This window comes from Fusarium falciforme, chromosome 14 (genome assembly GCF_026873545.1).
Source record: "Fusarium falciforme chromosome 14, complete sequence".
Lineage (NCBI taxonomy): Eukaryota > Fungi > Ascomycota > Sordariomycetes > Hypocreales > Nectriaceae > Fusarium > Fusarium falciforme.
This window is the reverse complement of record NC_070557.1, coordinates 1-136,600: the sequence shown is the minus strand read 5'-3', so window position 1 is coordinate 136,600 and position 136,600 is coordinate 1. Positions and strand designations below refer to the sequence as shown.

Genomic DNA, 136,600 nt, shown 5'->3' with positions numbered 1-136,600 from the left:
AGGTAAAATAGAGGAGGGAAAGAGAGAAAAAAAAAAAAAAAAAAAAAAAAAAATCATAAAATAGACTATAAATAATAAATAAGAACTATAATTATTTAATCCCTTTTTTATTTCCTTTAAATATATATAACGACTAATATTATAGGGATTAATATATTATTTCATTATAACCTAGACTACTAGGTTATTATTTACTTATAATATAAGACCTACCTAGTCCCAAATAAGAGGGCCTAAGAGAGGCACCTATAGGCTAAGCCATATTAACTAGCCAGGGAAGCGCTATAGTTAACCCTTAAGCTTCTCTCGATATATAATCTACTACTAGTTAATAAGCTTAAGAAGCAAAGCGGTAAAAACTAAGCCGCTAACCCCCTATATAAGCTAATTAAAGGTCTTACCCTCCTTAATAGCTATAGCTATATAGCTAGCGGCTATAGCGAATGCGGCTATAATATATAATACCTAGCTAAGATATATAGCTATATACTAGTATATAGGAAGAAGGTATCTAAGCATAATAAAGATAAGGGGCCTCTATTATAAAAGGCATATAAGCTATAGATATATTTTATAGCAAAGGGGCTTATTAATTACTTTATAGTCTAAGATAACGTACTTGATAAGCGAGCGACGCAGTCAAGCGAGCGACGCACTTTTCCCTCTTATATCTAACTTTTCATTTGATCAATTGATTCCTAACCACAAAATATATCATAGTCGAATATTGAGGCTAGAACCCTTCTTGCCCTTCAAGCTCTTCAAAATAATCCAAATCTAAGCATCTGAAAGGCTACAAAGACTTACCAGGTCTCTGAGCTAAGGCTACGTCGGCGACGAAATAGCATTCAAGCTCGACTTAATACTATCCCCAAATCACGCAAATTATTAGATCTAGAGGAAGATATCCTTATTCACTTTATTCTCGACCTAGATTCGCGAGGATTTCCCCCATGGCTACGTGGTATGAAAGAAATGGCTAATTAATTACTTGCCGACCGCGACGCGCCACTAGTTAGCACGCGTTGGGCTCATAACTTCGTCAAGCGGCACCCTGACCTTAAGACGCGTTTCTTTCGTAAATACGACTACCATAGAGCTAAATGCGAAGACCTAACGATTATCTGCGATTGGTTTCGGCTTATAGCGAACATAATCGCGAAGTATGGCATCCGATTAGATAATATCTATAACTTTAACGAGACCGGCTTTCTTATGGGTATGATTGCAAGCGGAATGGTTGTCACAGGTGCAGAAAGGCGTTCAAAGCCGAAATCAGTGCAGCCTGGAAACCGGGAATAGATTACGGTCATTCAGGCGATCAATGCGGAAGGCTGGGCGATCCAGCCGTTTATCATCGGTGCGGGCCAATATCACCTCGCCAATTAGTACCGAGAAAGCAACCTCCCGGGCGATTGGGCTATTGCGATGACCTAAAATGGCTAGACCGATAATGAGATTGGTCTTGAGTGGCTTAAGCACTTTGACCGATGCATAACTAATCGATTAATTGGTTCTTATCGTCTCTTGATCCTTGATGGCCACAAAAGTCACCACTCCATCGAATTTGAGAGATATTGTGAGGAAAAGAAGATTATCCGGCTTTGTATGCCACCTCATTCGTCTCACCTTCTCTAGCCCCTTGACGTCGGGTGCTTTAGCGTGCTGAAGAAGGCTTATGGTCGAGAAATAGAGCATCTGATCAGATGCTCTATAACTCACGTTTCAAAGACTAAGTTCTTTCCGGCCTTCTACGCCGCATACGAGGCCACTATGATAGAAAGAAATATCAGGGGGGCTTTTAAAGGAGCTAGTCTTGTTCCCCTTGACCCAGAAACTGTGGTCTTAAAGCTTGATGTTCAGCTGCGGACGCCAACGCCGGTTGAGGAGGCAGCTAAACCATCGACCCCTTGGGCTTCAAAAACCCCAAAGACTGTGCTTGAGGCCCAATCTCAGTCTGAATACCTTGAAAGACGGATTAGAAGGCACTAAAGCAGCTCTCCAGAGTCAATTCTTGAAGCATTAAAGTCTCTTGCGAAGGGAACAAAGGCAGTTATGCATGAGATGGCTCTCGTGAGGGCAGAGATCCAAGACCTTCGACAGGCAAATAAGATACTAAGCCGGCGCCGGAGGGCAAAAAGGACTAGATTGAAGAAAAGAGGGGTAATGACGGTAGAGGAAGGAAGGCAAGTAATTGATCAAATGGATATCGATGCGCAGGTAGTGGCCGAATCGTCGAGGAGTAGTGGTCGAGGAAGGTCGGTCGGACCGGGTATTCGGCGCTGTGGTGTCTGCGGCAAGCCCGGGCATAATGCAAGGACCTGTCAGGTAGTAATTGAGACATCTGGGGAAGAGTATAGTGAGTAGTTTTAATTGATCAGATGGTTTATGGTGTTTTTATTGCGATTACTATAGAGGAGGTTAAAAAAAGTGCATCGCTCGCTTGACTGCGTCGCTCGCTTATCAAGTACGTTATATTATTACTATTACTAGTATTAATATTAGTATTAATAATAGTAATAAGGGTATTAATATTAATATTAATATTATCTAGGCTATTATTATTAGAGGAAAAAAAAAAATAATTTATTAGTATATAAGCTAATTATATCTAAGTATTATAGGATATAGAGGAGAAAAGTAGTATCATAGAGGGTAAGTTAGCTATATAAGTAGACTAAGTGCTATAGCTTATTTATACTAGTTTCCTAGATTACTTATAAGGTCTATAAGACTTAGAGATATAGTTATTATATATATTATTGCCGCTAATAAAGCCTATCTCTAAGAGCCTAGATAATAATAGTAAAGATAAGAGAGGAGATAAAGGAGGAGATAAGGAAGAGAGGCCTACCTCGCGAGGGTTAAAGTCTAACCTCTACTACATAGTAGCCGCTGCCGAGGTTTATCTCTAGGATGCCTATGCTTTATATAGCGATAGGTCAACTAAGTAAAAACTAATAAAGTAGCGGGCTAAGAGGCTAAGTTAATTTAGTAAGACTATAGCCTTGGGGACTAGAAACCCTTTAGCTAGCTTCTATAGCTTTAAGAACTAATTAACCCTAATATAATACTTTAGGAAGATAAAATAGCTCTTAGTTTTTTATTACTATATTATCTTTTATAAGAATAGCTACTTTACTAAGAAGGGCAATAACTAGGTGCTCCTATGGGATATTATTAAGGCAATAAAGTAATTTGTTGGAGAAAACAGAACACACCAACCACACAGCCAAAAATCTTCTAATGCATCTTTCTTTCAGTGACTTTTCAAAGAGGGATTTCACACACTTTTCCGTGATCTCAATGTCATAGAAAATAATAAGGGCAACTAATCAATTGATAGTAATAATAATCACGCCAGAAAAGAAAGCCCCAAAGCTCCCCTTTCTCGACCTAATTGGTGAAGAAGATAATAATGGTCGAAGGTCTAAGGCCTCTGACTCCTTTTCTACATACAAGAAATTGCCCAATGGCCCAAAACGGCTTAGCACCTATTTCCCCTAACTCACAGCTCCCCACGAGGCTTTAATACCTGTCCTCACGGTTCCCAAAAAGCCTCGTCAAACCTATCCCCCTTCTTCACATGTTGTTCCCATCGCGCCTCACCCAGCACCATGCCAGGCTCACAGCCACCACAGATCAATTAATCAAGTGTCCCTACTCTTCTACCGCTTCTTCATTCTCTCATCTCGGCTCTCTTTTAATACCGCAGCAGGTATCTAAGGCTAAGCGGCGGCGGCCAGAAGCTTATCCCACTGTGAAGGTCTTACCATCCCGTCAGGGAGGTGAGTGGCGTAGTTGCCGGTCAGTAATCGCTGCGTAGGCCGGCCACGCACCATGCCGAGCCAACTCTTTTCCCCTAGGTCGGCTGATATAATCTTTGTCCCTGCCCCAATCGCCTTTCGCTTCGATATAGATCCCTCATCGGTCTCATAGTCTGAGCAGACGAAATCTTCGGCGCTACGGATATAAGGCCCTTCTTCAATAACATAGGGACGCCCGTCTCTGGTTTAACCCTATCCGTAATCAGTTATCATTTGATCAGATAAACCTGATGGCTTCTGCCCCGTAGTCATGTCTTCCGCACCCTCAGATGAGGAAGGGCTCCCGTTTTGCTGGTACTCAGAGCCACTGTTTGACGAAGGTCGTGGCCGCTTTGGGGTTCCCAGGGATAGATTCTTAAAAGGTTTGCTCGGGGTCTAAGGCTAATCCTTCTGATCAGAAGGTACAGGAGTCGAGGATTTATCGGTTTACTTCTAAGCTTTGGGCCTTGGGCCGGCCGGTTTCGCTATCGGCTTCTTCGCTTTTAGGTCAGGCTTATCATCATTAGCCGAGATAACTATTCCCTCTTGGTAAATGGGGAAGTTATCCGTGATCTCCACGCCTCGGTCGGTATACTATTTAATCAGTCACGCGGGGAAGTTAAGAAATATAACCCCAGAGTTAAGGACTACAAATGGCCCTGGTCCCTGAGGAAGTTCTACCGCACTACCTAGATTACCCTAGGGAGTTAGGATTAAGCGGTGGGATCGCTAATTGCTAATATGGCTGATATCCCTCATGTCTGCTAGTATATATCCTCCCTAGTCGGTATAAAGCTAGTCTCAGGGCACCTTCTAAGCGAATCCGATCGGACTATAGTTAATTAAATCCGCGTAGAGGGATTGCCGTTTTGCTATAACCTTATTGCGGGTGCTCTTATGCCAGAAGTAACTATCCTTAATTCCTAGCTCGTCAAAGATTATGGTCTGGTAGATGCCCTGGATCCCCTCTAGGTTATTATCGTATAGGATATCCCTGGGCTTTCCTCCCTTAGTCCACGAGTCTAATAGCCAGTCGCAGACCAATAGATCAAATGGTTGCGAAGGTACCTCCTTACTCCCATCGATATTTAAGGCCATAAGAGGGCAAATCATAGCTAACTCGCTTAAAGTCACTCCCATAAGTCCTCTAAGGGTTTAAAAGAGGCAGAACGTGCTAAGGAGACCATATTCCTACTCTCCTCGCTATGGAGTCAAAGGGATTGAATAGAAGTTAAAGTGGTATGGTTAACTAGCGCTTATAAGGTATTCCCGCCAGGCGATAGAGGCGAGCTTTATACGGAGCTTCTAATCAATTAATACTATATCAAAGTAATAGAAGTCGCCCTTAACCCTATCCCATATAAATATAATAAAGTATTTATTATACCTAAACCTAAAGAATCCCATAAAGAATCTTCTCCCTCTATAGGCCTTACGCCACCTCTAAATCCCTCTAAAACCCATATTATGGTTTATTAGGACTCTCTCGTAGTCATCGGGGAGGAAGGGCAAAGGCTCCTCCCAGTCAGAGTTACACTCTAGCTTTTTCTCCTAGATATCGATTTTATACCGCGTAGCTATAACGACCTTCTTAAGGCTATTCCTAAGCATTCATAGTACTAACGAGATCAAATCATTAAGGAGCATCTCCCTGTCCTTCTCTAGGTCCTAGTATAAGCGCCACAGAGCTAATGCATACTCCCTCCATAATATATTATAGGCAAGGTTATTATAATAGTACCGCTAGAACTCGTCCTTCCTGAGCTTTGATTTAATTAATTAATAATTATCTAATGCGCTAGGGTATTCAAAGGTAGCGGGGTCCTAATGGTCCTATTCCTATCGTGGCTAAAAGAAGGGCGGCTGCTCGGAGTCATATAGCTCTTCGATCGTATTAGGGCTAGTCTTATTCTTCTCAAGGAAGCTTCCTACTCCTCTAAAGTATTTAACCCGAGCCACTAGGTAGGCTATCTTCCCCTTCTTTATAAACCGTAAGTAATTAATGGGGGCAAAGAAAATAGTCGGTTATGTGGGTAGAGGCATCTTAAAGGTTTAAAGTGCACTTAGGGATATAGAGTTGTTGCTCTTAGAAAGTCTTTTCGTTGATTCGTGTATAGTATGCGTAGTATATGGTTATTATGTGGTTGCGCTTTATATGATTAAATAGAAGAGAATCGCTTGGTCTTTTAAACTTCGTCGGTTCTAGAGTGCAAAGAGGTTAATCTTAAGGTTAGTCACTAGTCTATGCTAATCTCGCCGTTATTAGATAAAAAATCTTACTTTATTAAACAGAGGCAGATATATATTCTTAAATAGGCAGAAAGGGGCTTTATATTCTAATCAAATGGTCGGTATAAGTAATTATAAACAGGGAGGGGTTTATGTCTTTATGCCTTAAGGAAAATAAGTAATAGGCCGGTTTACGTGTGAAGTATAAAAGAAGGTTAGTATATTATTCTTATCTTAAGAGACTATCTAGCTCTTCTAATATGCGCAGAGGGTAGCTATGAATCATAGCTCCCCACGCAGAGATTACCTAAACACGCCGCTTCTCTTTCTTCATACGTTTTAACCCTATACGCATATAACTTCCATATGCTCCTTATTTTCTTATTCTCCTCTCTTCTAACTTCACCACTCTTATCTGCGCTTTTGATCAATCAATTCACTATATCTACGTAGACTCCTTACGAGATCCTCGCCAATAAGCGATAGAACATCCTCCCTAACATTCAGACTCTCGCTTAACCTCAGCTTTCTTATACTAACTTCCAGAGGGGTATTTTTTCTTAGTAGAGTAACCATAGCGGGTTCAAGGTAACTCCTATAGAGGCCTAGATAGCCAACCTCCCTAGGGCTAGTTCCTATATCCTCTCTGCTCTCGATAGCCTTTCTAACCAAATGATCAAATAGGTCTATAAGTGCCTTAAGGTCTAGATCTATTCTCGCTTCGCCCTTAACTAAGATAGTTTCCCTCTATATATCAAGCTCGCCTTTGACGACACGGGCCATGAGAACCCAAAGGCCATCGCAAAACGTTTCTTTAAGCATTACGGCGCTCCTAATATGGTCATAAGAGAGCTTATTTCATTAATACCGAATCATTCCCTCTAAACTATCTATATCCCTGCTGACTTTGCCTATCCTCGTGGATAGTTCTTCAAGCAATTAATCACTCGCCCAGAGCACTAGAAAGCTCTTAGGATCGCCCTCCTCGGGTTCTATAACCCCATCTTCTATCAATACTATTACCAGTCCTATTTAACCAATATCAGCTAGAATAAGGAGCATATCCTCTACCCCTTCTTATCTTATATCTTAATCAAGGGTTTTATAGGCGGGAAATATATTAACTATGTTTAGTACTAAAAGCCTTATGAGTAGGAGTTTCTGCCTAGGTACTAGCTAAAATCCGCCACTAAAGGTCCTTTAGACTAGCCTCTGTAGGGGAAGGATACTTTAAAGGATCTGCCTAATGAGGTTAGAATTAATTAATTGAACTAGGTGTCTTATCCTCGTATTTCCTGCCTATACCCTTCCGAGGATAGGAATTAAGAGTAGGACTATTAGTTTCTCTAGGGAATATACTAATTGGCTCTTAATAAGAAAGCTAACTCCTCTAGGTTCTAGAAAGGGGTAGATTTTGAGTCCTAGAAGCTTTTCCGCTAAGGGATAAATTTTAAATATAGGTAAGGTATTATTATTTTTACTTAACTAATAATGAGGTCTAGCTTTACGTCTATAGTTGCTTTTAATTGATTATTTGCTCCCTATTTCTTACTAATCCTCTTATTAATCCCACTATCTAGCTCTTATTCTCCTGCGTAGGTTATGCATCGAATTTATTTCTTATAAAATAGGGAATTTAGGCATTGCATCTAAATTATTATAGATAGTATCGCCGCTATCTTTTAATATATCCTGCCTGTCTTAGATAGCGTCTCTAGTGTCTTAGGCGGTATCCCTAGTATTTAATTAAATGATCTATATGTCCCTCGTAAAATAAATGCCTAAATTTATTAAAAATTCTAGTAGTTATATTATAGTACTAAAACTTTCTCCTCTATCTCTTCCTCCCCTACTAGAAACCTAAGGGTCCTTATAGGTTTCTAGTGCTACCCTCTTTCCTCTTTGTTTCATTTTAGAGGCTCTTATACTAAGTAGCTTGCTTAGCAGTAAGGCCAGGGAGTTATACTTCTATGCGCATTAGAGTATTTCTCTTCGGATATAGCATTTCACTCTTTTCGCTAAGATCCTCCTCCCTGCTATCCATTTTATCGCTTTTATTATCGCTTTCTTAGCTAACCATTTAATTAGCCGCTAATTTCTTACTTCTTATCACTTATACGCTTTCTTCGTTTCCGCCGCCTTTTAGTCTTTTCTTCTCTTCTTTAAGCTTCTTAAGGACTTCCTCTTTATCTAACTCCCCTTCCCACCAGCCATTTTTATCCTTCACGAATTTCTTTAGGTAATCCCTATAGATAGATTTAGTAATCTCATAGCCATTAAGTATCTCAAGTTTATAGTGATTCGCCCCGTCATAATGCTTAAAGATGCAAAATGGGCCGTACTACTTGCGTGCCATCTTTATCTTTATCGATATATCATTTAATTAGGGAACGTTAAATCTCAATACTAAATCCCCGACCTTCAGAGGGGTCTTTCTTAACCTATGGATATTCTTCTCGTTCTATCTCTTTATAACTTTCGCCCTAAATACGCTAATCTTTTGCCGCGTTACTTCCATATCTTCACCTTTCCTTTTAAGGATCCTAACCCTCGCAAGGATTAGGTCTTCGGCTATTAATACTTCATCCCAATTAATTAATCGCCAAGTAGGAAGATTAACTTCTAGAGGGTATGCTAGCTCCCACCTATGGATAAGATAGAAGGGAGAGTATCTATATAGCGCTTTCGCAGCTATTCTATCGGCGAATAGCGCTCTTTCTAGGTTATTATACTATCTCGGCTTTCCTTCTTTCTCTAGCTTCCTTAAGGCTATAGAAATTAAGTAATATCCTCTTTCATTAATGCCATTGGCTTTAGGGTTATATAGGGACGTGACGATGCGTAGAATTCCCAATTCCTCGAGTAAAGGTGGAAATTCCTTCTTAAATTCGGGTCCGCTATCCACAACCGCCACGGAAATTATGCCAAATTAGTAGATAAGGTTAACTGCGAAGCGCCTTAGCGCTTTGGCCGTAATCTTCTTCAGAGGAATCACTTCCACCCATCCTATCATATCGCATCTTGCCTCCGCGAGGTACTTAAACCCTTAGTCTAGCGGCATATACTAGCAATCGAAATAGACCTTAACCATGGGATCAAATAGTTTAGTATACTAGATGGCCTCTAATGGCCTCCAAGGAGCATAGGCTTAGTAAGTAGGGCAGCACTATACTACCTCAGAGACCTAGTTCCACATGCCGTTCTAGAAGTATCTCCTCTTCGCAAGGTTATAGGTCACTTCCCTGCCCTTATAGCCACTATCGAAATAATATGATTTAATTAACTTCTTCTATATCTCTAGGTTATCTACCACCAGCAGGGGTAAGTCGTATTCCCGTTTTGGCCACTTCTATAGACGCCATCCTTAAACAAAGAAAGAGAGCGCTTTCTTTTTAAACTATTATTATTATAAACGAGTTAGACCCTTAGGCTTCTCAAAGGTGCACAGGTATTTAGCTATATCCTTATGCTCCTGGGAGTAGATGCCGTTTAGGACGTTAGGTTCCCCGTTAATGTGAACTATATTAAGGTAGAGGTCAATAAAGTCCTTAATATCCCCTTCAACTTATGCATCTAGTTAATTAGATAGTCCCGTATACTTCCGTGATAATCTATTAGCCACATAGTTCTTCTTTTTAGGTATATATCTAACTATAAAATCAAAGAGAAAAATATAACTAATCTATCTTAAGACGAGGGAACTAGGCACGTTATCTGCTTTGCTATTGATTTAGTAGACTAATACTTGTGAATTAGTCTTAAGAACAAAGGGAATGCCATAGATCATGCCCCTAAGGCGGCGAAAGGCATAGAGGACTGCCCTGTATTCTCTTTTTATCGCGTCATACTTAGTTTTAGCTAGGTTCTACAATCCAGATTTAAACCAGATTAGTTTCCGCTTCCCTTCGATCACTTACATTAAAATACACCCCTAGCCTAATAGGCTTATGTTAACTATAAGGATTACCTCCCTGGCTTCCTTAGAGTAGTTAAGAGTAATAAGGATCGGTGGAGCTATGACCTTTTTCTTTAACGTTTCTATGGCTTCTTTCTAGTCTAGTCCCCAGATAAACTCGGCGTCTTTCTTTAGTAGGTCTATTAAGGCCTTTGCAATCTAGGTAAACCATTTAATCTATTAGCGGTAGTATCCCATAATGCCGAGGAAGGACCTTACTTCCCCTATATTAAGGCAGACTTCCTACTCTAAGATTTTCATAACCTTCCTCTCTTTTGGCTTCCTCCCGTAGGTCCCGCAGAGGTAGCCAGTAACCACTGCCGTTTTTCTATAAAATTAAGACTTCTGACCTACAATCATGTAGCCTAACAGCTCAATGTTCACTAGTACTTTATCGAGGTTGATCAAATGCTCTAGAATAAAGCGACATATCCCTAGTGCTACCTCCTCCCCACCGTAATCTATTATAGGTCCTCTAACGCAGATATTATCTAGAAAGGACTGATAAACGTCAGGGATCAGATCTCTTAAGATTTAGAGGATATTTCGGGTAAACTAGGCGACTGAGTTTGTGGCTCCTTGCGGCAACGTGCATATTCTTAGTAGTCCGATTGGCGTCATAAAACTAGTTAGGTCTCTGCTGACCTCCGCCAGCTCCATCTAGTCATATCCTAAGAAGAAATCTAGGAGTAATAATATCTTACACATAGCAAAATCTACAGAGAACTCATCGTAGCCCGGGGGGATAAGGCTATCCCGTATTATGTGCTTATTTATCAATATGGCTGAATTAATTAATCGAAACTGACTATCCTTTTTCTAAATAAGGAAGAATGGGTTTCTATAGGGGCTATGACCTTCCTCGAGGATCCCTCTCTCTATCTGGGTTCTTAATAGCTTAATAACCTCTTTCTCGCACCCTTTGGGAATAGGTATGCCTTTTGCTTACCAGGCTCTATGCTCGATTACCCTAATGACTTATGGCGGTGCGACCAGCGGGTCAAGTTTTCTACACTCTAAAAATTCCCATGTAAGCGCCGCTTCTCTATTATACATAATCTCGAGGAATATATCTAGTTCTTCGCGCATAAGGGTGCTATTTACTTAATTAATTAGTCCTTAGAGTCGCTCTTTATAGATCTAGGCTCCTCGCTTAATATCTAAGAATTTTAATATAATCTAATCCCGGTATTTTAAATCTTCTTACAACTTCTCCTTTACCCTTTCCTACTTTTTAGCCTTCTATTCTAGATTACCTTCCGGGGTAAATCTATCTAATAGGACGTCATCTCTCGGGTAGATCTTAATGCCTTTCCTTTTATAGAGGGTATTAACCAAAATTTCCTTCAACTTGCCCCGGTTAGGTAGGTCTTTTCCTTTCTGTATCTTATGTTTCTTCTTTATCTATTTTCTAATCAAATGGTTTATATCCTTAAGGGCCACGTAGTATTGCCTAATCGTCTCTGCTTTAACGATACTAATCACCTCCTCCCCCGACTCCTAGCTCAGCCACCACAGTAATATTAAGATATTATCTAGTTCTAAACCGCTCTTCTAGTCAACCTTAGGTTTAAAGAGAAAGTTAACGTTTATTTTAACGATATATTGCTATCCATACCGTAGGTTGGCGCTTCTTACTTAATAGAACTGGCAGCTAGGGTAATTACTCGCGTATTGCCTAGTTAGCATCTGAGGAGCATAGAACTATCCCTTATCAAATAATTAAATAATACCCTCGCTAAATAAACGAACGGCATGCTGAGGATAAAGGGAATTAAGATTCCGCTAGAGGGCGCCACATATATCCTCTATTAGATCCACATATTACCCAGGTATAGTTGAATGGTTACTTAGCTAAGCATGGTAATCTGGTCTTAAGAGAAGGATGTCGTAGAGGCTCTTATCTTCGTGATATTAAGACCATAGGCTTTCGCAAGTTCTTCCGAGATTATATTCCCTTTAGAGCCGGTATCCACTATGGCCTCTACCACCTTGCCTTCTGTATTATTAAGTTAGACTAAAATCTAGGGTAGTTCTTGCGACTATGTAACCGTCTTGCCCTGACCTTCTAGTATCAGTCTAATGGTATTAATCATCTAATTAGCCGTTTCATCGTGGTCTATGATAATTCCGGTTTCTCCTGAGGTTTCCGTGGTATCCCTTCGCACTTCCATAGTCCTAGTCGCTTCCTAGCTTATTCCTACATTAGTTATCATAATATAGTCACCGGGTTAAAGGTCCTTAGTGTTATTATTAGTCTGTTCGGTTTAGGGCTCGTCGTCAATAAGGATTATATTAACTCCAGCTCTCTCGCTAATCTCAGCCCAATAGGCTTCTCCCTAGTCTTACTCGCCAACCTAGATCGCGTTCATGCCCTAAGGCTTCTAATTAGATAGTCTTTATATCTCCCCGATAGTATATAGGGCCAGCTCGATGTAGGTAATCTATTCGATGCTATTAGCGATATCTCGATAATCTTTAGCTACTTCTCTTCTGAGCTATAGCAATAGCGTAAAAAGCTTATTAGCGGCAATAGAAATCTTCTTAGTTTAATACTTATCTCTTAATTCTCGCAAAATAAAGGCCTACTTCTCCTCAAGCGTCTAGAACCTCTGGTTCTTCTCCTTATCAATAGCTATAGGCCTCTCTACTAAGGTAGATTTCTGAATCGGCTATGCCGCTTCTTAAACCTTAATAATATCTTCGATATAAACTCTCTTCCTTGCATTCGCATTAACGGCGACTATGGTCGTAGTGAGCACCTAAGGCGTTTCCAATCGATCCGAGGGTAAAGAGTTTTCATTAACTAGGATCACATTAGTGGCAGTCCCCGGTGGCGGGTTCTAATTATCTAGAATATCCTAGTTGCCTTTCGTGATATCCGTAGGTAATTAATCAAATCCTTCAGGGGATTTATACTACGGTCGATAAAGGCTCATAGCTTTAAGGTTCTTTCACATAAAATCATCGATTACTATGTCCTCTTGCTGCGTCGGTTTAAAGTTAATTCCGGCGCGGTTATGCTATTCCATCCGTCTAACCAGGTGGAATATATCTAACTTCGGGAAGCGACTCAGCCAGTTATAAACTAGCTTCCTAATTCCAAACTTCCTAAAGATATAGACCAGATTCAGCGGCAACATCTTATTGCTTCTTCCGAGGAGGGCAGCTCCACCCTAGGGGTCATAGCTCGCAATTCCATTGCTCTTATCGTAAGCGAGGTCGGAGTAGTTATTCGGGAAGTGATTTCTCCCAGTGCAATACCAGCACGCTAAGTCACTCTAGTAGAGGCTTCGCCCAGACCCATATGCCGCATTCGTATAGAAATTCTAGTAGTCTTACGTCTAATCAATTAATACGGTATTTGTCCTAAAGGGCTAGGGCATTCCCGAGGCCGCTTACCTATTATATTCCCTTTCGATAATCTACGCGAGCTAGAGCTGCAATTCTTGACCTTTCGCAACATTGATCGCGAGTTAACTTAGTTGTGCAGTCAATTGGTCTATCTTCGAGCTAGAGGGCTCTTCGGGATCTTTCTTAAGGATCTTCGGGGCTTTCGTCGCTTTTACTAAGGGGCTTAGGCTCCTTAGAGGGGTTAGGGCCCAGGTGACTCGGTGAGTATCATCTTTAGTCCAGGGGCGGTAGGTCTTCCTGATTTCAATCTTATTATCGTAATACCGTTTGATTATTTAAGTAAGTTCGTAGTACTTTATAGCCGTGATATCGCAGATATTCTTATTATGCTTCTCGCAGATACCCTCGATGACTTCCTCTAGAAGCGCTTTATAGATAGCCCGGGACTAGGCCTTGGATTCCTTCTAGTTGCTATTGACCTGCCTAAAGAGGTACTAGTGCCCATTTAACCATTTAACGATAGCATAGAAATCTACCTTCAACCGGGTCTCATTAAGCATTTCCAGTTTTTCCTCGATGGTCTCAGATTAATCAAAGTCCTCACTCGCAAAGGACTCCTTTAGATTCTCTTAAGTAGCTACCTATTCAAGCCTATCCATAGCCTATCGGACCTCTTTCTTAATCTCTAGGTCAGAGTATAACTCAAAAAGCGCCCCTCTCTTATCTTCGGGGATATTCGTGAGGTTGGCCTGCTGATTAAAGACCCAGAGGTATTTAGTTATATTCTTTCCTTTGAACGGAGGAAGAGGGTTAAGCGGGATAGCGAAGGAGGGACTAATTAATCCTTTGGTTAAGAGTTATACTAGGAGCTTAGTGACCTCGTCGTTGCTTTTGGCAGCTTTACTGCCTTTTGCTTCCGTGCTCTGGCTGGTATTGGACTTATGCCCGTGGTCAGTAGATTTGTCGTTCTGGGCCATTTCCGCAGTTAGAGTAACAGTACTCGTGGTATTAGGCGTTTAATTAGATGGTTTCTAGGAGCTTAAGTCTCTCGTGTTTGAACCTCTTTGCTAGGGAAAGTAAAAGGGGTTCATGACGGGTGTCTTCTTAAACGTCGTGAGGACGAGGACGAGGGCTATAAGGGTCTCGCTTCCTATGGCCGCCTAAACCAGGATTCTAATAGCCAAGACCTTCCATTGCTGCTTAGTAAGGATATCCTTAGGTAGGTCAAGGAAGGCTAAGTCGCTTATCTTATTAGGAAATAATGCTTTCTATGCCAGCCATAGGTTAGCAATATCCTTCTTTTCCTTATTTATTGTGGGCGGATTCCTCTGTCTCCCTGCATTCGCTTTTTATGGGGTACAAAGAGGATCTATTTTGATCTTAGTCCCTAGGGGAAAGTTTAATTAAATAGTTCTGCTAAATCTAGATCGAAAAGGGGTAGAATTCATTCACAATCGGCATTCCTCGCGACTAAACGACTTTTCAGGGTTTCCTTAATCGCCTACTTCTTAACTTCTATATCGGTTCCTAATGCCTCGCGCCTTTTGAGCTAGTAGTAGTAGTTATATTTATAGTTCATCAATTAGCAGCGTGGAAGTGCGCTCTCTTATTTAATTAATTAGATCACCTTTAATAATATATCCTAGTTATCACAAAAGCAAGAGTATTAAATATCCTATATAGGGGCACTAGATTTATTAGAGAAAACAAAACACACCAACCATATAGCCAAAAATCTTCTAATATATCTTTCTTTTAGTGACTTTTTAAAGAGGGATTTCACACACTTTTCCATAATCTCAATATCATAGAAAATAATAAGGGCAACTAATCAATTAATAGTAATAATAATTACGCCAGAAAAGAGAGCCCCAAAGCTCCCCTTTCTCGACCTAATTAGTGAAGAAGATGATAATGGTCGAAGGTCTAAGGCCTCTGACTCCTTTTCTATGTACAAGAAATTGCCCAATGGCCCAAAACGGCTTAGCACCCATTTCCCCCAACTCAGTAATAGGCTAATACTATAGAAATAATTATCTCTTACCTATAAGAATAAGATAAAGAGAGGGGCTAGAGAGGGGAGAGAGGGAAAAGAGGGGAAGAGGGTAAGAATAAAAAGGAAGATAATCTAATATTAAAGCATAGTATCTAGAAGTTATACCTCGCCCTAGTTTACTAGATACTTTTTAATTAGCTATTTAAGTCTCTTATCTTAAGCTTCTATACTATACTTAGCTAAAAGGATATTTATATAGCTAGATAAGGCGCTAATAATAAGTAGTCCCTAATAGCAATAGGGATAATACCGCGGTATACCTAGAGGGAGCTAAGTAACTTTAATAGCGACTTATCCGCCCTCATCTAAATAGCCTAGCTTATCTTATTTAAATTTATCTACTTTATAAAGTAAAATAAAGAGGCTAAGATTATAGACCTGCTCGAGGAGCTATACTAGAAATACTTCTATTAAATAGCTAAGATACCCTTTAGTTATATCTTATAGTAGCGCCTCTATCTCTTTTTTACCTCCCGCGATACCTAAGCGAAAAAATAGGCTCGCTAGTTACTTAATAGCGAAATAATTAACTACTAGGGAACTAAGCTATATATAGACTAGGTCCCATAGCTTATCTCCTCTAAGTTCCACTAGGCATATAGCCTCCTATATAATAAGCTACTCTTAGGCTATAAGGATATTAGCCCAGTCGAGGCCTAGAGGTTAAAGGATAACCTAGATATAAATAAATATAGAGACTTATAGCTTAGGGACCTAAGGAACATAGATATACTTAGGCCTATAAAGAATGCCTTACTACTAGAGATCAAGAGCAAGGAGTTACTATAATAGGCTTTTATATAAATAAAAAAGCACTCTAAATAAGGTATTAGTATTAAGCTATAATTTCGCCCTAAAGCGATAGATATATATAAATCCTATATATAGGAGTTCTTAAGGCATATAGTTATGCTTATTTATATACTAATAGCCCCTCCCCTGCGGGCGTTAGAGCTCCTCTCTATTATATATATAAATATAGGGCGCTAATATTAGTCTATACTAATATAAGAGAAAATAATTATAGTTTATATATGGTACTATAAGAGCTAAGAGAAGATAGGGGCCAAGATAATTAATATCTACTTTTTACCTAAGGTAATTAAAGAGCTACTCCTAACCTACCTAGCTATTATATAGCCCCTGCAGTAGGCCTTCCTTAGGTAGGCTAAGCCTAGTGCCTTATTATCGCTATACCTATAGTTAACGCTTAATAGCTAGGTCTAGCGGGACTTAATAGTATTATCTTACCTATATAGAGCCTATGCGCGGGCGGAAGTGCCGCAGTTCTAAGTTATATAGTAATAATAGGCGGCTACGTCTATTGCTAAGTAGAAGTTTAGCACTAGGGAGAAGGCTAACTTTAACCTAGCTAACGCAGCGGCTTCTAAGGAGGTTAAGGATAAAGAAGAGCTTACTAACCTTACTAGCCTAAGCAACCATAGCTTTAGGATATTTAATAATGCCTACGCTAGTAGTATAACTCTTATAGCTATAACCGCGCTGCACCGCATATACCGGGCATTATATAGCTAGCGTATACTCTTCTGCGTTAACTAGGTGCTTCTCTAGAGTACAAAGCGGCTAAGGGATATATCAGATAACTAGGCTTAGGGGCTACTTATAGCCGCGTATAAGAAGGCAAGGATCTAGATAGTGCTATCGGCGACCAAGGAGGGCCTCGTCTCTATAGCCCGCCACCTCTATAACAACGGGAAACTATAGCTATAAAGGCCAGGCCAGCGAGATGCTATGCTCGCCATGCTAGGGCCCTATCCGCCCGACTAGGTTATTATTATCCTCGGTACTAGCTCGGGCAAGATGCTAGTTATAATAGTGGCCGCCTCGCTTATAGGAGCCGCCACCACCGTGCTCATCCTGCCCACCGTAGCTCTCCGCGGCAACATAGTGGGCCGCCTCGCCGACATCGGTCTAAGGCATTACGTCTAAGAGCAGGACTCAAAGAGGGTAGCGCCGGTCGTGATCGACCATTATATATTTACCGACTCAAACTAGACCCCAAACCTACGATATAACTATTAATAATAGAATTAAAGCATACAATAGGGTCTTTAAACTTATATTATCTATATATTAATAAGTTCATATTCGTCATTATAGTTATATTCGTCTTGTAAGTTATTAACCTCATCGTCAACTCAAATGCTACAGCCAATTAGATTTTAGCGGTTAAACTTAACTACTTTTGGTTTTTACGGTCACTATATTTAGGTTAATGCATAGTAGTAGACGCCATGCCTTATTTAGCATCTATATTTGCTTTTTAAAACCTTCCTCTAAGTAGCACCAGATTAATTACATATCCGTTAAAACGCATATTATATAATATAAGTTTAATTAAGGGGGTCTCATACGTTCGCAGCCCCGTACACGCACAGCTGGTTTGATTAGTCAGCAATAGCCCCTAAAAATTCCCCTCAAGTTGTTACAACCCCCGTCACACGAGAACTCGCCACTGCCCTTGCACGTGACCCCCAGGAAAGCAACCAATCACAAAAGGAGCGACCACCCGTTTCGCTCCAACACCCAGGAGCGACTTTCTGATGTCGCTCCCTCGAAGAAGGAGCGACTTTTCAATGTCGCTCCCGTACAAAGAGATATAGTATATAGAGTCCCTCATTCGCACATTTCCTGTCAATCTAGTTCTCTAGCTTTCAATACAACTTGATTACTCAAGAATACTTCTTGATATTATCAGACGTGATTCGCCACCCTACGCTCAGTGCGCCACGCCCCGTTGCAACTGCCAACATAAACCAAAGCAGGTTACGGTTTACTACGTTGGGAACCTTGACCGTCACACAAGTGCCCTATAACAGTAACTGTTTTACGAGCTATCTTGACTACGTAAAATACAGCTTTTTTCACCTCTTCTATGGCCTTCTATGACATTTGCTACAGGTAAGCAATTTCTTCTCTAGCGGCTCGGGCTCTCGGGGCTGCTGGGGCCCATGGTTGTGGTAGGAAAATCCGGCTTCAGTGCGATGTTTGAGATGCCATAAGCCGTAAGAGTCTTCTTTGGATAGGATTGAAAATTGGCAGCCTTGACGCTAGCGATTGCAAGCGTATAAGATAGTAGGTCGCTCAGAGCCATGCCAAAATGAACGTGAGCGTCGAATAATAAATTTATAGCTACCAATTGCTGCGTAAATTGCAAGATCTAATGCAAGGTCTTCTTGTGAATTATAAAGCTGTTGAGGTGGGAGGTCCATCATGGGTGCTAGCTCAGGGCCCTTAGGGCACTTGGGGGGAATTTTTAGGGGCTATTGCTGACTAATCAAACCAGCTGTGCGTGTACGGGGCTGTGAACGTATGAGACCCCGGAATTTATGCTTTATTGAATTACCTGCACTTGTGGAGTGCACATTCCCTTTTGCATGGTTAATTCGTTGACGCGACATCATCATTGTCATTACTACGACGGCCGGCTGCGTCGCTCCCTGGCGAATCAATCACGGCTGGAAGCTGACGAAATGTTGCCGGTCGAATAGGAAGGGTTCCACGCTGGGCGCAATGCAGGCGGGAGAAGAGCCTCAAATTTAGCTTGAGCCAATCCAACCGGAGCAGTGACTGCACGCTGCCCCGTTAATCAACAGACAGATCCAAACGTGTGGTTACATTCGAGGTTGTAAATTGTTGGCACTCAGGTACACAGTATGCGGCGCATCCCCCTCGACCACTCCATGGTCAACCGGGCACGCAGACTGCCTCGCAAAAGCCACGCCACGGGCCTCAACCTAATCGACCTGGATGCCCGCCCCTCCTCTCGCCCCTTCTCTCCATCACGTCTGCCAGCAACTGCACCTCCGTTTCCTCTGCTTTATTAAAACGAAGAGGAATAACCCAATACGTACATCCTCAATATCAAAAATTGGCGAAGAATTCATCTGTCGCACGGTCTTTCCGCCGAATAGATGTCGCCGAGTCCCTCAAGGTCAGCGGGTAATTAGGCTGCCTTACCTCCGCTTCCGCTTCTCCTTCTAACAAGTCATCAACACAGCGACGACCTATGGGCCGCCGCCATCCGCACGCTCGGAGACGAATCGACGTCTCGGATAGATTTTGCCCAAGAGAGCAAGCAAAAGACGCTAGACGAGCTATTAGCGGTGACTAAGCAGGCGAGGAAACGCTTAGCCGATAAGTCGTGGTCCTTCAAGCGGAAGAACGGCGAGGTTATTTTCATGCGCGACGTCTTAGCCAAGGCAGCCAAGTAGGTCAATCACTTCAAGGCCATGGGCGACATTGCCATGCAATACAATCCGGTCCACGCTGCTCTGCCTTAGGCGGGTATTCGATTCCTATTAAACATGAGCGACGCTCTTTATCCATCTAATGCGGTCACGCTAACATCTAAGCAGGTCGCGGTTGGAGACTTAAACACATACACCAGTTTACTAGAGAGAACCATCGACATTACAGAAACAATATATCGAAATACCCTTATTAAAAGTCTATTAAATAATTCCCAGTCGCAAACCGCAAAAGAACTAAACCATGCATTAATCAAGTTATACGCAAGCATTCTAGCCTATCTCGCCAAGGCAAAGTCATACTACAAGCAGAATAGTCTCAATAAGTTGGCGCATACTCGTTATAGATAGTTACTAACCTGGCCAGAGCGTATTATCAAGCATAGAGTCCTTACCTCGTCCGACTTAGAGTCAGCCTTCACAGCCATCAGTGAAGCCCAGACACACATAGACCATTATACCACTAACTTCGGCTTACAAGGTCAGTCACCATTTATATCGACAAAATGCTATGCTTACACCACGAAGACCAGCTAGAAAGCCATGCCGAGCTCAAGCGGATGCTAAAAGACTTTAATGCCCCCATAAACCGCTAGGACAAGGCACTCCACGCTATCACAGGCCAACTCCATGGTAAGTCTCCGGTCCAGAATATCTCGCTATTACTGACTCATCCAGGGGAACAAGGAAATGTGATTTTGCGTTAGATCTCAGACAAACCTTACGAAAAACATCACATACAAACAAAGAATAAGGTCTTGAAGGGCACAGGGAAGTAGCTTCTACACGACCCAACTTTTATACATTAGAAGAACAAAAGCGCTTCCTCCATTCTATGGCTTTACGGGATTCCAGGGTCAGACAAGAGCAAGCTAACATACAGAAAGAGCAACATAAAATATTCTAATCTAATTATAAAACCACAGGTCCATCATTATTGAGGATACCCTGGAGGCATTCCGACGGAACCAGGCCCCGGCCCCGGCCTATTTCTACTATTCCCGTAACCCAGCCGAGCCTAGACACTCCGATCCTTCAAGGATAGCGGCTAATATTACGAGACAGCTCTCCACTCCTCAAACTAGAGGACCACTTCTTAAAGCCGCAATCGAAGTATACAAAAAAAGGGAAGAGAAAGCCTTCGCATCCGGGCCACTCCGCCTTAACAAAAGCAAAGAACTAATCCTCAAGCTACTTAAGCAATACGAGGACGCGACAATGACAATTATAATCGACGCCCTAGACGAATACAACTCGGCAACTCAGGGAGATCTACTGGATACGCTAGAAGACCTTCTAAAGACATCTCCATGTCTCTTAAAGATATTCGTATCAAGCCAGACGGATCAGGATATTATCTATAAACTAGACAATTATCCAAACTTACACCTCTCCTCCGACTACAACTCGGTAGACATAGATCTATTCGTACGGTCAGAGATAAAACGCCTTATCGACAAAGGGTCTTTGCTACGGCTCAGCACGAGAAAGGAAGAAATACGCGACAAAATCATCCACAAGCTCACTTTCAAGGCGCAAGGCATATAAGTTTTTCACGGGGACGGGATAGCCGCAGACGGCTTACAGAACCAAGTTCCGCTAGGCGAGCCTACAATTACAGGCTCTCTGCCAACAGACCACCGACGCTACGATTCTAGAGAGACTTAGACGACTACCAAGGACATTAGCAGAGCTTTACCGAGAGATCCTTACGAAAATCAAAAAGCTCAACGCGGATACAGACAGGCAGTTAGCTCAGAATACTCTCAGCTGGCTGCTTTATGCCCGGGAGCAACTCCAGTCCGACGTCTTTCTAGCCGCTATATCTATAACAAAGGATAGATCCGCCTCTACAATCTCAAAGGACCAGCTCTTACAATTATGCTACAACTTAGTCATTTTCGACTCCGCCATTAATGCGTTTCGTTTCTCGCACTTATCGGTTAAAGAGTTTCTTAAAGATCAAGAGATATACAAACCAGCACCCACAAACGCTCTCATGGCAAAAGCTTATCTTTCCAATCTCAATAAGATAGCACCCAAAGCTTCGCCACGGACACCGCTTCTAAAATACTCATGCTTATTTTAGGCAGAGCATACCCGCGCAGCCGCTCAGGAAACACAAACACGACTAAATAAAGTTCTACGCAAGTTCTTATCTATTGAGCAAGATCAAACACGCTTCTACCGTTGGCATAAGAGCATTAAGGAACTTTTAAATGATCCAGAGGTACATCAGAAAACTGCGTTGAAGCTCAGGGCCACCATGTCTTACACACCTCCAGTTCTGCTCGTTGTTTGTGCATATAACTTGTCTGGTATTCTCAGCCCGGGACAATGGAGGCAGTTGGCGCAAAAACGGCCCAGAAACAAGGAAGGCGCGACACACCAAGAAGTTGCGGTCCATTACGGCAGCGGTGACATTCTAAAATGGCATTTCAATAACGCAATTCTCTTTGAAGTAACCAAAGAGGTCGTCAAGGCTGCAGCTAGGAACAAGGAAAGCGGCGAAAAGGTGATGGCGCTGCTTGACAAGTGCGGGGCCGACATCCAGATCACGGAAGAGGTCGTTAAGGCAGCAGCTGGGAACTGGAGAAGCGGCAAGGAAATACTGGCGCTACTTCTGGACAAGCGCGGGGCTGAGATCCAGATCACAGAAGAGGTCGTCAAGACAGTTATGAGGAGTTTCGACCAAACCATATTCAGGCAACTTCTCGACAAGCGCGGGGCCGACATCCAGGTCACGGAAGAGGTCATCAAGGCAGCAGCTAGGAACTCACTAAGCGGCAAGGAAATACTGGCTCTACTTCTCGATAAGTGCGGGGCTGAGATCAAGATTACGGAAGAGGTCGTCAAGGCAGCAGCTAGGAACGAGAAAAGCGGCAAGGAAATACTAGCTCTACTTCTAGACAAGCGCGGTGCCGAGATCCAGATCACAGAAGAGGTCGTCAAGGCCGTGGCTAAGACTAGGGCATGTGCACGTGTTGTTGGCTTACTTATGAAAACCCAGAGGAGCGACACCATCGCGGCCATTAAGGACAGAGTATACTTCGCAGCTGCATCTTGCGGGCAGCTAGATTCTCTTCATTACCTTTGCCAACACATCCCGCCTACGAATGTCGACCCGAGTTAGGACTCTATCGCTCGTTTCTATCGCGCTACACAGAATAGTGACGTCGACCAAATCAGCCAACTCCTACGTAAACCGATCCCATTCGACACCAAGAACAGCAAAGGCCAAACGCCCCTTTGGATTGCCGCATTCAACAGGCAAACAGAGGTAGTGAGCATTCTGGTCCGTGGACTGCATATCGACATCAACTCTTTATCAGCGTCCGGACAGTCACCGATTTTCTAGCCTTCCGCTTATAGATATGAGGACGTTGTCAACATCCTCGTATCTATTGGGGTAAAATCACACTTTATCGATGCCAATAGAAGAACCGCGGCCTCAATGGCGAGACAGAACGGGCATAAAAAAATCATCCGAATCCTCGACCCACAATCGGCACAACACCGAGAAAGCGTGCTAGTTGGACGTCAGCTTTGGTGGAGGCAATTATCACTCTGTATTGGCCTGATCCTCTTGGGTCTCATCTTCAGCACTTTTTGTACCTAGTTTCTCCCGTGCTTGCCTTATGGAGTATTCCACTTCAGCCCCTCAACTCGATGCTCGCGATGGCGTCCTCCCTGGGGCGAAATTTTCGTCGTGCAGGTCCATTTCATCTCTTGGACTGTGCTTAACGAAGTTGATCATTACTCTTATTCTCTATTGTCTAATATGTTCTTGCCGACCAGTGTAGTAAACCCACTTCTATATCGTTCCTCCCACTTTCACTGAAAGTGGTCGTTACGCGCTGCCATTGGCTTAGGACCCCGGTGATTCCCCACAATCCTCTTCCACCTGAAAGAAGGCTCTCAATGAAACACTCCTGGTCAAATTTCAAGTTAAAGTGGGGTTCTGACCATTTGATTGGCTGACTCCCTCAGGCATGATGGCCAATAGGCAATGGAGTTGGTGTGACCCATCAATGAATTTAAGTTTGAGCTGTTTGAATGAGCTGAAGGCGTCGACGCGCGTGAGACGTGTCTCCCAGCCATCTACCCATTCATAGATACAGACTTTGCTAACTTGGAAGGTTCCATCATCTTGGTCGTCTCCAGTCACCCACAGACATCTGACAAGTTGAGGTGACCAATATCATCATGAAAAGGCTGTTCGAAAGCACTCAGACCAATCATGTCGAGGCCGCTCAACAGAGCGAGACGACTCCATGGCTCCAACATACTCGCTGGCCCGAGCTGTTCCGTAATAGGCCACTCGATATTATTGCCGCCTCGGCCCAGCAACCAGGTCCCCTGCTGAAACCGAAGCTCAACTGCGGATTATTCTCCAAGGCCTAGACCTTATGTTCGATAGGGCAAGAGCTACACTCGATCGAACGCCATACACGTCTCGGTGTTGGCTGAACACATTTTCGAAAGATGCCTAATATGATTTAAGGAATACTACTGCACCAAGGACAGCTTGAAATTTACTAAATTACACACTTTTCGTCCGTGCGCTCATTGATCGTTCCGCGCTCACTGTGGTTTTCGACAGGGGTCCCTGAAAACTAACCTGTACGATTTTGGGTAATTTTGCCATCTTATCGCGCTTATCTTCCCTCACCGCCTACCCAAAACATCACGACACCCCGCTTCTCGTCCCATATTACTTTTCCACCCACAATACGAAACACCTTTACAAAACTGTTGCGCATCGCAAACACTACGCCACGGCGATGGCGCCTGTATCTGCTCTTCATTGTCACCAATCATCTCTCGAAAGCATCATTGATTTCTCTGCACAGCCTCCCTTAGGACCTGGTCTGCGCCTCTCAGCCAGCCGTCGACTCTACCAAATAGTCAACCATTTCGATGCTTCTGGTGATGAAGCGAGTAATTGTCAGTGATGTTAAAAGGTCTAAGTTACATATGTCTCAGAGGAGCACAGCTCCTCACATAGTATCCTGTTGGAGATCACAAGTGTGAGGCGACCAAGTCGGTGGCAAGGTGTGGAAGAAGGAGGAACATTCTACAAGAAATCGTGCCTGTACATAAATAGTGGTCCCCCTACTTCACTTTGAGACAAGAATTAAGCAATTAGCATCTTCTCATTTCAACAAGCTTCAATCCGACAATTATTTCAAACCACGATAACTTGTGCCATGAGGTAGTGAAAAATATGGAACTAGATGCATTCGGGTGCCATTGTATTGCTCTACGATATGTATCAGTTTTACTTTATTTTAGAAAAATTTTTATTCTCTGAACAACCCGTCATTCCCTGACCCCATGATCTCCATAAGAGAATCCTCAGACCATTTGCTCGATGAGTCTGTCTAAATCACGTGGTCAGTCTTAACAGCCGCTAGACTAATCTTGGAAATGGTCTGAGCTCGCTGAGGTAACAGCCGGCTGTGCGATATATCACGTGATCTTATTTGCACAGCCAGCTGTGCACCTACCGGTGGCCCCCCCTCATTCATGCATTACCCAAGATGGTATATTTCATTCAGGCAATATCCCTCATCAACATTTCTTTCAGCCACGTACCCCATATCGGACAGAGGCAACGTGGGTCGACGGCCAACTCATTATCACCAACAAAGCTGTGCGGCGTCGCCTGCGTGTCTTGAGATGGAACCTCTCGGCGCTGCGGCGAGTGTCATAGCCGTGATGCAGCTCTCTGCCAAGGTGATCGGATATATCAACGGAGTGTCAGGGTCCACAAAGGAGCGTAAACGCCTTCGGGAGTCGGTACGGGGCTGCGAACAAGTCCTTCGGAGGATCATGGACGAAGTCGACGATTGTGAGGAAGGTGAGGGGTGGTCCGAGATGATCAAGGCTATCGACGCTCCCGAAGCACCTCTAGGGCGACTCTCGGCTGCCCTGAGCATCATCCAGTCCAAATTCCAACCGAGAAGAGGCATCAAGAAGGTCGCATCAACCCTTTCATGGCCCTTCAATGAGAACGAGGTCGATAAGTTGCTTGCAGCGATAGAGCGTGAAAAGGCTCTGCTAGGGCTGGTACTGAACGTCGACTGCCTGCAACTGATCCGGGAGATCAGAAAGACGGCTAAAGACAACCAAAGGCAACTTGAGGAGCTTCTCAAAGCTGTCAAGAGGAGTGGCGATGAAAACGAGACCTCGTTGCGAGAGATTTCCGGAGGTCTGCGGCGTGTTGAGGAGTCGCAGAACGGTCTCGGAGATCAGTTACGCGGGCTGCAGATTCGTCACGACGATCATGACGCCGCAATCAAGCGCAAAGCCATCCTTGACTGGCTGACACCCGTAGATTATGCTATCCCGCAGAGTACTTTTGTCAACCGGCAGCAAAAGGGCACTGGGACATGGCTCCTGAAATCGGACGAGTTCAAAGGATGGATCAAGGATGGGAGCACTCTTTTCTGTCCAGGTATCCCTGGAGCGGGGAAAACCATCATAACATCAATTGTAGTGCAAGATCTCGTTACACGCTCCAGGGATGACAACGACACAGCCATCGCCTATATCTATCTCGACTATCTACGCCGGCACGAGCAGAAAGTCGAAGATTTGCTCACAAATATCTTGAAGCAGCTAAGCGATTATCAATCCTCGATGCCGAGTGAACTTGATGAGCTCTATAAGAAGCACACTAGCATTGGTAGGAGAACGCGGCCGTCATTTCAGGAGATTTCGAATGTACTCCAGTGTGTTACTGCGTTATACCCCAGAACCTTCATTGTCATCGACGCACTCGACGAGTGCGACGACTCTGACGGCTCTCGATCCCGACTCCTCCATGAACTCAAGAACCTCCAACAAAAGTCTGGCGCAAAACTCTTTGCGACCTCGAGGCATATCCCCGACATTGTTGCAGAGTTTCAGGGATGCGCCACTCTGGAGATCCGGGCGGCTGACCAAGATATCCTCGCCTATTTGGAAGGTCGTTCCTTGGAGCTACCAAAATGCGCATCGCGCAGCCCCAGCTTGAAGGAAGAGATCAAGCAAGGCATCCTTCGAGCCGCCGACGGAATGTACGTTCCGTTGCCAATACTCTCGATGGATCATGTTGACGCGCAACCAGGTTTCTTCTTGCACAACTCAACTTTGACTCCCTCAAAGGGAAGAAATCAGCAACGGCCGTCCGCACCGCATTGAAAGACCTGCCGGCAGGTTCGCAGGCATACCACCGCGCCTACGATGTTGCCATGGAGCGAATCGAGGGGCAGCTTGCCGACCAGGCCGAGATCGCAAAACAGGTCCTCTCGTGGATCACTTTTGCGAAAAAGCCACTGCGGCCAGAGGAGCTTGAGGATGCCATCGCCGTAATTGATGGACAAAGGATCTTCGACTTTGAAAACATCTGCCCAGTGGAAGATCTCATCTCGACGTGCGCGGGCCTCGTCACAATTGACGAGGAGACTGAAGCCGTGCGTTTAGTGCATTACACAACACAGCAGTACTTCGAGGGAACTTGTAACCGTTGGTTTCCGGACGCTCAGTCCTATCTCGCCCATACCTGTGTCACCTACCTCTCACTCGACGATTTCCGGAGCGGACGTTGTCGCACAGGACGCCAGTACCGTATCCGGGAGTCGAAGTACGCGCTCTACCACTATGCTTCCTTGCACTGGGGCCATCATGCTCTATCAGCTTCGGAGACGAGCCACACCATCATGAGCTTTCTTGAGAGCGACAGGAAAACCAATGCGTCCAGTCAAGTTCTCGTGGTTGAAAATGATTTCTTCCAGGCTGAAGTATTAGATCATACCGAATGGGACGACGACGACTGGGACTGCCAGGACAAAGAATGTTCGCTGGACTTGGATACTTACGGGACAGGCTTACACCTGGCATCATACTTTGGGTTGAATATGTATGTCGACGCCCTGCTCGGCAACTCAGCTTCAGCACCAGATCTAGGCGATAGGGTACGGCGGACACCACTATCATGGGCCGCCAAACGAGGACACGAAGCTGTCATTACGCTGCTCCTTGCCAAGGGAGCTGACGTGGAGACGAAGGATATGAATGGCCGATCCCCCCTATCATGGGCCGCAGCAGAGGGACAAGACGCAGTTGTGAAGTTGTTGATCGACAATGGAGCCGACGTGAACTCGAAAGACAACCAGGGGCAGATGCCTATATTTTTCGCAACGCTTCATTGCCATGAGGCAACTGTTGCGTTGCTACTTGACGAAGGGGCTGATGTAGAATCGGCGGCCGAATTCGATCACACGCCGTTGGTAGTGGCAGTTGGATGGGGTTATCAGGCTATCGCCAGCCTACTCCTCCGGAGGGAAGCTCCTGTCCAGTCAGGTCAACTCCGAAACGCAGCGCTAAGTAAGGCAATAGAAGGCCAACGGGTTGGTATTGCAAAATTGCTTTTGGACCATGGAGCCGAGATGTGCGCTGCACACCTTTTCATGATGTCTTCGAAGCATTGCCGCGCCATGGTCGAACTCCTGGTCTTCAACGGCGCTGATATTGAAGCAAAGGACGAACAAGGCCAAACACCTCTCTCGCTGGCCGTACGGAGAAGCTATGCCCAAGTTTTTGGCAACGTCGAAAGGGATGCCAAAACAATGTCTCCCAGAGATCGATGTTTGGACTTGGTCAAGTATCTGCTTGACCAGGGAGCCGATATAGAGACCAGAGATGATCAAGGTCGAACACCGCTTTCGTGGGCAGCTGAGAGAGGATTCGTTGCTGTCGTCAAAATGCTACTCGAGCACGGAGCAGATGTGGAGTCGAGAGACGAACGAGGTAGAACGCCGCTAGTTCTCGCGATCCAAGAAGGGCGTGGGATGGCAGCTGCGCAGCTCATCGACCAGGGTGGTGCACGCTTCGAGCCTCATCAGTGGTACAGCGCGACCCGACTACTGTTCGCGGCTGTGCGGGGCCGAAGGAGGGCTGTCGAGATACTTCTGGGCAAACAAATCAACGCGGCTGGGAAGCAGGATTCACCACTGACACTGACCAAGAACGGAGTTGCGGATATTGTTGAAACATTGGTCGACATGGGAGCTGACATTGATTCGCGAGATGAACATGCCCGAACGCCACTCTCATGGGCTGCCAAGACGTGGGATGAAGCCAGCATCAAGATTCTGCTCGACAGAGGAGCAGATGCTGAATCCACGGACGAGGAGGGTTGGACGCCGCTTTTGTGGGCGGTGGGGACAGAGGACGACCGATACGTCCGACACTGCCTGGGTCCGGATGCTGATCCTGATGAGCCGGGCGATGCAGAGGAGCCAGGGAAGGCAGACTACAGAGCTGTTGTTCAGCTGCTACTTGACAACGGGGCGAACATCGAGTCGAAAGACAGAGAGAGAGGTCGGACCCCACTGTCATGGGCGGTATTGCAGGGCAGCAGAGTTGCGGTCCAGGTCCTACTAGAGAATGGGGCGGATGTCTACGCGAAAGACAAAGCCGGCCAGGAGCCCCGGGACCTGGCAAAGGAAAACAAATATCGTGACGATACCAAACTCTTGGAGTCGGCGATGCATCCTTATCAGGAAGAAATCGGACACTACTACAGTTCAAGCGTGCACTCGAGCAGCGACTGGGGCTGTCCATGACCTCGTCATCTACTGCCATATAAACGTTGCGGATCAAGTCGTTCTTCACCCAATTGCTCAGACATCGAAGTTTCTCCACAGTATCAGCTGAGAGCCGTGCCCTGTCCCATGAAATTGTCCGTCGTGCGCAAGAGAATACCCGTTCCGGGTCGTCTGACATCGCTGGTACACTGAGTACGTCAATGGCCAATTGATGTAAACGTGGATACTCAATCCTCTGTTCCTCTCGGCACCACCATTCAAGCGGCGTGCTTGTCGTCATAGGTCTTGGCGGAGAATTGATGAACTTTTCGAATTCATCCTCATTTCCAGGTTCATCCAAGACACTCATTGACTGCCTGATGCACTATCATATATTTGCCGACTCAAACTAGACCCCAAACCTACGATAAAACTATCAATAATAGGATTTAAGCATACAATAGGGTCTTTAAACTTATATTATCTATGTATTGATAAGTTCATATTCTTCATTGTGGTTATATTCGTTGTTGACCTCGTCGTCAACTCAAATGCTGCAGCTAATCAGGTTTTAGCGGTCAAACTCAACCGCTTTTGGTTTTTACGGTCACCGTATTTAGGTTAGTGCTTGGCAGTAGACGCCATGCCTCATTTGGCATCCATATTTGCTTTTAAAACCTTCCTCTAAGCAGCACCGGATCAATTGCACATCCGTTGAAATGCATATTATATAATATGAGTTTAATTAAGGGGTTATGTCGCAGGGTAGGCATGATCTTCACGGCCTCATGAAACAACTGCGTTAGTAATCTAGCCGTATGCTTTAAGTAACTCTGCTGAATGGAATACCCCGCACAAAAAAAACCTCAGACAGCAATCAATCAACACACTGCTGCTGCTTATTATCGTTTACCTGACCCTTGATCCTTTTAGCACGCTCAGTGCGACAGGTCTCTCAGAAAGGAATTACTGCCAAAACACTATAGAAAGCATTTTGAAGAGACCTATGACTTCTCAATCAATTCCCGGCGAGGCACTTAACGCTTCTGATCTAAGTAGCTATATCACAGAGAAAAACAGCCGCCGTGAGCAGCCCAACGACGTCACGTGCCGACCGGTCTTCAACCCGGCCACAAGGTGCAGCGCCTACTTCCTCCCTATGGAGATGCCCTCTCGCGACCCTGTTATCAAGTCTCTGCCCCATACGCCTCTTGAGCTTTTCCAGCTTTTCCAGCTTTTCCTACCTTATTCCTTAGTTAAAAGATGGGTTCAATACACCAATCGCTGGGTTGAAAGCTTGCTCCAAGACCGTCATTTGAAGCCGGCAGCCCGGCTCAAAAGCTGGGTTGAGACCTCCGTTGCAGAGGTATACATATGGCTTGCCATCCTGATTTACATAGGAATTCACAAAGAAGCTACGATCCATAGCCATTGGGAGACTTCTCACCCGGAGCATTATGCTCCTGACCACCCAATTCGTCGGCTCATGACCTACGATAGGTTTCAGCTTCCGCAGCGGCACATACAGTCTTCAACCCGTTCAACATCGCCGATACATACCTTCCGAGGGTATTCCAAGCCGTGGATGACTGGTCTGAGCACATACAACGCGTGTCCCTTGATTTATGGGTCCCGGGCACGAATCTCGCTGTGGATGATTGTATGACCCGCTTCACAGGAAGGTCCTACGAGACAACGAAGGTCCCTAATAAACCTACGCCCCTCGGCCTCAAGTCTTGGGTTACGGCTCAAAAAGGCTTCTTCTTACGGTGGATTTGGCACCAGCCAAAGAAGAGATACGGACCAGTTAGTCTTCTAAAGAAGCCGCGCCGGCACCCAAGGAAGAAGAGCCAATTTCCCAGTCAGCTACGCAGTCAGAGACGAAGAGATCTATATACGCCTCTTAACCCGACTCAGAGCGTGGTCGTTGCCCTAGTTAATAAGCTGCCAAAAGCCAGATATCACGTCTTCATCGATAACCTCTTCTCATCTGCGAATCTCTTCACACATCTTCGCCGGCTAGGCCACGGGGCCACAGGCACAGCCCCCCGCAACTGTGGCATGTTCAAGCCCTTCGTACAGCTCAAAGCTGATGACACTGCCGGCCGTAACCTTATTCGGTTTGGCGAGCTTCGAATAGCCCCAACAGTTGATCATAAGGCAAGGTCTTGAGACATATTTACGTGTGATTCCCTTACTAATTTGTCCCTTGGCTTAGCAGGTCAACCAAATCGCGTGGAAAGATAACGCCCTCGTGCTCTTCCTGACTTCCGTGTTCAAGGGAGACGAGCTTGTCATGCGGAAGAGGAAGAGGCCCAACACAATGGAAGCCCGGGCACAGCCGATACAGCGTTTTTTTTGGTGAGGAAGCTGTGAAGGAATTCGAGATTCCTTCTTTTGCTGCTACTTATAACGACGAAATGAATCATGTGGACCGGGGAGACCAACTGAGGGCATTGCTAGGTTATGATCGCCGCATTCGTCGGGGCCCTTGGCAGGCTCTAGCCTGGACCTTCCTCCTCGATGTTGCCCTCGTTAACAGCTATCTATTGCAGCTATACGGAAACCCAAGTTGGAAGAGATACAAGTCACAAGCGGCGTGGAGAGGGTGCCTTGTGGATGCCCTCATCGCAGCCTACAGTCCGTTATCTCGAGGAAGGAAGCGATACAAAACCGGCAACGAAGACCTCAACAACCCGGGCCACAAGCTTATCTATAGAGGCCGTACCAAGAGCAGCCGCTGCCACGCTTGCCTAGGCCATCGCTGTGGTGTTGCGAGATCACAAGCAGCAGACCGGGCCTTGGCCTCAATAAACGGGAATAGGGGCAAGAAGAAGGCGCCCCAATCGCGGTACGGCTGTGAGCTGTGTGATGTTCCATTATGTAACTCATCGGATTGCTTTGACAAGTATCACCATAGAAATTAGGTGGGAAAAGAAGTACCCCTCATTTCCCTCATTTTGATTGGATCAGACCCCTGTCCGGTACGTGTTGGCAGTCTTCGCGCAGTCAAGGAGATAACAATGTGTGGCTTGTGGCGGTGAAAACATCAAGAATCGAAAAACGCCCCCGCACGATGACGAAGCGAGCAAGAACAAGATCATCAAGACTTCAATCAATAAGATCATCAATTTGTAACCCACAATCTACTGAATTCACCCCTACCCCATCGCGTATCCAACAGTTAACCCAGACGTCATCAACATCACTTCTCACACACCACCGGTGACCGGCTCAATCAACACGATCTGACCCAAGGATGTGCTCAACGTGTGGGCTCCCAAGTTTCAGCTACAAGGCGATACCACTATCACGGACAGGTTTCTCGACACGCCTGATCAGGCTGCATCCAGCTCGAACATTTGAGGCGGACATCGTGCTCGACCTGATCCTGAACAATGATTCCAAAGCCGAATTTGAGGCAGTCTCTTGGTGCTAGGGCCGAAACAAGTGGAACAGCCTTATCCGCATTAGAGGCGACAGTGGCGATCAGTGCCTCAGGGTGCCGGAGAACCTGGAGGTCGCACTCAGACGCCTTCGGTTAGTTGACAGGTATAGAGTTCTATGGGTAGATGCGGTGTGCATTGATCAGGCCAGTACCATCGAGAAGAGTCGACAGGTGCCGATGATGTCAGAGATCTACGGCAAGGCCAAGCGTGTGTGTGTCTGGCTTAGCGAGGGCGATGAGACGAGTCAAAAGGCAATTCGTTTCATGCGCAATGACCTTTTAGACTTAAAGAACTTCGACCAATTGTGCCGGGACGATGAATACGGCGATCAATGGATAGCCCTCATCCAGTTCATGGAGCAACCCTGGGTGAGTCTTCCTTCATAGCCGAAACGACAGCCCTGACCATCCACTGTTCGACGTCTCTAGTTTAGTCGTCGATGGGTCATTCAAGAGATTGCTCTGGCTGATCAGAAAGCCGCGATTCTGGTCTGTGGGCAAGACGCAATTAGCTAGACGGCGTTCTCAATGGCCGTACTATTATTCCACAGAGCCCTTTCAGGATATCTAAATCAGTCACGCCTTGCTTTTTCAGAGCTCGAAGACGCATCATTTGGCCTTAGATATACACCTGCGCTGGGGGCTATCCAGATTGTCAAAGCAGTGAATGATCTGTTTCGAACCCCGTATCAGCACGGCAGCCCCGTGCCGTTACGCAGTCTCAAATACCTAGTTTCGAGCTTCACTATATATGAAACCTCGGAACCACGGGATATTATATTCTCCCTTCTGTCCATCTCTAGAGATACTCTGAGATCAGACCAATCAGGTATCATTAAGACTTCGGGTCTACCAATCTTCGACAGGCCCGGAGCTAAAAGAGTTCTGCACTCATTGATTGATTCCAGCCTCATGCGTCAACCATTCCGAGTCGACTACTCGGCCCCAGTATTAGAGGTGTACAAGCAATTCATGTCCTTCTCAGTTCCGAGGGCAAACCCTTCTCGTGCGCTTGACATATTATGTCGCCCATGGGCTCCAGATCTACCTAGAGAGAAGTTTCCTTCTTGGATCGCGACGCTCAACAATGCGGCCTACAAACCGGTAGACCGCAGCACCCTTAGACGAAGGCTTATCCAAAGGAACCCTAACCCTCTAGTTAGAGATGCAGATGTCACTATATACACTACATCGCAGGCAATTAGTCCGCCCAAGACAAGACCCTTCTTCAAGTACTAGAACTCTATCGACCGCAGCATATTCCTAGAAGGGTTCGTGTTGGATACAATATCAACACTCAAATTTCCTTCGCAGCTAGGTCACATCCCACCTGAGTGGCCTGCTCTGGCTAGATGGAAGCCGAAGAATGGCCCGCCGCCGGACGAGTTCTAGAGAACACTAGTTGCAGACCGTGGGCCAGATGGAAAAGATCCGCCTGCTTTCTACGGACCAGCATGCGAGACCGTCTTCCAAGAGGCAATAGATGATACATTAGACACGTCTAAGCTAATCAATCATGGAAGTTCGGTTATCTCTGACTTTTTGAAGAGAGTCCAAGCGGTTATCTGGAATCGAAGAATGATGCTCACTTCAAACTCATGGCTCGGCTTAGCACCAAAGGGAGCTCGGGAAGGGGATTTAGTATGCATTCTATACGGATGCAGTGTCCCTATTGTTCTTCGAAAAGTCGACAAAAGCATGGCAGACCTTGAGAACGAACTAGCAGATAAGGAGATCCGGAAAGCCAATATGGCTGCGTACCTTACAAAGAATCTAGCAGCAAGGGCACGGCGCAAACGACTAGACAGGGCGGAGAAATCGGACAGTACCTCGTCCGTGGGGGACACGCAAAACTTGGGGAAACGAAGCGCGCCATCAAACCCAGACGCTGCTTCGACAGCCGTGAGAAAAAAGTTTCACGTCGAATCCTCGTCCACAGGGCCCGCCCATCAGCCGCCTACGACAAGGCTTGAACAAGCTCCCAGCCACTATTACCAACTGGTCAGAGAGTGTTATATTCATGGGATGATGAATGGAGAGTCGTTGACCTTTAGATGGAACTACAACAAGGGGAAACAACTGGAGGATCGTATTATTAGTGACACTTTTGAGCTTAGGTGAAGACGTTATGGGTGTCGTTAGCACATCGGGAGGCTGAAACAGATTTACTATGGTACGGGTGGACGACTACTCTTTGTCTCCTACTGACGTTAGAAAATATCAGGCTTAGGCGCTTATTATGTACGTTACTCAGATGATAGGAAGATAACTGTCGGAAAGCACGTGTGGAACCAAGATGACTACAATTGTGTTGTTGTTCTTGTTGAGTTCAATCTGACTGTCTGAGGTCATCGCCACTTATGATATACGCAGCTCCCCCTCCTTCTTGCCTAATTGGGCCAATTTGCTTCTTCGGGTTCCACGTGAGCTTGTTGCGTACATGGCCCAATTCAACTGGTTGTCAGACAATTGGCTCCACAGGGATCATTGATGGCACCAGTCAATTGATGAGAATTATCTAAAGAACAAAAGAAATTGAACAGCCATGTGTTCGGGCAGAGCTATTTAAGCTCATGTTGTTAGGATTGGAATCCTTGATGCGACAAGTTGGATGTGAAACCGGATACACAACCCCAAAGTACTGGCCGCGTTTCATATCCAGTCGCACGAACCTAGCGGTGATATGCGACACATTTTCTATAGAGTTAATATCTTCTCCGCTGGGAACCTAGGCTAGGCTAGATTAGGGCCTAGCGTGCTGAAGTGGCGTACGCCCATGTCAGCAAGAATAGCTGAATATTGCATCATGGTGAGGTAGTAGTGTGAATGATGATTAGACGGAAAGGCTACGGATCCTTGAGAGCCCACCGGCCAAGGTCAAGTTATCCACATACAAAAGATAGGTAGTGTAACAAGAAGTTACAGCCCGAGGGGGAAATGGGGTTGCATTCATGCAAGTCTTATGAGAGAGTCATTTAAGGAGACGACCTGAGCAGCAGCGATATGAGTATTTAGTTAATCGCTGCCCATCGAGACGACCGCCAAAGGACTCGAGCGTGTACAAGTGGTTTTTTAGAACAGGTGATGCGATCAGTGGACATTTACGACACTATTTAGGCTATCTACACCAGGAGTTCACTCGGCAACAGGTACTTACGCACTGAATCGATGAACGACCTCGACGAGGCTATTGGTGTGGCCCGAGGAGCCGTCGAGGCCACTCCAAAAGACAGTCCAGACCGAGCTATACGGTTGAGCAACCTTGGGGCTTTACTCGGTAGCAGGTACTTACGCACTGGATCGATGAGCGACCTCGACGAGGCTACCGTATCGACTCGACAATTTTGCAAAACTTGGTGGATCTCAGTACCCTTGCTAGCCTCTGTTCCCAAGCTCTTGATTCGCTATCCCGCAATAGAGGCTCTGATTGGCAGCTCGCGAGGCGGCAGAGGCTGGCTCTAAACTTGAACTTATGGGGCCATAACCAATCAAAAAGTCACAGACTAGGGTACTCTACGGTCGCATATTACCACATGGGTGACAAAACCATGTACGAAAATGACTGGAGCTATTTCGCACGTAGGCTTTAGGCGTTTTTATATAGGGCTACAGTATTGATATGATAGCGCACTGTTTTTAATGTAGCAGAGCTGATGCCATACCAAGCGGTGCTGATGCCATTCCATCGGCGCCGAAGCTCCGTGTCAGACAACTGGCTCCACAGGGATCATTTATGGCACCAGTTAATTGATGAGAATTATCTAAGGAGCAAGAACTCAATGGCAAGACGCGTTGAGTCGTGCAGCTCTTTATACACAAATGAAAGTGTTGCCTGTTTAGGCAGTAGCAGCTGCATTGCAGGCAGCTACGCTAGTGGGGCCAGGGCTTGATATGCGACACTTGTCAAGCTCCGGAGACCCTCGCTTACTGTTGGAGGCAAGGATCACGATCATCGTGAACTTGTTCACGATGAGAGTGAACGACCACAACTAGCGTCAGGCAACAGCCTGCTGTCTATGAATCGGCAGACTGAACACGGGTATAAGAGACAGACTCTTGTTGCTCCTTTAGATAAGAGAGGAGACGCTCATTTTTTAATCCTCAATCTACACTGATCTTTTGTTCGATATCTGCATTTATGTTTCGGTGCTAGGTTGACAACACTCCGATAATGCCAGTTCAGAGAGGGCGGGATATTGCAGCTGGAAGCCTTAGAAAGAGGAATGAACTCCGACCTCTACCACGATCTCGACCCCCTGGTCTACGTCTCGCACAATGCCGAGGCCCCATAAGGACTTAGAGCGCGTTAAGGACTTGATCCTCGAGCAGCGGCGAGAAGGACTATCCATTGATACTATATATGCCCATCTCCGCGACGATAGGCATATACTCGACGTCAGAACCCTAAAAAGGAGGTTAGCGGAATAAGGTGCCTAAGAGTACTCCCCCCTTCACTCAAAGATTAATACTAATACCTTCATCGAGCTAATCAAAGGCTACTTCTACCGATATAGATATAGCAATACTTCTATTATCCGTGATCTTAAGTAACGCGGCATCGAGATCTCTAAGCGGACTATATAAGAGTATTATCTAAAGCATAGTATAAAGCGGCGCTTCTAAGATCTAGCTAAATAATAGGAGGCTATTTAAAAAGTAAGAGATTTTCTCTTCTAAGATAACCATTAGTCTTTAAGTATTAAAAGATTTAGCAGGGGGTAATCTATATTATTATGTCCGTATTTATGCCGGCGTCCTTATCGGCTAGAATACCTTATATCGCGAGTACTAAACAAACCCAGAGTAAAAGAAGCAGGCCAAACAAAGACGCCTTACTGATTAGAAGCACTAGAAGAACTTCTAGGTTCCTAGGCCTAACTTTATATAGTCTCGCGATTAATATAAGAAGCTTAAGAACTTTAGCTTCTCTATCTATGCCTATATTAATATATACTTAAGAGCTATTATCTAGATATATATTAGCAGGGGGAATATAACTATATTAAGTTTACTTAAATAGTTTCTATAGATTATATTATACTTAGGGGTCTACCTCCTTTTTACTTACTTAGATTATAGTATTAAGACTTATCTTTAGGCTAAAGCCTAAGTAATTCTTATTAACCTTAATTAGATAAAGCTTCAATATATTACTAAGGATAATAACTAATAAGTCTATAGGTAAGAAGTAAAATTAAGCTCTTATTATATCTAGGGCCTAAGTATATCTAATTAATAGATTAAGTCTTAGTAAGAAAAGCTATTTAAAGGTATTAATTAGCGCTAGATTATATTCTTATATAAGCTAATTAATAGCGGCCTCTTTTAATTAAACTATCTTACTTATTAGATCATAGTATATACTCTCTATAGACCTATGATCTATTAAGAGGTTATAGACTTCATAGAGATATAGAACGGCCATTATATCTAGCTATAGAAGAATAGGGAGTATCTTATCGCTAGGATCCCGATAGATCTATATAATATAAGCGAAATAGAGAACTAGGTAGTCTATCTAGGGCCTATAGCTCGAGATAGACTTACCTAGGTAATAACCGCTATTAATTCTATCAATATAGATGATCTGCTTAACCCAATAACAACAGACTAGTATAATCAACAGCTCCGGGATCTTCAGTTCGATAGTTAGCTAGATAGGGAGCTTAATCATAAGCGGCCACACCTCGCGGTCTACTTACGGCTTAGAGATAAGATTCAGGTTCATCTCGACTATAGGGCAAGTCCAGTGCTAAGCATCCCAGAGAGTCCAATTAGAGGGCAAGAGAGATTCATATGTAAAGAAGTACTACATCATACTCAAAAGCTAGCTAACAATGCTTTAGCTTCAACTTCTCAAGCAGAACTACCTTAAGCCTATTAACAATAGCCTCTCCAGAACTAAGCTACCCGGCGATATTATCAATAGTGTGGACGAGCTGATAGGGGACCTAGGTCACCCTGAGCTAGAGTAACTACTATTTCCTCGTCTATTTACGAGGATGCCAACTACTTGGCCTCCTCGTATCAACTCCTCGGGTTCCAGCAGCGGGACCATAAGCAGTAAAGGCAGGGCCAGCCGAGAGCTCCTTACCCTCTGCCTCTACCGAGAGTACTAAGCTTATAAAGTCTCAAGCCCATTTCTAACCCATGCGGTTCTCATCTACATCGCTAGTAATAACCTCGATCTAGTCTTTTGCGCTAGCTCTCAAAGGAGGTAGAACTAGGCTTAGAGAGGGGCTTAAAGAGGGCAAGTTAAACTCACTCCCTATTAATAAGGCTAGCTATACCTTTACCTCGGTCTTAACTAACTCTTTCTTAATTCCCTTCTCCTTTTTAAATGGCTTTATGGCTAACCTCGGCGTCTTAATATAATAAGGGGCCAGGACTTATAGTTAAGGAGGCAATGGCTTATAGAAAATAAGGAAAAGGAGATATCTGCCCTCTGTTTTACTGAAACGAAAAGGGTAATCCTCGCCGAAAAGCTCTATGACTATCTATCTCTCCTAGTCAAGGTCGCTTAGCTCTATGATACCCTCTTTAATATGGGCGTTCTAAACGAGTCTCTTATCGAATTGAAGAACAGAGAGGGCAGGCTTATCCTTAAACTAAGGGAAGAAGATGCTATCGAACCAGAAGTAGACAGGTAAAGATGGTTCCTTGTCGACGAAGGGGCGCAAAGCGACCTTCAGCAGCTCTCTAGCCAAAGACCACTAGGGCTCCTCGTCTTCGTCTAGTATTTCCCATAGGTTAGGCCTCGCAAGGAAGATAGTAAGACATATTAAGATCTTCTATCTGCTCTTATTTTAGCTATATTTAGCCATAGCCTCACTGAGTTATAATAAGCTCGCCCTTATGCCCCTCGCGATCTGGCCCTAGGTAAGTTTAGCATCTTAATATATAGCTAAGGGCCGCGATGCTACGAGGATATAGCCAGGGCTATCTCTAGAGCCGGTGACGATTATCTATAAGGGCATAGAACGATCAGAGGCTAATAGGTCGATAGACTATATAGCAGAGGACATAGAAGCTATCTTAATGTCTCGAAATAGGACTAGCGAGCTATCGAGGATAGATAAGAAGGGGTTTTAAATCGTATAGTAGATACTAATGTTGAGATCTTCTAGATTAAAGGGGGTTTAAGTCTTTAGGGTCACCAAGTTTTGCTTAGCTAGCGTTTTTAATTATCTTAAGGCATGTCAGCTCCGGCAAACTAGGTTCAGGTTCAGGTTCTATTCCTACTCGGTTTTAGCCGCCATTCCCCGGCAGCCATGCCCAGTAAGCGGGGTTTGGCCGATAGCCGAAGCGCCCCGAATGTTTATCCATTACGCCCCACTTCGCCAAACGCCAAATAGTATTTAGCCAGCCGCCTCCAGACTTCCCACTTCTATCCTCAAACCTCTATCTACAACTAGCTGCCAACCTCTATAGATCGTGGTTCTAAATACTAATGTACTCATGCTTTTAGGCTCTTACGGGGCGAGTCATACGCCCCGTGTATGTGTTGGAGATCACAAGTGTGAGGCGACCAAGTCGGTGGCAAGGTGTGGAAGAAGGAGGAATATTCTACAAGAGATCGTGCCTGTACATAAACAGTGGTTCCCCTACTGTTCTTTTAGGATGAATCAAGCAACCTGCATCTTCTCATTTCAACAGTATATGTCCTCCTACCTACAGTCTTCCCCAGCGCTCAGCTTCGTCTGGTTACAAACTGGCCCTAAATTGCCCTAGGACCTAGGTTTGTTCCATAAACTTAACGACCTTTGCTGCTACTTTGCGTTTGCTTAGTAATTATCAGAGATTTCGATGTCTTAGAAATTACCTTAGTTCCTAGTTTCGAAGTATAATATGCCTCCTATATTAAAGCAGGATATAGGCTATAGCTGCTTGGTTGTCTGTGTATATCAAAACTTTCTTTCTGGCGTTGCCTCTGTCTCTATCCTCCCGGGCAAGCTGTAGAGCCAAGAAAATTCCCTGCAGTTCACCGGCGTACACCGTTGATACGGAATCATCGCCCATGTAGGCGTTTTTGGTTTGGTTGATAGTGGTGCACACGGCAGCAGCGCCAATGTGGCCATTGATACCACTTCCATCCATGTATATGTGTAAGGCATCTGGCTCGTTGCTGGTGCTGTACTGGTGTCTCGCTTGCGCCTTCTCGACGCTCTCTTCGATGAACGTTTCTGGGCCTATCCACCATGGTGGGACGACGTGCGGTGTGATAGCTTCCATTTTCTCCAGATCAAATCCTCCTTCGTCCCGTATGGCCTTTTGTATTGCTCTGCGCGGGCTGATGTTTGTCCTTTCTTCTCTCGCTTGACCGGAGTTGCGCTGGGGTTCTTGTTTCCCATTGCTGATTCTTCCCAGGCAGTCAGCATTATGCTTCCAGATTTGATGTTCGATGGGAAGGAGGTGTGTTTCGATGTCTAGAGCAGGGGCTGATGTGGCCTTGTAGGCGCCAGATATTGCCCTGGCTGCCCGCGCCTGCAGACTCTGCAGCTGTGCCAGTGTCTTGTTTGGATATGGCATGGTCCGCGTTCTCCAGTTTGAGTTTGATCAGGCTGAGCATGCATACATGATCTGTGGCACCACCACCCCTCGGTAGATCTTTCGCATGTCTTGCAGGGTAAGACCCCAGGTTGAGCTGCCCAGACTGCTGAGGGCTGAGATTGTCTTCGTCGCCTTCCGCCGTACTTCGTCTACGTGGGGCTTCCATTGCAGCGCCGAGTCCATGATGAGACCTAGGTATTTACACGTCGGCTTTGCCGGGATCTCACCCCAGGCTGTTTGCAGTGGTTGCCGGGTATCTATTCTGGTGCGAGCCCTGGTGAAATGTATGAGCTGAAACTTGCTGGGTGAAAAAACCGATGCATGGGTTTTCGCCCACTGCTCGGCTATCTGAAGTGCCCCTCGGAGCTTGGTGCATGTTTCCGCGGTCGTATCTCCCCATGTTAGGATCGCCACGTCGTCGATGAACCCGGTTGCCGAGGTGTCGTCTGCTAGGTTGCACTTTTCGATCAGGTCTGCGTTGTAGAAGATGTAGAGAATTGGTGAGAGTGGCGAGCCTTGCACGGTTCCCGTGCGTACTTTGTACAACTCGGTTTTGAACCCGTCGACGGAGATCCTGGTGTGCCGGTCCTCTAGGAGGCTCGATATCCACCTAACCGTCTTCTCGTCAATCTTCCTCTTCCGCAGGTTGTGCAGGAGCCGCTGGTGTGATACGTTGTCGAATGCGCCTGAGACGTCGAGCAGGAGTAAGCTAGCCACCTGCCCTCGGCCTCTGTTCCACGCTTCATAAATCTTGTCGATGATGTGATGCACGGCGTGCTCGGTGGATCTCAACTTTCTGCCTCCCACATGGGTCGAAGGCAGCAGGTTGTATGTCTCTGCCACGTAGCTCAGGCGGTGTGCTATTATAGCGTCCATGATCTTGCCCATGGTGTTTAGCAGCCCGATTGGCCGGTAAGACCCCGGGATGGTATAGTTGTCTTTACCTTGCTTCCTTAGTACAACTGTTGTCGATTCCCTAAAGTGCTGCGGACAGTAGCCGAGATTAAGGCTGCTCCGGCAAACTACAGCACGTTTCTAAGCTTAGTCCCATGCACTCTCTTGCCACGTGACTCTTAGTTGCCTAAAATTGCTCGTTGCGGCTAATAACGAGGCTCTTAATACTCCCGCTAAGATCGCCAAGCCCAATAATACTATCATAGCGCGCATTTTCTCACTATAGATTTTCTACGATAGTTATTAAGAAGATAAGATAATAGCGACTCTATAAGCTCACCCTTGATATCTACCGCTAAGTCCTATAAATATATTAGCCCTAAGCTGCCTTAGAAGCTATTTACTCCGCGAGAAATTAAGGAGATATATACTAAGTTATTTCCCGAGAAATATTAACCTATAGTTTCTAAGCTATTAAAGCCTCTATTTAACCCTAAAACTAGCAAACCCCTCTTTCTAGTATCTTTAAAAAATAAATTCTTAGGCATTTAAATAGATTAATTATAATTATTACTCTTTTATTTACTACTAGAAATATATATCTAGATATAGCATTATATTATAAGCAATTAGAAAATATACCTTACCGCTAAGAAAGGATATCTATAATAAATAGAGAAAATAAATAAATTTAAATAATAGCTAAAGCGAGGACTATTAAATATCCTTATAGTTTACTAAGTAATATAAGAAAAATAACTACCCCTTGCTACCTAATCTATTAATAAATAATAAATACCTTAAGTTTATCTCTTATTTATACTTATAAAATATATTCTATATTAGCTTTAGCTCTAAGGGCACTAAAGTGCCCCTTATTTTAATAAATACCCTACTCTTATTATAGCATAGTATATCTATTAGATATATTAAGGCTAGCTAGTACTTTACCCGCGGCTATAGTTAGTACTATAATAATTATCTATAAGCCTAGGACTTTTTTATTATTATCTATATACCTAAGGATAATTAAGCCTAGCGCGATTTTTATGCTAAAATACTATAATTACTAAGCTTAAAAATATTAAAGATTATTATATAGACTTTAGGTAAGCAAAGAGTATAATTTAAGGGATTAAAGAAGGATACTTTAGCGCTATTATAGTAATTAAAGTATTTAAAGGATTTTTATACTTTTCTATTATAACCGCAATATAATAGCACTTTATAAAAAAATACCTTATTTAAGATATTAAAAAGATTTAAGGATAGGAGTATATATAATATAAGTATTTTATAGTAGTATTAAAATAGAGATAATATATAGTTATTTAGCTAACTACTTAGATTACTTAAATACCTTAATATTAATACTTACTCTACCTTATATTCCTAGTATACTATTTTATATCTAAATATAATTAATATTATAATTACTTTAATTAGGTAATACCACTTAGGGTAATTATATAACGCCTAATTTAGCCCTTAAACTCTTACTTATATACTATTAAATTAGAAGGAATTAAACTATATATACCTTTATTTAGGATTACCTATGTGTAACGATTATATATATTCCCAAGGGATAAACTAGTTATACTAGGTTTATATTAGTAGATAGATTAATCGCGCTATGCTTAAATAAGGGGGTATTATATCTAGTAATATACTTAAGGGTATTAAGTATAACTAAGTTATATTAATAGCTAAGGTAGCTATTATATAGAAAGTATAATAAATATTATCCTTATATACTTCATATAATAAGGTAGATCATAATAGATCATAGCTTATAGGGCCTAAGCCATTATGATCCTACTCGATGGATTAGAGGGGATTATAGCCTATAAGGCGTGATCCGTCTTAATCCTTTATGGTTAGTAGAATAAGATAGGTCCTCTTTATTATATAGCCTAGGGGTCTCTTAGGCTATAATATAATATCTCCCCTCTATTAGTCTTATCTTTAAGGCTATATTTATAACCTTAGTTATTTTATATATATATACTAATCTTTAATTTATAAAAATCTTTGCTAATATATCTAGTTATCTTACTTTTTCTAAGAAGCGATTAGCTATTATTAAACTAGGCGATATTATTAACTATTTTGGATTTAAAATTATGCCTTATTTATTTTATTATTCTTATAGCCTTTATTATATGGCCTTACCTAAGAAATCAAATCGCTATAGGGAGTATACTTATTATAATCTTTTTTATGATATATTAATAAATATCTCTAGTGCCTATTTATATATTCTTACTTATAGGGTTTTCTTATTACTAATAGTTTCCCTAGTAAATTATATTTATTAAGAATCTAATTATCTAGATTCTAAGGAAGAGTATACTAAGGAGGATTTTTTATATTTATAGTAAAAAGTATAAAAGGCTTAAGTAAAGGTAAATAAGGTTTTAGCTTATTTAACTTAGCTTTATTATTAGAAATATTAATTATATATTAAGGGTATAAAGGTAGCTATTTATAGGCTTTATTTCTTAGATAAGCTAGAGGTAACTAAAAAGGCAAAGTCTAAGGCTATAATTACTATATAGTTAGCGGGTATTATAAATATTATTAACTAAAGTGCTATTAGTCTTAAGTTTATTTCTCTTTTTAATATTATTAATAGAAGTCTTTTAAAAGGCATTATATATTAGTGAGGTATTCTAGGGGTTCTTATATATTTTCTAAATCTAAGTAGTTTTTTTATTTAATAAAATATATTATTTTATTATTAATTTTACTTATATTAAGGATAGCTTTTATAATATATTCTTCTAGTCTATTAATCTTTGTTTCCTACTTATTACCTATTTTAACTTAAATAATATTTTTTATTATTTTAAGTAATAAGATATAAAAGATTAAATAAAGCTTAATCTTAGGTAATAAGTCTAGTTTATAGTTATATTTTAAGATTTTTTACTTAATTTTATATAATTTAATATATTTATAATTAAGTTTTTTATTTTATTTTTTTATTTTAATATTTTTTATTATAAGGTAAACTATATTTCCCTTTAAAAAGATTAGTCCCTTGATTTTTTTTTTATTAATATATTTTATTATTTTATTTTTAATAAATTTAAGTTTTATTTTTATTTCTTTATAGAGGTTTTTAAGTTAATTACTAATAAGAATTACTTTAGGATTAATAATTATATCTCTTATTTATTAATATATATCTAATATAAATCTAAAGTTAGCATAGACTAGTATAATCTTTATGCTTTTATTTATAGCTATATTATAGGCTAGCTATATAACTAATAGCTTTTTAATTTAGTTAGTTTATTTATAATTAATATAATATTAAAAATATTATTTTAGTATTTAATTTATATATTTAGTTTATTTATTTATTTCCTTATAGTATATAATAGAGAGTTTATAATTAATTCCTAAGTATCTTATAAGGCTTTATTAGAATTTTAAGGTAAATAATAATCCTTAATCTATAATAATTTTAAGTAATATATTATATATCTTAGTAATATAAAAATAGAAAAAATAAATAAATTCTTTTATTATTATTAATTTTTTATAAGGTATAAAATAAGAAAATTTTATAAATTTATTTATAATAATAAAAATATTATTATAAAAGTTTTTAATAGCTAGTTTTTCTAATAGGGGTAGTTTAATAATAAAATTTATAATAATTAAGTCCTATAGTTATTATATAACTAGGAGTAGTTATAGTTTTTTATAAGGTTTATAGTGTTATGCCTTGGTTTTTATATAAAAGTTATATTAGTTAGTGATAATTAAAATAATTTTTTTTATATTAAGAAAAGTAAATATTATCTTAACTTATTCTAGGTTTTTATTAATTCCTTAGTATCTATATAGCTAATAGCTATATATTTTATATATAAAGTTATATTATAGCTTATTTAATACTTATAGCTTATCTATTTTTTTATTATCTAAGAGTTATTTATTATATTCTAGGATTTATTATAGGAGTAAATTACTTTATTTTATTATATAAATTACTTTATTAACTTAATAGGGTATCCCTATAACTTTATCTTATTTATAGATTTTAGGTTTTTTATAGTTTTTATATTTTAAGTAATATTAGATTTTACCTTAGATTTATTCCTTAAATAAGTAATTATTATAGATCTAGCTTATAGCTTTAAATATTAATTAGTAATTATTATTATAAGGAAATTAATTATAATAATAATTAAAGATTTATCTAAAGACTTTATTAGGTATAATAATCTTTCCCTTAAAAATAAGAAATCTATTTTCTTAATAGTTATATCTTTATATATAATTAATAAAATTAATAATTTATTTTTTATAATCCTTAATAAGCTTAAGGTATTTTAGTAGGGGTATTAGCTTATTATCTTACTTAGTGCTAATAGGTTTTTTATAATATCCCTTATATTAGTATATTTTTCTTTTTATTTTACTTTTAAGGTCATAGTTATTATAGTATTATTATATAACTTTAGTTATTTCTTTTAGGTTATTATAATATATAACCTAGTAGTAGTAATAATTAAAGATAGGTTAAAGTACTTTATTAAGAATAGAGATTTTCCCTTTATAAGTTTAAACTCCATTACTCTATTATTAATACCCTAATATATATTTAATAAAATCTATAATTAGTTATTTATATTTCCTAATAAATATAAGGTATTTTAATAAAGGTATTAATTTTTATATTTTTTTAATAAGTTTTTATTTAAGGTATCTTTTTATTATAAAATATAAAAGTTACTCTTTAGCTTTAATCTGTTTAATATCTAAGTTAGATTATTAATTAATAATATTAGCTTAGCTATTCTTTATTCCTTTAATATAAATAATAATATAATTAAACTCTAAAAGGTATTTAATATATTATAGTTATTATTTATTAAGTTTTTATATCTTTATAAAATAGGTAATATTTTTATAATCTATATATACCTTAATTTAGTATTTACTTCTAAGGAGGTAATATTAAAATTCCTTAAAGGTATTAATAATTATAAGGAATTCTTTATTATAAATAAGGTAATTAAGTTTTACTCTATATAGCTTATAGGAGTAAAATATAATTAAGTATAAAAGTCCTTTATTATCTTATTGCCTAATTTAAGCTCTTAGCGCAAAGTCTAAGGTATTTATCTTAAGTTCTATTAATTAAGATAAGTTAAATATCTTAAGTATTAGTTTACTTAAGATAAGTTCTTTAATTATATAAAAGGCTTTTTATATTTTATTTCTAAATATAAATATTTTATTTTTCTTTATAAGATTAATTAATAATACTATAATCTTTTTAAATTATTTAAGGAATCTATAGTAATAATTAATAAAACCAAGGAAGGCTTATATTTCCTTAATATTAGTTAACTCCTTTTAGTCCTTAATTACTATAACCTTCTTAGGGTTTATATATATCTTATTATAAGAAATAATATATCTAAGAAATTCTACCTCTAAGGCATAGAACTTACTTTTCTTAGGTTTTATTAATAAATTAATATCTTAAAGTATTTATAGTACCTTATAGATATATTTTATATATTTTTCTTTTATTTTAAAGAAAATAAAAATATTATCTAAGTAATATATAATAAATATATCTAGATATTTTTATAGTATATTATTAATTATTTATTAGAATATAATAAGTATATTTATAAGCCTAAAAGGTATAATAAGGTATTTAAATAATCTATATTTAATTTAAAAAGTAGTTTTTTATTTATGCCTTTCTTTAATCTAAATAAGATTATAAGCTCCTTTAAGGTTAAATGCTATAAAATACTTTATTCTAAAAAATTAATCCTTTAGCTCACTAATAAGAAATAATAATATATAATCCTTAATTATAATAATATTAAGTATTTTAAAATTAATATAAAGTTAGAGTTTTTTATTTTTCTTTAAGATAAATATAATAAGGTATTTAATAAATAACTTACTTTCTTTAATATATCTTTTCTATAGTATTTCTTTAATATATTCCTTTAATATTAGTAATTACGCTATATTAAGTAAATAAAGCTTATTAAAGCTAGGTTATTTCTTATTAATAAACTTAATTTTAAGGTTATAATATATATATTTTAATAGACCTATTTTAAGTTCTTCTATAAAGAGCTTCTTATAGATATAATATTATAATAAAATATTTTTAAGTTATTCTTTTTTTAATATTTTCTTAACTTACTTAAGATTTTCTTTTAATCTATAGAATTATTATATAATATATATAATTATTTACTAATTCTATTATTTTTATTTATTATAATATTTATATTATATTCCTTTAGGTAAAGAGGTATCTTATATTTATCTCTACTTAATTTCTCTAATATTTTTAATAAAAGCTTAAGATCTTATATTATCTTCTAAGTTATTATTTATTATAAAGGATACCTTATTATTAAAAGAGAGCACCTAGCTAATTCTTTAGTTAAAATATAGGTTAAATTAATATAATTATAAGTACCTAAGTACTAAGTTATAGCCTTTTATAGGTATAATATTAAATAAGATTTCTTAGTTTTTTCTTTTAATAAAAACTTTAAGGTAATTAATCTCGCTATTAATAATTCTATTATTATAATTAAATATTTTCCCTTTAAGGTTAATTATTATATAAGGCTTTGCTTTATACCTCTATAATAGCTTAAGCCTATTTACTATCCTCGGGTTAAATAGATTCTATTTAACTCTATTATTTATTAAAGCGCTTAGCTATTCTCCTTTAACTTATATTAGTATTTTAAAGTATCTTAGGTTATTATTTCCTTTTATAATATATAGGGCCTTTCATAGCATTATAAGTTATTTCTTTACCTATAGTCTTTTTATAGGTAGGCTTCCTAGTTTTTTAATATAGCTCTAATATAGCTAATATAGTTATACCTATATTCGCTATTATTATATACTTTATAGTTATATATATTATCTTAGCTATATAGCTAGTCTTAGTATTATTATTTTTATTTCTAACCTAGGTTTTCTTTATTCTCTAACTAGGTTATAGGTTCTTATTCTTTTAGTACTTCTTTTTAGCTAACTTATTTCTACTAATCTTTAACCTTATAGATAGTTTACTTATATTTCTAAATAGCTTAATATAAGTCTTTATAATATTATATATATATAACTTTAATAGTATTATATTAATAAAATACCTAATAGCTTTTTATTTTATATTATATATAAGATTAGCTATTAAGTTAAGCTAGTAATATAATAAGAAAATAATCTTACTTTTACTTTTCTTTCTTATATTTTTTATACTAATAATATTAATAAGATATCTAAGAAATACTAGGGTATTCTCTATATATTAGGTATATCCTTATATTATCTTATAGGTTAAATAGTGCTTCTAGGTATTATAGGTTCTTAGCTAGTTCCCTATAGTAGGCTTAGATATAGATTTCTTATTTATATATTATATCTATATATTCTTATGCGGTCTAGATATATCATTCCTATAAATTATTCTAGTATTAGTTATTATTCTCATTATAGAGCCATAAGTAATTTTTTTCTTCCTATAATTCTTTATCGCTCTTTTAGTGCTTTTACTATTAGGGGCATTCTTTATATAATTCTTTTTATAGTTTTTTAGCTTTATACTTAAATTTAATTTAATTAATATTATTATTATTTACCTTAGTAATCTAATTATTATATAATAGCCTACTATATTAGTTTACTTATTAGCATTTATAGATCTTATTATACTCTTATAATGCCTTAACTTAGTATTAGGGGCATAAAGTATAGTTATATTATATAGGGTTATTTTATTTATAATCCCTTTAGTAGGCTATAGAGAGTATTAAGAATTATTCGTCCTTATTATATCCTATAATCTACTTTTTATAATTAAAATCTTCTATTATAGCTTCTTTAAAATCTACTTACTTAGCTAGCATTAAAGGCACTTATTATTTCTATCCTATTAATATTACTTCTTTTTATTTAAGTTCCCTAGTAACCCTAATAATAACCTTTTTATTATTTATTATATCTAATATAAGGTTTACTTACTTTATTAGTTCTAAGAGTAATTACTATTATATATTTTATATTTCCTTTAGTTATTTCTTAGTTTATTTTACTTAATTATAGGCTACTTTAGTATTTAGTTTTTATTTATATTTATTATTATTTATTCTTACTAATATATTATATCTACTTTAGGATATTATAATAAGTTTAGTTATTTAAATCATAGTTTAGAATTTCTTATCTTCCTATTAGACTTATTAGGCTATATTTATATATTTCTTACCTTCTAGGAGGGTTTAGCGCTAATTTAGCTAATAATATCCCTCCTTAATATTATATTACTTTTTATAGTATACCTTCTTAATATAATTTATCTTATTATAGTAATAATATTTAAAACTATAGTAGTCTTATTTGCTTTTCTATATAGCTCTAAGTATTATAGGGCTAGCTTTAATATTATAAGAGGTATTATTACTTTTTTTCTTACTTTAGTTAATATTAAACCATAGGTTATTAGCTTTATTATTATTAGACTTAGGGTTTTAGAGTTTCTTCTAGGAAAACTATTAATTATTAATCTTAATAGCTTAGCTAATATAATTAACTAGGTTATTAAGTTATTCCTCCTTATAGAGCTCTACTTATATTTCTTTTTTTAGTTTATTAAAGAAAAAAGATATTAGGGATTTCTAATTTTAGTTAAGCTTTAAGGCAAGCTAAAGGTATTTTATTTTATATTCTAAGGTAAATTAGGTCTATTAAAGCGCCTTAATCTCTCTTTTAGTTAATGCCTTTTTATTAATAGTTCTAAAGGCTTATTAAAGTATTGCCTTAAAGGCCTTATAGTCTAAGTAGAAGTAATAAGTATAGGGTAAGTACTAGCTAGCTAGGGCTATAAGGTATTCCTTTATAATAAGTTTAAACTATATAGCAGCGTAGTTCTTAAGTTTACTTATAGTATATTAGACCTTATTAGCGGGTAAGGTAAATTATATTAGGTAATATATTATAAATACCCTTAGCTAAATAAGGAATATTAATAGCTTATAGGCGGTTTTATTAAAAGGTTCTAAGGGATTTAGCTTTAAGATTTTTTTTATATCTCTTTTATTTATAGCGGTAGCTATTATATTAGTAATATTCTAGATATTATCTAGATATTATATGTTTTAGATATACTAGTTTTCGCCTATTCTCTTAATAAGTTTATAGAGTCTATCTATCTCTATACTCATAGTAGTAATCTAGGCTTATAGTTATTTATTTTCTTTATTATTAGAGTTATCTATATCGTCTATTTCCTTATCTAGGTTAATTAAAATAAGTATAGGTAAGTAATTAATAAGTAGAACTTACTAATAATTATTCACGGGAGTTGCCTAGGTAGCTATTATATTTAATATTATTTAAGGTAATATAAGTAATCTACTAAATAAGAGCTATTAATATATAATAATTATATATATTCCTAAGGGATAAACTAGTTATACTGGGTTTATATTAGTAGATAGATTAATTATATTATACTTAAATAAGGGGGTATTATATTTAATAATATACTTAAGGGTATTAAGTATAACTAAGTTATATTAATAGCTAAGGTAGCTATTATATAGAAAATATAATAAATATTATCCTTATATACTTTATATAATAAGGCAGATTATAATAGATTATGGCCTATAGGGCGTGATCTATCTTAATCCTTTGTGGTTAGTAGAATAAGGTGGGTCCTCCTTGTTATGTGGCCTGGGGGTCTCTTGGGCTGTGATACTATGCGCCTTAGTTTAGGATAACCTCTGCGTCTAGGCCATTAGGGTTAGAGCCTTTAGGTAGGTTACCTTTAGTTAAGGTAGGCTCTACGTTCTGCGTAATAACCTTAGCATCTAGGCCTATAGGGAAGGCCCCTCTTAGGCCTATAGTAATAGCATCTACTATATCTATAGTAGGGATAGGCTCGGGGTCTTTAGTTATAATAACCTTGGCGTCTAGGCTATTAGGGTTAGGGCCGCTAGGGAGTTAGATTCTAGTTAGCGTAGTATCTATATTATTAGTTATAATAACCTCGGCGTCTAGGCCATTATGGTTTAGGCCTATAGGTATAGGTTCTATAGGACCTGCCTTAAGGGAGTCTTTAGTTGCCTTAAGCTCTATGACCTTACCTTAATTAGCGTATACTAAGATCTTATTATCCCTATCTTATGCCTTAAAGTCAAGGCAGGTACTAGTATTATTATTATCGCTATAGAGTATCTCTGCTTTTTCTTTAGATTTAATACTAAGTGTAATAGTAAGGTTATTTAGGTTACCTAAGCCTATATTACTATTAACCGCGATAAATAGATCCTAGATATTAGGCGTATTATAGGTCTTATTAATAAATATATTATTATACTTCTTTTAGTTCTTACTTTTTATCATACTTATTAGCTTTATAGTTAGAAATAGTTAGTTTGGGTAAATACTATATTTCTACTAGACCTATTTACTAAGAAAATATAGGGCTAGGTTATTAGCTAGTTATAGTATATATTAGTATAAAATATAAGTCTTCTTAGGCGGCTTAGGGATATAATAATATATTATTTATTAAGATAAGATAACTAATATTATGTTTTTTCCCTACTAAGGTTATTATTAACTTAGCATATACTTTATAAGTATTTCTTTTATTATAATACTTATCTTAAACTAAGATTTAGATTTATATATCCCTAATATAGCTATATCTAGGGATATATTACTTCTAGTTAGCATTAATATAAAAGAGTTTATATACTAAGGCTTACTTTATATATAGATTAGATAGCACTCTAGTAGATAGAGGTAAGGAGTAGTAACTTACCTTTATATAAGTAGTTAATAATATTATACTTATAGTTAAGATCTGGATAGATTAAATACGCGGAAGCTATATTATTATAGGTTTTTAATTTAAATTAATTAGGGCATAAGTTAATATAGCTAATATTTTTATTATTACCCCTTCCTTATATATATGCTATTACATTATATACTTAGCCGCTATTAAATTACTAATATTTCTAGTATGCGCTCTTGCCTATAAAGTAATTAAATAAGTAACTTAGGCATAAAATATCTAGGGTATATATATATATTTGTAATATTAGTCTTTATCCTTATATATACCTAGGTTTATAGGATATCCCTAAGGAAATATCGCGCTTATTGCTGCGATTTTGCGGTTAATATTATTATATTATATTTATAACTTTTAATTAAGGATACCCCTGCCTAGACGCTAGGTTATAATAGACTAGATAAGTTCTAGCAAGAATAAGTATATAGATAGGTTTTAACTTAGGATAATAATCTAACTCTTAATAGTATCCTAGTTGCCTTTATTCCGTAATAAATCTCTAAGATAATCCTTAGTAACCTTGGTTATAATTAGTAATAGCTCCTAGGTAGTATTAATATGATCTAATAGTATATACTAGCTTATTAAAATCTATCTTATCTTTAATTAAGGCGCCTATTAAAAGTATAAATTCCTATGCTATAATAATATCTTTTTTTTTATTGCTATACTTAATAAAGTCTTAAAGAATAATATTTCTCTTGCCTAATATATTATTATTATTATTAATATGCTTTATATTAATAGTAATTAAATTATCCTTATAATATTTAACTATAGGTATTAATGCTATATATATAAGACTAGGAAGGAAAGAAATAGTAATTATAGCCGCGAGAAGAAAATAATTACCTAATATCTTATTATTATAATAAGAGAAGATAAAAAGTTAAAGGTAATAGTTTAGATAGGATACCTCCTAAACTTATAATAGCCCCTTCGCTTTTATAAATATTCTCTATTACCTTATTAAAAATATTAATCCTCGCTAGTATTATTAACTAAAGCTAAGTAAGCTAAAGAAATATTAGTATAGCTCTATATAAGAGCTATTTAGCTATATCCCGTAGTCAGGTAGGCATAAGCGAGGTATAAGGAATTATATCCTATAGGAGTATTTCTATAGGATCAATTATATAAATATAGTACTACTCCCATAGAGTTAAATATAGGTTTCTTATCTATATATTTTATCTTTTATAGTTAGCTTAAGATAGCAACGGTAATACTTAGCCTACCTTAACTTAAAATCCTTTATAAACTATTATACCTCTAATTAATAATATCTATATAGCGATTCTCTAGAGTATTAAATCTATTATATAGAAGTAATAATAAGGGAAAAAATCCCTTAAAAATCTTAAACTCTAGCTATAATATATACTATTTAGAGATATAGCTACATAAAGGGAGCATTAGGCCTATAGATATAGCTTAGGCATAGTTATATAGCTCCTTGGCGATAGATATAGCTAGGGAACCCTTAAAAGTATTAATATTAATAATATTTTTAAGACATTATATATACTACTAAACCTAGGATAAAAGATTATAGATAAAAGCTTGCCCTTAATAATAGATATTATTAGTAATGCTATCGCATAAGTAATGCGGGGATATAAGAATATCTAGGCTTAGTATATACGGAAGGTCTTAATAAGGAGGAGCGCCGCAAAGCGGCTAGAGCCATCCCTTATGTGCTTATATTCCTAGTTGGGCTCATGGGAGTGCCTAAGCATTCTTAAACCTATCTGTGCTCTCGAATGGCATATCTTCCGAGGGTGGCGCCGCTAAGATAAGGTTGCGGCATCGAGGTGGCAGACGGGCCAGGGGAGGGTCCAGACCTACTGTACGCAGTCGTGCTGGTAATTCGTTCAATTACACAGAAACTGGTCCGTGCACGTTGCTGGGTCGTCCGTGCACGCGTCGCATCTTGTATTTCATTAAATTACATCGAATCTAGCCCGTGCACGCATCGCGTCTCTAGAGCTCCCTCTACTACTACTTCTACTACTCCTCATATTCCTGTATTCCATTCGTCCTTTACCCAAGCTTTGTTTCATCAATCGTCCCTTGCAAGGATTAATTTCTTGGCGATGGTCTGGCCAATCAAAAGCGAGCAGGTGTAAGTACAGGTCGCCCGACACAGGAGAGGCAAAGTCATCAACATTTGCGCGTAAGAGCCTTGTGGAACGAGGTTGGCTATGGCAGCTTTTTGGACAATTGAGATGAGATGCTGCTGGGAACGGGAAAGTCAAGTGCAAATATTGATTTTGAGCGGTGTTGTCGATGAAGACGTCAATTTATGGCGGCATTGGTGGTTCTCAGGCGAGACTTCCATCGCCCGTGGTGAGGGTCAAAGAAGAGGATAGGCCAGTGAGTAAAAGCATCTAATTTTAACCACATTCTGACCGTTCATAGAAGGAAAGGCTGCGCCGAAAGGATGTTCAAGGGCGAAATCAAAAGAAGAGGCATACATAGATGTTCTTCGGCGGCTTCTGCTCCAACAGGGCTAGCAATTCAGTATCCTTACAAGGAGAACCTAAGTCCGGGCGTGGAGGAGTCACAGGCCGTGTCATTCGTGACTGCTTGAGAGAGAACTTACCGCGACTTTTACAGAGGCATGGCATATTTTAACACGATAACGGACCTACATCTCGGGCTTATATTACGCAAGATAGGCTATATTACTGGTTAAGTGAGCGAGGTATTGTTCCTCCTGAATAGCCTCCTTGGTCGCCGGACCTTAACACTATCGAGAACCTCTGGGCCATACTCAACAAAAAAAAAAAAAAAAAAAAAAAACGGGTCAAGGATGGTATCCTCACCTTGCAGAAATGCCGAAAAACGAAGCCTCAAAAAGGCTTCTTATCGAAGCTGCGATCGAGGTTTCGGATAACCTTGAAGTTAAGGTTTTTGTGAACCTGACTGAATCGCTACCAAGGCGTGTGCAGGCTATGATTGACGCATACGGCTGGTATAAGAAATATTGAGATGAATGAATAAGATCTACGCTCTTTTGACTTCAAATTGGTATAGCTTATGCCTTTATTGAAGCTTTATTTAATGCGCAATTATATCTCAAAGGTTGTGGTGGCGATGAGGGTGATGAGGATGGATCAGGATTGTGTCAGTTTAAATGCAACGCATTGTAACCGTGAGAATTGGAATCCATAACGATCCTAGATACATCGGCGCTTTATCACAAACCACGCATGTGAATACTAACCTGCTTGCGAATATTGATAGATGAGGAGAATCTGTGGACTAAGTAAAGGATAGGCATAACTCGAGTTGAATGTTACCGGGTTCGATTGAGAACGGCGAAAGGCAAAAGAAAATTAACCTCCAGGGCGAGACATCCAAATAATTTATTCACCAACTAGAATTCCCTAACGCCAGCGTATCTTCCATTACTTATCCAAGACCCGGTCCTCCATTTGCATAGACACCTTATACGAACATACAAAGCCCCAGCCTTCATCCTTCCAGGATACCCAAAGCATTCCTCCTAAACCATGGCCAGTAAACCTCCCTCGCCCACTGAGCCAGACGCTGCAACCCCCATACTGCCTTATACACACCCAAAAGACTACTCGTAGACCCGAACTCTTTCTCCAGCCACAGCACAGTTTGCTGCCCCTCCCTCGTCGTAGCTGCAAAGCTCCAATGATGTCCCTCCACGATAATAGCCGGTAGAAACGGTAGTCCGTCGAATGAACCGCCAGATCGAGCGACGAGATCCTCGAGGAATTTCCATTGCGCAGCGTGCCATGTGCCTAATTGTAACTCCGCCGTCGCTGGCTGAACGCCGCCTCGTCTCTTAGTTTCGATGCTGACGGCGATGGGCCGGTTGCGGAGAGAAACGATGTCAGTATGGTTGATCACATTACAGGGCAGCGCTCGGCGGAGACTCTTGGTAGCATTGAGAGCAATTTGTTCTGTTTCTGGCATAAGGTAGATGCAAAAGTCGACCATCTTCGCTTGGGAAGTTGTAGGAAGGTATTCTCTGATGATCTTTGCGGTCGTGCAAGGGGCGAAGCCTACTATTTGGTTCCGCCTTCGACAACCGTAGATGGCTTTGTATAAGAGAGGATGATGGACCATCATGTTCCACCCTGACTCGGACTGCGTTGTGGCCTGGCACTCTGCAGCCTCTTCGACCAGGTAAGCAACGTCATCGAGCGAAGGGGTTGGTCCGAGTTGATCACGATCTGCAGGGGCTGCAAACATATAATCGAGAAAAACATGAAGGCTGAGGTCTCGTTTGGCTTGTTCTTTGATTTCCTCCTGCAGATCGCTTGATATTACGCCAACGCCGTTGCTACAGTTCTCGAGCTCCATGAGCAGTTGAGACAGCACGGGGGGCAAGGTCGGAGTCGTCAAGGATAGCACCCGCGTCTCGAAGCCATCGGAGTATAGTTCCATAGAGGAAATTTGTTTCAGAGGCGAGGATCGGCCGGATGTTTGTGATTGTCCTGATTGCGACTCTGAAGGGGCCGGTAGGGAAGTTGTTGGTGATGCCGTCTGGAGATATCCCCGTCCCCTCCGACTGCTGCTTGCTCTCGGTGTATCATCGACGTCGCTGGCGTTATCTTCCACTCGTTGCCTCTTAGGCGTCGGATGCGAGTCGTCGGTCATCGTCTGGCGTCTTTTTCGCGATTCGGGCGGTGATGGAGGTTGATGCTGATTGTTGTCGGTCGGCTTTGGATAGAGGGCAGTCGACCCACTGCCTGCTAAGGGTTCAAGCTGGGATAGCCAATTGGTGATGTCTTCAGTTTTCATGTTGTCGCATTGTCGCGGGTTCGTTGCTGGGTCTTTTCGTGTCAATGCTGTTGTCGCTCTGCAGTGGTTGATGGTGGGAAAACGATGTTGTTATCTTATCGGCGATGACGTCTCCGAGCCAACGACTGCTGACTCAGCCCACAACCCTACTGTATCAACTCCCACTGGTATTGGGCACCCAACACCACTTTTTCTGGGTCCGGCTACAAGAAAGCTTGGCCCATGCATTTCCCCAGTCCCAGCTTCCATGCCCCCTGCCCTGATTCCCTGTCGCCGTAAATAGGAAACAGCTTGATCGGCTCGATTTTTAAAATGAAATAGAAAGTACCGGATGATGCCTTAGTTTGGAGGTCATTGCCCTCACAATCGTACCGTCACTCAAGTTCCCTTCAGCCAGCTTTCAAAGCTCAGGGAGTATGGACCTTGATGAGGTGATCTATGTTATCTCCTCTCCGGGGAAAGAGAAAACTACGTCGATCTATTGCCCTTTTTAGTTTTAATGCGAACCCTTGTCGAATACCCCATTGACGGCTTGTTTGGCTGCAGCCACAACAGCTCTGTCGCAGGGGTCCAATCTTACGAGCAGGGCGGACGTGAGCACATGGGTATCGGACCTTCGGTTGCACTTGATCGGCGGGCGAGTGTGGGGGTGTTCAGCTTGGAGTGTCACTGGCTGGTGTGGGTATACTACGTCGTACGAAATCGTGATGGGGCAGTGAGGGAGAAACTGTCGACTCAGCCGCAAAGGATTGGGAATACCGTAGGATCTCGAGAAATCCGGGCACTGTAGTGTCGCCACAAATGCCGTACGGACCAATCAATTCACGGTATTTTGACAGTTTAGCGGTTAAGAGTGGAAGAGTGGAGGAGCTAGAATGCCCAGATTTCTCGAGATCTTCGGGTAATCGCCGTGGTATCTTGCCTCAGCTGATTCAGCTGAGAGGTGACACGAAAGGTTGCAGCAGTGTCGCTTTCCCCACATACCCTGTCAGCATCAAGTCGTAGTAGGCAGGCCGGCCCGCCCCGTGCAGATCGCTTAGAGCCGACTAGATGATCTGTGTTCTATTCGCCCTCAGGAAAAACTTGCTGCTGCATTGCAGATGTTGGTTGTGACCGAGCTTGCTGTCTTGCCTCACACAATACGAAGATCCATGAGTTGCTTGTCTACTGGCAGCAGCCAAGGCAGATAAAACCGGCAGGTGGCGGTGTTTTCTCAGCCAACGATCCCAGAAATGCATTGACCCATCGCTGCCTGATGCTCAAACCTGCAGCATACCAAAACAGTCATGCACTTTACCGTCCGAACTGCACCTTGCTTTGGTCGAGTTGAGGTGGCTTACTGGGGTTGCGGCGGCGCGTGATCGGTCGTGCTATGTTGGAAGGAGGCCCGAGCGGTGGTCAGAGATCAAAGACATGCATCCTGACGAGACATTGGATCTGGGAGGGGAGACTATACCGTCCTTATTGCAGCCTGACAGGTCGTCTTGTGGATCATTATTGTGGATCACTCTCTGTGGTACGGAGTAATGAGGCCAGGCGGCAAGTGGGGCTCAGATCACGACAGCGTGTCCGCGATTACACCTTAAAAATGGCGACCTTCTGAAAAAACATAACTTCAATAAACTACCGGTTGGCTGGTGGGGCCTTGACCAACGCTCGGTTGGGACCGTTATCAGTATTATTCTATTCGAAGTAGTCATTGTTTGTGTTCTGGGAGGTCCCAAATATCGATGGAGAATGGTAGGGGACTCATGCGAGAATGGCTCGGGCGAGGCCTCCCGGGTGAGGTGTATATGATTGGATGAAATCTGTGGAGTGCACGTGACTTGAGCGTTCACGTTGATCAGCTGATAAGCATATGAGATCTGCCTTGCCAGAGGCTGTGCAAGCTGCAAATTGAGAAATAACGCTGTACTCGACGACGCGAGCTCTCTCTCCCGTCATTTCCTGGCCCCCATCTCTGTTTCTACTTTTTGCAATTCGTCCCGCGCCATGGATAATAATTTAATTGGGACTGGTCGAAAACGGACAATCGACGAGCTCTACGGCAATGATAGCCAGTCGGCCTCGTCTGCTCCACCTAACGATGGTGAGCTGTGTAGACGGTGCTCAGGGATTGATCTCGACGAAGTCTTCAAGCGGAAGATCGACAGAAGCTCATTCGTCATGAATCTAGGCCCGATTGCGGCCCTGGAGGCATCATCTTGCCAAATGTGTCACATCTTTGCGAGCTTCGCTCCACGCAATCTCACTCCCGCACTACATCTTGGAGAATCCACAGAGTCGTTGTTGAGGACTGGATTGTATCATCTACGGGTCTTTAGTGCCAGCTGGGCTTTTACTGGATTCATGAGAGGGGGGGAAGATGTTCAAGAAACTAACGTCCTGGCCGTCGCCCCATCAGAGTCAACCACTCAAAAGCTTCAGTGGGAAATGCGAAGCACCTTGTGCGAGACGGGCTACCTGAGTCTAGAGTCATCAATCGACACTCAGACCACCTGTCAAGTCCGCACACTCAAGCCACAGGTCTTCGATTTCAGTCTTGCAAGTACCTGGATGTCCTACTGTGCCGACCATCACCGGACTCGCTGTTCTCGCAGGACATTTTCAGAGCTTCGCTGTTTCCGCGCCATCGATTGCCGCAGCCGCGAAATAGTCGACGCGCCCGAAGGATGTCGCTATGTGGCTTTGTCCTATGTGTGGGGAAAGCCCAACGTTTCTGGATCCTCTCTGAATCCGGCAATGCCTCCCAAGAACAACCGGCGCCGCTTCGAGAAAGTCATTGAAGATAGTATCACGGTGACCCAGAGCCTCGGCTTGCAGTATCTCTGGGTTGACAGAGTTTGCATCGACCAGTCAGACGACAACGACAAGCGTCACCAAATCAGTCAGATGGATTTGATATACGCAAACTCTGCTTTGACAATCATTGCGGCTGCAGGTAACGGTCCGGACCATGGATTACCTGGGATCAATGGGACTCCAAGAGTACGACAGCAAAGATTCATGGTTCGAAATAAAGGCCTTATCTCCACCTTACCGGCTGCAAGGTGCACCGTCCAGAAATCCAAATGGCACACCCGAGGATGGACGTTTCAAGAAAGTGTGCTGTCCACAAGACGCCTAATTTTTACTGAAGCCCAAGTGCTCTTCGAATGTAACGGTATGCACTGCACCGAGGTGCTGGATCTTCCTTTAGATCTCATGCATACCAGAAACAAGCAAAAGTTCGACAGTTTGGCTTACGATCTGGGTGCTTTATCGGCAAAAACGCCCGGATTAGATCCCGCGGAATACATGCAATACGTTGCCGATTACTCCTTGAGAGAGCTCACCTACCGCAAAGATGCCCTCAATGCTTTTCAAGGAGTCCTTAATGCTTTCAAAAAAGCCAAGAAACCCGTCTATAATTTTTGGGACATTCCAATTTTCTTGACCGACAACAACCTGTCACGCGGTAGTGGCCGAATGAAGATCACTAGGTCGATGTCAGCACGCTTTGCTATCAGTCTCTTCTGGCACTCATCATCTGGGACATCACGGGGCCTTGTGCGAACAGGGACAGGCTTCCCGAGCTGGTCGTGGGCTGGATGGGAGGGACCCGTGGCAGGCCAGTTGCCATGGGCCAATATGGGGAAAGGCTGCTTTGCGGATGTCCGCGTTTGTCTTGAGGATAATTGCGAGAATACTTTCAGTCTTGACGAGATCGACTTCCAGCCTCGGATGTGTGCATTACAGGATGTTTACTCTAGCATTATCCAGATTGAGGGATGGACAATTGTCGTCGGTATTGCGGATTTGCACTTCACTCTGGGAGAGAAGGCCTCCTTTGCGAAGAAGAAATCATCCTCAGCAATGAAGCCTGAAGATGGAATCCACGTCAGCTTCGCTATGGGCTCACGAGGAACCGTTTACTCAAGGCTCGAATTTCATGATATGTCCTTGGCCTCTTCTTATAATCACACCTTCATGGGCTTTCTCCCATCGTCATATAGAGGCGGTCAAGGTAGTATGTTTGGAAGAGCAATGCTTCTGGAAAAGGTTGGCGGCCATTACGAACGCGTCGGTCTCTTTGAACCGGTTCGCTGCTGGAGCCGGGACAAGGCAGGCAAATTGCAAATGATTGAAGGTCGAGGCGGCGGAATTGGATGTGGCGACTTGGAAAGCACTAAGAAACGGTTTTGGCTAGGGTAAACTTCACGACTCGGGGCTTTAGGTCGTTCTCTGTACGCAGGGAACTGCAGATGTCCACGTTGGAGTGTGCTTCCAAGTCGGACTGATGCAAGGTGAGGCTGCGGGTCTTATTCCAACTGGCAAGAAAAACATTCAGAGGCTACAGCAGAATGACATAGTGTCGCATAACATTCGTGTGACCGGATGTAACTATCCGGTTTCACATCTGGCCTGTCGCATAATCCTAACGACATGAGCTTAAATAGCTGTGCCCGAACACATGGCTGTTCGATTTCTTTTGTTCTTTAGATAATTCTCATCAATTGACTGGTGCATCAATGATCCCTGTGGAGCCAATTGTCTGACACGTTTGGTATCAAGGGGTGCTTCTGCGTTTAGGCTAAGACCTGCGAGGCGCATCTTGATTATTCTCCGTAGGCTTGCTAGGATAATGCCGAGAATTCTATTGTTAGGTTCAAGCAAAAATGTAGGTTAATTTTTCAACACTCGAACGCCAAGAACGTAAGAGCGCAGGAAGGGGTGGTACTGCGCGTTTGATCCCTGTCGACGATGACAGGGCTCGACATCAAGCGCACAAAGGCAGAGTTTTAGGTCAAGCAAGGCTACTAAGGAACATCGCAAACAATGTGAACAAAATTCTTACAAACAACTGCCATGAAACGCTCCAGAACAACACCAAAGGCTCGACGTCAGAAGAGATGTTTAGGGCCTTTGAGAATTTAGGGTTGAATTGAAGCCGTGATGCTTACGGATGCGCCCCTAACTGAGGAGTAAGTCTTCAAATATGGAGATATACCATTCATCGCCTCGCCTTTATAAACAGAAAAGAAATCGACTTCTATATCCCGGCGCTTGCAATCCTCCCCATTGGGGACATGAAAGGCACCTTTGTCACGCATTTGCATTACTCGCACTACTGATCACAGCGTCCGCAATATCCACATTCCTTGTCGCAGGCCGTGAAGTCTTTCGGGGATTCATATCCGTAACAGTAACCGCTGACATTTTCTTCTTCTTCTTCTTCTTCTTGGCAATTGCATAAATGCCCCCAGTTCCTTCCTAAGAAGCCTTTTGCCAAGTAGAGATCCGACTCAGAAGGAACACTAGTGTCGTCGATATCTATCTCACTTTCAGCATCTAAGACATCCAACTCAGAGCTGGATTCTATTTCAAAAGTGTCTTCTGACTGAGACTCGGCGTCGGACAACAGCCCATTGCTAATACCTTCTTCTTAATAGGTTGCATTCTCATCTTCCCGTATTCTACCCGCTTCGTTTTCAATTGCTTCGTGCGCATCAGGGTTAGGAAGGGAACTTATTCTCTTAGGCAAGAAGCTCAATGTGCTTTCTCTCTCTGAGGAACCCGATATAGTAGCATTATGCAACTGTAAATCCGAAGTTTCGCAGATGTCATCATCTCCGGTAGAGTGATGCTGGTCACCATATGGTCCCATCGCGCATGATCTCAGCATCGCCTCTCCTAACGGGCTAGGCGAATTTGAGCCTATCTCAATTGTTCCGTGTGGCTCTGCGCATTGCGTAGATTCTGCAGACACGGTTGTACCAACACAGACTCTTCTGTTGGTTATAGATGCGATCCATTTCCGGCCACAATGATGTTGCTTATAACATGGTTCAAAGCTGGTGGAGGTGGCGTCTCAGTTCGATCTGACCAGCTAGCGGCGTTTGCGAGGACATTGAGGCAGCTTGTCGACTCTGTGTGACGTTGCAGCGAGAATGGAGGCCGCAAAGCTTTTATCGGTTGGGGGACATAGACTTGAAATCGGATATCTCCATGCACCGAGGAGCTCCGAAGCCGTCGTTGAGCGCATTTAGCAATGACATCTTGCCTTGCTTTCTCCTGTGGTGGATTATACTCTCGAGGTCGCCCACGCTTCTTGGGTGCTTCGGGCATAGTGATTAAGAAGCAGTATTACAATGATTGACTTAGACCGTCTTGAAGTTCCTATAGCTTGATGAGATGAGCTTGCCCCTGAGTTGACCGCGAAATCCTGATTAGGCTAGTGCGTGACCGCGAAAATCAAATGAAGTTAGTGTGTGACCGCTAAATTCTGGTTGGCCAGAGATTTTGAGTTCTAAGTCCAAAATAGGCTAGCGTACTGACCGCGAAACTCAAAAGGGCAATTTCGACTGACCCGATGGCTTCGTACACAAGGCGCATCACGGGGTGTAGAGTCGCGTGGGCTGAATAATCCGCTTGTTACGTCTGGTAATGTGCTCAAGGGTATTGAGTGTAACCAAGTTGTATTGATAGCTGAGGTAGCTATTGCATAAGATAGTGCAACGAGTGTATCCTATATACTTCGTGATGCTTCCTTGGAGCACTGAGAGCGCTGGGAGCGATGTCAGTTTGGTCTGCCGCTCCAGGCCGCTCCGGCGCTCCTCTCCTGATTCGTCGGCTTGACTGACGCATCAGACCTGCTCGTGCGACGTAATGGGGCTCTGCCGGGTTTTACCGCCTATCATGGCTTTAGGCCGTAACAAAAGGCGGGGGTCAGGTTCCAGATTTCTTACCGAAAATAATCAGGCGCTCGCTTGCTCTCTCGTCTATACAACTTCCATTCGCCTCAGTTCGCATCACATCCTCATGGCTACTTTACCCCATCTTCCGATCGAAGTCGCTACTATCATTTTCACAGAACTTCGACCCAGAGACTGGCTTTCCCTCCGTCGAACATGCAAGGGGATCAACGCAAAGACAGCACATCTCTTCACCAAGTCCTTCTTTAAGAAGCGCGTGGTAATGCTTGAACGAAGAAGTCTGCAGTGTCTCGAGAGTATCGCAACGCACCATGCTCTTAGTCAGTCCGTCGAGGAGCTCGAGATCTGCACCAGCCATCTACTGCCCCTCGACGAGGTCCGAGAGATCGAGCCACCGTATAGCGAATATGAAAACATGATGAAAAGCCTCCGGGGGAAGATTACCCCGGCTGAGTTGGGCATAGACTATGACGAGTGGTATGACAGGTGGCAGATCAACAATGGAGAGGGGGATTCCAGTGACTCTGACGACGCTGACGACGCTGACGACGACGATGGTGATGGTGATACTGAAAGGGATCGACTGAGGCGACTCAATGCAAGCGAGTATCGCAAACGCCTATACGACCAGGAAGACGTGATGCAATCACGCTACGATGTTAAATGCCTGACACAGGCCATGGCGCATTTCAAGCGGTGCAAGCATATCAACATCAGCAGTAGCATCCAGGCTTGGGGGCTAAATCGATTGAGGCGCAGCATCGGCATCTTGCCTCAAAGGGGCCTTACATTCGAATCGAAAGAGAGCACACGGCTGGTTCGTCACATCATCCATGTGGTTCTCACAGCGGTAGCAGCAAGTAAAATCCAGGTTGAGGTACTGAACATTGGACCCGAGGGAATGCTCATGAATTCGAACCGGGTCAGTCCTTTCATGCTTATGGGGCCGTCCTCTGCTATCTTAGTAGAGTCTCCTCCCTTCAGCCTGCGTCGACTACAGATCTCACTCGATCCAAATGTTCCTCAACACGTTCCGGTTTCCTCCAAGTGGGACTCTGATCTGATTCGGTTCATCAAGCTCTTGCCGGAGCTTTCCTACCTTGAACTCGTCTTTGAGGAGCGAGATGAGATGGGACGGTTTTCGGAGCTAGGCAAGGAGCTTTATATCCCTAAACTCGAGAAGTTAATGCTTTCCTGTATTGACTGCGCCAGAGAGGACATAGCATTATGTCTGATCCGTCACCGTCGAACGCTTCGAGAGGTCGTTTTAGATTCTATCCAGCTCGCTGGGAATACTGCATCATGGCGTTGGTTGATTGAGATTATTCGTGATAGCCTAGACCTTGTTAGCCTGTCTATCGAATCAAGCGGAGCTAAAGAGGAAGTAGGGGTTAGTAGATTTATAGATCTCGATGATATGCAGGCGACGGACATACAAGGTCTCACCGAGATTATTAGCATATTAGCGGCGAAAATATAGAGACAAGTTGGGCTGCACGACGCTTCACCGTTTACTAGTAGCCCGATGTGACGGTTGGTGTTGAATTGGGCCATGTACGCAATAAGGTCACGTGGAACCCGAAGAAGGCAATTGGACCAATTAGGCAAGAAGGACGGGGAGCTGCGTATATCACAAGTGGCGATGACCTCAGACAGTCAGATTGAACTCAACAAGGACAACAACACAATTGCAGTCATCTTGGTGCCGCACATCCTTTCCAACAGAATACTCCATTGAGTCAACCTTGCTAGCTGCAGATCAAGGAAGGCAGAATCATCACAATCTCCGTGAGCCTCTTACTTGACAAGGAACTCCTCAGGCCTTGGTGTCACGGCCCGGATCGACGTATTCCGCTCACTCGGTGCGAGTGAGCGGGACCCATTTTCTCACTCCGGGCAAGTGAGAATGTAACACTATCTCACGATGGGCATCGTGAGACGCTCCCCAGACCCTGCCTATAAAAAAACCACACAACATTCCTTAGACAGACACTCTCGCTACCTCAGCTTTTCAATATAACTTGATTACTCAAGAATACTTCTTGATATTATCAGACGTGATTCGCCACCCTACACTCAGTACGTTACGCCCCGTTGCAACTGCCAGCATAAGCCAATTCGGTTACGGTTTACTACGTTGGGAACACCGACCGTCACACTGCTGCTCGAAGTCCGACCAGTAAGAGTACCCGCAACACGACACGAACTAGACTATGGAAATATGGCGGCACACTTTTTGTTGGTCTGAGTAAAGGGTGCTCCGGTTATCCAAGGATCGCCCATTCAGCCCCGACAGGCCAGAGCCCACCGCCCTAAAGAAGCCTCACCGTGCAAAAAGATCTAGATCCTCTGCTACCCTCACCAAAACCAATCCCATATCCATGCATGGTTGATAGTTCGGCGCCACATTGAGCAACCACATTGGCTAGGGCGGCACTTCAACGTCCCATACTACCTCGACGAGTAGACTATTCTCAACCGATCTAAAGGGCTTACATTTCATAAGATTCCCGAAGAACTCCTCCTCCCAGTAGGCTTCTTAGATATATCCTTCCGTAACAAGGCGGAGTGGCGTTTCAGGCTCCTCCACAAATTCGATTATCTTAAACGAATCGTTCAAATCACGGAGCTATACGCCAAAGTCATAGACAACTCCGCCCGGCAATGTTGCCCAAGACCACAAAGGTCCAGAGATTTGGTCCGGGTTACTTTCTTCCGCACTCAGGGGTTTCTCCTTCTTCCAAAGAAGTTATCGGGCGGCGTCAGCTTTCCATATCCCCGCCAGACATTCCGACGTTAGCCAACCCACGAAAGGCGCCAAATATGATATCGATTCAATGAAAGCTAGTAGCCTATCTTAGGGACGAGAATAATGGCGGAATAAGTATTTCTCAACGATTTTCATCCAGGCTTAAACTCTCCAATTAATCTCCACAAGATTCTCAGAAGAATATAGGGATAGCGAGAATGCTTCGTCAAGGTAATGCTCTAGGTCACCATCTAATATTAAGTAATCACCACCGTCGACCACATTGCCATCCTTCTAACATTTCCATTTGATTTATCGTGTGCCAAAACTAATGACACGCGTCGAGACGAGGTGCTCTTAATAAGTCCAAATCCGCATATGTAGAGGGTCCTCGTCTAAAATATAGTTCAGGGTCTTTTCGCACAGGAGCATAGAACCTTCGACCTTGCGATTAGGGAATTCCCATTTGAAAGGTAACTCGTAGATAGCACCATAGCACTGGTCAACGTTTCGAGGTTACAAGAATCCCTCACCGCAATGCGAAGCACTTACAGCAGAGATAAGGACGTCAGCTCATTTATAAAACTCGACCATTCTATCCAACTAATGCCGTTGCTCGACCGGATCATTTTAGACTATGCAGAAAGCATCAATCCAAAGGTTTCGGTGGCCAATACTTCGCGTTACTTCAATTAGGTCCCAGACGGTCCTCGGCAGACTCGCGAGTTACAACCCATATTCCATTCTTAGTCCTACATTCGCCTTGGTCATTTGGGCTTAGTGAATGGCATTTGCTTTCGAGCCAATACCCCAGGCATAACTAGCAATGGCATAGTTCTCCCCAGTTATAGGATCAGTTATGAACAGGCGCATGATAGGTTCCTCAAATCGGCCAACATCCAGTAGTCTCTTGGGCATAGCACAATTACGTCGATGCTCATTAAGTCGTTCATTACACACCGAATGATTCTCCCGATAGCGGTCGAAATACCGTTTTATCCAAGCAAAACTATTTATCGACCCGGGGTATAGGTTAAAGGGCAAAACTCATATAAACTTAGAAGCAGGATGATCTATAGCATGATCAGAACGAGATCCGTCTTTATCAGGCAGGGGAAAGATGTCATTCATACTATCTTGAACAAAAGGCTGCAGTAGATCATCAATTTCCTATCCAATATCTGGGCTAAGGCTCCAATTCCAGCCGAGACTCATTAATAAGTTTTCGGCATAGTCAATATGCGCACATACGACAAGCGTATAGAATTCACGACACCAGGGCTTGGCCAAGTTGTCGAGTTTCCGCTCGTGCGATTGGAAAAGAATACAACCCAATAACGCGTTCTTCGCGACCTGTTCATAACGGAATCATGCTATAATGCCAGACGGCGAGTTGTTTTGAATGAGCAGCTTGAGGCAGGATGAACAGGAATGTAGTCGAAGGGCAGCGATGTCTAGGAGTAGGCTTAATATTTCTTCCGCCATGATGAAGGTGTCATGCTGCGAAACAAAGCGATTTCGTGAGCGATAAGACTCGACGGTTCTCATGTGATCATTAGCTCGGGCGGGGCTCAGCCTCGGCTCAGATGAATGATACAGGGGACGCAAACCAGAGCCGATTTGTCCAAAAAGAGCCTTGAGGAATGAAGCTAGTCTTTATACAACTTTCGAAGGAAAAGGGAACCAAAGAGAATCACCTATTAAGGTCAATCCAGCCTCCTTTATAACGAGGCTGTGCAGGTTGATGCCTAAACTTACCCCGCAATGATACCTGAACGCCGGCGCTGAATGACTGAGCAACTGAGGAGAGAATCCTACTCCTCCTATTACTGTACACACACATAAGAATCTATTGCGCCTGGTAGGCCATGCCCAAAGGGCTCTAAAGCTAAAAAATACATACACCACTCTAGTTCTTACCTTGATCCCACTAAGCCCTTCGCTAAGCCCTTGTGGACCCCGCCATTCGGCTAGTAGCCCACTAAGTCCCCATATGGGAATATAGGGGTTAGGGATAGCGCGTGAGTCCCGGGTACAAAATTTGTTCAGAACAGAGGAAAAACAACATATACAAGAAAATAAGATAAACGCATCGAATAAACCTAGCCCCATATTTTTCCCTATCCTATAGAGTGAATTATTGTGGTTTAGAACACTTAACGGGTTAAATTTTGACAAGTGGGTCTCGATACATGCACCATCGATGGTGCATGTATCCTCACGTGACTCGTGCACCACCGGTGGTGCAACTATCATCCGTTATGTAAGGCCACGTTGGCCATACCTATTGAAACGGGATAACGTATCCCATGAGTGCCCACAAGGCTGCAAGCAGGTCACAAAGGGGGGTTAGGCCCAATCAGAGCCCTCAGTGGCGGTGATACTTCGTCACTCTCTATCATCCGCTGGAGAACGAAGTATCGCGATGTTAAGGCCTTAGCAGTCATGCGACCAGGAGAAGTAGCTGACGGCTAACGATATAACACTGGGGCAAGATACGGCTTGAAGCCTTGTGGGCACTGATGGGATATGATAAGCGAGCGGCGCAGACAAGCGAGCGACGCACCTATCCCCTCAATTGTCGAAAGGCTCCCGCCAGGTCACTCCAGGGATGTCTGCCCAATTAAAATGCAAGAATGAAAGGTACATTATTCCCTACCTAAATTAGCCCATGATAGATGTCCCAACAATATTTTGAGTTACAAATCGCGACATCACACTGCTCACACCCCCAAATTGATTGATGCCTCTTCTTCTTTAATTCAGGCCTCTTCTTATTATTGCTGACCGGCTGTCATCTTCTCTGATGAAGCTGCTATCATCATATACATTGAGGGCCTCGCCCGGTATTAGTTAAGAACTCATAGATGACTTTGAAATGATTTATATGACGATTTTGGCAAGAATAGTTAATGATGCATCTTTAGGTTCCCCTCATGTACCTGTCATGTAATAGGGGTCATGTGGGGCAAGGTACTTTCGGGAGCCTTTCGACAATTGAGGGGATACTGTGCACTTAAAAATAATAAGCCTTAAGTATTTAAAAATAGCTATAAATTAGCTAGAAACTTAATAACAGTATTTTTTTTTAAATATTTAACTAGAAAGAGATCTACTAGGTATTTTTTTTTAGATTTTTAAAAAATTATATTACTTCTATAACCGGCCCACCTGGGACATTGACCGACAGGCCCGGGGGGGAAGAGGAGGTGGAGTACTGTGACGGTCAAGGTTCCCAACGTAGTAAACCGTAACCTGATTTGGTTTATGTTGGCAGTTGCAACGGGGCGTAACGTACTGAGCGTAGGGTGGCGAATCACGTCTGATAATATCAAGAAGTATTCTTGAGTAATCAAGTTGTATTGAAAGCTGGAGAGCTATCTAGACAGGGAGGTGGGAATGAGTGAAGCTATATATACTATTCTGATTTGCTTGGTCGATCATGGTTTTGTGAGTCGAACAGAGTCGAACCGACTTCGTTCGACTTGCATATGGCGGACAACCTTATTGGTCGGTCGAACGGAGTCGAACCGACCTCGTTCGACTCGCATGTGGCGAATAACCTTATTGGTCGGCACGGAATGTGTGATGTTCCGTCTTCATACCGTTCCCATCTTGGGTCGTAACAAGTACGCAGAGCCCGATATCAATGTCACCATCTTCGAACGCGCTGCATTGGCAGAGATTTTCTGCCGCCAGCCCGACGGCTTGACTGAAGATCAGATCTTCGAGCGCAAGATCAAGGCCGTCAATCTCATGGTGGCTCTCTGCGACAAGAGAGAGACGGCCAAGCGTGATCGCATTCAGCAAAGGGCCAAAGCCTGCCTGTCCATAAAGACCGAGCCTCTCGAAATAGAACACGAAACGTTGCCCAGCCCTGATTGGTTCCCTCTGCTCCTGCATACTGCGCAATGCCCTGATTGCATCGGTGATGAGCGACTCTCACGTGAAAAGCGAACATTTACATACTGCCGCCCAACTATCATGAACGACTATTTCGATGGCTAGCATCTGGTTAGACGTGAACAAGCTGAGCGGAGGGGTGAGAAGATACGGTGCGAGCACCCCAAGTATCGAGACATCAAATTTAAGCATATTAACCACTTCCGACGCCATGTTCAGGAAGTCCATGGTGTCACTCTGCAGTCATCAGAGGAAGTAAAGCAGAGGCGACAGCGCAAGGTAAGGCGCCGCCAGATGGTCAGGGGAAAGCGCCCACAGCAGGAAAGAACCTAGAGATAGAACGGCTAGAGCCAAAGTCCCTTCCTCCATATCATAGATTCAGTAGAAGCAGCCCGAGCTAGAATAAAATGCATCAAGGAAAGGAATCAAGATGTTTTCCGCGGCAATGGTCGGTTAGGAAGTAAAGTAATTCTCGCTGGGTATCCTTTTACCCAACGCTCTCGCTGAGCTTCTCGTTCAGGTCTAAGATCTTAGCCAGCCCCGAAAGATAGTGGTTCCAGAAGACATCCCGTTGGCCCACCCCGGTTCCTTTGTTTGGCCTCGACCCTGTTCGAGCGCGTGTTACGTGGGTGGCTTAAACCATGGATATACCTTACCTCTAATAACTTAATCGGATTAAAAGGTATAGCAATTAAGTATACCTTAGCGGGCGAATGGTAGGAAAACCGGTATATAACTATTATATACCTAGAAAAGGGTGCCGGATCTATAATAATACTTCAACTGCATCATACTCACTCCCTTAAAGCATCTCATCAAGGCCCTCCTATCCTAAGCTATTCATCCTCCGCCTTACCCTTTGGTTCCAGAGGCCGTCTCCCATAAGTCGAGTATCTAAACGAGTTAGCAACTATCAAGCCATACAAGTCATACAACACATACATCGACCAATATGCATGAATGCTCTTATCAGACATCTCCTTCCTGACCCTTGCGAGATAGACAATCACCTCCTCCTTGCTCCACCCAAGCACCCTAGTAAATGCAGCCATGGCAAGCGACTCAAGGCCCTAGAACGCATCCATGTTAGTATTATACCACTGGCCGAGCTCCTTATACTTCTTCTCCCGCGGCCAAGGCCCGCTTGGCCACTTAAAGGTAGTCTCGACAATGTCCACAAAGCCCGTGTCCCGCAGGATATCCTTATTCTTCTTATTGTCCTGGAACTTGCGGCCGATCTTTGTGGACGCCTCGTCTAGGAGCCTGACGAGCCGCGAGAGCTCGTGGTGCTCCTTGAGTATGCCGTCGTCGGATTTGCCGTAGAGGTCGATCTCCAGGAGCTCGACGTAGCCGCCAGGGGTGAGTTTGCTAACTGGCTTAGGGAGGGTGCTCACGGTGGTGGCTGGGCCGGGGACTTACTCGTAGATGTTGCGGATGTATTCTGGCCAACTCTTGATGCTGAAGGTCATCATCCTACTATAGACGTAGTCAAAAGGCTCAGAGAACGACCACGACTCTTCAATATCATCGACGAAGAACTCGACGTTTGGGGGGACGCTACGAATCTGTCAGCTTCGTGCGTGATACCAGGGCAAGGGTTATAAAGTTCAACCATACAAATTGGGTTGAATCGGTGAGAGATCGACGCCAATGACCTGAGATTCGGGATGCTCATCGCTAAAGTCCACGGCCCAGATTCCCATGCCCATGCCAACATCAAGGACCCGCTTAACCTTAGAGTCGGGGTCGTTGGGTGGTGCTAGGCCCAGTCGGCCTCCTAGGGTAAGGATGATCAGGTTGTGTTGCAAATCTGTCTTCAATGAGCGTTTACGCATAATGCCTCTAGAAGGCGGTTGGAAAGTACCTAGTCTCTCACACTCAAGATCGTCGTTAGGCATGTTGTATTCTAGACGGTAAATCAGAACCCAGTCGATATGGTCAACAGCGAAGGTAGCCTTACTGCCGTCTTTATACCGATGATAGGTTCTCTCATTTTCCTGCTGATAGCTAAGGATAGAGCTCCTTAGACTCTCCGACGACGAAGCAAAGTCCTATTTGACGAACCATATCAGACCACGGGCTCCCTCAACGTATAAAGGGAGACAAGTTGGAATCCGTACCGTGCCGAGCGAAGAGTCTCAATCATCGCCCACCTGCAATAGGTTAACTCATGCTCTACATAACGAATATGAGCTATAAACCTCATCGTCAGGCTCAATGATAGGCTCCAGGTTGACGGTTGTGTTGTTGCACATGGTTCAATCAGGGCTTCCTCTCTTAATCGCGCAGTGTGTCAAATGTCAAAAGACGGCTGCCCCTCTTTCTTAGCCCTAGGCTAGGGCGCGGCTCGGCTTTAAGAGAATTCAGAGCCCCTGCTCAAGGATTCATTATCCTGCAGGGTCGAACCAACAGGCCCAGATGCAGGTGGCTAAGCGAACCCATCATATCATACGACGGGGGAACCACTCGGGGTTAACGGGGTTCTTTTCCCCATTGGGGACTTGCTATACAAGAGCTACAGTAGGGAAATCAATCATAGCAATAAGTACCCTATCTTGGCCTAAGGCAGAATCTTATGATCCATGGTTTACCCGAAATCAAGTCGATTGCCCTTCCACATGACCGCAAGGGACCTAACAGAATACGGGATGGTGGTTTACTTATAGGCGTGACGAGGCTTCTACTAGTGGCAGCCTTAGATAAGCCATGGCCAGCAAATCGATACTATGGGACCGTCGAATTATTGCCGGATCCTGCCAGCAAGGGGGAGGAGTTAGGATGGATCAGGGTCATACAGGTCACAGATGGACCGCCTTATGGGCGAGGGTGGCTACCACCGGCAAGGCGTTATGCGCGGTAGAAGACCATCGGCTTAAGTAGGTACGGTCCAAGTACTAAATATGTCGGCTGGTCGGGTGGTGCTCAACGGGCCGAAGAGAAGGAGTTTTACCGAAAAGAAAGGGTAGTGTGATGATCGTGTGTTTCCCAAGGGATAAACCGGTCGTGCTGGGTTTATGTTGGCAGGAGTGTATCGGCGTAGTCTGAGCAATCGGTCGTAAGTCACGTCTCGTAATGTGCTCAAAGGTATTAAGTGTAACCAAGTTGCATTGATAGCTGAGGTAGCTACTACATAGGAAAGTGCAAATGAGTGTGTACTATATACTAGAGTTCCTTGAAGTTGGATCACGATGTGAACAGTGATCCAAGCAGTTGGATCACGGACGAAAGAGTGATCCTTTGGTGATTGGTAGGAAAAGTGGGGTTCGTCCATGTCACGCAGACAGCACATAATGAGGTGCATTTCAGGCCGTGACAGGTAGGCTGTGTGTCAGACAACTGGCTCCACAGGGATCATTGATGGCACCAGTCAATTGATGAGAATTATCTGAAGAACAAAAGAAATTGAACAGCCATGTGTTCGGGCAGAGCTATTTAAGCTCATGTCGTCAGGATTGGAATCTTTGATGCGACAAGTTAGATGTGAAACCGGATACACGACCCCAAAGTATGAGCCGCGTCTCATATCCAGTCGCACGAACCTAGCGGTGATATGCGACAGGTGGGCTATGCCGTGTGTGCGACAGGCTGATATGCGACACAGGGCTACCACCGTGCCTCTCTCTACGCCACCAAAACAGCAAGCTTCCTCGGCTTCCTCCGCTTTCCAGGATATGCGCGCTGCCTGCTATTCTGTGACTACGCCTAGGACTCTCCCACCGAGTCCTCCAACCTCATCTTCCGGCCAGCCCGTTACGCCACCACGAAAGCGACACGGCCCTGACCCTGCGCCGACGCCGACGAAGAGGCCGCGTATGCCGCAGCCGGCCCCAAACCTTTCCTCTTTGCCTGACGGTTGCAGCGCTGTCACTCAATCCTTCCCTCCCTTAGCCTTAGCGTCTTCCTCTAGCGACTTAAACACTACTAAGCAAAATCCCGCCTCGGTAAACCCTTCAACGCCTACGCTTAATTCAATTATCGCCTTACCATTAGATTCAACAAACCGGCCACATCAAAGCCGTCAACCCACCAAAAAAATTCTAGAAAAAGAATAACAACGTGGATAGTAAGCTACTACAATATTCTCAGGATAGATAAAAATATAAAAATAAAAACCAAGACGGAAATAGCCTATTATCTAGCCGCAAAATGGAAAATACCACCTAACTCCATAATGAAAACCACAAACCCCTCCATTTTATCTTCATCTTCCCGACCTATCAAAAATCCTATCTCGCTCTGGCCTGAAAAACTTTCGTTCCTCAAGGCTCTATGTGCAAGCCCCGGCTTGCCTCTCTTGTACCACAGCACACTTGCCCCAGCGTTGCCGTCAATCATCATCACCATTGGCGTCACTGCCGTCTTCCGGATCGTCTCGGAACCCCCCACAGGATGATCTTCCGGGCAGACGCAATTGCGTCGTCAGTCTGCTGACAGCCAGACTCATGAGATAACAAGCTGCGTGCTGTAACTGGGGGAATAAATCCGATAGAGTTCGAAAGTGGGGCGTAGCACGCCACTTACCTCGATCCAACGTCCGCTGTCCCTAAAAGAGGCGGCGCTCAAAGCTGCCGATTCAATCCAAAAAGCGTTCTTGATAACATCAAGACGAAGACGGAAGAACCACTGCCCTCTAATAAAGACGTACGATCAGCTCAACCGAATCCACCACAACCACTTGTTACACTCAAATATACGGTTTGCTTCTCAATTCTAAAATGGCGGCTGTATTTCGTGCGAAAGTGCAATATTGGAATCTATCCAACATCTCCATTCTCTGCCCATTCTGCAACCGCACTCATCATCACCATTTCAACCAAGACATGTACCGTGGCAACCTCCGCCGAACCGCCGACTGTCGGGACGGCTCTTTTAAACTCTACGAACTGTGTTTCCCTTTCGATGAGTCGACCGGCGAGATTGCTTTCTATGTGGACAAAAGCAATAAAAGATATGTGGCTATTGGTGCACAAGTGGACCCGAACGACAAGCGGTTGCCAGCTCCAGACGGCAGTGGCGTAGGAAATAGAGTGTCGTGGTTTGAGCGCCGAAAGTGGACAGAAGGAAAAGAGACGCATATTCTCGACAACGCTGATGAGGGTTTTCGACGATTAAAGGACGTCTTTGGTGGAGATGAAGACGAGACCTCCTCCTGCCTCAAGATCAAATACGCCTGCTCAAGCCTTGTCAGAGGCAATGAAAGTTGGTTGAAGGAATATTTGGACTCTTCTCTCGAGGCTACACTTTTTCTTCAGGGCGTGGACGACACGGGAAATACCGCCTTACATCTGGCAGCATGTGAGGGTTGGCCTCAGGTGGTTAGGCTGCTTCTTCTTTACGACCTGGATATCAACGCCACAAATCCTAAAGGAAGGACTCCTCTTATGGAGGCTGCACTCTGGGGACGACTTCATAATGTTCTCTTACTCCTCCAGCACGGGGCAGACATAGAAGCCACAGATGACCAAGGATATTCAGCCATCGACTTTGCTATACCATCACAGAAAAACGACGATGAACGATATGACAAATTCGAACAGTTCCTCTATATGTTTTCATCCAAGACATACGACACTCACCAACGGAATACGGAGCGCCGACAAATCGTCAGCATTCTCAAGGAAAGAGAAGAATCCAAGACGACAGTTCGAAGTTCCTCGATAAATGACGGCATTGAAGAATTCAAGTTTCTCACAAGCCTTGAAAGACGCTCCGTCGTCCTGGTCAAAGAGTTTCCTCTCTCTAAAATGAGCAAGGCCATTGCGCGCTTGACATTCCTCGGCACCAGGAAGGACAAATTCACGCCAGTGGATGCAATGAGCGGCTGGAAGCATGATGATAATGCAGAGGACCAAGTTGTCATCAATGGCAGGAGTTGGACGTCAGAAGTCATCAAACTCGCCGCCTTTCTCCAGTATAGCCTTCCAGCAGACAACGAAAAGGATCAGGGCTTGAGAGGGCAGCATAACGCCTGTCACGCAGAGAAGCAGCTTATAGCCTACTTTGTGAACACCCATGTTGTCTTGACAGAAGACCATTGGCATCTCAGAGAAGCCATACCTCCGGTTATGATTAACAAAGCTCAAATTATAGTGAACAAGGAAGAGTGCCGGGACTGCAAAGCCTTCGTTGCGGCAGTAAATACGGCGCTTAAGCTAGACTTACAGGTGAAGGAGATCAACAACTCTAAACTAGATACTTAAGGACTTCGAATTTGGCGAACTCAATTAACTAAACATTGACATCACGTCGGTGATCCCCAGGATGGGCCTAAATGCAAATTCTGCCTTACCAAACTCCATATTAAGCCATGCCTTTCGGTATATTCATCAATGGATAAGGCGGACTCAAGGAGAGGAGTTGATATGGCACTGGATCTTCTCAGGTTTCAAGAGAGGGTCAGTCGTGTGGTGGCCAATTGCTTTGATGCCTTTAGCATCCTTAGACTTTGATTCCTGTGATAAAGCAATATTGCGGGAGTGGAAGATGATGTGTTGTTCTTGAAAGGTCTAAGTTACATGTGTCTGATAGAAGCACAGCTCCTTACATAGTATCCACATCCCAGCCACTAGCAGATCGGACCATCTCGGTCATACAGTCTCAACATCCTGACATATGCAAGCATACGAAGGATCAATGGATTCAGGAGACGTGGCCCAGCCCGCAAGGACCAGAGGGCATGGAGGCTCGTGACTGGGAATGGAACATGTTTTTTCTGGTCTCTTGCTTCCGCCACAACGAAATAGATCCTTCTTACGAATCACCCTTGTCAATACGTGCAAGTCTCCACCTCATCTTCTCCGTCATAGCCATGCCACAGGTACCATTCATGCAATCGTCACCTATGCGTCACGGACTTCGCCTAGATTCAAGGCTCTGTGTGAAGCAGCTGCCTCCACCTGCTCCGCCGATGAGGACAACTTTCATGTGATTGTAGCAGTGGCCATGTTAGCTTGCATAATTTCTGCCTAGGCCAAACTTCTGGTTGGCAGCAATTTGACAGGGGCCTCCTAGGAACGCCCGAGCATCCTTTCCATCCCTGATTGTCTAGATGCTTGAATCATTACCATCTATCATCTTCTTTATGGGGAAACTGCTGTGCATGAAGGAATGGCCAATCCACCTCTTACGTAGCCCTAGGTCCAGATTAGGCCCCTTGAGCAGCATCACAGGCACAGAATCTGCCCCGCCAACCGCCATTTTCGAACCGTTCCTTTTCAGCACAACTGCTGATGTACAAGGTGGATCCCAGTTACACGTGGTTTACGGGGCGTGGCGGGCACCGATAACCAAGCACTACGATCCGAGACAACTGACGGACCAAAGGACAACGAACCGAAGACAATGACGTATGACAAAGATCCGAGGCAACGATCTAAGACAACGACACAGGGTAGAGACAAGACAGCGAACCAGGACAGCGATACACGACAGTGATTCACGACAACGACACCAGATAACGACCCAAGGCGATGTCGCGATGAATACCTCGCAAGACACATCGAAGTTGTCCACCATCATCCACACGAGCCCGCCCGCGTCCATGAGTGCGACCGAGACCGATACGGAATACAAGCCCCAGTATGAGATCGAACCGTTCACCGTCAGATACGAATATACTATGATAGCCTGTGATTCTGACAATGGGAACGGAACCGATATGACACACGAACCCCAGGTTGACATAAAACCGTCCACCTGTTGTCGAATTGCGCAGTGATGCTGGGTGTGCTTGATAAAATCAAGTTTGTTATTATTATTGTCATGGTGAGAGCTCCCTAGGGGATTATATCCCATGCGATTCCATCTAGGACTTTCAACTTTCAATCTAGGACTTTGTGATGTGACCCTGAAGTGAGGGGGAAGCTCCCAATTATTCCAACATCTAGTTCATCCAGCATATCATCGGCACTAAGGCGCATTACTTCAAGAGGGCATCCCGTCAGCGGGAACTCATCCCTCTCTAGCCAAGAATTCTCTTGCACGGATAGATCAAGTAGCCTTCCACATCCTAAGGTAGGAAGTCCATGTCCTCTCAGATCGCCGGTAGCTGCGACCTGAGCCGTGCATTCTTGGGGAAAACCCTCGCAGGAGAAAAACCCAAGGCGGCCAGAACGCTGTTTTATGGATGAGGCAGCCGCCTCGTTCCACGGTCTCCAGGTAAGCTCTGTACCATTTTGACCCAGCGGTTGTGTCTAGCGGTCTCAGTCAGCGAGACGAGTCGTCGAGGCCCGGTTGTGATCCGGGCGGCAGCCGAGGCTGCGGAAGAAAGAGGTTCTCTGGGCAGTGCGCGACTGCAGAGGTCGGTCATCCAGCTCCGAGGCTGCGAAAAGGGCAATGGGGCATTGAGGCCCCACGCGTCGAGATGGAGGGCACAGGAGGGCCCAAGGAGGTCGGGCAGCCGAAGCTGCGGAGGTCGGTCGAAGCAGCGCGAGGCTGCAGAAATTAGGACGCGAAGGCCCGGGGAGGTGAAGGCAACGAGGCCAGGGGAGTCGAGCAGCAGGGCGCTGCAGATGTCATCTGGGCAGCCAGAGCTGCAGAAGTCGGTCGGACGGGAGGTTCGGGGGAGGGCGCGAAGCCCATGATATCGGAGGCTCGCGAGGCCAGAAAAGTCGGGGCTCAGAGGAGCCAAAGGCAGGACAAAGAGAAGGCCAGAAGGCAATGTCAAGAGCTCGCGAAGCTCAGTGTCGTGGGGAGCAAGCAGCGAGAAGAAAGGTCAACTCTCTAAATCCCTTTTTCTCACTGAATGGATTTCTTGTGGCAGCTGTTAAGGTCCCGTCAGGCCCACAGCTGACCCCAGAGACAAGGCCTACGGTCTCCTGGGACTCGCCAACAACGACGCCAAATCGAGTATCACAATAGACTACAACAAATCAGTCCAGGATATTTACGAAGAAGTTACCCGTTTTCTCATCTTTGCAGAGGGAAAACTCAACATCCTGTCTGGGCAAGCACCAGATATCATACCGCAGTGGGATCAAACCAACGGAACATCTGCTCCTACTAGACTTCCAGTTTTCAAGTGGCATCGAGACACGAAGAACGTGACTTCGACCTGGATCCGGGACTTTAGCCACATCTAGCCCTCGTATCGACCGACACCGTTTCTGCCGGACTGGTCCAGATGGCACCGATACCACACTCGACAAGGAGATGGCTCTATTCTCCAAGTTTCAGCGAAGGATGGACACGGTGCTATATCGGCGCTCGGCATTCTCAACCCCGGACGGGTAGATCGGTATTGGGCCTAATGACATGAGGGCAGGAGATATCATTGCGTTGCTATCTGGGGATGATGTCCCACATATGCTCCGGCTCTGTGAGTATAAGGATCACTACATGCTGATAGGGGAGTGCTACGTCGAGGGTATTATGTACGGGGAAATGATGAATGCTATGAAGAAGGGGTCAGGCGTTAATGGTAAAATATTCCGCATTCGTTAGTGTATGTAGTTATGGAATGACATCAAAGGCCACAATAGCCTAACTCCAGGTCGAGATTTAATGTTTTACAACATCCCAGGAACGGACCTACTATATAACTCCTAATTGCAGGCTGCAGGGTGTGGTTGGCCGAGACCTTGAGATATCGCGCGGGAGCTAATCGGATCAAAATCCAGGCCTCAAGCTCAAAAGGGGGTGTGGAATTATACAAGCTATCTTTATTAACATGCTGCTCTTAACATATTAGCAACTTCATATATCTCTACTTAGGTCGACCATTCCAGCCAGCCACAGATATGTAGAACTTGGTTCGCTGCTATTCATTGGATTGTTCTGAGGCCACCGACCGACCTACCGGTATCTTCTTTCAACCCCAGGATGCTTGAGGCCCCCAAATCGCCAGCCCCAAGAGTTAGCCCTCCCAATGTCGATGCCAAATAGTTTCTCGTTTTTCCTGGTTTCACACTCCGTGTCGCTTGCAAGATTTCCCGAAGAACCTGAACTATAGACCTCCTCTGGAGCTGTACTTCCACAGTGTGCATCGCGATGCCACCATCCTAGGCTAAACACCCATCCATCAAAAACTTGCTTCAACTGGCGTTCACTCATATGTTCTGCGTTCTGAGGCATAACCCCTGATTCTCGGTCACATAATTGTGAGTCGGCCAGTAAAGCCATTGTGCTTCCAATACTGCATGGATCCCTCGGGAGGGTTCCACGTATCTTGACTAGAACAAAGCCCAGGAGGCTAAGCCCTGTCATGATGGCAAGGAGTATCTGAAGGATACGTTTTGAGGTGCTGTCGATGACAAGATGCGTCACCTCCGCAGAGTACGAGCCAGTTATTATTGTGCGAGATGAAGTTGCCGAATTCCCATCTGTAGCACTCAAAAAGCTGGTTCGAGAGCTGTTGCTTGCTCGGAAATTGCGATCGATGATGTGCCTCATGTACTCGCAGTAGTCCTGTGTAACGGCTTTGACCAGCTTGTCGGCATTGTTGGGCCCCAGGAGATCCTCTCGCGAATATCCATTGGGGCGCTTTACCAGTTGGTTGAAAAAGGGGTCGTATTGGTACTCTGGGTCATTTCTTGCGAAATTGAGGAGGGTTGAGTCCATGAATCCTTTGAGTTTATAGCCTAGGGTATGGGATCCGCTGGTCTTGTTCTTGAGAGCTTGGGACTGACCTCGCACCCGAAGGCTATTGATTTCTCCAAGGGCCGGGTCGCCTCGGTAGTTGATTGTCACCGGAACTTCATTGATCCCCTGGGTGCACACGAGACCTGTCAGACCCGTCACATTCACATCGCGAATCTGCCCGAAAAACATGCCGATGGATGGGCACACATTGCTGACTTGGCCAGCGGTCGAGTTGGTAAGGTCGATGTACTGTCCGACCCAGATGCCGCTCTCGGTTTCATACGTTCTGCTGAATTTAAGGTCCGCGAAGCTGTTATTAGATGTGAAGGAGCATTCTGGCTCGATCCTTGGAGGATTTACCAAAATCATTCTCCTTGAGACCCAAACAAAGTGACCCATTTTACCGGCTTGCTCCTTGTAGCCCAAAGGGGGCGCCGAAATGGCTTCTTGCGGCAGTACAGTACAGTTAAGGACCGGTTGAAGAGCAAGTACATCAAAGGTACTACTGACTTTGCGATGAGACCCGTACGTGCCATTTGGTGGGAATGAGATCTGGGGTACTACCAGGTCGTTCCAGATCGTGGTCGGTGTGACAGCACCACTGTTTCGGATCAAGTTCAGCCGAATACCTGCACCGCCGTCGTCGGCTGGATTGGCCAACCAACGCAAGTCCCAATTTTCAACCGAGGCTGATGAGGGTTGGTTGACAACACGAGAGTCCATAGGGACCCAAAGACCAGACACGATGATGGTCAAAAACCCAGCGATGAGAGTTGCCGCATTAGATGCCGCCGCGCCAAGTTGACCATGTTGAATCGTCTTGAACAGGACCAGAAAGGGATTCACTGAGAGTGGATTGAACAGGATACTGCGTTCTGCTGAGACGCTTCCAAATCGAAGGCTCGAGTAGGGGGCAAAGGTGACGATGGTGAAGTCGAGATTATTGATCATCGTGGCCAGACCGAAGACCACCAAGGTAGATACAAGGCGTATCACGTACGATGACGCGACAGAGTCTTTGGTACCGACTACCAATAGGTGATCCTTGTCTCTCAACAGTCGGTGTAGAAACTCAAGAGTCCCTATCAACAAAATGGGTGCAGTGTAGGTGATTCCGATGACCGGGAGACGAACAGCGAGGGGAAGCCAGCGATGTTTCTTCAGCCTAGCCTTTGGCGGCGGGCAGGGCAGAGGATTGGAGGGCGCAGATGCCGTCTCAGCGCGGAGCTGCAAGCGTCCAGCTCGATCCGTGACAGCAGAAAACTGAAGTCTTGCGAGACTTCTCTTTAACTCGCACTCAGACAGATGCCCGGCACCAGTCAGGGCAGCCTGTGCGTTTGGGCTGTTGGCGAGTATGGCTGCATGACCAGCTATAGAGGCCGAGATGGAAGGGATCCGAGTAACGGGATGGGCCGACCATAGCAACAGCAGGCAAATTATCGCCAACGCACAAAAGCCACCTGCCATGATCCAGACCGCCAGGCGCCTCATGTGCAGTCGATTCTCGATCTTCATACCCTGGGCATCAGCCCTTCGCAGTTTTGGGACTAGGAGCGACTGTCGGGCAAATTCTCGAGCGACGCCCTCTAGGACTGAGATGCTGGCATTCTTGAGGTTTGGTCTTTCGTAAAAGATCCCCAGATCGGTTGGGCGACCGAGCTGTGCATACATGAGCTGAAAAAGGACAGCCTCGGCCCCAGGCACGGGGCCAAACTTAGGATCGGCTGCTGCTTTGAGAGTAGGAACATTGTCTCCGACCACGAGAAAATCAGCTGGCCGTTCAAGGGTTTTCCATAGCAGTTCGGCAAACGCATTGCTAGACAGATTTCGAAGTGTCGTTATGTTCCTCCCGGTAGGAGAAAGGGCGACTGACCCCGTCATCAAGTCAAGTGTTGCCTCGGAGGTTCCGATGCCGTACCCAACCTTGCAGATGATGCATCCCGACCTGACCAAGTCAATTGCAGCGAGCTCGGTGTTATCCCAGGTCGGCTTGAATTGAGTAGCTGTGATGGCATAACGTATGTCATATCCCTCGATGTAGGTGGCCCAGCTATCCATGGGGATCTCATTGTAATTCCAGAGATTGAGTGTGTCATTGACGCCAGAGCAGTTAACGCGATGGACTGTGTAGGCGCGAGGTTCAGGCTGGCAACTTTCGTCGGGAGGCAGTGGCAAGTCACCGTACTTTGACCCCCGGCATACGTTGAGGATCACTCCACTGTTGTTGCATGATTCCGAAACGAATTTGTACTCTCGATACTCCTGCACAGTATGATATCGTGCTGATTTGGGCGCCAAAACTACAGCGTCTTCGCAAGTAATGTCGGGGAAAAACACGTCCACAGGAGCATGTAACTTCCTAACAGTAGCCCGAGAAGAAAGGAGCGAAAACCTTTGCGTGACTTGATCATCCGGCAGTAGCCACTGGGTCTCATTGCTCGTGACGTTGTTCAAACTGCCAAGATATGTCCAGATTGGGGCGGCCGACCCTCCAGAGAATACGGGAGTGAAGTCGGGGTGTAAGTAAGGCTTGCCTGCTAGGGAATCCATGTCGGCTTGGGAATAAAGAGCCCATAGATCAGTAGCGTTGAGGCTGTCTTGGTACGTGATGCTAAATGTCCCGCGGAGGCTTGTTTCCCTCATGACAAAGAGCGTCGTCGAGATAAGGATAACCAGTTTGAGGAGGAAAAACGCGGCGATCGTCGAAGCCACGGGGTAGTGACGATGCTTTAGGGCTTTCGTGATGCTTACCGCCTGAAATGGGGTGATGTAGTCAAGGAGAATTGACCTGGATGATGGAGAGGGTCCAGTGAACAGCTCACACCATGGCTGGATCGCTTTGAAGTTGTAATCGACACGTCTCCAGAGACTGAGAATAACGATGAGAATCGCGGTCGGGCCGTAGGTCCACGAGTATGAGCTGGTAGAAATAGTGAGTGGTAGGCCATTTCGAGAAGTGACGACTCGGTCCAGGACGACGAGGGCAATGATGCAGGCGATGAACGTGAGGAAGAAGAGGAACAGGGCAACTTTGGACAACCAGAATGGCTGTCTAAATGGCCTAGTCGCTGTGCCACGTCGAGGTTGACTCTCTTCCGCACCTTCATCCTGTACCATTAAGGATGTCGCTTCAGGGGCTTTGGTCGGCATTTCGGCGAGGGGCTTGTGGGTTCTTCATCCACCACAAGTGCGCTTGATGAGGATTGTATGGTCTGGGAACTAGTTAGGGTAAACTTTGATTACAGAGAGAAAACCATCTTTGTGGCATCATTCTGGCAAGATTTCCCCTCACTCTCAGCCGCAATCGTGGCGTTGAACTTGCATGAGAAGGATCCGTTTGTGTTACGGCTATGTGATTTTCATTGGGCTGCTCTGAGGCAACCCCTCCCGCGCCTTTGAGAGCCTGACCAAAGACGAGCCTAACCAAGCATGAGAAGGATCAGAACCGGAGCATTTGGTCCAGGCCAGCTCGAGTGAGCCTTTGTAAGCTTCCCAAGAATAGATCCCACCGTTATAAGCAATTTTCTCATACTAGAGTGAAACTCAGAGAAGCTTCTTACTTGGTATGAGCCAATCACCGAGGGGTTATCTGCTGCAGAGAGCAGCAGTTAAAGGTAGTAATGCAGCCGCAACCAGGCTTCTTAGCAAAGCAGGCTGCCTTCAAGGATCAACCAACATTCTCACTCATTTTTTCCAGTTCAATATGCCCTGAAACGAAAGATATTCCACCAAGCCTCATTTATTCCCGCTAGATGCACATAAGTGCTGCCCTTGGCGCTGCCATTGATAAACTACATAAAGAACTACCTAAACCCATGGCGTTACCTGACGGCGCTTTCCCTTCCCCCAGACCAGCTGCGAGAGGCACATCTTCATTTAGTACAACATTCGAAGTGATTGCTTCGGTAGGTTTCCCTCACGGCAAATGAATCACCAGTGCTCCAACAGCTCAAACTCGCAGCCTTCTTGCAATGCATACCTTTCCGGAATCGCTCGTGGGCCGATTAGGAACAACTGGGATCGTGGCGGTGATCGATAGTCGGGAACTGACGACATCTGTCGGCTTGGTCTCATATAGCAAAGACGTAGTTGAATCCTTGGCGGCCGTCGCTTGGAGTGTGGACCTTGACAAAGTGTGGACAGTAGAAAAGGCAGTGGGCAACAGCTGAGAACCCCCCGTAGCCGATAGAGAAGCAGTAGTTGTGGGGATCAAAGTCTCGGTTGAGGGCTTTGGAACATTGACATCAGCCTCGTCCAGGTGATCAGTGTTGCTAATAATATAAACAATACGTATATTGGCAATGATGAGGATGAGGGTGAGCAATAGGACGAAACGGAAGACGGTGGCCAAAGGAGTGTGGCTGCGGATGCAGGCGATCAGTCCGACGCCGAGACAACTTCTGCGTGGTCTTTAGGCAGCTAGGAGCACCACCCTAAGACCCCGCCGCCGATATCTTGCTATGCTTTTGTTACTTTGCTATTACCGAAGACTTCGAGGGCGGCGTCGCAAGTTTGATGATGCTGGTTTACTTTAGTGCCGTGCGCGGGTTGTTGACCCCTGACGGCGACGAATATCTCCAGCCTCACCGGTTTACTCCTATCCTGGCGAGACTTATATACTGCTCCCGGCTGGTCTTTCTCGAGGCAGTGCTCCCGCGTTTCTCGCGAAGTTATGGTGGCATTGCGCGTCGGCCGTGTCACGGGCTGCTGCGAAGACTGAATGCGGACCGACGAGAGTATATGTGCGATGGCATGCTATCGCCTATGGGAGAGTTCCTGAGTCTCCTGTCGTATGGCAATGCTCTTCGGCGGTCTCAGGGGTCGACCTTCCGCTTTCACTGGAGCGATGACGGCGAGGTGCTCTCCTGGGATGGCAACCAACAACTGTCGAGGTTAAACTTCCGCGGCCTAGCTCGTGAGGTACTATGTTCGGCCACGGCATCCTGCTCCCGTTTGATGTATGACTGGGAGCCTGCGCATGCCGATCTCTCGCAGATCCGGGATAGGCTATCGATGACGACACCGGGCTACTCCTTTGTATCTGACCTTACTGTACCAATTACCACTGGTAATGGCACCTAATACCATTTTTTCTGGCCCGTGCACCCTTCTTTCGTCTTATGTTTTGGGTCTAAATACAAGAATACTCGGCCCATGCGCCTTCCCCAGCTTCCATGGCTTAAGGTACTAATCCCCTGTCGCCACAAATGACTAGGACGCGGCTTGATCGGCTCGATTTTAAAACGGAAGAGAACATACTGCATGATGGCCCTACAAGTAGATGATCAAATTCAACCCGGCTTAGATGCCTGCTATTTCTCCTGGAAAGACAGAAGCTAAAAGTGGCCTTGGTTTGGATCATCGCGCTCACATTCGCAGCATTGCTCCAGTACCGTTTAGCCCGTTCCCAAAGCTGTCAAGGCATGGCTCTGCCGTGGAGTGGGCGCTAGGGTCGCTGAAGGGATGGACGGTGGAGGTTATTCCTTCTCCGAGGAAAGAGAAAATAGCCTTGGCCCATGTCCGTTTTCGGTTTTGATGCAAACCCTGTCGAAAGCCCAAAAACGCCCTGCTTGACCGGCTGCAGCCGTAAAAGCCCCTCAGCACAGACTGACTACACGGGGCTTGATAGCGGGCAGCTGACCACGTAGCGGTGGAAGTACAGGGCCATCGGGCGTTCAGTGGCACTTGTGACAGACTGACAAGTGCAGGCGAGCAACTCAAAAGCGCTCGGCGAGTCACTTAGTGGTGCGAGAGGAGAATTGCAGCATGGCCGTGAGGGGACTCTCGCATATCAGCCTGTCGCACACGCGGCATAGCCCACCGGATTATTTCCGGAATTGCACTCGGAATTTCCGTTCCACACGGATTTCCGTCTTCTATATAAGACAGCAACGTCTTTCTCTTTTGTATAGTACAATTGCTCCTTAGATAATTCTCATCAATTGACTGGTGCCATCAATGATCCCTGTGGAGCCAATTGTCTGACACAAGCCTAAGCAGGCCTGTCTCCACACCGAACATTCATAACAGACTACTCCGGTCATTTCATTCGACATCGATAGCATCTTGGGTTTCGTGACTTCTCCTACAATAGCAGTCCACGGGATTCGGTTCTATTCTGCTCCTTAGTATCGTTAGAATATATCCACAGACGTTCACCTGACCTTAGATCGCGTGGATCTAGATCCCGAGTGGCCCCGATTGATTCCGTCACGACTGAAAGACGTGCCGCATTTTATCTTCGCAAGGGCCGAAGGCGCTGATTTTATTACATTTTACCTATTCTTTCCATATTTGCCATGCTCCCGCGACTTTAATCGGTTAACTGACGACTAGCTCTCGCGGTGGTTTGATGATATCTTCTATCTCGCTGTCCGTTAAGTCTATGATGTCGATCGACTCTAGCACTTACCGGTAAGTTACCGTCACGTATTAGCTACCTACCGTGCTCCTTAGGTAGAGGATCGTCTGCTTGAGACCCCTAGTTATCGGACCTAACTACGGATGTCCTATTTCTTGCCACCGCAAGGTTTATAGTAACTGTGGGACCATATTCTCATAGCGGTATGCTAACCGGGATTGCAAGACTTTCGCGATCTAGAGCTATTTATGGAGGCAAAAGGCACCAAACTTCTGTTCAAATACCCAGATGCCCCATCCGATCTACTTGCGGTCATGGACAGCTTTGACTACAAGCTGCACTACGTCCTAGACTTCTCCCACATATGCAGCGACTGGTTATACATCGATGTGGGCAAAGAGACCTGCCCACCGTACAGCGACCCAGTAGCACGAGACAACAATGCTTCGTCACACGAAGCTTAGACGTACCTCTGGCGACGTTGTTGCATCTGCCATCACCTCAGTCAGCTGTACGATGTGAATCTTCCAAAGTCCGGCCAAAATTTCTACCATAAGTCAATGCTTCGGGACGTATGTGGCATGACTATATTGACGCCTCTAAGGTCTCGACTCCGTCGTGGAGGTATCCTTTATGGCCAAATATATAGCTTCACTAAGGAGATTATAGATGCCGCTCACACGTTTCTATTTTAGAATCCAGATCTACGGCGCTTGGCATTAGACCCTTAACTTCGCAATGGTATGTAAAGCATTTGCGGCAAGCTAGCATCGGGCAAGAATATCACAGATCGAGCGTATCTGGCCAGCAAGCGCCGTTGTTACTATGGCCTAACGGACTCTAAGTAATGATCCTTTGGTGTCCGTGAGGAATATCGTATTTCGTGGACCTTGTTTTAAAGCGCCCTGACGGTCCTACGCTCTTTAACCCCTGAAACCCGCTCTATCTAGCTACCGGGGCCTTTACCTTATTAATGGACAGTTCGCAGTCCCGTTTTAGTTGGCTTCCAGGTGCGGAGGCGTGACCTTTCTGTTATTTCGTGCTCTTCGTTATTAATAACGCCGCTCTGAAGTAGGCTGTTAACCCAGTTATTGGTGTATTTGATCCAGTCACTGACTAGTGAAATAGGTACGAAGTGTTGGAAAAGTAACAGCGGGTTCTGGGGTAGCCCCTTAATGAGGAACTCTCGTCGCGGCACCACGAATGGTTGAAAATTGAAGCCTCGGTCCTCGGCAGTTGGAAAAGCCAGTCTCCGGGTGCTATCACCCTCATGCTCTTGACGGCTATTATCTTCGTTGATGAAGCTACTACCATACGCGTTGAGCGCCTCCGCCAATATCTCTAGGTATTGATTGGGAAGTCATTAATTAATTCGAAATAATTTGTATGGTGATAAAGGCGGAATCAATTGTTGGAATAAGGCAAGGATTATGATGAGAGTGAACGACCACAACTAGCATCAGGCAGCAGGCTGCTGCCTATGATATCCGCAGTTTGAACATAGGTATAAGAGACTGGCCGTTGTCGGTCCCTTGGATAGAATCAAGCAACTCAATATGACTCTCTCCTCTGCCCACTCCCTCTGTTGCACCCTTAGCTTCTGATATCAGTTAATAACGCACCACTACGTTCCCCTCATGTACCTCCTGACAAATGGGGGGATGTGGGGCTCGGTACGGCCGGGAGGTTCAACACAACTCAAGGGATAGGTCGTGATTCGCATGTCCTATCGCGTGTTGAAGAAATGGTGTTGCATCACTGCTTCGTTGCTGTAGGTACCTATAGCTAGATCACTCCTACAGAGGCACAGAGCGCGTTTAGTGTCCAAACCCGGTCTGCCTCTGCTCGCGATCAACCCCATCGGTTCCTAGAGTTGGAGGAATAGGATAAATGACTTCGAAGAATGTTTTTGCCAAATCATCCAACAAATCCGTTTTCAGTTTTCCATCTAACGCACCCTTGAAACCCTGCCTTACCATCATCCTAGTCAATAGTTCAATCTTCTCATCATCGGTAAATATCTGTTTGTCGGACGCCCTAACCCTGGGAATCTGGGAGCTCTGTGCCATCCCCTGGTAGAATAATGCAAGCTTCTCGACTTCTTCGATTCCTGTGTCACAGATTAAGATGGTGGCCTGTCCGCCCTGCCTTGGCAATGCCTTACCGCAGTCTCGGATATTATCTTAAGATCTTAGTCTCTGAAATAACACCTAACGTAGATTGGAGGGGCCGTACCATGAAAAACAATATTTTGAAGTTTCTCGAAATGCTCGAGCCCCCTCTGGTCGAACGAAATCTGGGACCAGAGATTAAATCCTGGCGATTTACTTATTTCGATGTCGTTCATCACAGAAATGTACATAAGAGAATTTAGCTTGCTTGTTTTAATGACGTGTCGGGCTTTCGTGGCATTGTCAGTGGCCGTCCCCATTAAAAATTGATACGTGAGCCACTTGCCTTTGGCGATAACATCCTCTGGGCCATCAAGATCAACCTCCTGTTGATGAGTGTGCTCCATTTGGAGAAGCCTGTTTGCTGGATCGTGTAATACAGTGTCCCTCCAGCGCTTTAGATAAAGCCATACTCGGCGCGGTGGTAGTTGGAGATACATCTCGATGAGGATTTCGCGATTTTTATGGCGTAAGTGCTCGTCAATTCCTTTTGACCACACGTCAATCTTGATCCGCAGCTTCATCATCAATTGGGCCTGTTCCATATCCTTGGGAAGTGTTTGCTTCGACCCGCCTAGAATTGTGTTTTAGCAAACGAAGAAGAGTTCTTGGATAGTAGTTCACCTAGTGCCTTATAGATCTGCATGAACTCGGTGGGATCATCGTCCGGGAGGAGCTGCAGGAGCGAGGGGAGCAGCTCTCTGAGCCGCTTCAACATAAGTCGACATTTGTCGTCATTATCCAGCTCTGGGAAGGGGACTTCATCCCAAACAGGGTCTTTTTCAGAGCCCATTCGCTTCAACGCAGCCGCGAGCTTCATTAAGCAATGGTGCCTCCGGTCCCCCGTGGCACGAGTAACACGCTTCCCGATCTGACAAGGCTCCGTCATGTACCATTCCAAGGTCCTACGGAAGCTCTCCGCGGACCGAAATACCACACTCTTGCAGACACTTGCGTTATCCAGAAATATTCCGTTGATTTTGTTGACATCGGCCGTGGCTATGGGAAAAAATCTGAAGAAGAACTTGTGATTCTGTCGCAGAGAGCCGTCTTCGTGCGGGATTAACTGCAACCGACCGTTCACAGCTTGGGTATAGTTATTGCGGGCTTTCGAAATAGGGAGATCGGCTAGCAGAGAACTGGTGCCGTTTCCAAAAATCCTCTCCACTGCCAAAGAATACCATTCATCTCGAGTGGCCTTTACTTTGGGATCTGCGTCCTCCAATGGCGAGGGAAGGATGAAGCTTCGAAGGACAATCATTAATTTCGGGGATATCGGAGCAAACTCGTGTAAGCTAGTCCATGCCAGTTCTTGAGATTTCCCAGTGTTGGCATCAGTCGATACGTGACTCGGGCCCTCGAAGACATGGTAGCTGTTGTCAGTGAGAATAAACTCGTCATCAGGATTCGATGGGCTGCAAAGAGCCATGTACATGTATTGGCAATGCAGTATAACCCACATGGCATCGTCCGGATACATGCGTTGTGGGAGCTCCGATATCCACTCCAACCCATCATCCATCTCCAAATTGATGATAGTTCTAATGTTATCAAGCCAGACGTCTATAGGCCTTTCGAAGCTTTTCTTCCGCATGTATTTAAACAGCTTGTCTCTGTCGTTGGCGTCGTAGTCTGTCGCCGCCTGGTGATAGAAGCGCTGATGGAAAGTCGAGCCTCGATATTTCATGAGGAAGAGGAATTTTCGGATGAGATTCCGCTCGTTGCGTGTAAGCCAGATGCCACTATGGCCATTCTGGAAAGACTTCGTAATATTGCGGAAGACCGCACTGGCGTCAGATTCGAGCCGGCTAAGCATCTCCTCGATAAGATGTTGCTCTGGAGAAGGTTTGGTTGAGTCTCGATACATGTCCGTCTGGCCAAGTATGCGCTTCACTGGTGCTTCCATAATTTCTGGCGTTTCGGAAGACAGGTCGAGACAGTTAACGACGAGGTCGCCCGAGCGCGTCCCTTTTCCAGACTTGCCATTTGGAGGGTTTGTCGAGGTAGGTGAGCCACCCTTTGAAGGGATGAATGGGTGTGCAAAGTTTTTAAGAAGGAATTGCGGAACAAAATGATGATATTGAGAAGATGGGGTGTTAGAGGTCGCCATAGTTAATTTTGACCTTTGTTGCGGTGCGCTGGTACGGAGCGCGGGCGGGGGGCGGGGGAGTTTTAGGCATCGGACAGCGTTTGTGTACAGTAGGCCGTACGGAGGTACAAGCCCATCTGACCAAAGCCGCAATTGTTGGGGCTACCCCAGGGCTTCTCGGCACCAGTCTCAGAGACGCACTTCTGTAATTGAAGCTGGTGCTCTTGTTCAAGCCTATGTCAAGGTTGCTGATGGTAGAATCACTTGTCACAACTGGATCACGTCGGGCCATCCCGGCCAATGTTCCAGCAAGTCAGCAGCTTCAAAAATGCAACCCTGACGACTTTTCCAGATGGGCTCAGATGTATTGCACGCTTCACTTCAAACGTTACATCGTTGTCGTGGAAAATTAGCCCCATCATTTCTGCGGGCTCGTGATCATGCTGTTTGTTTCATCCTGCTACGTTGTCGCAACACTTGGCAACATCGATTCAATCCAATGCCAGGACCTGGAAAAAAAAAACAGCATGCAGATGCATAGTTTTCGGCGGACACGGTATTTTGATCAGAGCCCCCCTTGTCCATTTTGGCGGTCCCGGCCTCACTGCTCCGGATCAAAGAGTGGGTCACAACAGTGGCTTCACAACACCAAAAACTATCAGGCTGCAACAACGATAGGATGGGGTCCACTCCGGGACCCAATGTCTCGTCACGATGCACGCCTTGAACAACACAGAGGGTCAGTTGATCACTGACCGCTCAAACGTAGCAGGGCCGATCACGCGTCCCCGCAACCCCCCAGTAAGCCACCTCAGCTCGACCAAGGCAACGTACAGTTCGGACGGCAAAGTGCATGACTGTTTTGGTGTTACTGCAGGTTTGAGCATCAGGCAGCAATGGGTCAATGCATTTCCGGCAACGTTGGCTGAAGAAACACCAAACCCTTCCAGTTTTATCCGCCTTGGCTGCTGCCAGTAGACAAAGTAAGACAGGAAGCTCGGTTACAACCAAAACCTGCGATGCAGCCGCAAGTTTTTCCCTCTAAGGGCGGATAGATAACGCAGATCATCTTGTCTGCTCTAAGCGATCTGCCCCTCCTCCTACTGTATGATGTAATGCTGACAGGGGTGTGCGGGGCAAGCGACACACTTTCAGCTACTCACTGCTGCAACCTTCCGTGTCACCTCACGACTGGGGCAAGAACGATCTCACGGTGTCGCACTGAGCGGGCTGAAAGGATCAAGGATCAGGTAAAGAATAATGGGCAGCAGCAGTGTGTTGATTGATTGTTGTCTGAGGTTATCTCTTGTGCGGGGTATTCCCTCCCGCAGAGTTACTTAAAGCATACGGCTAGATTACTAACGCAGTTGTTTCATGAGGCCGTGAAGATCATGCCTACCCTGCGACACACGGCCATTATTCGCAATCCGGTCGCACTTGCTGACAGTTCCTCCCTTCACCGCCTCACATGCATCTTCTTTCAAGGAAGCTCCGTCTTGCACCTCTCGCACCGGTAGGTGACTCTCCAAGCTGAATAAACGCTGTCCTTGTTTTAGGGTTGCTCACCTCTACATTTGTCTGTTTATCAAGCGACACCAAAGGTCTGATACCCATGTGCCCCCGCCCTGACCTGGTCAGTTGCCTGACGGCCTATTGTGACTGCAGCCGGTCAATCAAGCCGTCAATGGGGTCTTGGAAAAGGGTTTCCATCAAAATCAAAAACGGCAATGGATCGACGTGGTTTTCTCTTTCCCCGGAGGGGAGATAACGGAGATCATCCCACCAGGATCCCCACGTGGGGCAAAGCAGGGAAGCCTGCTCCTTCCTCTGAGACGATGATGCATGGCGATGCTCGAGCTCTCCAGGTAGCGGTAGACAATGAAGCCTCTGGTCCCTGGATGTGGCGGGGTTCCAGAAGGAAGGAAGGAGATCCAGTCTGCTAGCGGGTTGACGGCGTACCGGGTCTCCCCCGACAATTAGCCGCCAGATTTCAGAGGGTAACATGAATCATTACATTAACGCAACACAAAAGAGAAGTAAATAAAGCAACTCACACGCTTCGTTCAACGGATCTCCCCCCAGCTTGCCAGGGTCCCAGAACGACTCAAGGGCAGCGCCCGGCTTGAGAAGCTTCATTCGCGGGGTCAGCCCGGAGAGAGACAGCAAGGACCCATGTTTTCATTTACGCGCCGGAGCTGGCGCCAAGGACGAATTTAAATAACCAAAGTCAGGGCTTAAGCAGGCTCGATAAATATCCCAGCGACAACGCACAGCCGATGGTGAAGCAAATGGGTCAACCCCTTCATAAATCTACTTTCCCCGGCCCCTCTGCATAAAATCCCATCATGGCGTTTACTACGTACTACCCGTGCCTCCTCATCATCGAGTACACAGGCTGCTGTCTCCTCCTGGTCGAGATTGTGGTGCTCCTCGTCATCTTCTTCGGCGTGCCAGGCGCGACCGGGTACTTTGCTGGTTCACGCATCAGTGCCTCCAGCCGCAGATGAGCGACGACACGCAGCCGACGCGCCAAGTGTTTGCACTCCTCACCTTCCACACAATCTTTCTCACTGGGGTCATCTGGGGAACGGTCCCTCGGTACAGCATCAAGAAGGCTTTCTCGCAGCAGACACGCCTTTCCGTTTTCGCTACGTTTTGGCTGATCTCTATCGCCCACACTGTCTCCTCCTTTTGGACGGCTCATGTTGCACGAACTCGGCTCAGTGGATCTTGCCCGCCACTGTCAAGCCATAGCCATCTTTCACATCACGTTGCTATCTATGAACTGGCGCTACTCATTCTCCATATCCTGGTTCTGGTCAGGTTTATTCGTGTTTCCGAAAGCAACAAACGAACATCAACCAGGTTTTATCGATGCAGAAAAGGTCACTTGGCTATTCTGGTTTATGATCATACCACATAGTCGGTCCTGCTTTGACTGTGGCTTGAAGAGGCGCCCGCAGGGCGGATTTGCTGACAGGCGGATGGCAATTGATAGCCTGCTGCGCCAAGGATACCTGAAGCCAGATTTGCCCGTGAGCCCCAGCCTACTTCCCGGAGCTCGACGAGGGATTGCCCCATGTATTCGTAGAGGCAGCCAACCCCTGCACTGGTGGCTGCGCACCAAATGAAAAGCCTGGCCAAAAATGGCCGTCGCTGAGATGCTGTTGAGGCAGAGAACCACAGGGTCACGCGGGTCAATCTTTCTGCCTCCACGGAGTGCACGCCAAGGCTGTTGAAGACAATACAACGTGGTCAACTGTTCAGTTTCCCCATACTCCATCTATGGCGGAGCTAGAGTGACTTCCGGTTCGGCTCGTGCCGCCTCGTTTACTATCCCTTCGGCTGGAGGACCTCTGGAGGGGTCACGACAAGGGTATAAGTCCAATTAACATGCCGCAAATTAAAGATACATTGATTCCTACCTAAATTATATGGTGATAGAAGTCCCGACAATCTTGCCGGTTACAAATTGTATCACAAGCGTCACATCCGCCGACGATTGCCGGTCCGTGCATTCAGGTACATCCAGCCCAGGCCGTCTCTGCGCTCTACCCGTTTAATAACTGTAATCGCGGACACACTGCTGTCAGTTCTCGGCCCCACCTGCGGTCTGTCGTTGTCATCGCTCGTTCCCCGTTGTTCCTCGCAGAGACTAGCCCAAAACGGGCCTTACCAAAGCTAAACACTGACGTATACTGACGATCTACCACTGAGCCGCCCCGAGTACGACATAACAGGGGTCCCTGCCCTGGCCCTCACGAAAAGGGTCGTCTGATCACTTGCTACTGTTCGAGCCGCAACAGGCAGCCAGATTAGCCTTCTCAATACCAGATGGAAATTCGGGTGCCAGCCCCCTGCTATGCGCCGGCGGCGGCAGCAGCAGCAACAATAGGGCTCTTCGGTCACGTCATGGAGCTAGCGTAGCTCGTTCATCGGGTACTGACGATCTACACCAGGAGCGGGCCGATCTGGACTAAAGTAATCCAACGCTACTACGTTAGTGGGCGATCCGGTTGCTGATTTCAGCTTTTCAGCTATCCACCCTTCACCTCTAGATCCTGGGTCCTGTCATATTTAACAGTTGGCAATTGACGGCAGCCGTATTTGGTTACCCACTAAGTTTATTATCTCACTGTCGTCATCCCCGAGTCGCGGAAAGTCCTATCATGTAAGAACAGATGAAGCTGAGAATGGACCTTGTCGTCTGTACCCATGTGGACCCTTTCAATCCTGGCATACCCGCAACAGCGCGTGGCAATTGCACCCCAATTCAGTGGGGTATTCGTATCTTTTTCCACTTTCCACTTTCTGCAGTGGTGGTGTGGGCCATCCTGTCAGTGTCTTACAACCCCGTCTTGCCTGGCGCTTGATCAAAGGAGAGGTTGACAGCTTCCAAGGCTCGCGCTGCAGGTCTGAGGTTTTTAGGCAGTCGCGACCCGTTGATTTCCTGCTGGCGTGAGTGAGAGCATGCAGTGATTTCCCTTCTCATCTGCCCCGATGTACCTGTGCAACCAACAAATGCATTTTGATGAGGCGTAACATGATTGTCCTTCTCACGAGAGAAGAGAAAGGAGACAACATAGAGAGCCAATCGACACCACGTACGAGACTCTCGTGGTACAGCCCGATATTGGTCATGATTTGTAATCAGTCAAAGGGTCTGACTGACGCGCTGCATCTTACGTCTCGCACCCCACCTCTTGCCTCACCTCACACTTGAGCTCGGATGCCACATCGCAAATTCCCGACAAGGATCTGGCTGACCGGAGCTGAAACTGATTGTCTTGGCAACAATCACAATTCCGGCATTCCTGCAGATAGAAGTCCGGTGAGGCTGACATACCGTTTTGATTCGATATTGTTGCATTATGCATCCTTTCATGAAACGGCCACCTGCAGACGAGAAGCCTTGTTGCATTACTCACTTTGGATGATTACCCGTGTGAAGAGGATAGCCTCTCAGTGGCTGCGATTACATCAGGCCACCAGAGGGCTTTGTGGTCTGAGGTTGAAAATGTAAATTCCGTCATCACCAAAATCATGGCGCAATCTTCCAACCACGAGTAAACAGAGTTTGCCGGCCAGCGGTCGCACTGCAGTTCCTTCTTAGTCACAGTTTTGAGCGTCTGCGAACTGAAGCTTGTTGCGCTGTTTCGAAACCGTCTTCAGACTGCATGTCTAGTTCTAATCACACTAAATTAGATATCCCGTCTTGTTGACTACAAAATAACTGATCCTTGAAGTGACTACAGCCTTTGTTCATCTATCCACTGCTCGAGCTTTTCTAATGGAATCTGCCTTTGCTGGCCATGGGAATGCCCATCTCCATCGAAGCCACAAACCCCGTTGGCACATTTGAATGCGAGAGTCATGTGATCGTTTTCCTTGCGGCAAGCCACGCGTCGCGAGGGTCGCGCGCAAAAGCATGGAGGATTCGTGTCCTCTATTCCACGATAGTCGTCAAATGAGTAGAAATAGCGGCAATCCTGAATTCGGCAAGCATAATAAGCACGACCAGCGTTGCCTTTGTCATTCGTTGGACTCGTGTGTTCGAGTACGGTCCGCTGGCGGCAGCGTGGGCAAATGGGGGCTCCTATAAAATATGCCATCTTGTGGTTAAGGAGATGATGGTTCGCCCAGTATGAATGAAGGTTAAAGAGCCAAAGGTCCTGGTAGAATACACAGAGGCGTAGAAACACGCTAGCTATTGCCTGCAAGAACAATGGATGGCTCTTAAATAATCTTATCTTGAGGTACAGCCGACCCCCCATTGATTGCAGCCACCAAGCAATAACTGTGCGGAGCAGAGGGATGCGCATGCCACAGGTGTGAGGGTACTGTGGCCTCCACCCCACCAGGTGATCGCCAATAGCCCTATTCTATACCCCCTGATGGACGCACTGAACAAAGCCATCGGGTCAGCAGAGATTACCCTTTTTGAGTATTGCGGTCCTTGGGCTAGCCTATTCCAGCTTTAGTGCATCTTAGTTGAGCGAATCAGAATTTAGCGGTCACGCACTAACCCCTTTCGATTTTCGCGGTCAGTTCAGGGGGGATTTATTTCCTGGATAACCGTCATACTGTATCTTACCCATCATATGTTATCCTAGAGTTCCAATAGTCATTGTACAGTAGGGGACAGGAAGATTGATGGATTGCACAGTAGGCGGGCGACTGCATGCCAGAGGCGGCTCGAGTTTCACTGCATTTTTAAACGCACCAAAGGGAATCAGAAGACCGTGGTTGGTTCGACCAGAAAGTGTGTGTGGAGGTTGGTCAGCCCACCGTCATGGCGGATCCAGTGGAGGCCGAGATCGTGGTGGAGCAGGACACCCCCTAGTAGTCAATAACAATATCAATTGTACGGAGTAGTAGAAATGTTTTTTCTGCCCCACTTTACAGGGGGTAGAGTTGATTTTAGTGACAGGGGTAGACTTGATTTTCTGTCAGCCAATCACCGTTATTCTGTCTATTACGTAATGAGCGCGACACGCTCAACGCGTAAAGTGAGAGAATTGCAGTCGTCATTCGGACTTGCGAATTTCCGGCTGGGCGCTGTGGTAACGGACCACATGCCAAAACAAAACAAACCTGCGACACCAAACCATTGCATTCAAGGCGATTGATCTCGCGCCGTCTCATCCTGCGCAAATCGAACAATAAGCACGGCTATTACTCGTCAAGTAATGCCATCGAATTTCATTTCCGCCTCTGGACATGGATTCTGTCGTTATCCAGGCATGGGTTGAGGAAGTGAAAGCCTGCCCCCTAACAAACCATCCTGTCGACACAACACTCACAGTCGATCCATTGCTTAACAATCCGCCTCGACGTCGCCTTTCTGATGAGATGTCGAGCCCATTGAAACGTCAGCGAACGAGTGAACACTCCGATTTCTACCCAGACCCCGACGAGACTCCAACACGTCCCCGACCGCAGTTATTGCGACAAGACAGTGATGGAGCCGTCTTTGACGATTCAGCCATCCGAATAGCCACTTCAACATGCTCAACGTCCTCTTTCACTGCAGTTCTAGCAAGCAGAGCCGCTTTTTCAGCTCCCACAACGGCTCAACAAGCCTCGACAGACACCTCACATTCTACGGCGCGACCGCGAAGTACATCTCCAACGAAGCGATTCCAAAAGACGGCCAGTCTGTTAAACCTGGTGCGACCCGTTCGTTTCACGAAAGAGCGTGACCTTGGAAGTGTCCTTTCGGACGACGCTCAAATGGTTTTCGAGGCTCTCTCTGCAGTTGAGGCAAAAGAGGAGATTCTGCCAGCGACTCTTCGAGGATGTTCAGATTTTCGAGATACGAGAATTCGCGGCTTCATGTGGAAATCCACACATACTTCTGACCAATCTATTGCAGACAATGAGACGACACTTCTTGACAGCCATGCACGCCTCCGAGGCATTGTTGACGATTCTATTGCTTCATCCAATCTCCATTGATCAGAGGCCGCTTGGAACTGCCTCGTCCACACGCCGCTTCTACGGCATGCAACCTCTCCCTTTGCTTTTCTCGAAGTTGAGCCCATTGCCTCGGCTCAAATCATGCCAGCCTTCCGTCCTTTGTCAAAGGCTGGGGATCAAACTCCATCCCACCCGTCCAGCACCAGTCTATCCAGGGCGAGCAGTGCGTCTGGGCAGGATTTGGGGACTCATCAAACTCGGCCGAGTTCCGTTGTATCTTTAGTCCATAAGATGGTTGACTTTGCCCTGGTCGTTCGACCCGAAAAGGAACTTCAGAATCTCATCGACACATTCTTGGACAAGCAGCCGCACACAATGGCTACGATCAACCAAACTATATATGAACCTCTCCGCACCCGACCAGCTCCTATTTTCATCGAGATCAAGACCTCATCTGGCAACATGGACACTGCTAACGTTCAGCTTGGCGTCTGGGTCGCTGCGTAGCATGAGCGTATGCGCGGTATCATTGCGCTCGGGGGAGGGACAGACAAGATGATCACGATCCCCGTTATTCAGGTGGTTGGTAGTGTCTGGACCCTCCTGTTTGTCATGGATGCAGGCGCGGAAATAGTAAGTTGCTTTGCACGCATGTCGATTTGGGTATCTAACAATGGAAAATAAGCGCGTGCTCGATGGGAACTTTCGGATAGGTAATACCGACAGCATTTTTGGCATTTACCAGTTGCAAGCTGCCATGTCCGCGCTTGCCGACTGGACCAAGAACACGTTTCAGCCTTGCTTTACTGCGATTCTGACTCGCGCAACTGGATTACAGCTCTAAGAGTGACAGAAAGAACCAGCGTCAATCAACAAGCGAAAGAGGCACCGTGGTTATCACATGAAGTATGTTTATATCTCAATGAGCATCTCGGTATACAGTCCCTCTATGAGACCAATCTGCCATCTGTCCATGTGCGCATCACATGGACCAACTGTTCAAGTCGCGGATTCCTCTGGCTAACAAACAGCCTATGACTTCAACCAGGAAACTTCAGAGAGTTCTGCGCCAGTCACTGGACAAGAATAAAAACGCCTTAATCACTTTCCTTAAACTATTACAGTCCGAGCACAGCACGACGGAGAGACGGCTAGTACTCAAGCTTAGCACCACAGCGTGCTTTACCAAGGCGAGGTATACCTAACGCGTCAGTCTTCGACCTCCATGTCCTATTTTTGACGATTCAGCCACCGCTCACCAAGCCTTCACTGGGTCATCGCCTCATTGACTTGGCTGTTCTCTTGAATTCTCCTCGGTCTGAAGAACCCGATCAGCAGCTGCACTGAGAGTTATTCGATATGATATCCGGCATGAAACAATCCCGAGGTAGACTTGGGATGACGACATGGGCTTTGAGAGAGATGTGGGCTACCGAAGGGCACAACATTCTATGTCGGACGATCAATACCAACGAGACACTTGCGGTGCAGTATGAACTTTCTTGCGTCCTGGCGTCCTGTAGAGTCGAGACAATACCAAGACATTTCGGGCCATATTATGTTCTCCATCCTGATGTATATCACCACGGATAAAACGCCTTTTTTATCCGACTTGCTCCCAATATCCAGCCTACTGTAACTTAAGGTTCTTAATCTCAATTCGTCCAACAACCGAAGGAGGGGTATCGGCACATCTTTTGAAGACCCATGCTCGGTTTTACCTCAAACTTGAAAGAGATTTATTGTCTCCTGCAGGGCCTATGGTGCCTAAAAAAAATTTATCATTACAAGTTATTGTGATAGATGGCATGGCATAAGCTGCTTGATCGGCTCGATTGCTAAAATGGGAGAAAAATTACTGGATGATGATTCTGCAGGGAGATAGTCAAATCAAGTCCGGCCTACACGCCTCTTGTTTCTCCTCAAAGACAAAAGCTAGAAACGGCTATAATTTGGGAAACATTGCTCTCACATTCGTAGCATTACTCGAGCGCCCTGTTGCCAGCTTCCAAAGCTCTTAGGCCTTTAGCTTCAACGCGGAGCGGCGAACCAGGGACCCTGATGGGTTGATCGACGTTATCTCTTCTCGGAGGAAAGAGAAAACTGCGTTGATCCATTATCGTTCTTGGTTTAATGGAAACCCTTGTCGAAGACCCCATTGTCAACTTGTTTAACCAGCTGCAGCCACAACCGCCCCGTCGCAGTGGTCGAATCTTACTACGTACAAGCAGGGCGGACATGAGCACACGCCAGACAGGTGCCTAATTACAGGCAGCTGATCAAGTCGTGGCGGGGACACATGGGTATCGGACTTCGGTTACGCTTGATCGGCCGGCGGTAGGTGGGCGGGGAAGCGTTTGTTCCACTTGGCGGGGCTGGTGTGGGAGGGGGTAAGGCGCAATCGTCTTGAAGGAAGACGTATTACGACATTGCGAAATCGTGGTGGGGCAGTGAGGGGAGAAACTGCCGGGCTCAGCCGCAAGTGCGACTAGATTCGAAATCATTGGCCCGTCGTCATCTTGCCTTAGTTTAAGGTGACACTGAAAGTTGCACTAGTGGGTAGCTGAAGCCATCGCTTACCCCGCACACCTTGTTAGCTTAAATCGTGGGAGGGCACACCGGCCCGCCCCGTGCTGATCGCTTAGAGCCTACTGGATGGTCTGCGTTATCTAGTCGCCCTCGAAGCAAAAATCTTGCTGCTACGTTGCAGGTGCTGGTTATAACCGAGCTTCCTATCCTACCTCACACGATACGAAGACCTATGAGTTGCTTATCTACTGGTAGTAGCCAAGGCGGATAAAACCGGCAAGATGCGGTGTTTTCCTAGTCAATGTTGTCGGAAATGCCTAACCTGTAGCAACACCAAAACAGTCATGCACTTTGCCGTCCGAACTGCATCTTGCCTTGGTCGAACTGAGATGGCTTACTGGGTTGCCGGGGCGCGTGATCAGCTGCGCTACGTTTATGGGGGCCCGAGCGGTGGTCAGTGATCAAACGACCCTCCTTGTGTTGCTCGAGACGTGCATCCAGACGAGGTATTGGGTCCAGGAAAGGAGACCATTCCGTCGTTATAGCAGCCTGATAGCTCTTGGTGTTGTGGAGCAGTATTGTGGATCACTCTCTATAGTAGGGGTATGAGGCCAGACGGCAAGTGGGTCTCAGATCACAACAGCGAGTCCGCGATTCCTAGTTAATACATGCCGTGAATCACGCGTATTCGCGTCTGCTCATCAGCTACGCGTCCTGTAATTAATTTAATTATTTACCCTGGTTTAAATCAAGTCTACCCCTAGCATAAATGAGGCCTACCCCTGCGTAATTCAAGCCTACTCCCTGATACGTGGGTCTAGAAATTAAATTCTACTCCCCTGTAAAAATCAATTCTACCCTGGGTTGTTTGACATAAAACAAATGAATTCTACGTAGAATTGATTTTGGTATGGAGCACTAGGCAGAACGGACAGTACCCAGCCCTGGCGAGAAGTGGAAAAGCGGCGCACTTCTAGTCTACATTCCTGAGTAGGGACGTTCCGAAAGGCATTGGCAGGCCCGCAGGGACCGGTCTCCTGTTATAAATCAAAAGCTCACGTGAATCCCACGTGATTCTTAACAGAAAATTCCCTCCCAAAGATGACTTCTTTCCACTTGATCTCGAGGGGGTGAATTCGAAGTTCATCCACGTGTGCCAAATCAGAGTGGGAGGATTAGGACCATTAGAGGGACCCGGGTGTGGTATTAATCCGGGCCAACCAGAAGTGCAGTTGCGCTTCCGAATCGGGTAATCACTTTTGTCCCGGGGGAGCATTTTGGGCGGTGAAAAATCCCAGAGCTTAAGAAGACCTTTCGTACCGAAAGGCACAGTACCCTTATCGCTTTTGGCTGGTCTCGTTGTGACTGGTATCTCGTCTCTGGGGAAAGAGGAAACTACGTCGATCCATTACCATTATTGGTTTTGATAGAAACCCTTGTCGAAGCCCCCAATGGGGGCTTGTTTGACCGGCTGCAGCCACAAAGTGACCCCGACGGAGCCTTTCCACATTTGAAGCGCTAGTCAAGGTCAGTAGGTAAGCAGCCTAGATTGCATTTTTAGTATAAAGAACCACACCCAACCTTCGTACCTACCTACCTACCTTCCCTCCGCGGCTTACGTTGCAATCGTTAGGCTTTATCTTAGATATTCCTGCCATACATTTACTCGTGACAGCGGTCCTTCAACACTAAAGTCAGTCATACTTCACTGAGTCTCATCAACAATGCCGAGCGAGTCTAAAGACAACACACCACCTCCGAATCTCGCAGATGGACAAGTCATTCCTGTTTGTGTTGTATTGTAATGGTAAAGTCCTCCAGTGTTCAGTTCTAGCACATAATGTCGAATATTAATAGCTGTAGACATAAGTACAGCAGCAACCGCATTACTAGGTCAACTAGGCTCAAACCGCTGCATGGTTGAAAGTTGCCGTGTCTTGAAGACTGCGTATCGCGCCCTGACAATCAGACCGTCCGCATCTGGCCGGCCGAGACGGGTGTACTTTTCAAATATACTTGAATCATATTCTTAAGCTCGGAGTTTGTGTGCGCTGGGAAGATATAAGGGTTTTTTCAGACAATAGTTGTACTGCCCGTAGCTGCCGGAATATGTGTTTTTCGTTCATAATGTGCCAGCATCTTCTCCGTCACAAATCTGCCCATAATCATAATAGGTTATAAGAGCTGCAACCCGGTTTTTGGATCGCTCTGGCTACTTTAGCATGAGCCAGAGTAGACAAAATTCTTCCTGTCCGTATCCTACTCAATGAAACGTAACTAAATACTCGCTTGAGCGAGAGTGTATAGTCGGGGTTAATGTAAATATTCAATGTGTCTGGTGTGAGGGGGATCTGTCTGCTGGACAGCTGGATGTCGCTTGCCATGCTGACGAGTATACACGATATACGGTTTTCCTTGTATTAAAGCCGACGGCCTCGCCCACGATCGTGGCAGGGCAAGCGCGACGCCTTCCTTTTATAGATTAGTGCGATCCGACATTTTTAGCAAGATGCAACGCTTTCTTAGATTCCAAGTCACAATCTCAATGGCTGCAAACTCGGGGCTTATGCTGTCATCAGTCCACAAAGTAATCGCGGACACGCTGTTATGATATAAGCCCCACTTACGGCTAGCCTCATTCCTCCATCAGTACAGAGGTAGCACAAAGAGTAATCCACAATCATACTGCACACCAAAAGCATGAGGATACGCGCCTTAAACAACACAAAGAGGGTTATTTAATCACTAACCGCCACTTAGGCCTCCTTCCAATGTCGCACAGCCGATCACGCGCCCTTACAACCCCAATAAGCCACCTCAGCTCAACCAAAGCAAGGTATAGTTCAGACGGTAAAGTATATAACCATTTTAATATTACTACAGGTTTAAGCATCAGGCAGCATTAGATTAATGCATTTCCAGCAACATTAGCTAAGAAAACACCGCATCTTACCGGTATTATTCGCCTTAGCTACTGCCAGTAGACAAGCAATTCATGCGTTTTTATATTATACAGGAAGGTTAATTACAACCATCACCTATAACAAAGCAGCAAGATTTTTTACTTTAAGGGCAACGAAATAACACAGACCGATAAGTATATTCTAAGCGATCAGCACGGGGCAGGCCGGTTTACCCTATAACGATTTAATCTAACAAAGTATGCGAGGTAAGCAATAGGTTTTACCTACCCACTACTACAACCTTCAGTATAGCAACAGCCAATAATTTCAAATCCGGTCACACTTACGGCTAAGTCAACAGTTTCTCCCTTCACTGCCCCATCACGGTTTCTTACCCCGGAGCATACGTCTCCAGGACGATTACGCCTTACCTATCCCACACTAGCCATCGACCCGCCAAGCTAAACAAACGCTTCCTCGCCCTCGGGGTCACCCACCCCTACACCCACCCGCCGATCAAGCGCAACCAAAGGTCCAATACCCATGTATACCCGCCACGACTTGATCAGCTGCCTGCAATTAGGCACCTATCTAGTATATACTCATATCCGCCCTGCTCATAAGATTCGACCCCTGCGGCAGGCTATTGTAGCTACAGCCGGTCAAACCAGCCGTCAATGCGGTCTTCGACAAGGGTTTCCATCAACACCAAAAAAACAGCAATACTAGGGGAGGTACACGCGCTAAGTACGAGATCCAAGAAGCGTACACTGACTAGGAAAAATGGTATTAGGTGCCAATACCAGGGTAATGCTCTGACAAAGGGGCGACCTTGAATAACTCCACCGGGAAAGACAAGCCCAACCGCCGGCCTTTAGAGGTAGCAAGGGGGATCTAGTAGAACATCGCAAAGCTACCAGAGAGAGCTCAGCCCTAGTAGCGACGTAGGAGAACGTTAATCCCCATATGAGTAAGCATGTTATTAGTCACAAGACATCTAGCCAGCAGACGACAGCCTCGACAATGAACATGCCATGCAGAAAACCTTACACAAGAGATTCGTACCGGTCTCAAACCTAAGTCTCAGTAGTTAGACGGTAATCTCTCTCGCTAGAGGTATAGTAAAGATAATATATTACTGTGCTAGCAGCGCAGTAAACCATGGCCGCATTCCGATCGCGGTGGTAGATAATAAAGCTCAAGTAATATCATTCATGCTATCTATATCGTAAAACAGCCAAAACATCCGAAACAAACATCAGCCAGTAATCTTCCAAAATCCACTGCCTCAACCGCCGCAGCCCCAAGAGCAATAAATAAATCGCCAGCTCTAACTCCATCCCGCCAAGCCAAACCCCCTTCAACAACACCGACTTACCATTCTCATCCAAGATGCTCGCAACAAACTGCCAGTCATGTCCCTAAACAATAATGCCCGGGAGGAACTCAATAGATCGTAACGATCGGCTACGATTATATCGAAGACTACGCCACTAGGCAGATTACCAGGTTCCTATCTGCAATATTACATTATCGCGTTCTACATTAAGACGCTTAGTCTCAATAGAAAGCGCAATCAATCGTTTACAGAAGTCCCCTAGGTCAGTATAATTAGTCGATTAAGCCAGTCATATTTAGCAGATATCTTTGATGGCTTATTCCTCTATACTTCCCTTTCCAGGTCGGTAAAAGACATAGAAGTCTACCATCTTAGATAGCGCTTCTCGAGGTTTATATATATAGATAATCTACGCGGCTTAAGAATACCGAAAGTCGACTGGTCTATTGCTCACAAATCGGCTAATTCGAAAGGCCTGCTCAAGGATCAGGGCATAGATTTCTCCATTCCACGAGGCCTCGCATTCGCGGTTAAGCTCGCATTCATCGGCGCGCTTCATCAATGCTTATACCCAGTCGATTAGCGGCAAGTCGGTCGCGATAGCTTCGGTCTACGCTCATGTGGCTTCGTCTCAGTCAAATGCGAATCATGGTATTTCAGAATCAGCGCGTCGCAGCTACATCATTCATATTAGAGAAGGCAAAATCAAAGGCTAAAGTAAAGAATAGCAATGTAGCACTGGGACGTACCTCATTCTCAAGCGAGGCTGGCAAAATGCCATTCTATACCCCGTGATGTGCCTTATGTACGAAGCCATAGGGTCAGTCAAAATTACCCTTTTAAGTTTCGCGGTTACTATGCTAGCCTATTTGGGACTTAGCGCCTATAGCCTCTAGCCAACTAGAATTTAATAATCACATACTAACTTCATTTGATTTTCGCGGTTATATACTAGCCTAATTAGGATTTCACGGTTAACTTAGGGGCACGCTTATTTCATTAAGCTATAAGAACTTTAAGATAATCTAAGTTAAGCATTATAATACTATATCTTAATTAATATGCCTAAAATACCTAAGAAGCATAGGCAACCTTAAAAGTATAATACCCTATGGGAAAAAGTAAGGTAAGATATTATTATTAAATGCGCCTAATAGCGGCTTTAAAACTCCTCGGTATATAAAGATATCTGATTTTAAGTCTATATCCCCCTACTAATAGAAGGTTTACTACCTTTATCCTCGCTATAATATCGCCTAGGGTTAATAAGTAGCCTTAATATATTAGTAGATGCCGCTAATAAGTTAAATCAAACTAAGATGCTACTTATTAGCCTCAAACCACATAGAACTAGGGAGACTAGCTTAAATTCGCCTAGCCTATTAGGAGATATAGCGTCGAGATTATATAAGATAGGACTATATAGTGATTAGTATTACTTAATTAAAGATAATAATATTTATAAAACTTCGGACTTATAGTTATATAATGCTATTATATTAGGTTCCTCATAGAGAGATAGTATATTAAGGTTATTGCCTGAGAGAATAAGCACCTTACCTAACCTAGATATATATAAAGTAGTTAAAAATAACGCGAGTAAAATATAGGACGATAAGAATGCAACCGGCTAAGAAGATAGAACTAATGGTAGATTACTATTTAATATTAAGTCTTAATTAGAAGATGCTTTTAAAATAGACTTTAGCTCTAAATTAAATATCTTAGATACTAAAAGTAAGATAAATATAGATAATACTAGTATTCTTTTTAAGTTAGATCTCTATTTAGTAAAATGTTTCTTAGAAAGGACCTAGGGGCATTTATATAATTACTAAGGGGAAGAAGAAAAGGAGGAGGATAAAAAAGAAGAAAATACCGACGAGGGTATATAGCCTAGGCTTAGTCTAAAGGAAATAGCTAACTATTAGTAAAACCTTACGGTACTAGATATAATTAATACTATATTACCTTAGGCTTAGATAGACGAAAACAAACAGGTTTAGCTAAATTAGTCCCTGATATTAAGTAGTAGAGATAATCGCCTAAACTTAAATATCTAAAGGTCTCAAAAAATTACCCCCAATATCTAATATACTTAGGATATAAATAGCGTTATCTCCTGGGCTTTATATCTATTAATTAACCGTGGACTTTACGTCTTATATTATCTACTAACTTTAAGGAATTTTAGAAGTAGCATTTATATCTTCTACTAAGGAATAGCTTTATATCTTATCTCTTACCTTTAACTAGGCAGCAGGCGCTAATCTCCTTAATTTAGCATATATATTTTCTTCCCTAGAATTTCCTATATCTATTAAATAACTACTTACCTTACTAAAGACGAACGGCGGATATAGATTAACTAACTTCTTTTGCCCGCGATTCATCGCTATTGTCCATCCGATATAATCCAGCATCATCCCCGTTCCTTTGATGATATGGAGAGCAAAGCCTATAGTCGCCAACGAGAAACCTGCGGGGGGATGGTTCCTAACAGAATAGATATATATTATTACCTTCCTCAAGAATACCTATAGGCGATTTAGTACCATATGACTCAGAATACTAAGTAACCCAAACTCGCTATATTTCACGAAATATTCATCATACTCAGCGCGAAGAACATTAAGCTAGAAGCAAAATCTCTAACATTTTAGGAATGCCATGCCAAGATTACAACTTACCTTCATCAAGTATTAGATTAGTCAAGAGCCGATTTATCCAATATATAGGTAGATATTAGCCTCGAAGATACTATAGCTTCAGAGAAGTGCACATTCTTGCACAAAAGTCGATATTTAGAGTCCTAGGTCCATTCGATGAGGTATAGCGCCGACAAACCACTAATATCGTCGGAATATTTTAACTGTAATCTTACCGGCCAAGCAGGTAGCGCTAAGGTAGAGACTCGCCGATCGCACCCCCTGCGCAAGGGAGGTATTACTTATGCTCAACGCTACAACGTAAATAAGGATCTCTTTTCGACAGCCTCGAAGCAGGACTCTAGGTTATTCAATAAACCAAACCTAAAGGGGCTAACATATCCATCTTTATTACTCGACGCTTAGATCATAGCTGCTCGGCAGTATCGCAACGCCGGGCTAGCGACCTCGCTCCAGTCTACACCGAAACTCAAACGGCTTCATAAAGTATTTCAAGCTATAACGTCTCGAATAAGATTCGCGTTAGACAGTTCTATAGAGACAAGCTTCAGCGTTTAAGAAGAATATTAAATCTCTTAGGAACTATTTATAACTATAGATCCTTCCACATCACACCCTCGCGGTCCACATCGCCCATTCTAAGTATTACCAACTGCTCATATAAACGAATTCATGCGATAAGAGTTTAATCGCTGGCTCTCTACTATCAAATTTATCCGGGCCCAAGGAAGCCAGCGCGATGCCAACTAGGAAGATCATCAAAGAAACATGATCATAGTCACCATCCTTCTTCGTTCTCTGAAAGCCAGCGTCAACTGCCATCATGTTACAAAGCGCTCACAGATATTCAAAGGCACATACAAGAGCCGACAGGGAAAGCCTCTCCATAGTCTAGATTTCAAGAGCAGTATGCGTGAGATAGGCCTCGCTTAGTTACCTCCTAATCTTTTCAATTGGTCTAATTTTCACCTCCATAACGACCTCATGGCATTAACCACATTCACTTTCAATAGACTCCAGGGAATGTTTCGCAATTAGAAGGACATAGAATCTATGAGCCAGGAGTATTATAAAGCCAGAGAATTAGAGGATCACCTACGGACCAGCGAGCTAAGTAATTATCCTAATATTTTAGACCGTATGCAAAAGATAATTTATCGGCAATTTACGCTCCAAGTCATTCAATAAACCTACAGCACCAATACTACTCTCGACTTAGGCTTCAAGAGCAAGCATAAATCAGCCTAGGAAGGTTACCGAGGACTAAGCTATAAAATCATCCACACCTTAGCTAGCGAGCCACCCTATTTATCTTATACACGGAAAGGACCGCATAAATTAGGAAGAGCCTACTATAATAGGGTGCAGGGGCTTTTCAACTAAGACAATAGGATCGCCCGCACACTCTAGGATCACTATTATTATCGACAGCTGGCTCAAAGGTTTTATACATCTATCGAGACATACCTTAGCGCCGCTAATGCAGAAAGCTAGAAAGGATCTCTAAGAAGACACATATTGCCTCATTTTTAGATAATTCCATACTACAACATACATAGCTTGTTCACCAGGTTACCAAAAAGCCCAAGCCAACTCAATACCATTCGTCCATTCATCTCCGGGTTACATCAATAGAGGAAATAGGAGGATAATATAGAGCTTTACAGGGAGGATCATTGGTTACTCGGCGGAAATATCTACATGTCAGGCTTTCCCATCAGTCTACTGCCTAAAAATGCAGCCGAGGCTAAGACTAAGGCTAGGACTAAGACTAGGACTAATGCTGCCGAAACGGGGCTACAGACTTCCTTAATCGACTTTAGATATCCTATTCCCTTCACTGAAATCCCGCAAACTATTAAAAAAGGACTTAACTTTACACGACAACTATATACTTCCGGCAATCAGAAAATCTTAGCGCATTACAAATATGCTCGCGACTATCTCGAGCAGGCTCTTAAGGATCCTTTATGTGATCTCTTGCTAATAATAGTACTAACATTTACGTCGTCTATAGACACACCTATACTACCGCAAAACAAGAATAACTTTAAGCCCGGCCCTCAGAGGAATAAGCAGCTTTTAGCTATGACACTCATAACTCAAATGCTTTAATTCCTCTACCCGCAGTGCTTCCCTTAGGATTAAGATAATAATATAATTCTTAGGATCCCCGAAATGATAAAAAAAATAGGTAAGGTTATATCTAAGACCGATCTAACGACCCCATATTAATAAATCTTTTAAAACATAGAGGAATTAATAATTACATCCTCTGTAAACTTAGCTAGGTTATCCGCAATCTAGCATATAGATATCGGGAAAATCCATAGAATTATAAGCTAGAGCTCCGTTCAAATAAGGAGCTCCTCGAGTTGCGAACGGAGTTATTATTATTAATAAACAATTCACCTATATTTATTAGTCTTATATTTAATACCCAAGATGACATATAGGTCAAACATTACCTGAAGATTATCACAACACATATAACATAGTATATGCGAAGTATATATTTAGACACGAGAATTAGGCTCCCGCTAGGCTTAAGTCCGCGGGGACAGTAGAATTCACGCAGGCAGTCAATAAGGACATTTTATATCATCAAAATTCAAATACACTAACGCATATAGAAATAAATAGATAGAAAGATAGAGAAAAGCGTAATTAATTAATTGATATTAAGACTATTTTCCCCTTACTCTTAACTAAGAAACTCGCAAATATAAGGTATCTATCCCGTTATCAAGACAAAGATAGCCCTATCAATCATCATTATACCCTGGTCGTTTATCTATGACTTAAACCAATAAGAGCAAGGCTTAGACTAGACGGTATCCTGGTTTGGACCGGACGGTATCCTAGTCGGCTCCACAACGACGTCCTAAAACAGGCAAGTTTTCGTTTTGCGCAATATGCTTAACTAAATGTTAGGGTAGATAAAATTAGAAACCAAACGATCCCGTCATAGCTATAGATAACTACTGGTTACAGACTTCATCGTATTATATACGATCTAGATTTTATCTCCCTACATAACATAGTTCAGATATAAAACATCTACTAGCAAGGAAACATCTTACTAGTTAGGAAATTATCCTATATTCTACGTCACTATAAGTTTACTTTTATATCATATTTGCTTATCGCGCTCATTCTTCGCTCTTACCCTAGATCACCATATATAGTATCCCTAAAGGAAAGCAAGTGCCAAGTTGACCTCATATTTGCTTTTTCCTCGTTAGCACGCACCCCTATCTAATCATATATTAAAACTCGAAATTAAGCTTACCCCTTTACTAGGTCTTAAAGAATACGGACGTTAAGACGCGTCAAATAGGGACATAAACAAATACCAAAACATCCCCAGAAATAAAGAGATCCAACAAACCCGCAAATCTATAAGCATACGATTTATTCTGCCCTATCTCCTTAAGATCAAACGCGCTAAGGGATCATAGCGCCTCCATCGGTTTCACCCAAATCCAAGAAACAACGAGAATAAGACCATGGTAGAAAACAGCGCCAATAGTTACGTCAGCAGAGCCTAGCCCAACAACTCCTAGAAGCTGACAGCCATAAAACTATCCGGCTAGTAAGCCAGGTCCATCACGCAAAGGTCAATATTACTAATCATTAATAGGGCTTACAAATTCAAGTTCTCCCCATCATCAAACTCATAGTCCCGCATCCTATTAGATCATTTACATAAGCACTCCCATCAGGGCCATCCTACCACCTCGCCAGCCAGTATTCAGCACCTCCCGCCAAAAACCTCTAATTTTCGAGATTCCTCTATTAGCTATAATACTTCTCAACAAATCCCCCCCCAAACAGCTATATTATCGGCCGCTCCGGTAATATATTCTCCGACAGATATAAGACAAATAAGCAATGCGTTTCACACCGACGCTGATTTAACAAGCGGGGCAGAACTATTAATGCAAGGATCGCTCGAGGCCGTGGCTGCCACAATTTCGGGTTCTTCGGATACAGATAAAGAGGCGCAAGCAACAGCGGGCCGTCCGCGGAGAGACCCAGCCTTATCGGAACGTAGACTCACACAACTTCGCGTTAGAGCCTATCGTGCCCGCCAACACTTATCGACAATACCGCAGACTACCCAGGCCCAGGATAGTGGCCCTTTGTCAAGTTGGATCAATTCGGGAGATCAGTGTTCAACCCAGGGTATTTCATACCCTCCACAGAACGATCCAACTTCGCCCGGCCCTTTTCATCAAGGTAACGCAGAACAGGCAGCAAGTCATTAGAGAGGAACTAATTCCAGCTCTCCGGCCTTTCCGATGACCTCGGACTTTAGCTTCGCTCCGTTCAATACTACTAGTAATCACTTCCCCATTACTACACCCGCATCTAACCCCCCGCTTGGCCCATCCACTAGCCACCAACAACAACCATCCTCCGGCTCCGCCAAACCACTAAAGCCTTCTCCGCCATCATTCACAGAGGTCGACTCACTAAGAAGGCAGGCTAAACCATACCGCCTTGCCATCGCCGAGTTTCCCATCAACCTCCTCACCTCTTCGTGGTCTCGCGACAACAACAGACCCCTCAAACGCAATCATATCGCCCACCTTTATCAGTCTTTCCGCCACGGTAATCTCACCCGTCGAGCTAAGGAGAACTACATCCAGGTCACCTGCAGTGCCACCGCCGTCGACAGCATCATCAGGACCATTGCCGAAACAAATCGTCATCCCGATGATCATCCTATACTATCATTCAAGCACTGGGCCGGCGTCAACGACGAGAAACCCAAACTCATGGCCGGCCAACATCGCATTGAAGCATTGCGGGACTACGTAAAGCAAACTAGTTCTAGCACAGACGATCTATGGTGGATCTGCGAGTTTTATGATAAGGGTGCGTCTTTACTATCGTCGTCATCATCAGACGCTGACTAGCCTAACCCCAGACACTCTCCCCGTCGAGTTGGACATCAAGCTCCGCGTCAACCGTCGCGACCTTACCCTGCCCGACAGTCATGGCCAGATCTGGTTGCAGCTCGCCTCCGCTTCCGACCGAGATCCCACCCTTTTCTCCCCTCAGAAAAATAAGAACAAACAAGCTCTTGAGAAAAGGATGCTGGATATTCTCTGCCTCCGCAGTGAAACCCGCTTTCCCAGCAGCCGACTTGTCACTCTGTGGAGGAATGAGCGATGGAGGCCTATGATCACCCGCTGGTGCAGAACTCAGATAGGGAGGGCAACCTTCAATATCTCCATATGGGATCGTATGGCCAGTTACAGAATCGATGATGTGAGTGACTCTTCTTACACTTGTGGAGGTGCAATCAATTCATCGCCATCATCATGGTGGACCTTATTAAGCCGAGCTTTACGAGGCTGACGCGAGCGACCCTGTCGTTCTATACGAGCAGTATTGGTTCGACACATTCTATCAGGTGCTCGAAACCCTCAAGACCTTGCCAACCCCTGCCGCCGAATCCATTCAAGTCTCAGACTGGGCCAAGTTAGTCACCGGTCTCGGAAACAACACCTATACCGCCACAGACGTTCGCCAGCTCTTCTACCCAAGAGACAGTAGCGACGGCGATGATTCAGCTGCCCCGACCTCTCGCCAGGCCGGCTTCTTCGCCTCGCTTGACAAGAAAAGCTATTACGACCTTTTCCGCCATGTCCTTCAACATCATCCTGCTCTTCCCTTTCCCGATGTGCAGTCGCTCCTAAGGATAAAGAAGGATGAAGGCGAGATCATAATACGGGTCATGGACCATGTCGTGCGCTGGGTCAATGCCCAACCCACCGATATCGTGAATCGTCATGAGAACAACAAGCCGCTAAGGCGACAGGATCTGATGCCTGCCATTGAAAGGCTGATGGCGACCGCATGCGGGGCCGATTGGTGGGCTCAGCTGCGAGAGGAGGGCGACGACGTCGCAGCTTGGTTGGAACTGCGCTCCCGATCTCTGGAAAAGCAGGTCCTGGACTACGTTCGGCGCCACATGGCCAGGTTCAAGGATCCTTCGACGAAACACTATCTTGCCCTGATGCCGGAAGAACACGACGATAGCTACGCAGAACGCTTCGCCGCTGACGACCTATGGGTGGGTCTTTTCCGGGTTGTTCGGGACACTATTGGATCGGCATTCCGCCCAGTGTGGCAGGATTCGGTGTCAGATCGCGTCGGCAATCTTCGCGGCGGAGATGAGGCTCACCACCCTGACGGCGAGACGCGTCGTGGGCCAGCATCTGCCATTACGCGCGCCATCTGCAGTCAGCTTGTAAACATACCCGAGGTGGAGGAGAACCCGGCACTCCGTGGTGTGTACGCCTCCACCGAACTTGGCACGTACATCGATCAAGCCGTTCTTGCGTGGGCTGCGGACCGGTGTCGCAAAGCAGTGGAAAGCAATGAGTCTGATGATGGAGTCCCTTGGTCGGACGAAGCGTTGCGAATGATTCAAATGGCACACCAAGGGTATGAGAGACTCTTGTCGGGGATGACGGCCACAGTCTCCGATGATCAGCAGCAGCAGCCGTCGCAACGGTTTATCCCGATGAACAAGACGAGCGGGGCCCAGGGGCGCAATTATCGAACCGGGGAGGCGGCCAGGCTGGCAGGCTTGTCATCGATGCAGCAGTCAAGCTACACGGCCATATCACCTTCGCCGCGGTCCTTACAATCATCGAGGAATCATCACAATAGGGGCAAACAGGGGCAAGGAGCTATGGGCTATCCACCACCACAACAGCCGCGTCCCGTGGCAGAGATTGGTCGTTCTCTGCGACTGCCGGGAAGGCCAGTAGGGGGAACCAAGGTTATTCAGTCGCGGGGGGGCAGGAAAAGCTTCTCGACCGGCCAGTGCAGCCCCGGTCGATCTAACCTGGCTAAGAGAAACGCGCCAGCGTCGTCGCAGACAGCAGAGTGGATAGATGGACCCGTGGCCACATTAGGAAGTCGGCGATAGAAATAGATATGCCGGAGCTACCCTATTTCGAGCGGACACGCTACGGAGAATGAGCGGCTGGGGAGATATACGAGCCTCTCTACTTAAAACATCTTGTATATAATACTATAATACTATATATCTTAAGTTAAATCGACCAAAGTCGATAGAAAAAAAAAACACTAATGATGATAATTATATCGACTCCTCAGCGCATACAGGAGACTGCGTAAAATGTGTCTCGGTCGGTTTCGTGGATCGTAAGAAAGTCTTAACGAAATTTGCCTACCAAGTAGTGAGTATGCTTATCAAGTAGCTCTAAAACGCAACAGCTGCGCCGGGAGGGCCGGATACGCCGGGAGGATCCGAAAGCGACCAAGGATGTGATAAAGAACATCAGAGCTCCATAGCGCCTATGATGAGCAAACCACCATCAAGGTGCGATGGCAGGTCCGACGTCAGATGATATATGACAAGATGTGATTAATAGTGATCCTCTTGTACTCATAAGTTGACCATAGCCATACGCGCGTCTGACCCTGTTGGCGTGTCTGGCGGCCGGTTAATGTCCATAAATCGGGTTGCTGAGACTTTCCAAAAGACGTGATATCGATCTATCTAATATTAGGAGGAGTTCATCAGCTCTCAGTCCTAGTACTCCATTCGACTCACTAATTTTTCTGTTGTGTTATATCGCTATCATCGTCATCAAATCCCCATCAAGCGAATACTACCTTGAGGACCCCACGAGCCTTGCCGGTGATTCCTGGATGTATGGTGCGTATGGCAGCGCCCCTTGGCAGGGAGCATGTAGATGCGGTGACGCATTCATTCATTCATCGTATTCGCCTCTCTCCGCTTCACATACATAAGGGTCGGGAGCCAACTAATGATTAATGCTGACTTTTGGTTTGAGTGCCCTCCAACTGACAACCTTAGCTGACGAGTTCATTGCCGAGACGAACGACGAGGCTTTCGACGGGGCGCGTGCTCTTGACCTCCTACAACGTCGAGTTGTCATCGACTACGGGAGTAAGAAGACAGGATCGAGGCCGGCGAGCGAAGAAGATGAATACTACCCCGTCTTTCGCCTCGACTTTGTCAGCATCGTCGGCCGGCCACGTCGACCGATCTGCCGGTCCAGTCATTTCTTCGACAACATCACCATCTCCCTCCGGCACTGGAACGCGCCATATAGTGCGAAGCATGTGCAAGGGATTCATTTCGACCTAAGCGGCCGTACCTTTCGCATCGCCACCGGTGCCACCCGAGAGGCTTGGTTCATCGTCATGCACCCGATCCAGAGGGCTTCTTCCAGAAATAGTAACCCTCATCATCGACGGCATGATACGGCATACACAAGGACTGCCCTCGTGCACGGTCGTGCCCTGTTGCTTGCATCCTATATCAAAGACATCTTTCTCCGTGGGGAGCTTCTTGGCGAAGGGGTCGAGCTGAGATGGGCCCTCGGAGGGGCGGAGGCTCAGATGATCGCTTTCGACAAATGGGTCACATTTCAGACTCGTTTCATGGAAGGTTGGGAGGAATTCATCGATGGCCTTTCCGTCCGCGGCGGCGATACTTTCTGGCTCGATCACCAACCCGCTTTCCATGCGTATGACTATGGGGCAAACATCAAGATTGAGGTCAATGAGGAGATAGCAAATCTCGAGCAGGAGACTGTCATCAGACCAACGCATCTCCACAGCGAGATAGATGATGATGATGATGATGATGATGATGATGATGATGATGATGATGATGACGGTTGGGAAATACTACGACAAGGACGGGAGCAGCATGGTGAGGAAGAGGAGGAGGATGGTGATGGTGATGGTGATCAGTATCCTCACCCTAACGCCGAGGAGGACAGCCTCTTCCTGCCAGTAGAGGCTCACAGTGCTGCTTCCCTATCGCCATCATCTCATCTTTTCCGCCCCGACCGCAGTGAGATGATGATGGGTCGTCGACGACTCGAAGATGAGGTCGGTCATGACGAGAAGCACGATCTGCCTGCTGCCGCCGGTGCTGGCCGTATTATTATGACTACGTCGGCTCCGCTCAGTGGCGGCCATTCCCATCGCCCCGAGGATGAAGAAGAGGGAGGGAACGGGGAGGTGTTGGGTGATGATGATGAGCAGGAGGAGAGATTCATCAGGTGGATGAATGAGTCTGAAGGCGCCGTCATGACCCATTCGACCGGCGTCGCGGAGGCACAGCAACAACAGCAAGGAGAGGAAGAGGACGGGCTGACCCATCAGCATCGTTCTGATGGCGATGAGGAGGAGGAAGAGGAAGACCATCGGGGGGCCCCATCATCACCAAGTGGACAGGGAGAACACGACGCTTTGTACAGCGATGGATTAAGGCGGCTTCGCGAGGCCCTCGAGGCAAAGTACAACCTTGACAACATCAGTCATGTCTCCTATGCTCTGGCTGTTGATGTCCACTGCACCGCGGCAAGCACGCATCCAGGTGAAGGAAGAGGTCCTGCAGTGTGCCTGCTTGCTGATCTTAACCGGGTGGCTGGTGAGTTCTACGGAAGTAACTACACCTTCTACCCTCTTGGATTCCACCCTGCGTACGGGAATTTCACCTCGGATCGCCCGCCTGCCTTCTTAGACAGCGACCTATTCACTGTCATGAAGGAGAACATGAGCCACCAGAACCAAGGTGCCGATGTGCTTTCCTTCGGGTTCTTCCAGGGATATTCCAACCTGAAGCGGTCGATCCGTCACCGGCCCGACGACCTACTGGCGAGCCACGGTCTCGCGACGGCTGCACTCACCATTCCCTCGACTGAAGCTCAACGTACAGCTCGCCTCCGAGATAAACAGCAGCGCTTACTAGCTCAGGTGCGAGGGCAGCTTACACCCGAAAACCCTGGTGCCTCGACGCCTTTCGCTCGGGAACGGCAGAGAGTCGAGGCGGCCCTGCAGGCCAACGAGTTTGCCTTCCGGTTCGAGCAAGTGATTTCCATCGATGCTCCACGGCTCGTGCGCCAGCGCCGGAACTTTGACACCGTGCTGCAGCCCATCTTCCAGCTCATGCGGCTCTTCCTCAAGGAGAAGCAGCTCTACGCCGGTGTCTTGCGGCGGTTTCCCCCAGAGATCTTTCCGGGTATGCTGGTGGCCTTTGCCAAGGTCCTGGAAGCGGCCATAGCAGAGATGGATCGCCGTTTCCGCGAGGGAGGATCGAAAGGGTTGGGCATGGCCCTCTCCGAGGGCGTCGCTGCCCTCGATCGACTGGGCAACTTTTGCTTCACTGGCGACCAAAGAGTGCTACCTACCAAAGTCATGAGGCTCCTTGGGACGACAGATAGCCTAAAGACGTGTGGATGGCCATTCCTGTCTCCGCGGATGCTCGACATCCGGGAGGGACGGGGGCTTGTCAACCTGGTAGCGTGGCCGCAGCTGAACAACGGACGGCCGGTGTTGATGCATGTTGCGTCGCTCGAGTACCACTACGATCGCTCTGTAGCTGCCAACCGACACAGCCAACTATGGTTCGCCGAGCTGGGGGGCCGATCGATAGATGGGATGGATAGAATGACGACGTTCCTCCACGAGGTATTCCGAGACTTGTGGGTACCGGAGATGGTGGCCTTTATCTGTCGACAAGTTCGTCGCGGTCTTAATCGTGGCCTTCGCGGTGGCGGCGGTGGACTGCGCAACGACGGCGACATACACAACAACAGTGCTCAGGCGATGGTGGCCTTGGGAGCGTGGGAGGAGCGGGAAACCCCATTCAACTTGTCGTATGTATCTTGCCTTTCTCAAACCATACCATCACCCTATTATTATTACTATTATTGTTATTATTTCTCCTCCCCCCGGCCTTTCCAACTCACTTTCTTTCCGATAATCAAGTGAGAGAGCTATTGCTAACCATACCGGTACGTTTTTCCGATCGTAGGAGCTTTAAGAAACTCTCGGCTGAGGTTCTGAAATTCGATAATCGCTCGATCGATGATTCGAAGATGGTTTTGAAAACTCGACGAGACTTTGCCGAGGAGATATATGTGGCGTTGATGGAAGGCGGCGGTAAGAAAGGCCGCCCGGGAATCGAATCCATCGCACCGACTCATTCCACATGGCCCTCTATCCTCCGGGCTGCCATCGAACACACCAGGGGCGGCTTTGCAACAAGGGCGCAGTGGGTCTCGGGCATCGCAGCTGCGATGGTGTCCACGAAGATTGAATGGGTGCCTGGCTCTCATCGTCGAAGGCTGACACATCAGCAAGTGATACAGCTCGTCGGGGCGGCAACGTCAGCGACTGTGCTCGCAGCTCGGCCGAACAGTCTTAAGCGACGAGCATTGGAGGCAGAGGCTCGCATGGCGGCCAGGCCAGTCGACGGCAAGCGAGCGAGAATACGGCCGCGGATCGACTTTGGCTATAAGATCCCATTCAAACAGGTACCCGACATCGTGAACAGGGGCTTCAACGAGCTACGACGGATATTCGCCAAAGGAGATCAGCGTGTGCTATCTCACTACTGCGTGGCGTACTGTTGTCTGACAGACTGCCTCGAGGATCCGTTATGCGATCTCATGCTCATTCTAACCTTGACCATTACGGCATCAAGTGCGACTCCAGAGGTTCAGCCCAACACAAAGGTCTTTAGCGTCACGACCAAGCGGAGAGACCCGGCCCTGCTGGCAGCAAATATGGTGACGAGAATGCTCTGGTTCCTGCGGCCAGAAGCATTCCCGTGGGAGAAAGATGACGGGCAAGTGTTGCGAGTCTCCGAGATGACGAAGAAGATCGGTGAGCTATCTATCCATCCCCCCCCCTTGGGTCTTGTCTCCAAAGATCTTGCCTATACGACACGATCTATCACGGTCTGCATACTGAAGCTGATCGTCATCATGTTGAACTGTAGAATACAAGGGAGTCAACAATTGACTTCTTCGAGAATTAGGTTGGATCTAGGTTAAAGGCAGTCGAGATAGCCCGCGGAATTGTGAATCGCGTCTCGCGCCGCAAGATGAGCTTTATAAGCTTCGCGACGACTTATTGTTTCTTATGAAGGAGCCGAGAAACTTTATTGGGTGTGTGTTTAAAAGTAATAAGTAAGAATGGGTGGATAGGTGCTCGGGTATTATTCGAGACAGGAGTTGAACTAATAAATAAAACTGATTGGTTAATTGATTACCTGTGAACTCTGCGTGATATTTTATAGGTTAATTCGGCCAACTCATCAGGCCGCATGAGTGAGTGAGTGGCATATTCTGAATGATGAGAATAATAATAAATAGATAGATAACCGTTATGCTACTATTAGGTCACCGCCATATCCTACGGTAAGTGGAATCTGTTGTGGCTCGGCCAGTTCTAGCAGCTCGGCCCGGCAGCCTTAAACGAATGGCGCTAGAAGCGGCCGCCTAGCAACAAGCGTTAGAGATAAGTGGGCGAAGAATAGTAAGGAAGCGGCGGGTTGGCTTTGGATTATATATAGCATTGCGGAAGTATTATACTTTAGTAAACTACATGGTCTTTCCGTATCGATATATCTAGATATCCCGGTCTTCTTTATAAGTAATCATAATCCCTAAAGTATATATATATATATAAATTTAGAATAGGGTATATATTTTACTAGCATCATTTTATATAATAAAAAGGCAGAACGATACCTTCTCTTAGGCTCTTAGCCTCCCATCTTATTGCTTCATATCCTAGTTTTCTCTAGCACGTGACTATGCATTCCTGATTTAACTAACCGAGGTTACCGCTATATAAGAAAAAACAAAATAACCCCTCTATCGGTCGATAGGCATTAGATCGACGGCTTTTATACGCGCGTTTTATCCTTTGCCTGTGCTAGGCTCATACATCGATATATCTAGGACTTCTATATTCGTCTTAGGATGAGTCAAGAACCCAGATCTCCATCTCCATGCCAAGGGGATCCCCCACACCATCAGTAACCCCCCTCTCCTTTAAGCAACGCCCCGAACCCCCCCGTCGAACAGCTATACTTCCTAAAACATCACTTAGAAAACGTTAGTATGAAACGAAAAGGAGTATAGCTCTTGGTCTCGACCGATTCCTAGGCTTTATATCTCAAGGGAGTGGAAGTTAATGAGGAGGGCTGGTAATGCTAGGGGAGGATGAGTGATGAGTCAATCTAGGCGCTTTTCTCGACTATCCGTTACCGAGATGCAATTAAATATCAAGATGGAAGCAGATAGGAGGATGGAGGCAAGCATTCGGAAGGGAAATATAGCCCTGTATCTTCCTTCTCGGGACATGGGTAAGCTCTTGGGTCTGGTTAACCATTGTTTAGGGTGGGTAGCGATGAAGATGGAAGCGATGAAGATGGAAGTAATATCTTTACATCGGATTTATTAAGGCTCTATACGATAATAGCGTCACTCTAGAGCTACCTCTGCGCATAGGCCTTGAATAGTTCTCGTACTATCTTATCTGATGTCGAGGCCACTACCTACAGTGCGCCTTCCCTAATTTAAATATGGTTTACCTTAAATAGTTCGCTAAGCGTCGTAATTAATATCTATTGCCCCTTCTTAGCTATAGTGATATTATTTATTATATATATTGCCCTAGATGAAGCTATTTTGGATACGCCTAAGTAAATCCTTAGGCATTACCTCGCACTCTTGTACTCCCCCGTGAGCCTTTGGGCGTTGCTGTTTATCACTAAAAATATTCTAGGCTCTTAGAGTGGTTATTTAACTTATCTTCTTGCTAGTAGTTGGTTATCTAAGATATCCCTATAAGCCCTTAGCTAAATAAGGGTATTATTAAGTTTATTACTATATTCCTTTAGTATAGAGAGTATTATAATATTAGCGCGAGTTAGTTATTAAGTATTTAGGCCGAGTAATATATTACTTATAGATACCTAGGCGGTAACTAGCTAAAGCTTAAGTTATATAATATAGTTAAGTACCTTAGCGTAAATCTTTAGGCCTTATTTAGTAGCCTCTTGTTTATTCCTAAGCTATTTTATATCTATAGGCTCTAGCAAAAAATACTTAGGTATTAGCAGAGTAAGTAATTATAATTTTAAGTTAACCTCCTTAAGATAATCCTCGAGGTCCTACGTTATATTTTAAACTATATCCTTATATTTATTAAGTACTTAAAGAGTAATAGTACTAGTTTATCTAAGGGTAGGAGGGGAATATAGTTAATATAAAGTCATCGCATAAGGAAAGGGTAAGCCTATAGGTTTGCGTTAATAAGGGTAATAGTAATAGTTAATTTATACCCTAATAATATAAATATAAAGCTATTAATATCGCTATTTATATACCTTAACTTAGCTTAGTCTCTAAAATTATAGGTTATTAAGCCTTTAGAGTATTTAATATATTTAAAAAATAGCTCTTAAAACTCGATATAGGCCTTAATATATTAGGTAAGCGGGAGTTTTAAGGGAATTAATATAAATAGATTATTTTTAGAGAAGGCCTAAAGAGAGATAAGAATACCCTTAAGACTCTTAAGCTTACCCTGACAATTTATTCTCCGGCGATTTAAGTAAAATCGCCTATATAAATCGTGTTTTGCTGTCTGTGCTTTAGAGTAATATTGCTTAGAGTTAGATTAAGTCGCTAATTGGTCTAAAATTTCCTAATATTAGGGTTAGGGTTAGCTAGTAGCTAGTTGGGGTTAGGGTTATAAAGGAAAGGGGTTTATAGTTAAGAAGGACTCTAAGATGGTATTTTTAACTTATTCTATTTAAAAGCTTTAATTATTAGCTAAAGCTAGTATAATAGACTATAGATGATATTACGTAACTTAATAAGGAGTACTAGATGCTTATCTACTATGATTGCAGAGTAGTAATTTAGCCCGGTGCTAGTATTAAGTCATATTTCTAGCATAAGTATTAAATAATAAGATAGACGCTAAAGGATATTAAGGACTATTATAGTATTATGGATTTAGCTAATCTAAAACTTAGTTAACTCCTAGCTAACAGTAACGCAGTAATTAAATTACTTAATATACTATATAGTTATAGCTACGCTACATATAGGTATCTTATAATAGCACGGGATAATATTACCTATTACTAGAGAGAGATAGGACATAAGGCCGCAGAGAATTAATAGACTAAAGTTTAATTATAAACTTAGATATATAGAAAATATATGCAGTATTAGATTATTTAAGACTATAATAATATTAATAATGCATTAGATAATATTAATATAATAAGAGATAGCGCTATAAAAAAGATCATTACTAATAACTAGGCTAAGCTAAAAGTAGAAAATACTATATAGCTCTAAAAGGGCAACTTAGAAGAGGATATAGACTAAGATTTAGCATAAGTAAAGAGACTAGGCTAGGTAAGGCACTTTGACTCCTGGGATTTACTTAATATTTCTAAAGCAGCTAAGTAGATAAGAGCGAAGGCGGTAATAGCTAGGCGAGTCTAACTAGAAGATAAGTAAGTAATCTAGGAACAATAACTATTATAATAGCTTAGGCAAAGCTTTAATCGCGAGGTTAACCGCTGCTATTAGCGACTTAATAGCGTGCTAATAGAGACGCTTTAATAGCTCGCTAACATAATAGCAATAAGTCTAAGTAGAATACTATTTAGATAAAAAGGCAAAGAGGCATTGATAAGTAAATATCGGTCTATTGGTTATTAGTATTTAAGCTTTTACTAGTAAGTATATCATATTAAATATAAAAAAGCATTTAAGCAGTAGGCTATTTGCTTTATAGATAACTAATAGAGCTTACTATATAATATAATAAATAAGCTTAAGGGCGATAGATTTCCTAGTAATTATAATAGCGGCTTTTATAATAGTAGAGATAAGGAGGATAAGAGTAATAACGACGATAATAATAACGACGACGAGGCAATAAATAACAAGGGCATAACCGCTTAGTAGTATAAAGTGCTTAATAGGGCTGTTTATTTATTTATTATTACTTTAATTAAAGCTTATATTAGAGGTAATATATATATAAACCCGCTGCTATGCTTTTATATAGCACTAGGTATCTAACTACGCCCGCTTAGTTATATAGAGCCGCACTTATATACTAGCATATTAGTAGCTATGCTATAGTAGGCTTAGCTATTTTTTTTAGAGGCAATATTTAAGAACTAGCCCCGGGATTAAGATAAGCTCGAGGCAGAGATAATGCTTATATTTTAGGATTAATATATTATATAGATATATATTAGCACTTATACTATTATTAATATAATTATTAGGTAGATAGCATATAAGAAAGGCTAATATAAGAAAATAGGCAGGTAGCTATTAATATAATAGGCTAAGAATAGAGAGGCATTATTTTATAATAGCAAGCAGATCATAGTCAACGATTTTACTTATATACTCTATAGTTAAGTTATTAAAGCATAGAAGTTACTAGGTTAATTATTTAAAGGGATATAGGAGAAGGTTAGCTAAAAGATTAATATAGGTAGGATTACTAATAGCATAGTATGGCTAGGGGTAGGCTAATTATTTGCGATTAACCTAAAGAATAATTAATTAGAACCTAGGCCAGCTAAGGCAATAAAGCTAATAAAACTATTAATTTAGGACTTAGCATAAAACCATTAGAAGTAACATAAAGTTAAGAAGTAGCTTTAAGACTTATAACTACTTCGTAAAGTACTTATAGTACTTATACACATATAGGGTAGACTCCTAGGTCGGGGTCTAAAGGTAATAATACTATGGCACTGCGACTTATAATAGCTTATATAGAATATCTTTATAATAGATAAGTAGGTTATAATTATTATAGACCGAGATAAGATAAAGGTAATCCGCGATAACGCTCACAAGGTAGTATGGTTTATCCCCGAGCTAATTAGGCGCATAATAATTAGATATATAACATGGTTAATACTAGCTAAATAGGTACTATAGCGGAAATATAAGTTAGCTAAGCCACATAGAGAGCAACTAGAATTTATATAGAGAGATAATAGCTCGCAGGTATAAGATACTAACCGGCTTAGTAGATAGCTGGCATAAGTAATATAGGTAGGCATAGGGGTAAGAATCAGGGTAGGATAATATTAGCTAATTATAATTAAGATAGGACAATAAATCTAAGGGCTAATCGCAAAGTAGCTTAAGAGCCAAATAGAAGATAAGGACGAGGATAATAATATTAATATTAATCTAACAATAGGCAAGCTAGTTAACTATAAAAAAAGCTAGAATATTATTTAGGATTTATAGTTAATACATAAGATATGGATCGCGAGGTAGCATTATGCCATATATATTAGCTTCCCTAGGAAGCTATAGCTAGAAATAATTATAACATTTAAGGAGATTAGTAAGCTATAGTATTAGTTTTTAGAGGGGAGGAGTATAAAAGATAAGGGGCTAAAGCATAAAGGTAAGCACAAGGGCAAATATTAAGTAAAGGGGCAATAAGGTATTAATAGCTTAGCTTAGATAACTAGGCATAAGCGGGTAAAGACTAATAAAGCGGGATAAGATATAAAGGAGGATATAGCTAATAGGTTATAGATACTACTAAGACTAAAGGCGACTTAGCGGTCTAATAAGTAAGCTAAGAGTATATAATTAATTATATTATTAAAGATAAGTTAAATAGCGATTAATATACTACTAATAGGGGCTAGAAAGAGTATATTATTTATACTACCAGTAATAATATAGGAGGCAAGGATAAGTATTATAATAGTGCCATTCATAGCGCTCATAGATGACTTAGTCACGCAAGTAATAGCTATAGGCATTAATTATATCTGGTTTAGGTCATCACTATATGCCAGGCAAGAGGGCATACCGCGGGCAATATAGCTAGTAGTCATTAACATAGATATCGTTTCTAGTACTAAATTTTTAGGATATATAGATAGGTTATTATATATAAGCTTACTATAGCGAATATTTATCAATAAGTATTATATAGTTATTATAGATATTAGGTATTACACTAAGCTAGGTAAGCTATAGAGCTTATACTAGTATAGCTACCTAATAGTATTGCTAACTATAATGCTTCTAGTCATACTCGAGGAGTAGTTCTATAAGGAGATATTAGCTTAATCCATAGTAATAATATAAGATTAAATAATAAAGTTAAACTATTAATATTAAGTTAATTAAGTTAAGCCTAGGCGCGAGGCTATTAAAAAGTATACTATTAATGTTATATAGGAGCTTAATAAATAGATAACTAATAGTTAAAAGGGGGTAATATATTACTAGTTAAAGGGGCAATATAAAGCTATAGCTAAGGAGATTAGCTATGGGTTTTATTATAGTAATATAGATAAAAAGAACTACTATAAGGCGCAGACGGCATAGATTAAGGGTTAGATAAGCTAGTAAATTATAGTAATAACTGGTTTAGGAATAGGGATTAATATCAAAGGGATTATCACAGTAGTTTATATAAAATAGCCATATGGCTTAGTAGACTTTATATAGTAGATAGGTCAAGGAGGGCAATAAGTAAGGGAAGTAATTAAGTTAATTATTATATATAATAGATAGCCATAGCGGGAGGATTAATATTATAGCTTCATAAATAATATTAATTAGGGATAAATAGAGGCATTTATATTAACTCTAGGATATTAAAGGGCTATTATTATGGCATTTATAGATAGGGTTACGGGCGAAAGGTATAAAAATATAGTCGGGGTAGAGCTTTGCAATTAATATAAAGCATTAAGACTAACTAGTAATAGCAGGGGTAAGAATTAGAGTAAGGGCGAGGTAAAAGAGGATATAAAGAGTAGCTATAAGGATAATAAGGGTAAGGGGCGAGAGGTTTAAAAGGCATTTAGTACCAAGGAGGGTATATAGATTAGGATACTACTCCGGTAGCTAGATAAAATCACGGGCGAGTATCTAATATGTTATATCTAGCGTTATTATAAGGCATTAGAGCTAGGGATTATACTAGATAAATAGCGGTATAGGTAAAATAATAACTAATATAATAAAATAGCAGGCAAGGAGTATAATACTATACAGAGGAGGATCTAATTTAAGGAGCTATTATACTACTTTATATATAAACTTCTACTAGATTAATATAAGGAAATACAAAAAGAGGAGGGCAGCTATAGATATAAGGATAAGCTATTACTAGTAGTGCTAATATGTTTATAGAGTCAATAAGTTAGGGATATTATAAAGAAATAGCTCAGGGTTACTATAAGTAGCTCAGAGGGTTTTTATCGCTAATTAGGGGTAAAGCGATAATTTTATAGGATAAAGGGAACTAATACATATATATTATAGGAGGAAATCATTTAAGAGGTATATAAGGGCAGTAAATATTAATTTTAGGTAAGCATAGAGACAGCAAGGTAAATAAAGAAATAGCATAATATAAATTAAGCGTAATTTAAGAAGGCAAGGATTACGCTAGATTTATATTATACTATTAGTATAAGAGAATACTATAATAGGCAAGTAGTTCTAATAGATAATAGATAGGATATAGAGAGGTTAGGGAAGATATAAGGGGGGTAAATAAGTTTAGGGTTAAGGTAATAAATATATAAGAGAAAAGAGAAAAAGAGAATTAGGGTTAATATATATAATATAATAAAAAGATAAAAAAAATAAAATGCCCCTTAAACCCATAGAACTAGCTCCCGGCAGGGATATAATAGCATAAGGGTTAGGGTTAAGGTTAATAGTCGAGGGTTAAGGTTAAGAGTAAAAAGAGAGGGTTAGGGTTAATAATTAAAGGTTAAGGTTAAGAGTAAAAAGAGAGAGTTAGGATTAATAGTAAGAAAGGTAATAGAAATAAAATACCCCCTAAACCCATAGAATTAGCTCCCGGTAGGGGTACGGCAACATAAGGGTTAGGGTTAGGGTTAAGTATAAGATTAAGGGTAAAAATAAATATAAAGTTAAGAATAATAGTAAATAAAGGGTTAGGGGTAGGAATAAGGGTAAGGGTAAGGGTTTAAAGTAAATATAAGGCTTTTTAATTACTAATAGGTATAAAATAGTATAAGGTTAGGGTTAATAGTAAGTATAGGGATAGGGTTAAGAAATAGAAGTAGAAATAATAATAAGTAATATATATATATATAAAAAAAAAGAAAAAAAATTATAAAAATAATAAATAAGGTTAATAAGAAAAAAAAAAAAAAAAAATTAATAATAAAAATATAATAGAGAAAAGAAAGAAAGTAGGGTTAATTAATAAGTAAAGAGATAGAATTATTATATTAGAAATACTTAGTATTATTACTAATTATTATATATAAAAAAATAAAAATAAATTTAAAAAAAAATAAATTAAGTAAAATATATTATAGAGAGTAAGGGGATAAGAGCAAAGGTTATAAATTAAAATAAGAGTAAGGTATATAAAAGGAGAGTATTAAAATAATAAAAATAAAAAAAATAATAAAAAAAAAGCCCCCCAAACCTAACCGGGAGGCCAGTGGTAGTTTGGGCCAAACTACCATTTCGGGGTCAGGGGCACGGACGAATGGGCATGCAGGGATACACGCGGGGGTGGGTCCCAGACGCGGGCAGGGGGGCCAAACTACCAGTCCCAAACTACCATTTCATGCTGCAGCCAATCAGGATAAAGGGAAGGGCAACTTCAGGGTTAAGGAAAAAGCAAGCAAAGGAGGGAAATACAACAGAACGCGTCTCCCAAGGCCAGCCTTCTCGCGACCGACCGGGTGAACGAGGGATATCCTTTTCATATGGACATGAGTCTATAAAATGAGCGCAACTAAGGACGACCGAGCAGTTTCCCAGCAAGCGGCAATCATTCGAGGGAGAGACTATCAAGAAAAGAAAGAAAGAAGGGAAACAAGGACTGCACGTACAGTATCCTAAGAGGAGGAACCAGAGGGAGGTAGGGAAGGGCTCGACATAGTCCAGATCGCAGCCATGGCCCGAGGGCGTCCCACAGACTCGCCCGGCGGCAACGAACCGGAGCGGCAAGAAGATACAGGAGAGTCCGCCAGCTGTGTTCATGCAGAAGCCACCAAACCGGGAGAAGGGTGGCTTATATATAATGGCGAATACCGGTCGTTGATCTGCGCCTTTCACGGCTATGCGGTCTGCAGCCTCGAGGGTCACTTGAGGGACCGTCACCCAGACATCGACCATCGGGCCCGCAGCGATATCATCCACCGCCATAAGGGTCTACAGCTGCAAGGGCCGGCATTGGAGCAGCTCGTCCAGCACGGTGCGTCAAACCCGACCCGGGCCGTCAAGGGTCTCGTCGTTCACCGGGGCTTCGCTTGCACCTGGCCGGGTTGCAGGCACCTCACGCCGAGCTGGAAGTGCCTGCGGGTTCACCTCAACGGCGAGCACAACATAAAGGGAGCCAAGGCGCAGGCGGGCCTCTGGACCGGCGTCTATCTGCAAACCTTCTTTACAGGTCCAAAGAGGGCGATTTACTACTTCTGCGTAAGAATCTCGACCAGCGGTAACGATGATGCTGTCTCGGCAGCAGGAGATCCTCCGACGCCGGTCGGCAGGGGAGAAGAGCGACGATGGCAGACAGGCAGCAGACGCACCCGGAAGATCAGACGATGATCGCCGACATCACCCAAGGGTGGTCACTGCAGCAGGAGGAGCAGGAGAAGATGCAGAAGGTCATGGAGGAGGGGATCCTGAGGCACGAGACGACGAACTGGCTGAAGAGGACCGGCTGGTCAGCCCACTTCGCCGGGAGGAATCTGGTGGATATCCAAGCCTGCAGCAGGATGCCCGGCTGTGACGACGACGAGCTGCGACGGATGGCCACGGCTCTAGATCGTCTATTCTTCGACCGCTGCATCGGCGGGTTAAAGAGCATGCCCCTGATGACCCGCCTGCTCCTGGCCAGCCCCCACCCTCACGATGCCCACAGCCGACCGTTTGGGCCGCTGCAGGAGAAGACCAGCATGGATCGCTACCTGGTATATGTGAAGCGGTTCTTATGCTATTGCCTCAACGTGCTGTCGCTGGAGGAGGATGCGCTGTTTGCCGAACACGGCTTTCGCTTCACGCCTGCACAGAGGGCCAGCCTCGAGCTGCTCTGGGCGCATCTGCAGGACGAGGAACAGTCGGGCGAGGGGCTGCAGGAAGAGATATTGCAGATTCTGGCGGACTTCTGGATGCAGCGGCTCGACGGGGACCCTTTTGCGAGCCCGCTGTGGCACTTCGTCGGGGTGCTGGGAATCGACGGCGAGACGGGGCAGCTCCGACCTGCCCACCTATTCACCTACGTGCTTGCGGGACTCGTCTTCACGGGGCGGGCGCTGCTGGGAGAGTGGGCTATACCCACCCGGGAGCGGGCCGGGATGACGGACCTCGCGCAACGGTTCGCCCAGGTTCGAGACGCCTGGCTTTGCAAGGCGACATACTCTCCCATGGGCTATACGCTCAGCTTGCTGTTATACGGAAGGAAGATCGCGCAGGAGACTGGTAGCCGGCTGATGGTGTCCTGGAGCAAGGACGGCGAGATGATGTACTTCATGGGCAAGCCGATCCTGATGGAGAAGATTCGTCACATGGTGGCTAGGATGACGAAAGACGCCGAGGACCTGCTGTGGGGTCAGTTGATGTTCAAGGAGGGCGACGACGAGCGTTTCATCCTTCCTCTGGCCGGCATTGAGGATGACCTCACCCATACAAGACGAGGCCGGTCCTTCATCCATACCAACGACCTCGCTGGCAAGGAGGTCGAGATGCTCGAGGACCTCGTCATGGGCTCGCGGAAGACAGAGTTCCTAGATCGAGCGGGCGAGTGGAAGTGGGCGGGCATCAGGAAGTACCTGAAGCTGGTGAAGAAGTTCGAGGAGTTTCTGCTGCTCCTCTCCCACATCACCGGCGGCCAGCCCAGCCGAGGGGAAGAGATCACGGGCCTGCGCCTGGTCAACGGCATCAACAGGGACCGCAACGTCTTTGTCATCGACGGCGATGTTGTGCTCGTCACCCAGTACCACAAGTCTCTGGCCCACTTCGACTCGCCGAAGGTGATCCCCCGCTTCCTGCCGGAGAGGATCGGGCAGCTGCTCGTGATGTACATGGTCTACATCCGACCGCTGACGGATCGCTGGGAGGCGGACAGATGGGAGCTATATGGCAAGATGGCACCGCCGAGCGACTTCATCTGGCATAACGAGACGGGGCCATGGGAGAGCAGTCGTATGTCTGGGGCCATGGGGAAGTGGACCTCCCACTATATCGGCCGCAGGATCACGCTCCAAGACTGGCGCCACATCGCCATCGCCATCAGCAAGAAGCACGCTCGCGACCGGGGGGCCGCTCGGGCAGACTTTGAGGACGGCGACGACGATGACGAGTCGGAGCAGTACGAGGCGCCGGACGATCTGGCTGCCTGTCACACCGGCCAGACAGCCGCCAACTACGGTGTCACGATCGATGTGCTGAAGCGCTTGACGGCCGAGTCTCTGGACATATTCGGGCAGGTGAGCCGTCGTTGGCACAAGTTCCTCGGCTGCGACGCGCAGCAGCAATCGGCCTTGGAGCCGCCGCCGTCAACTTCGTCCTCGAAGCGCAAGGGTGCGGCCGAGTCTGGCGGCGAGGAGAAGAAGTGCCACCCTCCCCGGAAGCGGGCCAAGATCGCCTCGCTCGAGAAGCTAAGGGCAGGTATGACAGCAGCAGTGGGGGACAAGAAGAAGGACGACATGATCCTGCGGGCACTCCGGGCTGTCCTGCGTGATGACGCTGCCCAGTTTCGGTCACCCCAGCAAGAAGAGGCCGTCAGGTTGGCCGCGGCGAAGCAGAGCCCGCTGGTTGCCGTGCTGCCAACGGGCGGCGGGAAGAGCTTGGTCTTCATGGTCCCGGCTATGCTGGCAGGTGCAGGCGTGACCATCGTGGTGGCTCCGTTCGCCGAGTTGAAGAGGCAGCTAGTCACACGCTGCGTCGATGCCGGCCTAGACTGCAAGTCCTGGCCCGAGGCGCGTGAATCTTGGCCCAGGGTTACGCTGGTCTCGGCCGAGGCGGCTGTCACCGATGACTTCCTGCAGTGGGCCGCTGATCTGAGTGTCAGGGGAAGGCTGGACCGAGTGGTCATTGACGAGTGCCATCTGTCATTCACTGCCGCCGAAACCTACCGCGCGAAGCTCCGGTGCCTCGTTCTCCTGCGGAGCTTGGGGTGTCCCTTCGTATTCCTCACTGGGACCCTGCCGCCGCTCCGTCAACGCGACTTCGAAGAAGCCATGCAGCTCCAGGCTCCGCTCTACATACGGGCTTCGAGCCATCGGCTGAACGTGCGGTACTCCGTCCTTCGCGTCCGTAACGGACGGGGCGTCATGGAGGTGAAGAGGCTGGTGGACGCCCGGCTCCCACGTCTAGCACCGGGGGAGAAGGGGGTCATATACTGCACCAGCCACGCGAAGTGTAGAGCGCTTGCCCGGCAGCTTGGTTGCCATTACTATCACGCTCAGCGCGATGATAGCGATGCGCAGTTCCTTGCCCAGCGCGAGCAGGGCTTCCAGGCATGGGTCAACGGCGAAACACCCTACATCGTGGCTACCGCGGCTCTAGGCACGGGCCTTGATGTTGCAGGCATCGTCCATGTCATCCATCTCGAGGCCCCATTCAGCATCATCGACTACGCCCAGGAGGCGGGGCGGGGCGGGCGAGCTGGGGAGCCCGTCACCGCAGAGATAGTCGTCGAGGAGAAGGACTGGCCGGTTGAGGACCATATCCGCGACAGCTACCTAGACTTGAGCACGCGCGAGGTACGCAGTCTGATCCGGACACAAGGTTGCCGTCGCCGCCTCCTTGGCCAATGCTTGGACGGTGACCTACGGGACTGTGGAGATCTCGATGCCGTCCGATGCGATAATTGCCGCCGCGATGAGCTGTTGTGGAAGAGTGAGCTATCCTCGCAGGGTATCATAGCATCACATGCCCGCGGCAGGCGCGATGCCCTCGCTCTAGAACGTTTCGAGGCCGCCTTGGAGGAGATAGAGGAGCTTGGCAAGATGGGCTGCCGCATCTGCTGGATGTTCGATGGCGTCAAGGAGGCCGGGCACCAGTGGGGTACCTGTGGTGCCACAGCAGAGAAGGATCTGTCCTTCTCCAGCTGCATGATCTTTCAGGGTCTGGTCAACTACAAGAAGGATCCACAGGCACGTTTCTTGAGCTGCTTCTACTGTCACGTATCGCAGGAGCTCTGTCGGGACGGTTACGAGACCAAAGGAGCATCATGTCGGTGGAAGCATGCTGTAGTCCCTATGGCGTTGGCCGCCGTGACGGAGGCAGATATATGGTCGCAAGTCCAGGAGGCTGCCGGTCGAGACTTCAAAGGTCGGGATGACTATGCTGACTGGCTGGGCCGTAAGCATAGCAAGTTGGTATGCGGGCGAGAGATGACCAATGCTATGGCCGTCTTTGATCTAGTGCTCAAGTGGAGACAAACTCAAGAGCTTAGTTAATTACTATGTTTTACGCATAGTGTAATACGTTTGACTAGTTATATATAATGATATATAATGTGATGTGATAGGCAATAATAGGAAGGGAAAATAAAAATAAAAAAACAAAGGAGTATATGAGAGAGAGAGAGAGAGAGAGAAGGGGGGGCTCCCACAGTAGGTATACTACCCACATAATACTTAACGGTAACTATACATACGAATAGGACTTGGTGATAATAGCTGGCTTTAACTATATAATTAGAATGCTTATAGGAGATGGTATAAATAATATAAGAGGAGGTAAAAATAAAAGAAGTAGAAGAAAGACGAAAAAGAGAAAGATATAGTAGTCCAGGGTAGGCAAAAATAATATCATTCTAATCAGCAAAAAAAGCTCTTTGAGGCTGGCTAGACGCTTCCGAGACTCGAACCCGGGTCTGTCCCTTAGTCAGAGGGATCGCTCTGACCACTAAGCTGAAGCGCCTTTTCGCTCTCAAAGTTACTAAGGTCGAGATGGGGCTGGCACATGAGGGTATCACGAAGACGACGGCAAGGTGACCAGGTCAACGCGGCACAGCAGGCAGCCATAATGGCAACTACCGAGGGGAGAATAAGATAAAGGGAGGGTAATATAAAAAGAGGTTAGTTATTATTAGTAAAATAGTATTAGATATTTAAATAAAAGAAAGGAAAAAAAGATAAAAAGTCTTAATAATAAAAAAGAAATCTTCTTAGGATAACCCTAGGATAATAGAAGATATATATATATATAACCCTAACCTTAAGGTAAGAAAAAAAGGGGGGAAGTATATAGGCCTAGCCGGAGAATAAAAGAAAAGAAAAATAAGGAAGAGTATATAACCCTAACCCTAGGGTTAAAAATGAGAGAAATTAAGGAAAAGTATATAACCCTAACCCTTAGTTTTGCTTTAAGCTAGGAAGTAATTAGAAAAGTTGGCTTTAAGGGGTTAGTTAAGAAAGAAAAAAAAAAAAACCCCAACTTAGGCCTAACCCTAGGGTAGCCCCTAGGAAGTATTGGCTGAAAGAGACTAGAGGGGGTATTTAGCCCTAACCCTAACCCTAACCCTAAAGCAAAACGTTAAATTTTCATTTAATCGGGGAAGGTAAGAGCCTAGCGGGTGTTTCAGAGGGTTAGACCAAAGAGAGACAAGGACTGCTTAGCCGTTACCCCAAGCTTGGCCCTAGCCTTAACCCTAAGTCTAACCCTAACCCTAACCCTACCCCAATGTCGGGCTAGGGTTAGGGGGAAAAGGAGAGTTAGGGTTAGAACGGGTAAGGAGGTTAGTGTTGTAAAGGCCCTGACGTCTAGCACAAGTAGGAAAAGAAACAAAGAGAGGGTGTGAGAAGGTACGAGGTAAAGGAGTTAAAGAAGCAAGACTAACCGCTGCTGTCCGGGGGGGAAGAGTTGGAAAGTAAAAACTAACCGCTGCTGTCTAGGAGAGGAGAGTTGGGAAGGTGAAGGTAACCGCTACTGTCCAGGAGAGAAGAGTTAGAGAGGTAAAGCTAAGTGCTAGTAAGTTCTAGTTAAGTAGGTAAGGAGAGAAAAGGACAGAGGGTGTGAGGCGAGGGTTAGGAAGGTAAAAGTAACCGCCAGTGGGCGGGAGAGAAGTAAGGTAAGATCTGGGGTAAGAGAGGAGTTAAGGAGTGAAGACAAAATAAGGAGTGAAGACAAAAGTGCTGTGGGAGAGGGAAGGAAGGGGCTAACCACTGACGTAAGGGTTGGTGTAAGGCAGGCGGAGGCGAACCGCTAGTGTAAGTGGTTAGTTAAGTAAGTAAGAAAGAAAGACAAGAGCAAGCGCTACTGGGGTCAGGGGCTAAACAGTGCGGGAGGTAAGCGCTGACGGGGCTAAACGCTGACGGGGTTAAACGCTGAGCAGGGCTGGAGGTAAACGCTGACGGGGTCAAGCGCTGGCGGCGTCGCTAGGGTTAGGGTTAGGGTTAGGGTTAGGGTTAGGGTTAGGGTTAGGGTTAGGGTTAGGGTTAGGGTTAGGGTTAGGGTTAGGGTTAGGGTTAGGGTTAGGGTTAGGGTTAGGGTTAGGGTTAGGGTTAGGGTTAGGGTTAGGGTT

At 44.7% G+C, this 136,600-nt stretch overlaps 10 protein-coding genes and 3 pseudogenes across 13 annotated transcripts, besides 3 other annotated features; 9 read left to right on the top strand and 4 right to left on the bottom strand.

Annotated features, from left to right (window-relative positions):
- Positions 1-25,506: 25,506 nt before the first annotated feature.
- On the top strand, positions 25,507-29,285 carry NCS54_01499600 (Hypothetical protein; the record flags this gene model as incomplete). Its single annotated transcript, XM_053160111.1, has 2 exons — positions 25,507-26,735; positions 26,786-29,285. 2 exons carry the CDS (start codon positions 25,507-25,509, stop codon positions 29,283-29,285), a joined length of 3,729 nt encoding a protein of 1,242 aa, XP_053016086.1.
- Positions 29,286-56,503: 27,218 nt separating this feature from the next.
- Positions 56,504-57,808, bottom strand: NCS54_01499500 (Methyltransferase type 11; the record flags this gene model as incomplete). Its single annotated transcript, XM_053160110.1, has 1 exon — positions 56,504-57,808. One exon carries the CDS (start codon positions 57,806-57,808, stop codon positions 56,504-56,506), a length of 1,305 nt encoding a protein of 434 aa, XP_053016085.1.
- Positions 57,809-64,609: 6,801 nt separating this feature from the next.
- On the top strand, positions 64,610-65,983 carry NCS54_01499400 (F-box domain-containing protein; the record flags this gene model as incomplete). The annotated part of the gene is made up of 1 exon (XM_053160109.1): positions 64,610-65,983. One exon carries the CDS (start codon positions 64,610-64,612, stop codon positions 65,981-65,983), a length of 1,374 nt encoding a protein of 457 aa, XP_053016084.1.
- Positions 65,984-70,801: 4,818 nt separating this feature from the next.
- On the top strand, positions 70,802-71,260 carry NCS54_01499300 (Hypothetical protein; the record flags this gene model as incomplete). Its single annotated transcript, XM_053160108.1, has 1 exon — positions 70,802-71,260. The coding sequence occupies one exon, from the start codon at positions 70,802-70,804 to the stop codon at positions 71,258-71,260; it is 459 nt and encodes a 152-aa protein (XP_053016083.1).
- Positions 71,261-71,991: 731 nt separating this feature from the next.
- Positions 71,992-73,053, bottom strand: NCS54_01499200 (Hypothetical protein; the record flags this gene model as incomplete). The annotated part of the gene is made up of 5 exons (XM_053160107.1): positions 71,992-72,049; positions 72,098-72,190; positions 72,254-72,523; positions 72,575-72,712; positions 72,773-73,053. 5 exons carry the CDS (start codon positions 73,051-73,053, stop codon positions 71,992-71,994), a joined length of 840 nt encoding a protein of 279 aa, XP_053016082.1.
- A 6,151-nt stretch (positions 73,054-79,204) lies between these two features.
- NCS54_01499100 lies at positions 79,205-79,565 on the top strand (annotated as a pseudogene). Its single transcript has 2 exons — positions 79,205-79,312; positions 79,352-79,565.
- Positions 79,205-79,565: a sequence feature.
- A 1,382-nt stretch (positions 79,566-80,947) lies between these two features.
- NCS54_01499000 (Hypothetical protein) lies at positions 80,948-84,883 on the bottom strand (the record flags this gene model as incomplete). Its single annotated transcript, XM_053160106.1, has 1 exon — positions 80,948-84,883. The coding sequence occupies one exon, from the start codon at positions 84,881-84,883 to the stop codon at positions 80,948-80,950; it is 3,936 nt and encodes a 1,311-aa protein (XP_053016081.1).
- A 1,368-nt stretch (positions 84,884-86,251) lies between these two features.
- NCS54_01498900 (Hypothetical protein) lies at positions 86,252-88,558 on the top strand (the record flags this gene model as incomplete). The annotated part of the gene is made up of 2 exons (XM_053160105.1): positions 86,252-86,801; positions 88,320-88,558. 2 exons carry the CDS (start codon positions 86,252-86,254, stop codon positions 88,556-88,558), a joined length of 789 nt encoding a protein of 262 aa, XP_053016080.1.
- Positions 88,559-89,911: 1,353 nt separating this feature from the next.
- On the bottom strand, positions 89,912-92,489 carry NCS54_01498800 (annotated as a pseudogene). The gene is made up of 4 exons: positions 90,890-92,489; positions 90,330-90,839; positions 90,259-90,276; positions 89,912-90,204 (listed from the first exon to the last, which is right to left on the bottom strand).
- Positions 89,912-92,489: a sequence feature.
- A 6,872-nt stretch (positions 92,490-99,361) lies between these two features.
- NCS54_01498700 (Hypothetical protein) lies at positions 99,362-100,280 on the top strand (the record flags this gene model as incomplete). The annotated part of the gene is made up of 2 exons (XM_053160104.1): positions 99,362-99,533; positions 100,057-100,280. The coding sequence occupies 2 exons, from the start codon at positions 99,362-99,364 to the stop codon at positions 100,278-100,280; spliced, it is 396 nt and encodes a 131-aa protein (XP_053016079.1).
- Positions 100,281-100,328: 48 nt separating this feature from the next.
- NCS54_01498600 (Hypothetical protein) lies at positions 100,329-100,617 on the top strand (the record flags this gene model as incomplete). The annotated part of the gene is made up of 2 exons (XM_053160103.1): positions 100,329-100,406; positions 100,459-100,617. 2 exons carry the CDS (start codon positions 100,329-100,331, stop codon positions 100,615-100,617), a joined length of 237 nt encoding a protein of 78 aa, XP_053016078.1.
- A 12,900-nt stretch (positions 100,618-113,517) lies between these two features.
- On the top strand, positions 113,518-121,051 carry NCS54_01498500 (Hypothetical protein; the record flags this gene model as incomplete). The annotated part of the gene is made up of 7 exons (XM_053160102.1): positions 113,518-114,097; positions 114,150-114,493; positions 114,639-115,675; positions 116,869-116,921; positions 117,084-119,901; positions 120,060-120,913; positions 121,029-121,051. The coding sequence occupies 7 exons, from the start codon at positions 113,518-113,520 to the stop codon at positions 121,049-121,051; spliced, it is 5,709 nt and encodes a 1,902-aa protein (XP_053016077.1).
- Positions 121,052-130,020: 8,969 nt separating this feature from the next.
- NCS54_01498400 lies at positions 130,021-134,450 on the top strand (annotated as a pseudogene). Its single transcript has 2 exons — positions 130,021-130,608; positions 130,668-134,450.
- Positions 130,021-134,450: a sequence feature.
- Positions 134,451-136,600: the final 2,150 nt, after the last annotated feature.